At 35.8% G+C, this 121,896-nt stretch overlaps 6 protein-coding genes across 8 annotated transcripts; 3 read left to right on the forward strand and 3 right to left on the reverse strand.

Moving 5' to 3' along the window:
- The first annotated feature begins 22,426 nt into the window (after window positions 1–22,426).
- LOC122280017 (high mobility group B protein 14-like) lies at window positions 22,427–28,084 on the forward strand. Of its 2 annotated transcripts, none has more exons than XM_043090958.1 (6): window positions 22,427–22,663; window positions 23,236–23,415; window positions 25,409–25,466; window positions 25,968–26,012; window positions 27,642–27,722; window positions 27,837–28,084. In XM_043090958.1, exons 1-6 carry the CDS (start codon window positions 22,578–22,580, stop codon window positions 27,888–27,890), a joined length of 504 nt encoding a protein of 167 aa, XP_042946892.1. In that variant the 5' UTR covers window positions 22,427–22,577; the 3' UTR covers window positions 27,891–28,084. The 2 variants fall into 2 exon arrangements, with proteins under 2 accessions (XP_042946892.1, XP_042946894.1); XM_043090960.1 differs by having other exon boundaries at window positions 22,429–22,663; window positions 23,240–23,415.
- An 886-nt stretch (window positions 28,085–28,970) lies between these two features.
- Window positions 28,971–29,800, reverse strand: LOC122278019 (agamous-like MADS-box protein AGL29). The gene has a single exon (XM_043088065.1). It carries the CDS (start codon window positions 29,690–29,692, stop codon window positions 29,120–29,122), a length of 573 nt encoding a protein of 190 aa, XP_042943999.1. The 5' UTR covers window positions 29,693–29,800; the 3' UTR covers window positions 28,971–29,119.
- Window positions 29,801–64,381: 34,581 nt separating this feature from the next.
- LOC122279680 (tobamovirus multiplication protein 1-like) lies at window positions 64,382–98,450 on the forward strand. Of its 2 annotated transcripts, none has more exons than XM_043090454.1 (13): window positions 64,382–64,757; window positions 66,856–66,906; window positions 67,755–67,788; window positions 69,344–69,430; window positions 69,517–69,568; window positions 76,884–77,061; window positions 77,209–77,304; window positions 85,151–85,211; window positions 86,010–86,074; window positions 86,247–86,321; window positions 86,422–86,497; window positions 96,937–97,094; window positions 98,092–98,450. In XM_043090454.1, exons 1-13 carry the CDS (start codon window positions 64,653–64,655, stop codon window positions 98,113–98,115), a joined length of 1,062 nt encoding a protein of 353 aa, XP_042946388.1. In that variant the 5' UTR covers window positions 64,382–64,652; the 3' UTR covers window positions 98,116–98,450. The 2 variants fall into 2 exon arrangements, with proteins under 2 accessions (XP_042946388.1, XP_042946389.1); XM_043090455.1 differs by lacking the exon at window positions 64,382–64,757 and adding an exon at window positions 66,223–66,374.
- A 1,963-nt stretch (window positions 98,451–100,413) lies between these two features.
- On the reverse strand, window positions 100,414–104,247 carry LOC122279681 (transcription factor bHLH144-like). Its single transcript, XM_043090457.1, has 4 exons — window positions 103,875–104,247; window positions 103,494–103,636; window positions 102,925–103,096; window positions 100,414–101,735 (listed from the first exon to the last, which is right to left on the reverse strand). Exon 4 carries the CDS (start codon window positions 101,421–101,423, stop codon window positions 100,716–100,718), a length of 708 nt encoding a protein of 235 aa, XP_042946391.1. The 5' UTR covers window positions 101,424–101,735; window positions 102,925–103,096; window positions 103,494–103,636; window positions 103,875–104,247; the 3' UTR covers window positions 100,414–100,715.
- Window positions 104,248–108,504: 4,257 nt separating this feature from the next.
- Window positions 108,505–112,985, forward strand: LOC122279632 (LRR receptor-like serine/threonine-protein kinase FLS2). The gene is made up of 2 exons (XM_043090380.1): window positions 108,505–112,222; window positions 112,370–112,985. The coding sequence occupies exons 1-2, from the start codon at window positions 109,078–109,080 to the stop codon at window positions 112,711–112,713; spliced, it is 3,489 nt and encodes a 1,162-aa protein (XP_042946314.1). The 5' UTR covers window positions 108,505–109,077; the 3' UTR covers window positions 112,714–112,985.
- Window positions 112,986–115,065: 2,080 nt separating this feature from the next.
- LOC122278432 (chlorophyll a-b binding protein of LHCII type 1-like) lies at window positions 115,066–119,477 on the reverse strand. Its single transcript, XM_043088621.1, has 2 exons — window positions 119,136–119,477; window positions 115,066–115,607 (listed from the first exon to the last, which is right to left on the reverse strand). Exons 1-2 carry the CDS (start codon window positions 119,404–119,406, stop codon window positions 115,066–115,068), a joined length of 813 nt encoding a protein of 270 aa, XP_042944555.1. The 5' UTR covers window positions 119,407–119,477.
- Window positions 119,478–121,896: the final 2,419 nt, after the last annotated feature.

The following is a 121,896-nucleotide window of genomic DNA, read 5'->3' on the forward strand; positions in this document are numbered from 1 at the left end:
GATGAGGAGGATGTAGACATCAACACTGTTATTTTTTTTTTTTTGGCTCCTGGATTCTATTATTGCTCTCCCCGTGACCTCGACTAAGGGAGTCTCAACCAGAGTCTCGACTAATGAGCATCAGGTTAAGCTTGGCTCTCAAAGGGAGGCAAGAGAATGGAAGCCTACTTTGAGCTTTCTTCCCTCGACTATTTCCAGTGGCGAAAACCCAGTGCTCCCCTATGACTTGTAGTTGAGTGGGGGTGGGTTTCAATTCCCTCCTCACCCTTCAATGCCTCTTTTGGGGGACAAGGATGGGCCTTCTTCACCTATTGCTACTGAGGAAGGAGTATTGTCTATTCCTATTTGGGAGGATGAGCTCGTGGTGGGTTCCTTTCGTGCCAGGGGGTGAGGTGTGGAGAATTTGCCACATGTTGACTCTGCGATAGTTAGCTCGACCCTACCTACTATTGAGGTAGGGGTGGGCGCCCCCAAGGGTGCTCCTAACCCTTGTCTCCTAGGGTCTTTGCATGGCTTGGGGCCTCTCCCTTGAGGCAAGGAGCACGCTAGTCCATCTTAGACCCCAAATGTGGCGAGGTCCACGATAAGAGGTGATTCTCTTTGCACCATGGCAGATCAATTGAGAGACTTCTTTTCCTTGGTAAGTCGTTTGCTTTGTTTGGCCTTTGGTTTTCTATTGGGCTTGGATTCTTATGCATGCGTGATTTTGGCAAGGCATTGGCTGCTTGGATCATTGTTGAACATGCCAACCTGGAGGATGAAGTCAAGGCCAAACGCATGTTCGCCTTCTGGGTGCAGAACAAGGTAGTGCATCTAGAGATTGAGAAGCTTAATTGGAGGTGATTCTTGACTAAGACGACAGATACATTTGATCTCTGGACGTTGACATGGTTAGTGTAAGTGAAGATGCAATCGTCCTTGGCAAGGACCTCAACTGGGTGAGGAAGGAAGGTGGAATAAGCTTCAAAGCAAGAACAACTATCTTACGTTGGGGGGAGTTGGAGGAGGCGAGGAAGCGTTGTTGTGAACTAGCTGAGGTTGTGGCAAACAATGTTGAGGCGCGTCATCGCCTGGCACTTGACCTGGAGGAGAAAATGGGGGAGTTGGAGTTGTTGTCAACCAACATACGATGATGAAGAAAGACCATGACGCGATGGACAAAAGGCAGAGCAAATTGACGGACTCCGTACTTCAACTTGACAGGAGGGTTAAAGCTTGTGATAAGTGTATTAAGGAGTTAGAATCAGAGGTGGCTGCTTCTAGCAAGGAGGTCGTTTGCCTTTCCCCATGGTGGCAAAGTTTGTTTGCAACAGGGCCTTTGGCTATGGCGTCAACTTGGAGAGGTTTAGGACCTTCTTGTTGGTGAACCCTTAGACCAACTTGAGGACACTGAACCTTGAGTCTTTCAAGCCTAATCGTCCCTCTTGTCTATATGTCGATTCCTTTAAAAGGGACACGATATCTAATGTGTTCCTAGCCCCGACCTCTCTAGCTCTTCCAACTCCTCCTGCTTTAGCAAGGTGACTTTCTCTTTTGGATGTAATCATTTTTGTTTTGAGTAAATGGACATTTTTTCTTTCTCAGTTGTGCTAGCCATTTTTGTATTAGACCGATATTCTGAGTAAATGGACATTTTTCTTTATGTTAATTGATTGCAACTACTGCCTCTGAGTGTTTTGTTTTGTCCATTCTGCGTTTTAAGTGTTTGACACTCTTAACACATTTATGGGCATCACTATGATGAGGTAGTACAGTTTGAGGACTTGGGCGCTCCTTTTTTCACATTCCTTACCATGAGTCTAAGGACTCAACATTAGTTGGTGAGCGTTGAGTAGTCTGGAGACTTGCACGCCTTATTCCTCATCGTGAGTCTAAGGACTTGACAATGGTGGGCAAGGGTCCCACAGTCTAAGGACTTATGTGCCCCATTCCTCACTGCGAGTCTAAGGACTCGATATTGATGGGTAAGGGTCACGCAATCTGAGGACTTACATGCCCTATTCTTCATCGCAAGTCTAAAGACTCAACATTGGAGAGTGTTGTGCTTCGAGTGAGGAGACGTATGAGAGGGAAATAATCAACTTTATTCATTATTTTTCATTGCTTACACCATCAAGGATAGTAATTTTTTAGATACTTAGTGTTCCATGGGTGTGGTAGTTTTTTTTCTTGGGTGTCTTTTAAGTGATATGAGCTGGGTTATTTGCTGGTGATCACAACGTATGATCCTTACCAATGGGGCCCAACTTTTCCTTCTTCTTGCATGGTTATTCCTGTTTCCCTTAAGACCAGATTGCTTACTTTGAAGGTTCTGGGTTTAACTCTTTGGTTGAAGGGCAACTTGAGCTTCAGCTTCGTCTTGTTGTTCATCTAGCAGGTCGAGGTGCTCTTTCAATTCCTTGTCATTTTGCCTTTGATTAAAATGCTAGATGCAGTAGCTTGGTAACCCAATCTCTACAAGGGCTATAGCCTCATTTATGTATGTCAAGACAAATGGGGTTTCCCCTATCAAAGTTTTTACCATAGTTTTGTACAGCTATAGGATGCCTGGGAGTTCTTTCACCCAATCTCCTTTCTTGTCCACAAGCTTTCTTTACGATCCTGAGTAAGGATTTGTTGGTCACTTCTACTTGCTCGTTGGCCTAGGGGCTTTCTGAGGAGGAGTACTTGAACTAAATTCCCAGCTCTGTACACCATTCTCGATAATGTTCTAAGTCAATTTTGTCCAAGATGATGGTTTGGGTATCCCAAACCTGTATACAATGGTCTTCTATAGTAACTTGATGATTTTTCTTACCGTGATGGTCACCAGGGGTTCTGCTTCTGCCCATTTGGTGAAGTAGTCTACAGTGAAGAATACGAACCTTACCTTACCTTTCCCTAGTGGGAGGGGCCTACTAGGTCCACCCCCATTGCGTGAATGACCACGATGACATTATGGAGGTTAACTCCTCTAGTGAGCAGTGTGATATTGGGGCAAAAATTTGGCACTTCACACACTTCTTGACAAACTCATTCGTGTTTTTTAGGGCATGGGGCCAATAGTAGCCATCCCTCATGACCTTCCTCGCCAAAGCTCTTCCTCTAGAGTGATTCCCACACACTTATTCATATATCTCTATTATGACGTATTAGGCTTCCTATTGGTAGATGCACCTCAATATGGGGGTCAAGAAACCCCACTTTTAGAGAATTCTACCAATCCAGATGAACCACATGGCTCTTCTTTTGATCTTCATTGCCGCTTTGTTTTCTGTTGGGACCTTTCTGTATCTAGGTATTTTGTCACTTCCTAAGCCCACTTAAGCTCTCCTGGTCCCATCTCGGCGATCTCGATCCCAACAGCTGGGACTTCTACCATTCTACTTTCAACTTCCCATGGCAATGCAAGGTCCTCCATTCCTGAGGCTGCTCGTGCTAGTTTATCTACTATGTTGTTACTTTCGCTTGGTATTTGTTTGATTCTGAAGTGGCAAAACTGGTCACGCTTCTCCCATATCAACTGCATGTACTTTTTCAATTTTTTACATTTTGTCGTGTACGCTTCCAATACCTGATTAACGACTACGTGGGAGTCCACCTTTACCTCGACCTCAGTATCTCCCAGTATCTCAACTATCAAAAGTCCTGCCACCAATGCTTCGTTGTTGGTGGTTTCGAAGGTGAGTTTCACCATGCAGTGATTTTCATGCCCAGAGTTGCTTATTACTGGACCCCTAGTTCCTTGCCAACATGACAAGATGAGCCATCGGCGAAGACTTGCTAGAGCTTCTTGACTGGTGTGATAGCCACTTCTTCGAGGAAGCCAGTAAACTCGGCGATAAAGTCTGCTAGGGCTTGGCCTTCTGTTGTGTGTCTCAAGAGGTAATCCATGTTGAAATCGCTCAACTCAATTGACAAGCCCACTAGGCGTCCAGAGGCATCTGGTTTTTGGAGTATCTTCTTTTGGGGAGCTTTTGTTAGAACCTTGATGGGGTGAGCATGGAAATATGGACGCAACTGCCTAGTTATTGTTACTAGCAAGAAGGCTAGCATCTTTATTCATGGGTATCTCTACTTTGCCCCCCATAGGGCATGACTTGTGTAGTACACTGGCGTCTGAACTGCTCCTTATTTGACCAGAGTCGTCAACACGGTATGGGGAGAAACTGCCAGGTATACGTAGAGTGGCGGACTGGATATAAATTGCTTTAGTGATTGGAACACCCTGTCGTATTCGTCGTTCCCAGGTTGTACTTCGTGTAAGACCCTAAAAAATTGTAAGCATTTGTCTTAGATCTAGACACAAATCTATTTAATGCTGCCACCCTGCCAATTAGTCTCTGAGTCTCTTTGATTTTCCATATGGGCTTTATTGCCCAGATGACTAACACAAGAGGAGGGTGAATTGAGTTGTATTAAAAAAAATAACAATTATAAATCAAATATACAATATAAAATATAAACAAAATACGAAATAGCAATAAATATAAACAGTAAGAGTAAGAGAGAAGCAAACTCAATATGTTAACGAGGTTCGGCCCCACTGCCTACGTCCTCGCATCAAGCTACCCCTTGAGGATTCCCAAATTCACTATTCAACCTCCTTCAGGTGGAGATAGAAACCTATTACACCTTTGAACAACACTGCTACAAAGGATCCGTATAGAATATCCTCTACACTTACAATCACCTTACACGTGGTGATTCAACTATTCCCTATGTAGATCACTTTCTACACGCACAAGGGTTATACACACCCTTTTACTGATACAAGAGCTGATAGTGGGTAAGTTATCAATAACCACTCCTCAATGAGTGGAATAAGAACAATACAGCGCAAACTATATCTCTCAAAATGAACAAGAATTAAGGCTAAATGTTTAGAAAAAAGAGAGTGAAAGTTTTGAATGAATGTTGTATGCTATTGGTGTTGTGAATGTAAAGCTCTCAAATTATCTATTTATAGGCATATGAGATTTCATATTCAAATTTAAAAAGATTCACATGTCAAAAACAACATCATTCACTTTTTCAAAAAATTCAAATAAAATGTTATTCTTTTTCAATTGTCAAAGACAATATCATTCATTTTTTCAAAAATTTCAAATCTAATTTTTTACTTTTAGCATATGACAAAATGAGCACACTTTACTTTTCAAATATTTCAAACTTAATCTTCTACTTTTTGCATATGACAAAAGGAACACACTTTACTTTTCAAATATTTCAAACAAAAACATCTACCTTTTGCATAAGTTAAAAAAAGTATCAATTATTTTTTAAAATATTCAAATAAAACATGCACATGTGAAAGATGACAATCAATCATCTTTAATATTTTCAAAATTCAAACCTTTAATCAAAGCATACACATGTAAAATATGACAATCAATCATCTTTCAAAATTTTCAAATTTAATTTTCAAAATATTCATGCACATGTGAAAAATGTATTTTAATGCTTTATGATAAAATATTAATTTTGAGCCTTAATCCTAATTTTGAATTTTTAAGAGATTTACAACATTACTCTATGACTTTAATGTAAACTTGTTCCCTTCTTGCTCATGCTTGTTTCCTTGATGTGCTTGACTCCATTGTGTAGACAACTTGAGTTTGAGAGTTCTTTATTATTTGAATTCATTTGTTATCAACAAAATCCATGTGTAGATATATAATTACACAAAACTTGAAACCTTGGATTCAACAATCTCCCCCTTTTTGATGATGACAAATACTTGATAGAACCTGAAACCTGTATTAATACTTAAGCTCCACCTAAGAATGTGCGTTAGTTTTTCAAGCAAAAGTATAAATATAATTTCAAGCATATATAACAAGTTGAGCAATTCAAACAATGTTAATATTCTAGTTTAACACTTCTCTCCCTTTTGGCATCATTAAAAAAGGATCCGCAGCAAGCAAATGGACTAAAGAAAACAGTACGTTAGTAGAAACTGTAGATAGTTGAAAAAATGGATCCGTCCGTGACCCGACAAGTGTGGCTGGAGATTTGAAAAAATCGACTGATGTTGTTGACAAACAAGATTGAAGGCTCCGAATTTAAAAAAAAAAATATCATTTTCACCGATCGGTAAACAAAAATCACATTGCTCTTTAACTGGGACGATAGCTCGTCTTGTTTTTTATGCTATCTCTATAAAATCAGTCTTAAAGTTCATCCAATCCGCATCAAGTTTTCTTCTCATCTCTATAACTCATCTGCATTCCTTCAACATTCTCGGTTTAAGCCTTCTATTATTTTCTCAATGGCTCATTCTTCTAACATTTCTCTAAATCCAATGAGGCATTCTATACCTCAACCTCCTGTCCTTTCAGCAACTGCCATTGGTGCCATTTGTGAGTCTTGGGACTCGCTACTCTTCCTCTATTGTTGCTTTTTTCCAGCGGCTACAAGTCAGAAATCATGAAGTTGAAAAGTTCAAAGAACAAATTGTTGCACTTCAACGAATTGTTCAAGAGTTTCATACAAGGGAAGGAATCATTCGGTAGAAGAATAAACAGTTGAAATCTTTATTAGATTTTTCATTCCGCTTGCCAGTTCCCATGGATAAGAATGACATGATATTGTATGAAGAGAATGAGCGTCTCAAACATGAGGCTAAGAATCTCAAGTTTATGTAAAAGTATTTAAAAAAATCTATCTCTATTTTTATTGACTATGCTCTATCTTTTAAGAGATATTCATAGCATGCATCATACATATTTCTCTTCTGATCATACATAATCTATCTTCTGGTAAAGGTTTTGTGAAAATATCTACTAACTGATCGTGTGTGTTTGTGAACTCTAATACTATATCGCCTTTCTGCACATGATCTCGAAGAAAATGATATCTTATTTCAATATGCTTAGTTCTAGAATGTTGTATTGGGTTCTTTGAAAGATTTATAGCACTTGTATTATCAAATTTGATTGGAATGTGATTATACATGAGTTTAAAATCTTCAAGTTGTTGCTTCATGTAGAGAACTTGAGCACAACAACTACCCGTAGCAACATATTCTGCCTTAACAGTAGATAGTGCAACAGAATTTTATTTTTTACTAAACCAGGAAACTAGTGCATGACCTAAGAAATGACATGCTCCACTAGTGTTTTTTTGATCTATTTTACAAGCAGCATAATCAGTGATTAGATCAAAAGATATGTACTTAGGGTACCATAACCCTAGGTTAATTGTACCACCAAGATATCTAAGAATGCACTTAACTGCAATTAAATGTGATTCTTTTGAAGATGATTGAAAGCGTGCACACAAGCACACACTAAACATAATATCTGGTTTACTGACTGTCAAATATAATAAGTTACCAATCATACCTCGATATACCTTCGAGTCAACTAGTTTACCAATTTCATCTTTATCAAGTTTAGTTGATGGGCTCATTGGTGTTCCAATTTCCTTAGCACCTTTCATCCCAAATTTCTTCAGTAATTCCTTAATATATTTTGATTGATTGATGAATGTCCCATTTTTTGCTTACTTAATTTGCAATCCGAGAAAGAATGTAAGTTCTCCCATCATGCTCATTTCAAATTCTTCCTACATAGTCTCAGCAAAAACTTGGCACATATTTTCATTAGTAGTTTCGAATATTATATCATCAACATAAATCTGAATAAAAAGAATATCATCATTTTCATATTTAATGAAAAGATTTGTATCGATTTTTCCTCTTGAAAAATATTTTTCAATCAAGAAACCACTGAGTCTCTTGTACCAAGCTCTAGGAGCTTGTTTGAGTCCATATAATATTTTTGTGAGTTTGAAAACATGATTTGGGGAAATATGGTTTTCAAAACCTGGAGGTTGCTCAACATATACCTCTTCATTTATAAAATCATTTACGAAAGCACTTTTAACATCCATTTGAAAAAGTTTGAAATCTTTATAACAAGCATATACAAGTAGCATTCGAATAGCTTCTAATCTTGCGACTGGTGCATATGTCTCATCATAATGGATTCCTTCTTCTTGATTAAAACCTTGAGCTACAAGTCGAGCCTTATTTCTAATAATGACTCCGAACTCATCTTTTTTGTTTCTAAAACCCATTTTGTTCTAATAATAGTATGATTTTTGGGTTTAGGAACAAGTGTCCAAATATCATTTCTTTCAAATTGATTCAACTCTTCTTGCATAGGTAGAATCCAAGATTCATCAAGAAGTGCGTCATCAATATTTTTGGATTCAATCTGAGATAAAAAAACAGTATGATTGCAAATATTTCTAAGAGATGATCGAATACTTACACCTCGTGAAAGTTCTCCCAAAATTTGTTCCACTGGATGATCTTTCACAAATTTCCATCATTTGGTTGCATTTTGTATTAAATTTTGATCATCTTTCCTGATGGTTCCATATTGAACTTCTTCTATTGTATTCTCTTTGTTGATATTGAGACTTTCCGTGTTATTTATACCTCATGTTTCTTCATCAATAGATTTTTTAGAGAGTGGAGAATTAGATTCATCAAATACTACATGCATAGATTCTTGTACAGTTAAAGTTTCTTTATTGAATACTCTATAAGCTTTACTATTAGTAGAATACCCGAAAAAAATGCATTCATCAGATTTTACATTAAACTTGCCTAAATTATCCTTGTCATTCAAAATAAAACATTTGTATCCAAATACATGAAAGTAACCAATGTTGGGCTTTTTCTCATTCCAAAACTCATAGGTGGTTTTATCTAATTTAGACCTTAGTATAACTCTATTTATAACATAACATGCAGTACGTACCGCCTCGGCCCAAAAATAACTAGGCAAGTTGTTCTCATTGAGCATTGTTCTTGCCGTCTCTTGAAGAGATCTATTTTTCCTCTCTACTACCCCATTTTGTTGAGGAGTTCGAGGAGCAGAAAAATTATGCACAAAACTATTTTCATCACAAAATATTTCAATATTTTTATTAACGAATTCTTTTCCCCTATCACTTCGGATACTTGAAATAGTATAGCACTTTTCATTTTGAATTCTCTTGCATAACTTGGTAAAGACATTATGTGTCTCATCTTTATGAACAAGAAAGATGACCCAAGTATATTTAGAGAAATCATCAATAATAACAAATGCATAATATTTTCCTCCTAGACTTGCAACTATATTTAGTCCAAAAAGATTTATGTGTATTAGTTGCAATGGTCTAGTGGTGAAAATATGTTTCTTGGTTTTAAAAAAAGTTTTTGTTTGGTTACCAACTTGGCATGCATCACAAATTTTATTTTTAAGAAAATTTGTTTTTGGTAAACGTCTCACAAGATCATTTTTTAAAAGTTTAGAAATAAGTTCCATGTTGGCATGACCTAATCTTCTATGTCATAGCTAACTAGTTTCATTTTGAGCTGAAAAACAAATAGCATCTTGTGAGCTAATTTCTTCAAAATCAATTGTATAAACATTGTTGCTTCTAAACGTAATAAAACAAATATTACAATCATGATCATTTAAAATAATGCACTTATCCATTTTGAAAATAACTATAAATCCTTTATCACATAATTGACTTATGCTCAAAAGATTATGTTTTAAACCTTCAACAAGTAGAACATCTTCAATTATGAAAGAAGATTTATTACCAATTTTACCTATTCCCACGATCTTCCCTTTCGAGTTGTCTCCAAATGTCACGTGTCTTTTTTCTTTAGATCTAAGATCAAAGAACTTAGTCTTATCTCCCGTCATATATCTTGAACATCCACTATCTAAAAACCATTTGTTTTTGCTTGTGGATGACTTCATGCATACCTATAAAAACAATTAAAATGATTTTTCTTAGTACCCAAGTTCTTTGGGTCCTTTATTTATTAGTATTAGAAGAAACAAAATTTTTAGGTACCCATATGACCCTAATAGTCATTGTATGATTTCTTCTAATAGGACAAGTATGATAATTATGACCATTTCTATTACAGAAATTGCAAATAGCATGTGACATATATGAAAAACTTGAATGATTATAATAATATCTTTTTTTGACAAAATTATTTTTATGAAAAGAATTTTGAATATTGGTGTTCGATGTAGAAGGATTATCAAAGAAATTTTTATAAGGTCTATATTTTTGTTTTGGCATATATCGCAAACCTGCCTTGTCACAAACACATCTTTGACTACCAAGAAGTTTTTCAAAATTTCTTTTTCCATTCGTAAAGTTTTCAACAATATTTTCTAAATCGATTTTCTTTTTGTTCAACTCAAGATTTTCATCTTTCAAAATGATACTTTCTTTTCTTAAAATATCAATTTCGTTTATTAAAAAGAATTTTTCTTTTTCAAAGCAGTATACTTGATACCCAATTTTTCAAATTCCTCATATACCTATTCTAAAACATTTTGCAATTCTTCATATGAAAGATCTTCAATATTATCAAGATTTGTTACCTCAATGTCATCTTTAGCCATAAGATAAAGATTTTCTGATTCTCCATTGCTTGCTTCACTATCTGAGCTACTTGAATGATCATCTCATGTAGCTTTCATTGTTTTCTTGCCCTTGTTTCCATCTTTCTTTAGCAGAGGACAATCTGGCTTAATGTGACCAGGCTTATTACATTTATAACAAATTAAAGTGTCATTTTTACCTGAATCTTTCTTGAAAAACTTTTTGAAAGATTTCTTCGGATGAGTTTTATTTTTCTTTAAGAACTTCTGAATTCTTTTTGTTATCATCGCAACTTTTTCATCTTTGTCTTCATTTTCCTCATCTTCATCACTTTCGCTTTCATGAGGAACAACTTTAAGTGCAAAGTTCTTCTTTGACTTTCTTTTTTCTTCTCCTTTTTTTAATGTGTACTCATGGGTGATAAGTGATCCGATGAGTTCATTCATTTCGAGCTTCTTGAGATCTCAAACTTCAAGAATCGCTGTCACTTTTGATTCCCAACGTTTTGGTAGAGAGTTGAGAATTTTTCTTACTATCTCCACTTTGGAATAAAGTTTGCCAAGAGCTGTCAAGCTGTTTATGATGTTAGTAAAACGAGTATGCATACTAGAAATAGATTCATCATCATTCATCTTAAACATTTCATATTCATGAGTAAGAATATAAATTTTTGATTCATTAACTTGTGAAGTTCCTTCATAAGTAATTTCCAAGTTATCCCAAATTTCTTTTGCCATAGCACAAGTCATTATTCTATTAAACTCATTTCCATTGAGAGCATTAAATAATAAATTCATAGCAGTTAAATTCAAAGTATAAAGTCTATCGTCTTCACGATCAAACTCTTCTTCTTCCTTTTTGACTTTTACTCCATTAACCACTTTTGTTTGAATATAAGGTCCATTTACAATGCATTTCCAAATTTCTTGACCTTGAGCCTGAAGGAATATTCTCATTCTAACTTTTCAGAATGAGTAATTATCTCCACAAAAGAGTGGAGGCCGACTGCTAAATTGACCTTCACCAAGTGAAACTGCAATGTTAGCTATAAGATCTTAACTCAAAAGATATTTAATCTTATAATAGAGCTCTTAGCTCTAATACCAATTGTTGTCCAGATGACTAACACAAAAGGGAGGTAAATTGAATTGTATTAAAAAAAATAATAATTATAAATCAAATATACAATATAAAATATAAACAAAATATGAAATAGTAATAAATATAAAGAGTAAGGGTAAGAAAGAAGCAAACTCAATATGTTAACGAGGTTCGGCCCCACTGCCTACGTCCTCGCCTCAAGCTACCTCTTAAGGATTCCCAAATTCACTATTCAACCTCCTTCAGGTGGAGATAGAAACCTATTATACTTTTGAACAACACCGCTACAAAGGATCCGTGCAGAACACCCTCTACACTTACAATTACCTTACACGTGGTAATTCAACTATTCCTTGTGTAGATCACTTTCTATACGCACAAGGGTTATACACACCATTTTACTGATATAAGAGCTAATAGTAGGTAGGTTATCAGAAAATACTCCTCAATGAGTGGAATAAAAACAATACAGCGCACACTATATCTTTCAAAATGAACAAGAATTAAGGCTAAATGCTTAGAGAAGAGAGAATGAAAGTTTTGAATGAATGTTGTATGCTCTTGGTATTGTAAATGTGAATCTCTCAAATAATCTATTTATAGGCATATGAGATTTTATATTCAAATTTAAAAAGATTCACATGTCAAAGACAACATCATTCACTTTTTCAAAAAATTCAAATAAAAGGTTCTTCTTTTTCAATTGTCAAAGACAACATCATTCATTTTTCAAAAATTTCAAATCTAATCTTTTACTTTTGGCATATGACAAAAGGAGCACACTTTACTTTTCAAATATTTTAAACCTAATTTTTTACTTTTTGCATATGACAAAAGGAGCACACTTTATTTTTCAAATATTTTAAATAAAAACATATACCTTTTGCATAAGTCAAAAAAAGTATCAATCACTTTTGAAAATATTCAAATAAAACATGCATATATGAAAGATGACAATCAATCATCTTTAATATTTTCAAAGTTCAAACCTTTAATCAAGGCATGCACATGTAAAAGATGACAATAAATTATCTTTCAAAATTTTTAAATTTAATTTTTAAAATATTCATGCACATGTGAAAAATTTATTTTAATGCTTGATGATAAAATATTAATTTCGAGCATTAATCCTAATTTTGAATTTTTAAGAGATTTACAACATTACTCTATGACTTTAATGTGAACTTATTCCCTTCTTGCTCATGCTTGTTTCCTTGATGTGCTTGACTCCATTATGTAGACAATTTGAGCTTGAGACTTCTTTATTTTTTGAATTCATTTGTTTTCATCAAAATCCATGTGTAGATATATAATTATACAAAACTCGAAACCTTGGATTCAACAAGCTTCATATCCATTTTTGCCTTTGTTTTCTCTGTGTTGCCTTATATTCCTCTTTCTAACACTATGAAGCCCAAAAATTTTCCCCTAGTCGACACGAAAAGCACACTTAGCCAAGTTCAGTTTCATTTTGTACTAGCGTAACAAGATGAAGGCTTCCCACAAATCTTCCAAGTGCCGAGAAGGTTCTTTGCTTTTAACTTGTAAGTCGTCAACACAAACTTCCATATTCCCTCCAATCTATTTATTGAACATTTGATTTACAAGTCTCTAGTATGTTGCCCAGGCATTTTTCAACCCAAAGGGCATCACTTGATAGCAGTATAGTCCTTGATCTGATATAAACGATGTCTTTTCTTCATTCGTCGGGTTCATTCTAATCTGATTGTATCCTGAGTAGGCATCTCTGAAGTTCAAATTCTATGTCCTGTCTTACTTAACTCATAGTAGTGGGAAACTATCTTTTGGGCATGCCTTATTGAGGTCAGTGAAGTTTACACACATTCTCCATTTGCCATTGAACTTTTCACTAGTATAATATTGGACAACCACTCAGGGTAATGAGTCTCCCTGATGAATCCAACGATGAGTAGTTGGTCAACTTCTTCAGCTATGGTCACATACTTCTTTGTGTTAACGATCTCTTCTTCTATGGACTTTCTTATTAGCGGGGTCAACACAAAGGCGATGCTCAATGATCACATTGTCTATCCCTGGCATGTCTTCATGACTCCATGTAAACACATCTCTATATTCGACCAGAAGTTGCTTTAATGCCTCTCAAACCTTAAGTTGGAGTCTAGTCTCGACCTGTGCTATAGTCTCTAGTCGTTCAGGGTAGTGTCACTAACTCTAGTGGCTTATTGGCTTTTGCTTACTGTAAGTTTTCTTCATCCCATGTTTCTATGCCATGGTCGAGAAGGATCGATGCCCAGGGGGGACTTCGCCTTGATGCTGATTTTTCGCAATACGAACATATGCTCCTCCCATCCTGTGTTCTTGCATGTAACACTCCCGTGCTAGGGCCAGCTCACTTCAAACTTCTCCTCCTCCAGCCTCCATTAAGAATTTCATCTTCAAATGATAGGTAGAGGTGATTGATTTGAGGTTGTTCAAGAATGGGCACCCTAATATGGCACTATAGGATGAGGGGACATTGACTACTAGGAAGTCGATCGTTGCAGTGGCAATTTGTAATCCCTTCTTGGCTATGACCAGTAGGGTTATTGCTCCCAAGGGTTGTACTACATCTCTGGAGAATCCTTTCAATGGTGTGGGTGATGGTTGTAGTTTTCTAGGATCAATGCCCATCTTGGTTAACGTGTCCTAAAAAAGGATGTCGGCTAAGCTTCCATTGTCGATCATAATCCACTTGGTGGTGTAGTTGGCAACTAACAACGTTACCACTAAGGCATCGTTATGTGGGTACAAGACTCATTCACAATATTCTTCCCTAAAAGAGATATTATTCGTGCTCTTTTGCCTCGGCTACTTCGGTAGTTTGTCTATTGTGTATATTTTCTCGTATCTCACCCTATGGGCAGGTGCTTTTCTGCTAGATGCAAAGGCTCCTCCCCCAGCGAATCCTCCTGTCATAGTACAAATTTCACTTAGGGTGTCTTGCCCCATTCGCTTTCTAGCGAGGAGCATCTCAATCATCCATTCTTGTTGATCGTCGCGTTTTTGGGCTTCTGCTTTGTCGAACATTCCAATCTCACTCTGCTCTTTGCACAAGTGTTTGTTTCCCTGTCTTCAAATGTTCCTTGACTAGGTGCTCCAACTCACCACTTCCCTATAACTTCTTGATTCGTCTTTTCATCATATATTAGTCCTCCGTCCAGTGGGTGTCATTCTGTTGGTGGTAGGCGTAAAAACGTCGTCCTCTCTTTGCTCTGCCTCCTTCTGTTCGATCTGGTGACCTACCCTTTGATTGTACATTTAGGTTATTGTGAATAGATCTCGGGCCATGTTCTTATTGGGGCGCTTGTCTTTCTCGCCTTTTGTCATGATGGTTTCGTCCAATCTTCTCTAAGGCTCTTCGTTCGCTTGACCTTTGAGTGTCTCTATCTTCTTCTTTCATCTCACTTTCCATGGTGCAATTAGGGTTTGCAGTGTGGCTTCAGCTAGGGATATAAATGAACAGTCTGTTTGATAGCCCACTCGGTACTCACCAGGTTAAACTCAAATTGAACTCAACTTATGAAAAAAAAAAGTTCGTTCGTGAATGCAGATACTCACTCAATTAGTAAATGACACATATCCGACAAAACTTGACTTGACTCGACTCGGCTAAGGCTTGTTAAAGCTCGCTCGCTCGTTTATACCCAAGTCTATTATTTAGCTCGACTCGTTTAAAACTCATTTATGTATTGATGAATATATACATATACCTATGTGTATACACACACACACATATATATTAGCTAATAATATAAGCATAACACTTTTATAGGTAAATATATAATATGTAACCTAATTACTTATGCCTATATATTGAATATAATTCATAACTATATTTTATAATTTGTACAATAATTAGTCGATAAGATTTAATAATTTTATATACTAGTACGTGGGAACCATACATAAAATAGATATATACTATCATATTATGTGTATGTATTAACAATTTATTTAGGCATATAATATATTATTATAATGGATAAATATCAACTAGTTAGATATTAATTATTTACAAAATTTTACAATCTTATAATTTAATAGAGTTTCTACTTGTTAGTTGTACAAATTCAATATTAATTTTTTTTACTTTTTATTTATCTAATTTATTAATTATTATATCTTATTTAAAAAATAAATAAATAAACAACTCAAGCCAAGCTCGAGCTTGAGCTCAAGTTGAAAATTTAGTTTACTAAATCGAACTCGAATAAAGATTAAATAAAAATCTCGAGCTTGGGCAAGCCAAAAACCGGCTCGGCTCAGCTCGATTACAGTCCTATCTTTAGCATTGATGAAGTCTTCGACCCTATTCATGAATTTTCTCAGTGTTAATAGAGTCTTCCATCCTAACTATGCCATGAATGGACTTTGTGGCCACACACCCCCCAAGAGGGCTACCAATGCAATTTTCTAATCTTGGTTGTCAGTAGTTAATTGCTCTTTATTGAACCGGGCGAGGTATGCCTTCAGGCTTTCTCCTTCTTTCTACTTGATGGTCAGGAGGTATGCTACAGGTTACCTTCACCTCCTGCTGGCCATGAATTGTGTTAGGAATTGTTTATCCAATTCTTCAAAGCTATTGATCGATCCTGGCCTTAGAACCCCAAACCAGCCTCTCGCCACAGCTTTCAATGTCAATTGAAAAGCCCAACATGCCACCTCCCTGGGGAACCTGTGAAGGGTCATGTGTTCTTTAAAGTTTTCTAGGTGGTTTACTGGATATTGTGACCCGTCATACAACTCTATCTGAGTGACTTTAAACTTTGGTGGGAGCGGCATGGCCATCACCTCCAAGCTATAGGGTAACTTCGTGTAGTTTAGCAACTGATTGACTGAGGATCATCGATGATCCTCCCATCTTCTTGGCCATCTCCTCATATTTATCAACAAAGTTGCGCAATTCATTGTGCAGCTTCTTTTTTTTCCACTTTCTCAGGTTTTGTGTGTCTCTCATTTTGGTTGTTCGCTTTGGTCCAGCACAACACCCTCGCTATAATCTTGGTTTTCCATTTTGGGCTCTTGTTCTGTGATAACCCGCTCATTCTTTCTCCTTTAATTATGAGTTTCGATCTACGTGTCGAGCCTCGTTCTATGCGTCGAGCTTCGATGATGTGTTTTAAAAGTAGAGGTGTAAAAAATAACTGATAAACTGATAAATCGGATCAAACCGGACCAAACTGGTGGGATCAGTCCGGTTCCAAGTTTGGTTCGGTTTGGTACCGGTTTTATTTTTCTTAAAACCAGTCAAAATCGGTCCGGTTCCAATTTTTCTTTTTCTAAAATCGGACCGGACCGGTTTATATATAATTTAATTGTTTATATTGTATATAATATTTATATATAATATATAACTATATATAAAATAGTTTTGTATTATATGATAAATTACTAATTAATATAATATTAAATTTTAAAATCTTATATCATTTTGTTTATTGTATTAATAGTTATACTAATACTTTATCACTATATATTATAATATACTATAATATATCATTATATTATATATTATAATATACTACAATATATTATCACTATAGTATTATATACTATAATATACTATATTATATATAGATATATACATTATATAATATATAATATAATAAATTAAAATCGGAATGGAAACCGTAAAACTGGAGTACTAGTTTAGGAGGATAACCGGTGCGTAATCGATTTTGAAAAAGGTAAAACCGGTGCATACAGGTTCGGTCCTAAATTTTGTCCAAAACTGAACAGAACCGGACCGGTTACACCCCTATTTAAAAGTTATTAAACGGATTTCAAAACAAAATAGATATTTTAAAACATACGAATATTTTAAATATTATGGAAATATTTATATGTGATATTTCCTGTATTATTAGATAAACTTGTCTTTAAAGTAACACAATTATAATATTTTGATGAGTTCTAAAAATATTATAATTGTAGATAATTATTTAAATTAAATATTTTAAGTCATTTAAAAATATAATGAGATTTAACTTTACGTTGAAAACTTTAAATTAATTTAAATAGTTTTATCCTCTTTGAGTAATTAACGAGACTTCATAATTTTAAATAATGATGAAGGAATATTATTTTATAAACTCTAGTTTATAAAATAATATTCTATCTTAATTCCTCTTACTTACGTGTTTTTAAATCAGTTTTTAAACTCATTGATAGATCGTTTTGAAGATCCTGATATAAAGGACTTGGATTAAATACCCAAGCCCCTAGCCTCTCTCTCTCTCTCTCTCTCTCTCTCTCTCTCTCTCTCTCTCTCTCTCTCTCTCTCTCTCTCTCTCTCTCTCTCTCTCTCTCTCTCATGCCCGACATGCCCCTGCTTCCCTCCCTCCACAATTCAGTTGCTTCTTCTAACTAGTGCCACCACCGGCCGTCATGCTTTACCTTCACCACCGGTGTGTTCCCCTCTCACTAGCAAACTCAACGCCACCGGTGGTGAGTTACACCAGCAGCTCTCTCTCTCTCTCTCTCTCTCTCTCTCTCTCTCTCTCTCTCTCTCTCTCTCTCCCTCCCCCTTTCTCCTTCCAACCGAATGGGTTTTAAAGCCCATTCCTCCTCCTAACACAATCGTACATGGCCAAAATGGCCAATGAACACCACCAACGGCTTCATTGCCTCATGGGCTTCCTATCCATAGTCTATTTTCCCCCTACCTCTCTCTTTCTCTGATGGGTCTCTACACCCACTTATATTTAGTTGCACTGCAATGCACGGCTACCCATGACACCTCACCACCACTATCATGTTCCTCTCACCACCAAGACATTTCCCAACCATTTTCATGTCTAATCGAACTTCCTAGCTCTCTCACTCTCCCCCACTCTCCAAGGGACGGGTTGCACCATTTATGGCTGATCTGCTGCCGTGAGCCATCGCCCAACCACCACCATAGCTCCACCATACCTCCCTCAAGCTCTTCCATGCCTAGCCATGATGTCTAGCCCATCCCCACCTCCCCCACACACTCTTTTACCTTCAGATGCATTGTTCACGGCGTGATATCGCTATGCTTCGCCACCTCAGACCACCACAAGGCCACATTGAGCCTTTCCAAGACCACGTCTAGCTATTCTCAAGGCTAAACAGCTGCTTTACATGGTGGACAGCCACCATACACGACGTTAACCACCACATACGACTCCTCCGATGCCTTGATCGTGATGGGTAGCGAGCGATATACGGGTTATCATGTCGATGGTATAACCATCTATCTCTCATTATTTATGTAATATGTTAGTTAGTTGATAGGTTGTGGATTGTGCTGTTATTAATTGTGAAGTTCGTTATACAGTTGTGAAGTGAAGTGTGGCTGTGTAACGAAGTGTTAGGCATAATCATGAAGTATTGTGGATTGTGCTGTGAAGTATGGGCATGAGGTATATGCCATATTTGTGGTGCGGCATACTGTTGTGAAGAGAGTACATGTGACGTGTGCTCTGTGTCGTGTAGCGACTCACCGTGTGATGTGCTTCATGGTAATAAGTGATGTAGCTAAGGGATTAAGCATGGTGTGTACTCTATGTTGTATAGCGATGCACCGTGAGGCGTGTATCGTAGTGTGGATAGAAGAGAGCTCATGTGAGTATACTCTGTGCTATGTCGTGATACACTGGACAACGTGTCACAAAGAGTTGGATAGCGTGATTGAGGAGCATAGAGTGTGTAAGCAGTATCGGGAACTGTGTAACGGTGTCCCGAAGTAACTATGACGTGGCCTATAGTCCAAAAGGACAAGTGTCTCCTTGTTGTTGACTTATGACTGAGAGTATGTAGGAAGTGATGGAAAAGTATCAAAGAGTGCAGCGGAAGCATGACGGGCGATGTGACCTGACTTGAGATTAGTCTTGAGCTACATGACGTGACAAAGGTGCATTTGTAGATACAGTCTTCTCCTGTCAAGTGTTGCGATGAACTTGTACATGGCTAGGAAGTAAGAAGAGTCCTATCAACTGAGTCTGAGCAAGTTAGTATCGGAGTATAGAGCTTGTTTATGCAATCAGACGTTCATTGAAATTATAAATTGGTCTTAAGTGATAAAAGGGATAAGGTACAGGTGCCTCTGGCGAGACACATGTGCCGGATAGGTTCACCATATATAATGGGTAATCTGTCCTCAGTATGGTTACATGGTGTTTTAGCCCCAGAGTTGGCTTAAAGTCATGTATCCTGTCTGGATGGGAATGAAGATTTAATATGGGCTAGGATACGTGAAGGTAGTGACAAGTATATCGTCTAAGGTTGGAACGCATGATTTTTTCGGTTGGAATCATACTTCGGAATGTGGAAATAGAAGAATGAGACGGAGATCTTAATGTCTTAAACCTAAAGTGAATCATGGAGATTCATTTGAAGGAATAAGACACCGAAGGTTTTAGCATAATAAATAGCGCGTAAGAGCCTAGGAATAGATGGAAAGTGTTCCAAGTGAGGTATAATTCTATTTTTAGTATAGTTGCTTATGCATTATATAGATGATGACATAAGGTTATGTGTATGCATGTAGGTTGCCATCTGACACACACACAAATAGACCGCATGGATTGAGTATGGCATGAAATCCAGGTAAGTATTGTGTTCATACTTTTCTAGAGTTTTTTATAAATAAACGAAGATGAAAATGAAAGCTCTTTCTTTAAAACGAAAATGACAGGTTTTCTCTACGAAACACGCTTACGAAAAAGAAAGATAAGCATAAGTTTTCAAGTATAAATATGTAATGGCCCTCCTTAGCAGCCCTTTTTCACGCACCCAAAATATGTATATGTATGCATGTGGATGGATGCTATACGCGATATGTATTATATGTATGTTCACAAAAGGAAACGAAAGGAAGCTTTAAAAGATGCACGAACCGATGTTTTTAAAATGAAAAGAAAGAAACTGCTTTTAAAACGACTTTTATGAAAAGAAAGAAAACTGTTTTTTTAAAATGACTTTATGAATGAAATGAACTGAAGGATTTTAATAATGATAAGAACATGTAAGAACAGAATGTAAGGACTGAAAGAATTGTAAATGATTGAATGAACTGAAAATGAAGGAAATGACTGTAAATGAATGAATGGATTAAATGTATGATGTATGAAAATACGTAACAACCATATGAACGGAAAAAGAAAAGGTATCGAACGGTCTGGATTGGGCATATTGCAATGCCGGGTAAGTAGTATTGGTAGTGCACCCATGACCACGAGTGGAATCCAGTCCAAAAGACCGCTAACCCCAACACACGGGGCGCAACAGTGTGCAACAGTCAATGAAAGTGATCAGAAAAGAATGTATGCATGTTAAGAAAAAAATGAATGTATGTATGAAAAGACGTATGCATGAATGTATGTAAGAAAAGATGAATGCCTGAATATATGTATGCATGAATGTATGTAAGAAAAGATATATGCATAAAAAGACTCTTTAAGAAATGAAGGCAGCGAGGCATGTGGAACTATTTTAAGAAAAAAAAGGTTTTGTTTGAGGAAAAACCCCACCTCGCCACGTTTTTAAAACGAATTGCATGTCTATGCACGATAAGTACGATGTATGTATAGAATGATGAATGCATGACTGAAAACTTATATTATTATAATTTAACCGTATGAAGTAATGCTTACGAGTCATCGACTCATTTTAATTTTTATGTATGCCCTCCCAGGGACAAGATGAGCATGACACATCAGGACGGGCACAGCCTAAGAGGAAGAGCACGAAAGTCTAGGCAAGTTATTTTGTACGATAAACTTTAATTATAAAATTTATTTTTTCTGTTATAATCTTTTTAATTAATAAAACAAGTTTTATTTATAAATATGGAATCTTTTGTATCCTAGCATGAAATGAGAAGAAATTTTCAAAAGGAATTGTAATTCTCATCTATTTTTATTAAAATTATTTTCTAAAGGACCCACCACAAGGACAGACGTTACATATTCTCTCGTTGGAGGGCTCTAATTGCTTCACTCATCTTCTTTAACTGCTTTTCCATCTCTATAAGCCGTGCTTCCATATTTATGGAAGTGGTTTTTTGGTCACAGGTTGATAGGAGCGTATTGTGGTAGCCATGTGAAAACTATGTTGAAAAGTCTTCAAGAAATCTATGTCGATACCATAGATAGCACCACTATTTCGAATGTGTTTTACCACCAACTGATCTCAACTGCTAACTTGCAACAAAGAAAGAGGGTGATTCAGTATGCCTAATACACGCCCAATGCCTAAGTTAGAAATATAAGTGTATTACCTTATTACGAAGAATATGAATTTGTTATCTTTGGCCACCAACATTGATCATTTATATAAGGGTGGATTTTTGCTGGTAAGGATAGTTTAACTATTTTCCAAATCTCGAGGTCTTGATCACTAAATTCTTGGGATATTAACATATCAAGGATAAACATCTCCAGTATCTCTTTTTTTTTTTTTTTTTTTTGTCTTAAGAGTAAGGTGATAATTACCACATTAATCCCGTTGGGGTGGTATAATCCCATGGTAGTGAGTGTATGGCGCACTTGCAACTCTCTAACTTGTTGGGCCTATTATATGGGCCTCTTACTTGGTATCGTTGGGTCTATCTAGTGGTGATAAAATGGCCTCGCAAGTCGTGATTCGTTTACTTTATCATAAAAATAAATTTACAATTTAACGTATCACATAAAATTATGTTAATTTACAAGTTTATTGTTATGTAATTTTTTAAAAAAATTACATGATACCTACACACTCCACGATACATATATCATTTGTGGCCAAAAGTATTTCTCCATGATAAAATTGGATAAGCATTATTTTCACTTTCTGTCAAATTTAAACTAAATAGAGTATTAATTTAATGGAGTATAGAATAACTGTTATTATTATTATTTTGTGTTTTTTGGATGACATAACAATTTAAACGCCCCGTATTAGTCAACTCATTCTCCAATTTTTGTTTTCGCAGTTGTCTTCTATGGTTGATTGATGTTAATGGTTTCACAATTGAATTACCGTATCAATCTGACGATTTAACTCAGAGCTATTGCGAGTCACGCTCGGCCACCACAGGAAGCTCAAAAGAAATGGCGAAGAATGCTAAGAAGTCCCAAGTTTCTCCCTCGTCTCGAGCTTCTGCCTCTGCTACGATCCCCAAGAGAGCATCCGATGAGTAAGAACCTTTCACTCCTTCCGTATTTCGCATGTTCTTCCCAAAGTCTTGGGTCTCCTTTACCCTTTAAGCTGCTAAGGGATTTCTTTTTGGTTCCCGACAATACCCAGAAAGATAGAACAAAAGAAAATAAGCAAAGAAGGGAGAAGTTTTCAATTATTGAGTGTCTTGTTCTGGATTTCATTAACCGGAGAGCAAACCTCAGCTGACCAGAGCAGTTGCATTTGGCTTCTTGAGTGTGTGTGCGTGTTTGGGGAGGGGGTTGTTCTATTCATTTTGATGTTGAGAATCGGAGACTGGTAGTTTTATTTCTCTTCTTTCAATGGGATTATCATGGTTTTGGGCCCTTTTTACAGATATAATTTGTACATACGTTTAGGCTTTGTGTGGCTCTTGTGAAAACTAAGAAACGAAAATACAAATGAAATAAAGGAGTGGATTTTCCTTTTTCATTTTTATGTCAACCGTATTTCTATTATGCTCTTCATAGTGAACAATTGAACATTTTTGGTCTGATTTCTTTTACTTCCGTTAATGTCAATTAAAGAGAGAATTTGATTGAAAATTTGTAGTCAGATGGCATTGAGGACAAAATCAAGCGAGGGGATGAAGAGGTCGGCAAGGCTGAGCAAAGTTAGCGTGGAGAGGAGACCCAAGTCGGCAATAAAGACCAAAACAAAACATAAGAAGAAAAGTGATAAATATGATACTAATAAGCCAAAGAAACCGCCAACGGCTTTCTTCTACTTCTTGTATGTGCCATATTTTATTTTATTTTATTTTTTGTTTAGGATTTTTTAGAGCTTGAATGCATTATTTACCAAGCAAGACTAGATACTAAAATGCTTGGCTGAAGTAAGGTCAGTGTGGATATACTAGACCGGTATACTTTACTATTGGAAAACAATCCTGTCAATGTAACACTCCATTCTTGCATTCTAAAAGAAATGATTTACAGAGTATGTTATAAAGGTATTCATGAGTGTTAAGTTCCACATTGGCTACTTACTAGATGAAAGTGGGATTTATTAGTGTTTCTAGGAAAACTTCAAACTGACTTGTCTTTTTGAAGTTTTTGTGCATATGTGAGTAGCATTTTCCCTTTGGTTGTTACATATGGTATTAGAGCCTTCTTATAAGGTAAGTCGTGTGATACTAAAGCATCATATGATATGGTCTTGACAGGGCGTCAAGAGTTTAAGAGGAGTTTGTAACACTGCAGTCCCACATTGGAAATGAATAACTCACATAGAGTAAGTTATAAAGGTAGTCATCAGTGCTAAGTCTAACATTGCCTACTAATTAGGTGAAATTGGAATTATAAGCGATTCTATGGAAGTTTCAAATCGACTAATCTTTTTGGGATTGTAGCATAGATGTAACTAGCACATTTTCCTTTGGTCGTCACATCATATTAAAAGTTGTGTGTTGCTCATTTTGCTGTCATAGGCTGTTTAAAAAACTAATCAACGACTCCAAAAGTACCAAGAATAACTTTTTAATGTTCTCTGGAGTTGGAGAAAATAAATTCTGGGGTCTATATACAAACAGAAATTTAAAGAGAGACATTCCATGACTTTCACCAATCAGCCATAACTTTCACCAATCAACCATAACTTTCATCTCAAAAATCTAGGAAAAGGTGTAGTTGCATCTATGTTATACCCAAAAAAGTACTAGTCACTCTTAAGTTTAGAGTTTTTTCAATTTAGTTATAAATATCAGTTTTGCCTAGTATACAACCATTATGGGATTTAACTCTCATGTAATTCTTTTGCAATCCACCCACCCAATATGACACGTAATGCTCATCTACGACAATCTTAAGCTTTAAATTATATATATATTTGATAAGTAAGAAACTTTATTGAAACGAATGAAACTAGGCGGAGCCTATGTACATAGGAAGTATACAAGATGAGACACCTAATTACATTCTAGAAAGGTGAAAAGAAAACAAGAACTCATTAACATTCTCTCCCTTTAATATAATAAGCAGAAAACCACTGAAAAAGAGAAGATACAAAGAAATTCCAGATATCCCCCACAGGTCTTTCCCTATTGTTAAAACATTTCTCATTCCTTTCATAAACACCACATTAAGCACAGAGGTATCATCCTCCATGCCACATCCATTTGAGAGCTATTATGATATGGGGTCCAGCATGCTAAAACCTCCACCACCCTCTTAGGCATAACCCAACTCAGCCCAGCTCTACAAAGAATACCAACCCATAACTCCCTAGCCACCTCACAATGAAGAAAAAGATGATCAATTGATTCTCCATTCTTCTTACACATGAAATACCACTTTGTAACAATCATACCACACTTCCTTAGATTATCAATCATCAAAATCTTCCCAAGAGCAGCAGTCCATGTTAAAAAAGCAACTTTAGACGGCACTCAAACCTTCCAAATTCTCTTCCACGTTTAAATTAGATATTTCAGCTAGGTCTTGATTATAAATAAAAAAAATTATATATTTCAGCTAGGCCTAACTTTGAGTTTTGTGTCACTTCCTTGTCATAATTTGAAGTCCATTTGTTAAGCTTCACCTTAAGTCCTATATTCGTGCTTTAAAATATATTTGCTTCATTATTATTGTCGATACTAGAAAATGATTAGCATCACCTCAATTATACCATTATATTAGTAAGCTTAGTATGGCAAGGTGTTCGTAAGCAAGTACCTATCTTTAAAACTCTTTAATGTATTGAAATAATTTTGGCTTTGTTTTTCAAGGGAAGATTTTCGTAAGGATTTTCAAGAGCAGAACCCAAATGTGAAGTCAATGCGTGATGTAAGTGGGACATAGTTTTCAATTTTGTATTAATTTATTAATTTAATGTAACAGCCCGCATATATATTGGAGTAGCGAATGAGAGAGTTTAATAAATAGGATCTGACATTGTCTGAGATGGAAAAAATTGTGAACTACTTTAGAATGATTTTGTGGAGCTCCAATTATAAGATTGATTAGTCCTTTTGGATTGTTATAATTGTTATTAGAGTCGAATCAGAAGTGTGGGGATTTTGAGCTATGCTACCATGGAATGGCTCGACGAGTCAGAGGTTTGAGCAAGAAGATTAATTATAACATCCCACACCTATTAAAGGCTGGTGAATGGAAACTTGGCCTTTATATTCAAGGAACTTCAATAACCTTGACTGGTCCTTTTGGAATATAAGCTTAAATTTGGTTGGACTTTCCTTGGTTTGTTACATTTAGTGCCCTCTCTTTCTTGCTCGCTCGCTCTCTTCTTTCCTTATACCTGAAATAATCTCTATTTCCATCTTTCAGATTGGCAAGGCATGTGGAGAGAAGTGGAAAACAATGACATATGAGGTTTGTACCTATATTAAGCATTCTTTTCTATTTATTTTTTTAAGTCTTTGGTGTTAGGATTAAGGATTATTTGCTTTGTTGAGTTGAGTAGTTCCCTGGCAAAGACATGTTTTGTTGTGTAGTGCAAGTAATTAAGGTTGAGTATTTCCCGATTGTTTTGGTTCTTTAATGTTTTTGACCTTATTTTTCCTACAGTGGTTTGGACTGAAAAAATTTTAGTTGTAGTAGACACAAATTTTGACAAAATTTTACCCCTGATTATTATGATCTCTTGGGGCAAAATAAACCAGTTTTGACTGGATTTACTCTCTTGTAACATGCCAAAAATTTACCTTGGTTGTAACAAATTGAGTCAATATGACTCATGTTACCACTCATGTCCCCTTGAATGAGTCTTTCTTGCACTTACCTTAAATTAAGGAACCTACGGCCATTTTTATAGAAGTTGAAGGTGACCATTAAATTGTTTGAATTATATGCACTAATCACTGGCTGATGGAGAAAACTCCTGGTTTGGATTAGGAGGTGATCTCACATCATCTCAACTCATCTCATCTCATCGTTACAACTTTCCCAAATTTTCACACAAAATAAAATAAACAATTCAATTTTTTCATATTCCAAAACAATAATAACAATATTTTATTTAACTTTTATCTTTTATCTAAAATCATTTCATATCATTTTATTTCATCTCATCTCCCAATCCAAATCAGGCAGTCGACAACTGTTATTTTGAAGGAATGCAATCCTACACACTAGTGTAGATTTAGCTACCAAGTTGGCAATATTTCCTAGTCAAGATATTTTATATTAATAGAGATAGTTATTATTTTGATACTCTTTTATTATTTGATTAGGAGTATGTGAACTTGGTTTAAGAAAAAACAAAGGAACTGCATTTTTTTTTCTCCCTCTTTATGTTTAACGTTGCCCTTTAATTTTGAATCGATGGCAAAGGTTGCTTTCTCATTAGATACTTCATTCTCATTAGATTTTTCTAGCGAGTGCACAAGTTTTTGTTTGAAACAAAATTCTAATGTGGTAATGATAAACAGGTGCTGCTATCTATTTGATTTCCTATTTTTTTTATCTCTCATAATAAAACTTCTGATTTTCTCCCTTGTGACTTTTGGTTCTGGGGCTGTGATTGCTTGATATTGTGCTAATCTTTTTAACTCATGCGGAAATGTTGAGGTCTGACTTGATTTGCAGTGCTTGAAGAGAGTCCCACGCAACTTTTTTTTTGAATGGTCTTTTTCAAGCTTAGGAGTGCCTCAGCATTTAGAGAATTGTATTTTCCTTTTTTCCTTTTTTGTGTTTTTTTTTTTTTTTGGGGGGGGGGGGGGGGGGGCGGGGGGGTGTTGGTGTCTTAGGTTCTAAACATTATAAAGCAGTAATAATTATTTCCAAATCGAAGCTTGTCATTTTCACTTTTATATGTTATTTCTTTACCTATATTTTGGTATAGAGAATCAAAAGGCTCTGCACCTTTTGACTTTTTTTATGAATTTCCTCTTGCAACGCCTCTAGAAGGAAGTTTAAGGTTTCGCTGGTAAGAGTCTGTCATTCTAACCTCTCTTTCACTCTTCTTTCGTCTCTGTGCATTTGTGGTGGGTCATGTGATAGGAAAAAGTTCAGTATTATGACATAGCTACTGGGAAACGAGCGGAGTTTGATAAGGCCATGGCAGATTACATCAAGAAAAAGGTAAACTTCCTTTTGCAGCCTTTGTTTTTTGTAGGCTAATTTTGTCTTGAATGCTCAATGGTCTCACATGAGGAGTATATGCAGCAGATTACATGAAACATTATCTTTTTGCAGGAAAGCGGTGAGGATATAGAAAGTGAGGATTCAGATTCAGAGTTGGATGAGTAGGACTGTAGGTTTGTTGTCAGAAAAGTAATGTTTCTACAAGGGTAAATGGTACTTTGGACAACAGTTGCATATTTGATCACTGAATAGCTTTGTGATTTGTTGTTGTCATTAAAGCTATCTATTTGTATATATTAATGCTTACATTTGCATTTTATGATTACAAAATTTGACAGTGTCATTTCGATTTTGTATCATTGTGCTTTCTGCAAAGTGTTTCTTTGTTTCTTGGGTTTAAATTGCAATCTGAAAGAAGACTGAAAACTGGGCGTGTTTGGTATGCAAATTTTTGACAAATTTTTGAAGATTCTTGAGAAGTTTGTTTGGTATACAACCTACACTGGCTTGGTGTCTATGCCTAAGCCTTAGTCTGTGGGCTGAGGAAACTTCCATTGTGGTGCACCACGCATACGTGGGAAGAAGCGGTTGACAGGAAATGTGAGATTGAAAATCACTGAAATAGTGACAAAAAAAAACCAGTACTGAGTCACAAAAATATGCTGGTACTTGGGCTGGAAAATGGGATGTCCTCTGGTTAGATCAATAACTATATCTAAGAACGGTGCCTTGTGCAAAAATTTTAGAACACAGATTCTGCATGGGTTGACATCACCGGATCTCGTGTTATTGTCGTGTCAAATCGATTAATAATAAAAAAAATTGATTATTAATTTGTCAATTTTGATGTGATGTGATATGATATGATATGATTTAAAGGGTTAATAATATGGCTTAAACAGCAACAATCACTAAAATGGCATGCATACTTCATACGTCATACCACATCAATGATATGATTTGAATGGCCAATGATATGACTTAAACAGTTAACAATCACTAGAAAGACATGCATACGTTATGCATGGGGATCATTGCATGCATCAAACATTATTGATTAGAAAAACCAACTTTGATTATAGATTAATTCCTTGGTAACAAAACTATATATGAGTCAGTTCTCTCGGATGCATGTGTGTATCCGTGCTGGGGCCGGCATAAGAACATATTTTATTTTATATACAAATTTGAAGAGTAATTATATATATATATAAATTGTATGTATTAAAAGCTAAATGGAAAACAGTACAGTAACGACATAGCATTCTTCCATTCATGGTATTAATTTGGGCAATCAAAAATATAAATATCATTATCACAGACGACATTCATTCTGATATTTGAGCACACATTTGGAAAGTCCTTTGAAAGATCCATTATCTAAATTATCTGCATCAAATATAAGAGTTGGGAACTTTCTTAGCAACTGGCCTTCCAGATTCATAGACAGGTTTCTTTGCCAAGAGCAGCAACGAAGACGATGCCTCCATCTCACTGACTCGTGCTTTTATATCTTCCCGAAGCCTCTCCAGCGATCCCTTCAATTCTATCAGTTCCTGCAAACCCAGCTTATTGATGATCGGCGCTTTGAATCCGCTTTTCTCCTTCTCTTTCTCAAGCATCTCTCCCCTCTTTTTCTCGGCATGCAACTGCTTAAGCAGCTCATTAAGTTGCTGAGTAAGATCGCTCACCTTGGCACCATCCTTGGAAGAACCAACAACATTTTTACCATGATTGGGTTTTCTTTTGTCGCGGTGGAGGAACCGGTCTGAAACAACCCCAACGCTTGGTTGGCCGAAGGAGAATGGCTTTCCGCCCGGAGAGAACGCAACTACGGCAACTTCTGCACCGCATAAAGTAGCAAGCTCGTTCGCTTTCTTAAAAACGCCGTTTCGGCGCTTGGAGAAGGTTACCTGCCTGGAGCTGCCGTCCTTCACCATCGTCATCTCAATCTTTCGCCTCCCCATTTTGTGATGGAAGAGCTAGGCCGGATGGGTTTTTCTGGGTTCTTGATACGAAGGTTAGAGGAGGGATGGAGAGTTCAGAGAGGCCGTTTCTGTGTTTCTAATATTGGATTCTCCTCCTACATTCTTTCTATATGAGACGACATTGCTAGGCTCCTCCATGGCTTTGTATGGAAAGCTACGTAGTATTGTCTTTCATATTTAGTGTGGTTGCTCCTGCATGTTATGAAACTTTAAACACCCTTCGTTGGCTCACTAATTGACCACAACATATTTTGGGAAGAAGTTAAATTTCAGACTAATCTCATTCTTATATTCCCTTTCAAATAATATGTTTGGTTTGAGTAATGCTATATACAGTTCTAGGATGTTAAAGTCCCGTATACTCATTTTAAAAAAAAGTGAGGTCCACCATGAAAAAAAATAATTATTCTATGTGGATCTCATATTTACTTTTTTTTTTTTAAAATGAGCATACAAGACTTGCATATTGTAAGACTATAAATATCATTTATCTAAAAGTTATAGGCCATTAATGTTATGTGCGCATTTCATCATTTTTCAACTGTTATTGTGATTTGACTAATCATTTTTTAAAATTTAAATTTTAAAATTTATTTTTTAAATTATATTATGTCATGTAAATGGTGTGAGTTGTAAAAATTTTCAATGGAATTATTCTACCACTATATATTCCAAATGATCATTCATTGACTTGCATGTATAATACAAATCCTACATTAATAACATTGGTTTTGACATCAATTAGAAAAGGTCATGGCAACTCTAAAATGGCGAAGGAATTAAGGGTGACAACCTCACCAATAAAAGTAATTTTGTGGCTCCCATACCTTCTTAAATTGATGCTGCTAATTTTATGAGGGAGTTTGGGCCTTTCTACTTTTGAATGCTTTCAATAAATAAGTCGCAACTGGTCTTGTCTGGAAATAAAGATTCCTATAATGGGAATATTGCCATTAATTGCATCATGCGTTTTATGGCTTTGGTGGCCTGGGAAGCCTTGCCAAGGGCTCATCATCATGAGTACAAGGAAGTGCCTGCTTCAGCTTATAACCACTCTTGAGACCATATTTTAATTAGAAAAATATCCTATTTATAAAGAAATTATATAAAATTAAATTTAAAATTGATCTACATAGCTTGACGTGGCACCTTACATTGTAAATTAGTTCATTCTAATCTAAAATAAATGTGACATCACCATCAAGGTGGTAGTCCAGTTGGTACGAGCTGGTATTTTATTGTTTCGAGGTCAGGAGCTCAAGTCAGTATATAAGTTGAAATTACTTGTGGTAGTAAAGCCTAACATTTAGGCCATAGAATGGACTTTGGGCTAGCTAGATACTTTGGGGGTGTTGTACGTGGTGATGGGCTCGTCCTTGGGACTGTAGCTATGGCTTAAACCAGACATTCCACAGGAGGGAGGGGCTCCTATGGTCACATTCAAAAAGGGTTGCTACGCTAGTCGCCCCCACCTCTCATTCTTGTTGAGAAAAAAAATAAATAAATAAATTTGACATCTCACATCAATTGATAATTATAATTTTACAAAAATATCTTGTAAGTCTTTAATTAAAGTATTATGCAATTTTTGTATGCTTTTGATCCATTGCAAACCATATATATATATATATAAAAGCTAATATGGGTAAAAATGGAATTATAAAACAATACTTTTCTTTAAATTATCCTTGACCATGGAGAATATTATAATGCATTATACAGAAATCATTGGAAGTTTCCATGAATATCATAGCCAGGATGAAAGGTAGAGAAATTATTCCAAGTTGCATTAGCCACAAGTTGATTGAAATCCTAGGCACACCATTTTTGGGAGGGAAGAAAGAAGAAGAGGCCACCCCATGTGATTTCTTGATCTCCATAATCATGCACTCACTCTTGTAAAGCTTTCCAATTGACTCTTCCATTTGTTGCAACTCCTGAAAGTTGACCACCTCGACCGGAATCTCCCACCAGCTTGAGCCCTAGCTTCCTCTCACATATGTCAGCATCTAGATCTCATTCCACTCCTTCTTCTCTTCCAGTTGCCGGAAAAGCTCGTCATATTGCTGGTTAAGCTCATTGATTCTCACCCGTCGGTGAGCCTCCACAATGTGATAAGCAATATCAGTAACACCCCATATCTAGAGGTCTAGGGAGTTAGTTCCTGCTACCTAAAAATCATCTCCCAATAGTACAAAATATATATATATATACTTCAAAGACTTTATAACCATAAACTCATTTATTCAACTAAACGTAGATGTTTGTCTAAAAGGACCTCAGCATAATGAACCAACAATTCCATAAGTCTCAATAATTTACCAACATCTCAATAAACCAAATAAACATAAAATCCAATCTACTGAGAATAAAATCCTCTAATAGTAGTAGTACCCTTAGGTACCAAATCCACTATCTATAGCTAATCCTGCTAACGTTTCTTATTCTTGATTTTCAGCTAAATCATCAGAATCATCTAAAAAATATTGTAAAGATAAGGGGTGAGTTATCAACAACTCAACAAGTAGTGAATCTATACCAGTGTGTAAACATAAGCCATTTACAGAAATGCAGAATAACATATAATATTTACAGAATGCAAAACCAACATGATATCAAAAATATCAGAGCAATAGTTTAGAAATATTCATATTCAAAAACCCTTGGGCATTACATAACTGAAAATTATCATAACAGAACGAGGCATCATATCATAAAAAAGACCATGTTTAACCCCTGTGATAGGGTTGTACTGTCCTCGGTGGCCAATCCATGCAGAAATAAAAGTGAATTTTCCCCTTATCATTCTCAAAACCCCATGTGTGCACACACCACACTATAAAATCACTTGTTTCTAAAGTAGGTGCACTCAGAAATAGAAATATTGGTACCAACACAATAACAAAATCAGAATTAGAGATTTCAAATAAAAAAAATAAAAACAAGAATCATAATTATATGCCAAAGGGTTTTCAAATGCAACGTTTCATATCAGAATCAGAATACAGAACAGAGGCAGATCATTTTCATATAATCATATGTCAAAATTGCAGATTTAATATTCGCTCTTTTTATATAACTAAGAACAAAATACCAAAAGTTGCTCATATTTATACCAATCATGATAGAAAATACTTTTATTTTTTTATACAAATTCCATTAGTAATACATATCAAATAACTGAGATTGTTTCAAGTTTCTTTTCATGGCAAAGTATGCATATTTTTCATAAAATCAACCTCAGTCAATTTTTTTTTTTTTTATGAACAGTTCCTCTTTTGAACAGTCCTTCTATTCCTGGGCCTTTAACAACCCCCGATAAAAACCTACCGCGTGTAAATTCTGCACTACATGTAATGATTCTGGTCTCATTTGATAAAACCAACAAAAGTGAAACTGAAGCTTTATTCTCCTCCACGCCTCTTTGGAACTTCTATAAATTACTGTGAAGTTTGGGAAGAACCCAAACTGCCACACGACACTAGGTCTGTCACCGCCACAACCAGACAACGTCGTCACCCACCAAGTTTTGTCACCCCCATCACCGTAGTAGACCACAGCAATCGCCACTTACATTCGCCCATCACAGCTTTCACCCACCACAAAATTCGAGTTCGAGTTGGTCATCATTGTTGATAAAGGTTGCCGTTGTCTCCCCTACCACTTCATAATTTAAGTTTTGCACTGATGTATGACTTTTTCACCCATATAAGTCGATCATTTAGGAATAAACTTGAAAATTATTTGTGAGTATTTCTGATGTATACATTTTAATGGCACTGATTATAAATATGAACAATTTCTTGGCTAAAATGACATAATATGGAATGGATTTTCTTGAAAAAATAGAATTTGCTAGTTAGTAAATGGGTAAATAAAATTTTTTGGAGCATCATTTGCACATAGGGCCGATTGATTCACCCATATGCTCTGTCCTCAAGTACGTTTGTATAAATCTGAAAAAAAAAAAATCGGCTAAAATGATAGAATATGGAATAGATGTTCTTGGAAAATTAAATTTTTTTGGAAAATTAGAATTTTCTAGTTAATATGGCAAATAATTTTTTGGAGCATCATCTGCACGTGGGGCCAATGTATTCACATATATCTTTTACTAGTTAGTAGATGATATGTATCTGCACATGGAGCTTCATACGCGTACATTTGTATAAATCTAAAAAAAAAAAATCGGCTAAAATGACTGCATGAATTTCAAATTGTGTGCTTAGCTTTAGATTGTTTTGTTTTTAAATCAGCCAAATCAGATTGTTGAAGGATCTTATTTTGTATATCTTGACTGATTTTGTAATGTGATAATTTTGTAATAAGTGATCAAATTTCGAGTTCTGATGAGATAATGATGAGTCACACATTTCTAAAAGGTGAAGAAAGCTTCAGGCTAAAAGTGTAGAAGAACAATATGATGTGAATGTGGAATGTGTAATGAATGAGGAAGTGTAGTGAATGCAGATAATGTAGTGAATGTGGAAGATTGAATTAATGTGGATGATCAAGTGAATGTGATTTTCTCTTCGAGTAGTAGTCCTTTGGAGTAATTCGTTGGTTTGACATTTGATGACATAGAAGATGTCTAGGCATTTTACAAGGCATATGCAAGAAGAAAAGATTTTGCTACTCAAACCAACCATACTCAATTGTCAAAAGATGACAGAGTACTAATTGCAGTAGACTATACTTGCTCAAGGGAACGATTTTGCGAGAAAGTCACAAAAAAAAAAAGAATGAAAAATTCTTGAACCTGCTAACATAAATATTGGATGTAAAGCGATGATGAGAATAAAAAAAATAGTGAAAATTAGACAGTATGCAAGTTTGTGCTTGAACATAACTATGTACCATTTACGCTGATAATTACTAGTTTGCTCCGTTGACATAGGGGAGTCACGCATGTCCAAAAATAGCTTATTATAATTTTGAATGAGTCCGATGAATCGACAAGGAAGATAATGTCGGTGTTGAATAAAAAATCAAGCGGTGACTTTAACATTAGTTGTATTGGCAAAAATGTAAAAAATTACTTGGGAAATAAAATGAGAAAATTATTTGAAGGGGAAGAGGTACAAAGGTTATATGCCTACTTTCTTGATCGACGAGGCAAAAAATCTAGATTTGTATACTCCATGCAAATTGATGAGAATAAGTGTATGGGAAGTTATTTTTGGACAGATGCAAGATCAAGGGCTTCATACCAAAATTTTGGAGATGTTATCACATTTGATGCCATATACTTGACAAATATTTATAAGATGCCCTTTTTGCCATTTTCTGGAGTTAATTATAATCACCAAACCATAATGTTTTGTTAGTTAATGAAACAACTGAATCATATACATGGTTATTAAGAACATGGCAAGAGACAATACTTGAGCGTGCCCCTTCAACTATAATTACCGATGATGACAAAGTTATGATGAAGGCCATTGGAGGTACTCCCAAAAACGACTAATAGGTTGTGCTTGTGGCACATTTTACAAAAAAATTTCAAACATTTTTTCCATGTATATAACAAATTTCCAGACTTTCAAAAATTTTTTTGTCATTTTATCTATGAGACAATTACAACTGATAAGTTCAAGTAGGAATGGAGTTCAATATTAGTGAAGTATAGGCTAGGAGATAATATTTGATTGCGAAATCTTTACATCAGACAAGAGAAGTAGGTTTTGGCTTACTTGCATTCAATATTTTGTATTAGTATGTCAAGAACTCAAAGGAGTGAAAGCTTAAATATGTTTTTCAAGGATTATGTTCGTTCAAATACTATGGTTAGTAACTTTGTACATCAATATGAGAAAGTTTTATATGCACGTTACTTTAAAGAGAAAGAAAATGACATGCACACAAAATCTATACGAGCGATATTAAAAGCTTGTCACAAAATTGAAGAAGATGTAGTCATAGTTTACAGAAGAAAGTCTTGCATGATCTTCCAAGATGAGATTTTCAATAGTCAACATACAAATCAACCAAATTTTTCAAAGAGGGTGAAAAAAGACATATGGAGTGGCACCTCATGGCAAAGAAACTCATATTTATTATGAGGCCTTGGAGACTGAAGAAGAGAATGCAATATGTACATATCATATGTTTGAATTTATATGAATTCTTTGTAGGCATATCCTACATGTCATTGGCAAGAAATCAAAATTAGATAGGTTGTCACAACACTATATTTATAAAGATGGACAATCAATGTTAAGAGTTGAGCTATTATGGACATACCATTTCTTGAAGCCCATGTAACATGATGATCTTGTGATGAGAAAAAATAAGTCGATGATGCAACTTTATGACATTGCAGAACTTAGGTCACAGTCAATGGTAAAACCCAATCATCTCTCTCTTGCCTTAGTCAAGGTCCACAAAGAGTTACATTTGATAGAAGATCATATAGATATTTAAGAAACAAATTATCTAGACAGGTGGGAAGTTAACCAATGTTTCTCATAAGTTAAGAAGTCAATTTGTATCATATTTTTCACAAATAATATAGGATCCTCCACGGGTGCCAACAAAAGAACAATTAAAATCTTTGGAAGCAAAAAACTCAAAAAAGACGTAAGCAAGGAAGAAAATACTTTATAGCATTTGCAAGAATAATGGACATGCTAAGAACAACTATCGTTCAATGAGGTATTGTAGCTTATAAAATTTTTGTGTTTGATTAGTTTTTAATCAAAAAACTTTATTGTGACGCCCCCAAATCCCCATGCGCGGACACGGGAAATTCGAGACGTCCGGATGATGACATCACGGGTCATCACCCTATCGACGTGTGCCAAGTGTGTGTATAAGCGACGAATGTGCACGAGAAACACGCAGCGAGAAGCAAGTCAATAACTAAGTACCAGAATTTTTCTTAACGTAATACAAGCTGTTTAAAACGTACATAGATAAAATATTACAAAACACAAATACAGTTTTAAACAAATATAAAAGATAGCATCAGCAACCCGGCGGAGCCACATCCTCGGACTCAACCTCCTCCTCTTCGTCCTCTAACTCTGCCCCAAAAGCTACGGAACCACGAATGGTACCGCAGGTAAGTAAAACCCAAACACTACCAGATAAAAACACATAAAACTCACACAAGATGCATGAACCATGCCCAATGCACAAAGCCCATAAAACACAAGTTTTCCACACACGCCAAAAACCCATTTGGCCCAAAAACACATCCTTACCGAAAAACACGCCAAAAGTCACATTTGGCCGCCAAAAGTCCATTCAGCCCAATATCTCACCAGAAGTCCATCTGGCCTAATATCTTGCCAGAAGTCCATCTGGCCCACGCCAAAAGTCTCATTTGGCCTCACAAACCATTATCCAATTTTAACCGCATGCACCATGACCTCCCCTAGGGGTCATCCGCACACCCTGGCTCCAGTGTCACACCGTAGAGTACCACCACGCATGTGACACCCAACGAGCGATGCCCAGTTCCGCGCCCGCGTTCGTAGCCAAGCATCCTCTAGCCCTCGCCAGCGAAGGGCCACGGAGTCGGTGAGTAGGGCGATGCCCGGTTCCGCGCCCGGCGCGTTCGTAGCCAAGCATCCCCTAGCCCCGCTCCCGTCATCGCTCTCGACAACTCAGGGGACATCACTCAGTTTATTCCGCTCTCGAGTGACCAGAGGAGCTCCACCGAGATAATAACCCATCCCGGCTTGGGCTCGTGATACACACGCACCCGCAATACACTTACGCCAATACACAGGCTTTTCACATAAATCCACAAACACACGTGCATGCACCATGTAATGCCATAACAATGCATAATAAAATAATCCAACAATCATAAATCAAATAAACAGGCAACTCCGTCCTCCATCCATCTGACCCCCGAAACTCCTCGGACTCAGTCCGGAATCAACAACCAACAACAGTAAATAATTGAATGAGCAATATATATTAAAATCTGAAAATAGGGTTTGGAAAATACTTACAGCGCTATATGGTATTTTTCTGGAAGATCAAACACCAACTTTAACTCCCAAGTGCTAGCTTGAAAATAAACTATCAGAAATATAATTTTTGGGACTAAAAAGATTTCGAAAACAAGATGATTTTAAAATGAAATTTTCGGATTAAAAAGGGGCTGATTTACAAATAAAAACTGGAATGTAAAGGCCAGATAAAAGGGGTTCACGGTAGAGAAATTAACCCAACAAAATATACCAGATTAAAGCTCACGGTTTGGGAAAGAAAACAGGGCACAACAAGGCACAAAAACAGAACACAAACAGACCCAAAACAAAAGGAATGCATGGGAGTTAAGCACATGCTGAAATCACGTAAAATACTAGAAGAAGAGAGGAAAACCGAAACAAAAACAGAGGAACAAACTGAGCTTAGAAGCTCTCGGATTCACCTGCAAAACCAGCCAAAACGGATGAAATAAAATACAAGAAAAGGAAATAGAAGTGCACGGTTAGAAATAGAGAAACTGAAAATATAAAGATGAAAAAGCAAGCTATAACCAGAACGAAAACTAGAGGAGAGCTCGGCACACACAGAAAAACAGAGGAAATCGAAGAAGAGAACCACCAAAAAGAGAGAAAGGAGGCAACAGCATAGCACAGCAGAAATGAAGAAGAAGAAGAAGCCGAAAGAAGAAGAAAAGAAGAAGAGAAAATCAGAAGAAGAAGGAAGGAGCAGCAGCAGCAGTTGGACGGAAATGAAGAGGAAGAAAAGGGGGTGGATGGCGCTGGAGGAGAAGGAAAAGAAGAAGAAACCCTAAGGCACTAAAACGACGCCGTTTTGGGTAAGTTGAGAGACTGGGCTTGTGGGTTACGGGCTGGGCTGGGTAAAGGCTGGGTTTGGGTTCGAAAATAAATAAAAAATAAAAAAAGAAATAAAAGAGTCCAACTCAAAATACAAAGAACCAAGAAATAAAAAGGTACAATAAAAATAATTAAAAGCTAAGTAAAAACACTACAACTCGATATTATTTAAGTAAAATATATAAAGCCCAACAATAAAATATATGAAGCATAAAGTAATTTAAATGTGGAATAGTAACTAATAACAAGAAAGCACATTAAAATAATTTACACAACTTAAAATCAAAACGATAATTAATATTAAGAAAGCTCCACAAAACAAATATTATAACTAAATAAATCCAATTAAAATACAATAATTTAAAACAAAAGAACTAATATTTTAATTAAATTAAAATACTCATTCAGTGAAAATACACGTAAAAACGGGATGTCACATTTATTATTATTATTATTTTTTTTTTTTTGGTGTTTTGTTGTGGTTTATGTAGGGATATTGGGCATACAATTAATAACATCTATAAAAAATTAGATTCTTAGTGAAAATTTGCTTATATGTTGTATGTGATTTTGTCTTTTATTTTTTTATTATATTATGGACAAGATTTTTTAATTTAATATGTGATAGGAAATTTTTTAATATAACAAGAAATTATATAGTAGATTGTGAAGCTTTTGAGGAGTGGATTGAAGCTTGTGAGGCTTTGAGTGGATTGAAACTTGTGAAGAGTGGATTGAAGCTTTCTTTGAGTATATGGAAGCTTTTGAAGCCTTTTATATCACTGTATCCATGTGTTTTGATTTGTGGATGTAACTGCAAGCAAGGATGAACTTATGTAATTATGATTTTTGGATATTATTTCTTTACGTAATTTTGAATTCCAGATATTATTTCTTGATGTGAAATTGCAACCTGAATCTGGATGTTTCTTGATTGGTTTTTAGCTTTGTGTACTAATTTCATATTATGTCCAAAACATGTCAAAAAACTATCAAAATCATTCCAAAACCTATACAAAACATTTCCAAAATCTATGTAAAACATGTCCATCACATGTTCAAGCATATTCATTATGTATTCATTACATTCCAAAACTTGTCCATAACATGTCTATTACATTCACGAAATAAGACTCATTACATCACATGTTCATTACATTAAGCTGGCCAAAAAGTGTTCTAAAAATTACAACATGTTACATAAGTCATAAGACTGACTAACATACATTAATGTTTTTTGAATACATAAAAACTCCAGCACAAATCACAATAAAAAACAATATGACAAAAACAAAGCTTTCAAAGTTCTCTTATACTTCTTCTCTATTGGTTTAAATTTGACTTGTTCAATCATTACACGTTCATGAAGTAACCTCCCGTTCCTTCGTTGAGCTAACTCCAACGTTATCTTGTAGCAAATATTTTGTTCAGTTTCAAAATCAATCCATTCTAAAAAAATCCACATTGTTTATTGATCTTATAGTTTGGATAATTGTAAAATCTTCTGCTAAAACTATTAGCCTTTCTAGAAAATTGCAGTTTCAATGAAATGCCACAGTAGCAAAGTGGTCACTCCAAACTAGTTTTGTCTTTCCTTTTTGCACTTCATGAACTTGAATCAGAATGAAAATTTAAACTTGTCATTTGTTAGAAAATAGATACAATATTAGATACAATTAGCATTATCTGTCAGTAGAACATATGCGGCCTAAACAAGCTGTTACAACATCAGTTTAATGACTCAATTTCAACTAGTCTGCTAGACTAGTGATTCACATGATAGAAATTTATGCTTTTCACATAATGAGAAAGAGACACCCAATACACATGCTACATAGAATTCCCTAATGCTAATATAATTTGATATCCTATAAATGGTATTAATTATTTTTTCAGGTTATAGAAGATATTAACTAATCAAAGAAGTGTGAGCTGCACTTGAACAACTTCCAAAACCCCAGGAATGAAACTAGCACCTATCCCTTGAATCTTGTGAGGACCTTGAAAGTGGCATGCATAATATCTTTAAGTTAGTCAAGATAAATGTATCTTATGTTTCAGGAAAGTAACATTTAAGTTCATATTAAATTAAGGAAAAATTTAGAAGCCAAAATAAGCTAGAAAAGCTAGAAAAAAGATTCATCCAGCCATCTTCCTTGTTTTCATGAATGAATACATATTATACATGTAATAACTACAATAGTTCAAGGCATGTGATTCGGAAACTCAAAGCTTAGAGCAGTTTTCAACTCGAAATATTGTGCATATTTAAAATGTTTATTATTTAAAAAAAAAAACTTAATTGGTAGTGAGAGAAATTAAAAAAAAAAAAAAGCCACAAGAGATTTTTTTTGCTTCAAAAAATTATCTTTGTTCGCTTACTGAAAAAGTAGTAATTTTGTTTCAAAGGATGGAATGAATTTATACTCAAAGTTATATAATACGATTGCCAATAAATCATGTTTATAATTTTTAGCTTGTTAATAAACATAGTTATGAAAGTATTTGAAAATTTTCAATAAATATTTACCTATCTCTGTAGTTGAATCTTTATACTTATGAAGTTCACTGAACAGAACGATATCGTAATCTGGTGGTTGTAATGCTTCTTGGTCATCTGTAATTTATTCAACTATTGTCTTTGAATTTAAGATTCATTGATATTTATGAGCCCCAGTTCTATATTTAGGATCTAACAGTTTCACGTAAGTATTACTGATGTAGTATGATCGATATATATGCAAACTGTCATCATGTGAATCAATATCTTTATTAAATGCGGTTGCTTGTACTCGATTCCCCTGAAAAATATTAAAATAAGATATTTTTAGTAGAAATTAAGTTAGGGTCATTATTGTTAAGATAATATTTTATATCACAAAACATAAAGTTATAATTTTTTGTAAATTTACCAAATAACAAGTATTATACCTCAACATCAATCAAAATTAAGTGTTGATATTTTAACGATGAATGTTGTGCAGTCCATTTTGGAGAATTTTCTGCTACAAGCATTTTAATTCTCCAATTTCTTGTGCTTGGTGTAATATCCTTGATCGATGTATAAAGTTTTATCATCTAGGACACTGTATATGAGAAAGGAAAAAAAATATATTAATATTTAAATTTGAAGATTTATAAAATAATAACAATACGAATGTAAATTATTGAATTAACTTACTTGTATACGAATGTATAAGAACATTCATCTCTTGCATAGAAAATGCTTATTATGTACTCAACGAGAAAGAGATTAATGACAAAGGTAAAAAAGAATAAAGAAGAAACATTATAAGCATGATTCGAATTTTTTTTTATATTTATTTAGAGTGAGTATAAAAAGATTGGTCAAATATGTTTTTCTGCAAACATTTTGGAATGATGCAAAAAAATTTAAACCATTCTTAAAATTTGTTTCTAGTATTTTATTCAAAATTTTATCATTAATCCCAAACCCAATGAGGACACAAGAATTTTTTTTACACTTCTCCTGTTTTGTCACAATAATATATTATATAAACTTCAATTTTCTAATAATATTTTATATTATTATTGGCTCTTTAATTTCAATTTATTTTGATTATTATTATAATATTTTTCATTATTTTATTTTGTTATTGTAAAAGTTGTTGTGTATTTTGTGTTAAAGTGTTTTTTTATATTTTATTTTGACTTTTCGGATTGGGCCTTTTGTGCTAGTGGGTTGTGTGTAGTGTTTGGGTGAGTTTTATTATTGATGGGCCGAGGGTATGTGTGTGAAGGGCTCAGCCCGTGTGCCAAAGGGGAACCCAGCCCCTCTCCCTAAATGATGCCATTTTGATTTAAGGGTAAATATCCTATATTTTTCTTCTCCCCCCCTGGGCCGCTGCCGCATAACCCTTTCTCATTTCACTCCCTTCTTCACCTCTTTCAGATTCACAAACCCTAACACATTCACCCGCACACGCCTTTCACGAACCCTAACATCTGCTTTCCTCTTCTTCTCCTTCACAAACGCCTCTCTCTCTCTCTCTCTCTCTCTCTCTCTCTCTCTCTCTCTCTCTCTCCAAAATGGACAATCCAATCCCTAACCCTCTCTCTGTCGAAAATGGCTCCGTTGACTTCGATTTGGACCCACTGGAGTGCAACACTCAGATGTCTCTTTCAATAGTGTTTCGCCCACCATATTTTGCCTATTTTATCTCTTTTTTTTTTAGCGATGTCCCCGTGTTCTTTTTTTCTCTTTTTTTTTTAGCGATGTCCCCGTGTTCTTTTTATCTCTTTTTTTTTTAGCGATGTCCCCGTGTTCTTTTTATCTCTATGGGATATGAGTTGTAGCGTAGTTTGAGATTTTTTTACTGTTTCATTGGTTTTGGAATCAAAAGCTTGTGTGGATTTATTCTTCTTATTTCATCTTTTGCTTGTTGGATTTTTTATCTCAGCTCTTCTTCTTTTTTTGTTGGGTGTGCATCTACTTGTTGGATTTCCGTTCGTTGGTATGGACCATTTTTGTTGGGTTTGCCATTTGCTTAGATGTGAAATTTGTTATTTTTTATTTCAAATATGCAACGTCTCTGAGCAATTTTTTCTTCTTCTGGTAGATCTTTCTACCGTGCAAGATTAGATTTGTAATATGTCATTATTAGTATTTCACTTTGATAAGTGTCACAATGTAAAACCAATTAATGTCTTGCATTCTTTTAGTGTTTTTTTTTTTTTTCATTTAGTGTTGCTTCAGATTTGTTTGGTTATAGAGATTAATTATTTTGCTTCAGATTTGTTTCATTATATATATTAATTAGCACTGCTCGATCTAAGCTAGTTTAAATAATTATTGAATTATATTGGTTTGTTTTGTTTTTTTTAATTTTTTGAAGGATATATGGAGAAAGGAAATTAATAATTGGCTTAACAAAATATTTCTGTTTTGATGACACACATTGTTATACAGTGTTTTATTCCCTCTATTTTTAACCTCTGTGAATATTTAGGTCTATTTCTATATTTTTGAATCTATAATTGTTTGTATTTTTTTTTTCTCTTTTGGCATTTGTTAATGATTTCTTCTTAATCATCTATGCTCATATGTAGTTTTTTGAAAACAATTGATGCCTTTCAACTTTTTTTTTTTTTTTTTGCATATTGCGATAGATGGCTTTTACTATTTTTTTTTTCTTCTATTAATAGAAGTTGTTTTGTTTTGTTTTTTTTTTTTAATTCATGGTCTTTTGGTGTTTGTTTTGAAACTTGTTGGTTTGTTTTTTTGTAAGAAATCTGCTTTGTTTGGCTTGAAGTTTATGCTGTTTCAAGGTTTGTATTTGTCTGATTTACTCATTTGTTTTGCATTAATCAATTGGGTTCTTGGTTTGGTTTGTCTTTTTTTTTTTATTAGGATGTTAGATGTGTCTTGACCTATTGAGTCCTACTTTTTTTTTTGGTTGTTTGATTTGATTATTTTGATTTCCAGATTTCTTAAAAACATGTCTTTCAGTTTTTTTTTTTTTTTTGTATGTTATGGTAGATATTTTTTTCAGAAAGTGAAACCTTTTATGATTCGCCTTGTGGTTTTTTTTGGTTTAAAACTTATTAGTTTTGTTTTAAAACCTTTTGCATTAAATTTTTTTTTTTTAGAGTTTTGGGTTTGAAGTTTATGATGGTTTGCAGTTTGTATATAGATGGATGTATAATTCAGCTGATTAATATTGATGTGATCAATAGATCATAAGCTATTTATTTTATTTTAAGCATATATATATATATATATATATATAGTTAGATGCATGGAAATTAAGAAAGGTTGTTTTTCTACTTTTTGGTTGGTTCTTGTCTTCACAAGATTTGCATGAAAATATAGATGTCTATAATGATTTAGCGAAAAACTTGAGTTTCTTATGTTGGTGTGTCATCTAACTGGAGTATGAATTGGTCATTAATTGACAACTATTAGCCTAATTGTTTTCAAATGACCTATAATAGAAGGTAGAGATTGTCTTATACTATTTGCTGATTGTTAATTTTTTGGACAAGTAAGAATTTTTATCTTACAAGTTTGTAAGCATATTCTTCATTTATTTATATATGGTTTCTAAAAAAAAGTCTGTACCATAAACATGTGTAATGTATAGATAGACTATATATACCATAAACATGTGTAACGCATAGATAGACTATATATACTATAAACATGTGTAATGCGTGGATAGATTATTTGGGTCTGTTATATGCTATTATTTTGTTAGAAATTAAATATATTTTTTATTTTATAAAGTACCAATTTAATTTTTTGTTATTCTAACAAAAAAATCAGATTTATTTCTTTTGATTTTTTTCTCCTTAATTTTTCATGCATATGGTTTTAAGATGGCTTCTTGGGTTAAATTATGTTGAGGTTCAAATTTATTGGTTGGAAAGTTTGTAGAATTTGTTTCTTCTTAAGGATTTTACCCTTTTTTTTTATACATGTGGCTTTGGGATTGATTTTGATTGTTCATCTTATTTTATCTTTCTTCCTTTTTTTTTTTTTTTTTTTTTAAATAGAAGGTCATATAATGGAATGAAAAAGAAATTAAATATTTTGTTGTTTTATATAAAGGACCAGTTTTTTGTTTTTTGTTTGTTCATATATTGTTAGTTCTTGAGTTCGTAAAATTTTCTTTTTATTTTTTGCAAACTTCAACAAATCTAAACGTTGTAGTCTAGATTTAAAAAGTTCCATTCTAACTCTTTTGATTTGGTTGGACTGTGATTACTTTATCTGGTCTTTTTTGTTTTGAAACTTGTCAGTTTGTTTTTTGTAGGGCTAGGGTTTCTCATCCAAAAAATAGGCAATCCTAGAATTAGCCGAGTCTTAGATATGTTTTGCTTCTTTTGATTACTGTTTGGCTCTTGGAATTATATAAATATTTATTTAATTTCTAGAGTTGTGGGTTTATGGGTGACTACTATATATTGAGCATGTTATGTGATCTGGTTTGACTGTGATTACTTCATCTGTTTTGACTTTGATTAGTTCATGTAGTTGAAAATATATTATGGTCTTCTTTATGTTTTCAATATATCGAAACCATGATGGTACAAAATTATCAATGATAGATATTCTGCACCTATAGAGAAACTTTCTTAACAAGCATAGTTCTTATAAATCATTAAATTTGAGATGCTACTCTCCATTTCAAATTTAACTGCTATTATATAACAACTCAGTTAACAATTGCTTGAAAATAAACTTGGCAAGATAGGTTTTTGTGTTTTCTGATAAGGTTTTTTTCAAATTTAATTACTATACCATTTTTTTTGTATTTTTTTATAAGTTTTTTAATTTCCACATCACATTTTTTCATTTTTACATTAGGATAGATATCTTCTGCTCTTTATGTATATGGATTCTCTTAATCATAAATAGGAAAATTATAATAGTCATTTATAAGTTTTATTTTTTAATTTCGACATGACATTTTTTCATTTTCACATTAGGATAGATATTTTCTACTCTTTATATATAGGATTTCTCTTAATCATAAATAGGAAAATTATAATAGTCATTGATATTTGATCATGTAAACTTCCTTATTTATAATAAGAGTATAAAAGTAATGAGAAATACAATTCATATGTATTATTCTCAAATTTAACTGCTGTTATATAACAACTCAGTTAATAATTGTCTGAAAATAAGCTTGGCATGATAGTTTTTTGTGTTTTTTGATAAGATTTTTTTCAAATTTAATTGTTATTCCCTTTTTTTGTAGCTTTTTTTTATAAGTTTTTTTAATTTCTACATGACCTTTTTCATTTTCACATTAGGGTAGATATTTTTTACTCTTTATGTATAGGGTTTTTTTTAATCATAAATAGGAAAATTATAATAGTCATTCATATTTGATAATATAAACTTCCTTATTTATATAAGCATAAGAGTAATGAGAAATATAGTTCATATATATTACTCTCATCTTAGGATGTACTTCTAATTCTCTTTTTGCTCATACCTTTAGATATATCATTGATACAACATCACACTGCTTTTCTTTTCTTAACTCATTCACTGTCAAGATAGCTAACAAAAGAAAAAAAATACATTATTATTAGAACACATTAGTATCCTTAAATACAACATCAACCAAGCCAGAAAACATTATAAATCTGAATAATAGCAGATGAAAGGAATCTAAAAGAGGAAGATAACAAAATAAATTACACAAAAAACTAGAAAGAATTAAGAAAACAAATACAACATAGCACATTATCTCTTTAGGTCTTTCCGTATTTTGCACCTTCTTATATATAGCATGAACCAGCATGAACCAAACTAGAAAATAGCATAAATTTGAACAACAGTAAATGAAAAACAATAAAGTAAACCGCAAGATAGACTTACAAAGATAGAAAGCATGAACTAGCATGAACCAAACCAGAAAATAGCATAAATTTGAACAACAGTAAATAAAAGATAACAAAGTAAATCACAAGATAGACTTACAAAGATAAAAATTAGAAATGTAGAACTCTGAAAGTCCCCAACCAAGAAGATTTAAAAAGAAATCACCATTAAAAACCAACAGAAAACATTAAGCATTGTAGGAAACAATGAAAAAGAAGAAGAAAGAAAATGTAGTAAAGTAAAATAATCCAAGAAGTGAATGTACAACTTCGAAAGAAATCATCAAACAAAATAAGTAGGGTAAACAAAAATAATCTTCATAGACCCTTTTAATGTGCAATGGCTTCCTGAACTGTCTTCCTAGGGCGTCCCATCATATGCATCAGACCATTGCAAAACCAATCAAGCTAAATATGGGAAAAGAAAAAACTTCCAAACCAAATATGGAAAAACTGGCAAAATTTTTTATTTTTTTAATTTTTTAATTTTTTTTTTCTTGCAATAATGAGTGCAGTTTTGTTTATCCACTGATATCGCATTTTTATTCTTCTTATGTAGTGAGCACAGATCACGGCTTTCTTTATCCTAATTAATTATAGTTTTTTAATATTTTTTATGATTTTTATTACTTTTTACAGTTCTTTCTTAAATATTTAATAACTGGCATTTTTTATTTCTGCAGTAATGAGTGCAGTTTTATTTATCCACTAACATTTTTTCTTCTTAAAGATGCAGTTTTATTTATCCAGTGATATGACATTTTTTTCTTCTCACGTAATGAGCATTTTTTTTTAATATTTTTTATGTATCCACTGACATGTATTCTTTTTAAAGATGCAGTTTTATTTATCCATTGATATGGCATTTTTTTTCTTACGTAGTGAACATTTTTTTAATTTTTTTTATGAGTTTTTAATTTCTCTTAAGTTCTTTTTTAAATATTTAATAACTGGATTTTATTTATCGACTGACATGTATTTTTTTTTAAGTTCTATCTGACAAATATTTTATCTTAATTTGTAGAAAAGTACAATTTGGATTATCAGATAATCAAAAGGCTGGCAGACCGATACTAACACAATAACAAGAGCATGAACGCATGAACATGCAGGATTTTTTTATTTGATTTTAAGATTTTGATTATTCTTTTTGTCCACTGGTTACAAACATTTTTTTAATGACTTTTGTATTTTTTATTTATTTTTTAGATTTTTATTTTTATATATTTGTGATTTTTCATATGGTATTTTTATTTCTTCCTAGGTAGTGGGCGGTTTTCTTTATCCTAATTAACTATAATTTTTGATATTTTTATGATTTTTTATTTATTTTTACAGTTCTTTCTTAATTATTTAATATTAAAAATGTAAACACTGCAATTACCCATACACCCCACAATTACCCATATGCATGTCTGACAAACTGATATTATCTATACCCATGCACTGACCATCTGAAAGAGGGATCTCTATACGCATGCACCGATCTTGACCAAACACAACAGTAGGTTTTGCACTGATGCAACCAGCGGAAATCACACAAAAATAAATCACTAACACAATCTATCATTCACACGTACTGCATTGACACAACTCCACTCATAATAAAAAGACACATTAAACAAATAAAATAAATTGACACAATTCACCACTTTTGGAAAACACAAATTAACTTTAATAAAATCAACATATTTTTGTATGGGCTATAAACGGAATAGTTTTAAAATTGAATACACAAAAGATACATGGAAATGGAATGAGAATTTACTATTCATTCCTGTAACAGTGAGATAGATGCTTATTATTATAGAAGATAGGTAATGCTAGGGATAAGTTTCAAATGTATAAGTTTTGCTTTTAGCCTATTAGGAGTAACTTCCTCATAGCGTAATGAATCGGCCACTCATAAAAAACATCACTATTAGATTCAATGATTTCTCCTCCTAGAACTCAAAAATATATAGAAGTGCCAATTTGACTATGCACAATCTCATCATTTAGGCCTTTTCTTGTAACATAATAGGAAACATTCTCATTGACCTTATCCCTATCCATGTCTATACCCCTTGCTTTGTAATGATCTTCCTTGAACTCTCCAATTACTTTGTAACCATCTTATTCAAAATAAAAAGTATATTTAACCATATGTGCTACCTCAATCACAAATGGGCATATTTCGCCATCCACGAGTTTGAATCATAAGTAACTAGTTATCAGTCTATGTTTCTACTTTCCTTAATCAATAATCAACAAGTTAAGAAAGTTAATTACTTAGACCATTCACATTAGGTTTCTTATAAATTTTCTTAAATTTTGGCTAAAAAACACCATTTCTAAAAATTTGTCCTAAATTTTATTCATCTTTAAAAAACCTTCTATATCTCATTCTTTATCTTTTATTTGTTCAATTAAAATAATATTTTTTTGTTGTTTCTTTATTTTTTTTTCTCACTTCTATATACAAATTTAACTATTCACTTTTTTGCCCTTTTCTTTATGTTTTCAACTATTATATTCTAACTAAATTTGTAAATACAAATCCGATTTTTTTTCCCAGATACAATAGTAGTATTGAAATAATTATGATATTAAAAATAATAAAATTATTTATAAATATGTGCATTTTCCAATGTGGTGGTATTTGTGTCGGATAAATAAAAATCACAATTATGGTATTGTCCGAGATGTAACGGTAATATTTGTTGTCTCTTGTCTAACGGTAACACATCTTCTTTGAGTTGCAATGGTAATATTTTTTATCATTTGTTCAACAGTAACACATATTCTCTGAGTTGTAACGGTAATATTTTTTGTTCTATAATAATTTTGACTTCTTTCTTAACTGCCATATTTTTTAAACGATAAAGTTTTTGTGTATAAGTAAGAGGACTTTTGGTTCAATTCACATCTTTAACAACCTAACTCTTAGTTCATCTTAAGAGAAATTTCTCATTCTAATGTCATTTTTCACTCGCTTTTTAAATGGCTTATTCATTTTTTCGCATATTATTGCTTAATTTATCATCTGAAGATGAGTTAGAGGTTGTTTTTAATGACGATGGAGGATTAACATCGACTCATCGTGGCAATCGCCAACGTTATAAGTATATTCGGCATGATCATATTTAAGGATAAGAATGACTATTTCATGACTATTTTGTAGAAGCATCAGTATATCCCTCAAATCTAAATTTGTAAACACAAATCCGATTTTTTTTTCTGGGTACAATAATAGTATTGAAATAATTACGATATTAAAAATAATAAAATTATTTATAAATATGTGCATTTTCCAATGTGGTAGTATTTGTGTCGGATAAATAAAAATCACAATTATGGTATTGTTCGAGATGTAATGGTAATATTTTTTGTCTCTTGTCTAATGGTAACACATCTTCTTTGAGTTGCAATGGTAATATTTTTTGTCATTTGGTCAACAGTAACACATTCTCTGAGTTGCAACGGTAATATTTTTTGTTCTATATCTAATGATAATAATTTTGACTTCTTTCCTAACGGCCATATTTTTTAAACGATAAAATTTTTGTGTATAAGTAAGAGGACTTTTGGTTCAATTCACATCTTCAACAACTTAAGTCTTAGTTCATCTTAAGAGAAATTTCTCATTCTGATCTCATTTTTCACTCGCTTTTTAAATGGCTTATTCGTTTTTTTGCATATTGTTGCTTAACTTATTATCTGAAGATGAGTTGGAGGTTGTTTTTAATGACGATGGAGGATCAACATCGACTCATCATGGCAATCGCCAACATTAAAAGTATATTCGGCATGATCATATTCAAGGATACAAATGACTATTTCATGACTATTTTGTAGAAGCATCAGTATATTTCTCGAATCTATTTCAAATGATATTTTGTATGAGACATCCTATGTTTCTTCGTATTCAACATGAAGTAGAGGCCTATGAGCCATACTTTATCCAAAGAAGAGATAATACTTGAAGACTCAGTCTATCTTCCATGTAAAATATAATTGTTACACTTCAAATGTTTGTGTATGAAGTAACTACTGATTTTATGAATGAATATATACGAATTAGAGAAAGCACAGCAATGGAAAGTCTGAAAAGATTTGTAACCGCAAACATATGTATCTTTTTTAATGAATATTTGCAGTCTCCAAATACCAATGATATTACTCAATTGCTTACTGTTAGTGAACAACGTGGATTCCCAAGGATGCTAAGAAGCATTGATTATATGCATTGAAAGTGGAAAAATTGTTCGTCTGCCTGAAAATGGTATGTATTCCAAACACAGTCATAAACCAACTATTATATTAGAAGTAGTTGTTTCATATGATTTTTAGATATGGCATACATTTTCTGGATTACCCGGTTCTTATAAAGATATCAATATACTAGAGAGATATTTCATTTTCACTGAACTTGCCTAAGGGCATGCTCCTCCAGTAAATTACTCAATTAATTGTAATGATTACACTATATAGCACTATCTTACCGATGGTATTTATCTAAAATGGTTAACATTTGTGAAGACTATTCCATACCCACAAGGAAATAAAAACAAATATTTTGCAGTAGCACATGAATCAGCAAGAAATGATGTAGAGTATGCATTTGAGTCCTTCAACAATGCTTTACAATCGTTCGTGGACCTGCTCAAATGTTCAAGATCAGGGATCTAACAAAAATATTTTGAAAGCACGTGTTATTCTACATAACTTGATCATCGAAGATGAGCATGATGATAGTGAAGGTCCTGAGTTAGAATATGATCAACTTGATAAGGATCTTCCTCAACTCTCACGCAATCCTTCAACTGAACTTATGGAGTTCATTCATCATTATCATGAAATTAGATACATTTTAGCTCGTCATCAGCTCCAATCAAACCTAATTGAGCATCAATGAAATTACATTTCCAAAATTAGAATAGTTGCAATCTGCTATAATTTATTATGTTATTAGTAGTGACTAAATATTCCTGCTTTTTCGATTTTCATTCCCTAAAAAATGTTGGCAAAACAACATTGGTCAAGTAAATATTTAATATTTTAAGCATTTGTAATGTTTTGTTTATCATCTTCTATCTATACACAAAATCATTGTCCAAAATATTAAGCTCCACATCTAAAATAAAAATGTGTTACAAAGTATAAGAAACAAACAAAGTATAAACAATAACAGATAACCTGATGCAAACATTGGTGAATGTTGTCAAAATTATACAAATCTAGAATGCGAAAATAACAATTAAATTATATGAAAAAAAAAACTAAATTACTGATTCTTAGCATTGCATTTCGCCAAGATTTTCCTTTGACATTGCTAGAAATATGCCGTTGTAGTCCAAGCAAGGTAGTAACATCGATAAGCATGAGCTACTCCTCTCTCTCTCGCTCTCCCCCCCCCCCCCCCCCCTAAAAAAAACAAATTGCTTACCCTTGTTCTCTCTTCTACCTGTAACCAGGCAAATTCTAGTATCTCGGCCTCCAACCTCACCCTTTCATATTCTTGCCATATTTTATGTTCCTCACTTTCTCGATTATATTGCATATTCTCATTCTTTAGACGGAAAAACTTTTTTGTCCTGAGTGCATGACTCATCGAGAAGAATATATGTTTTGCTTTCTCAGCTTTCTTTTCCATTGGCATCTCCAACTCAACAACATCACTATCTAGAACATTCTTCACCTTGAGATTATTTACAGAATCTACAAATATAACTAAGGTACGAGTCGAGGTCGGGGATATCGTCGATCTTCATTTTGGACCTTCCTTTGAGCAACACTGAATCCATTTGGATTGATCTTTCAACAGATGCCAACAATTCTCCAACAGAAATGAGATATTCTCCTGCGATCATTACATAATCTTCACTTTGTCAAACTTGCAAAACAGGGACAAACAAAAAATAATTACCAAAATTGGGCCAAAATTATATAAAAATGGCATCTATAAGAAGTTTAAAGTAGTGGATGGTTATATCTTGTTTTATTCAGTTATGCCACTTTGCTTCAACCTTTCAACTTGGGCCAATTTTGTACAAAATTTGTTGATCGCCTTTTGAATGACCAACCACTAATGTATTAAGGACCTGACGCTCTACTCAGTTGTACTTTGTATATAATCATTGAAGTATTGACTAATTTTATTCTAAAGTTGCGCATGTTTTTTGTCTGTTCCCTGCATGATATCTATACTAGTATTCAGCCATGTCGAGACAAGTAACTTGTCTTCTTCTTGGGTGATATTTGCACCCTTTACTTTTTTTTTTTTTGTAAAGATTTTTTGTTTAGGGTGGGGGTGGAGAGTCTTTAATCGTCACTAGAGATTGTTGATTTTGACTAACGTAAGTGTGGTCAATGTGAGGGTCCTAGTTGAGAAGGGTTGTGAAGTACATGTTAAATAGAGGGGACGCCCACACGAGCAGACCCCCCTTTTGATTGCATGCGTTATAACGCATGGCTTAAAGCCATGCGTTACACAGCCGGTAAACGCATGGCTTTAAGCCATGCGTTTCCAGCATATTGAAGACTGGCCTTTAAAGGCCAGCCGTGTAGGGGGGCTATATATAGCCCCTCTCCTTTTGATTCTGGGGTATCAATCACAATAGTAAAAATATCTCTCTCACTTGTTCTCTCTTGAAATAGTTTATAGGCTGTGGATTTGTTAAGTGTTACTCTAGTTTTATAACTACGTAGTACACTTTGTCACTAAGAGAAAACGCTTGTTTTTTGTCGTGCTGGAGAAACTTGTGGAGCATTTCTTCAAGCTAAGTCTGAGGTATTTTCCGCTGTGCTGTCTAACATTGGTATCAGAGCGTGTTTTATAATTGCTTTCAGTTTCTTTTTGGCATATGCATGTAAATTGTGATTTTTTTTATGTGATTTGCGCACATGTGGTGCTGCATTTTTTTAATAAAAAAAAAAAAATTTCTGGCCGAAGCCGCTGCAGTGGTGCAGCGCGCACCACTCCTCCACCTGGTGGTGCAGCGCGCACCACCTGAGCATGGTGGTGCAGCGCGCACTGTAGGGTGCTGCGTGGCACCCCTGCAATGGTGCTGCGCGCACCACGGTGCCGCAAGCACCCATGGAGCCCACGGTGCATGGTGCACTGTGGAGGCACCCAGTGGTGCTGCACCCAGCCTCCTCCGAAGGTTGTTTCCGACGAAAAACAACGCTGGTAAGCCCTCAAAAAGGTGGCTGGATCGATTTGTGTTTTTCGGTTACTGTTCACGTGAACAGTAACCGCTGGAGGAAGAAGATGAAGCCTCCGTTTGTTATTTTCAATGGGCTTGGGCTTTTCAGCCCAATTTGTTTTGAAAGGGTTTTTCAGCCCAGTTTTGAGTTGGGCTGGGCCATTCGGCCCATTGGTTATAATAATAAAAATAAAAATAAAAATAAATAAATAAAATTGCATGAATTAATATATGCTTAGATATATTGATATATTACATGTGATCTTTTGTTTAATGTTTTAGATTAAATATGATAACTTGTGAATATTTGGTTATATTTATGTTATTGTTTTTTCCATAATGTTATATTACATGTGATATTTTATTTAATCTTGAGATTAAATGTGATAACATGTATGTGTGTATTGAACATGTGGAAATGTGATTATTTTATCATCTATGAATGTTAGACTTGAATGTTTAGACATTAGTCTTTATTTCTTTTAGTGATAAAATAGAAAAATCCCACTAAGTAGTCTTAGTTAGAATTGTCAGTGTGAATGATAGGCTAAAAGAATTGCAGTGACCCCAGTAAGAACTGTAAATGCACTGTATAGCCAAAAGACCATGGTGACCTCAGTAAGAACTGTAAATGCATTGTATAGCCAAAAAGACTACAATGACCCCAGTAAGAACTGTAAATGCACTGATGGAACAAGAAAAATGAACTGTAATGGTCTCATATGAACCATCTTTGTAGACTGGCCCAACAGGTTGCTGTAGTCTGGCTGTCTTTGTAGACTGGCCCAACAGGTTGCCATGGTCTGGGTAGCTGTCCTTGTAGACTGGCCCAAAAGGTTACTGCGGTTTTAGTAGGTTATGTCTTTACATGTGACTAGGCCTAGATGACTACTTAAGATAGTGGGAGTATGGTTGAGATTTATGATGATAAATTCTCCCATATTTTTTTTTTAAATTTGCGCGGGAATTGAGTTAGAAATCTAATAATTGGATGTTGTGGCGCAAGAGATGATTATGAAGCCTAGCGATTTTTCGATCTTGCGACATGTCTAAATTATTCATTTTCTAATTTGAAAGGACACGGCAGATTTTTTAGGTGTGTGAGTAATATCCCTTCTTTGCGTATTGTAGTGAAATGTCATCCAAGAATATTGTTGCCGACTTAAACAAATGGGAGAAATTAGATGAGGAAAACTATGACATATGGCATCGCAAGATCCAATATGTTTTAGATGAGCAAGAGGTCTTGGAGACCTTATCTCACACCCTTACTATGCCCGGGGAAGGGAACTCAGAACAACACAAGATAGATCAATAAGCCTATACCCAATGGGCAAAGAAAAATCGGTGCGCGCGCATAATTATTTTAAGCAGCATGCACAATAATCTAATGTGTGAGTTTGAGGTCTATGACACTGCCCAAAGCATGTGGGAGGCTTTGAAGTTGAAGTTTGGTGGAACTTCAGCTACTAGGTTGCATGGATTAACCATGAGGTTCGACTCCTATAAGATACGCTCTGACCACACGATGAAGCAGCATCTTAGGGCTATGTCAACTATGATCCGCGAACTTAGGTCGGCAGGAAACAACCTGACAGATGAACAACAAGTACAGGCAGTGATAAGATCACTACCGAATTCTTGGGAGAATATGAGCCAGAACCTGACGCATAACGAGAATATCAAAGACTTTGATAATGTCTCGCGTCACTTGGAACTGGAGGCTGAGCGCCTAGAGGCTGCTAAGCCCAATCATACGGCCTATGTGGCTAATGCTGGTCCGCGCAAGGTATCAAGGCCTAAGCGCAAGAAATCCAAGAATGGAGTAGCTGCTAGACATATTGAAAAAGTGTCAGGAACTTCTCAGCGCACCAAGAGGGGCAAGCGCGGGAAAAACAAGTAAAAATTAGAGTGCTTCAATTGCGGAAAGATTGGCCACTTCGCTCGTGACTGCACTGAGCCGAAGAAGGTACACTCTGACTTTTCTCGCATTGTTTATGTAACTAGCCATGTGATGGTTGCTGACTCCTATCCTTTGTGGACTGTTGATTCAGGAGCGACCGAGCACATAACGCGAGATAGAGTCGGATTTGTGGAGTATCGCCGGATTCCAACTGGGAGCCGTGATATCAAGGTGGGGAATGGAGCTAGCGTGGAGGTACTGGGACTTGGTACCTACAAGCTGAACTTGCGGGGTGGCCGCACTCTTTTTCTCTACAATGTGCTATACGCTCCCGAGATCCGACGAAACTTACTTTCAGTTGTTACTCTATTAAAACTTGGTTTTCGGATTGTTTTTTAAAACAATTATGTTTCCTTTCATTTGGGCCATATGTTTTATGGCAATGCTTTTCTTCAAGACGGTTTTATGATATTGGATTTTGTTTATTCTAATATAAATGAATCTATTGCTTTTCTTTCTTCATCAATTGATAATTTGGATTCATACACATGGCATGCTAGGCTTGGCCATATAGGGCAAGATAGAATGACTCGATTAGTTAGAGAAGGCCTAATAGGAAATCTCGCTAAGGTCATCTTGCCCACGTGTGAACATTGTCTAATGGGAAAAGCTAAGAGAAAACCGTTTGGAAAAGCCACTAGGGCATCTTTTCCACTGCAATTAGTCCACTCAGACATCTGTGGTCCAATGAGTGTGAGGGCAAGACACGAAGGTGTCTACTTCATCACTTTTATAGATGATTTTTCACGTTACGGTCATGTCTACTTAATCTCCCATAAGTTTGAAGCATTGGAATGTTTTAGGCGATATCTAAGAATGGTTGAGAATCAGTTAGATAAGAGTTTAGAAACTCTAAGAACTAACCGAGGACGAGAATATCTCTTTGAGTAATTTAAAAGGCTCTGTGATGAAAAAGGAATCAAAAGACAGTTAACGATGCCGAGTACGCCACAACAAAATGGCGTGGCGGAAAGGAGAAATCGAACACTGCTTGAGATGGTTAGGTCAATGATGGCGCAAGCAAACCTACCAATTTCTTTTTGGGGGATGCACTTTTGATTGCTGCCTACATTCTTAACCGAGTGCCCTCCAAATCAGTAACTTCCACACCATATGAACTATGGACCGGCGAGAAACCCAATTTGAGTAACTTGCGGCCATGGAGTTCAACGGGTTTTGTTCATGATCTTTCTCATAAGCATGGGAAATTAAGCCCTAGAAGGAAGAAGTGTATCTTTATAAGGTACTCAGAACACTCTAAAGGGTATGTGTTAATAGGTGAACAAACTGATGGAAGTGTAACTAAGATTGAATCACGAGGTGTGGACTTCATTGAAAATGAATTTCCAAGTAGAGGTGAGGTTGGTAAGAGTTTAGAACTTCATGAGATTGTAAAACAAGAGGAAAGTGCTCCAAGGAATTTAGTTGAGAATGAGGAAGAAATTCTTCAAGCTCCTACAAATGATAAAAGGGACTTAAATCCGAGTGGGAGCACATCGCTTGTCAATCAATCACAACAATCTCAGCCGCATAGAAGCACACGTGAAAGTCTTCCCCGTCGTCGTTTTGAGATTGAAGGGGAAGCTTTTATAGTAGCTCCGCATGATGATGATGAGCCTAGGACAATTCATGAGGCTCTCTCATCTTCTACTAAAGATGAGTGGATGAAAGCTCTTAATGATGAAATTGAGTCTATGAAGACAAACCAGGTCTGGGATCTGGTTGATCTACCGACAAGGCGTAAGACTATTGGGAACAAATGGGTTCTTAAAGTCAAACGCAAGTCGGATGGATCAATAGATAAGTACAAAGCTCGCTTAGTGGCGAAAGGATATACCCAGCAGGAGGGTATAGACTATGAGGAAACTTTTTCACCAGTGGTGAGGTTTGCTTCAATTCGCCTAATTCTAGCTATAGTAGCAAATATGGATTTGGAACTCTACCAAATGGATGTTAAGACAGCATTTCTCAATGGAGAACTAGATAAGGAGATCTATATGGATCAACCAACGGGTTTTGTGGTCAAAGGTCAAGAGCGCAAAGTGTGTAAGCTCAAACGATCAATATATGGCCTAAAACAATCATCTAGGCAATGGTACCTCAGATTCCATCGAGCCGTTCTTTCAAATGGGTTTACGATGATCACAAAGGACCATTGTGTCTATGTCAAAAGGTCCAAGAAGAGTTTTATTATGTTGTCATTATATGTTGACGACATACTACTAGCTGGAAATGATAAAGGGTTGATAGTCGCCACAAAAGAGTGGTTATCCTTCAATTTTGAGATGAAGGATATGGGTGAAGTAGAATACATTCTGGGAGTTAAGATCTACAGAGATCGCTCAAAGAGACTTTTGTGTTTGTCCCAACAGACTTACATAAAGAAAGTCCTCGAGCGTTTCCTAATGAATGAATGTAAACCCATTGACACCCTTGTGGCAAAAAGCGAGAACTTATCTAAAGAGTTATGTCCTAAGACTCAAATAGAAAAAAAAAAAGATGGCTTGTGTCCCTTATGCTAATGCTGTGGGTAGTCTGATGTACGCAATGATGTGTACTCGGCCTGACATATGCTATGTAGTTGGCTTAGTGAGTAGATTCCAATCTAACCCCGGACTGGCTCACTGGAAAGCAGTCAAAAGGATTATGCGATATCTCAAGGGAACTGCAGACTATGTGTTGTGCTATCAAGGTTCAGATTTACAGCTAAAAGGTTACAGCGATGCCGACTGGGGCATTGACCTGGATGAGCGTAAATTAACCATTGGGTATGCTTTTCTGCTCAATAATGGCGCCATTACATGGAGCAGCAAGAAACAACCCTGTATAGCTTTATCCACCATGGAGGCAGAATACATAGCTTGTTCTGCAGTGGTTCAAGAAGCTGTTTGGTTACGGAGATTCCTCAAGCATTTAGACATTGGCACGGATTCTTCAGATTCGGTGACAATATTCTGCGATAGCACGGCTGCTCTCGCATATGCTAAGGACTCTAAGTACCATGGAAGAACCAAACACATAGATATCAGATATCACTACATCAGAGACATGGTAGCGCAAAAGGAAGTGGTTCTGAAACACCTCTCTACAAGTTGCATGGTTGCTGATCCCTTAACGAAGCCCATAGCAAGAGATGTCTTTGAGGCTCATGTTAGGAATCTAGGACTGTGTAGACTGTAAATGTTTTTTGTGTTTCAAATTACATTGAGATGTAACCTTTTCTTTGGGATATTAATACAATATGATTCAGTTATTGTCTTTATCGTATTGTCTTTCTAATTCACACACAAGATATGTCAACAGGCTTAGATCGGCTCACTCACACAAGCGATCGCCTCTAGCGCTTGAGAAGCGAGTAGAGATGAGACATTGTGTTCTAAGATACTTGTCCAAATGGATAAGTTAGTTGACACAAAGATATGTCGGTTTTTAGTGGGAGCTAAGATCAGGTCCAATAAGAGGACTATGCATGGGTTACCCCACAACCTATGTAGCCTATGGTTAGCCAGATGTGAGAACCTTTTTGACGCCTTGGAGGCGAGCAAATAGAGGAACTCAGGTTAGACGCTTAAGGAGCGGCTAGACTAAGATCTGTACGGTGTTGATATAGACATATGCTCTTTAAAAAAAAAGAGAAATCCACTGTAACATGTGTTTCATACTACATGTGCTTATTCGACCAAATGAGTAAGTGAGTAAATGGTTTCCTTCTCTTACTGTGTGAGTCTCATTTTTTTTAAGTGTCATTTACTTTTGACTATGTCACAAGATGGAGGTTATAATGTCTGCTACTTTGGCATGTTGTCTATGGCCATGATTAATACGGTCTAAAGAGGCATTGCTGGGAAAGCGGTTTGACCAAAATTGAATGATATGAGTGCAAAGGGAAGATTCTTCGATATCGCATCTTCGATAGTGTTTGCTGACGTCAAACTATGACGCTACATACTGGTAGCGACTAAGGTTGTGAACATATTGAAATGATTTAGAGATAGTCAAGCATTGTTCTGAGTTTTCTGAAACTCAAGAGGGTTTCGAAAATGCTTGAACTGATGCGATCGAATGAGTCTAGGACATAACCAAACACTTTAGGGATGTTACTATGCTAGTCTTCTCTGGGAGAGATTTAATGTATGTACTCCCACCTTTCTGAATATATGCTTGGTGGTCGCACGGCCTATTTACTTGTGTGAATAAGATTGAGAACATTAGAGAGATGCAGACCTAGGGTCATGCCCACTGTGTGCGAGTGAGAGATGTTAAATGGAGGGGGCGCCCACACGGGCAGAACCCCCTTTTGATTGCATGCGTTATAACGCATGGCGTTACACAGCCGGTAAACGCATGGCTTTAAGCCATGCGTTTCCAGCGTATTGAAGACTGGCCTTTAAAGGCCAGCCGTGTAGGGGGGCTATATATAGCCCCTCTCCTTTTAATTCTGGGGTATCAATCATAATAGTAAAAATCTCTCTCTCACTTGTTCTCTCTTGAAATAGTTATAGGCTGTGGATTTGTTAAGTATTACTTTAGTTTTATAACTACGTAGTACACTTTGTCACTAAGAGAAAACACTTGTTTTTTTTCGCGCTGGAGAAACTTGTGGAGCATTTCTTCAAGCTAAGTCTAAGGTACTTTCCGCTGTGCTGTCTAACAGTACATATGTTCATAGTCTTAGAAATCTATCTTTAACAAATTCTAGACACACAACAGCTGGTAGACATGTTAGAAACTCAAGAATAATAAAGGCAAGATTTTACGAAATGGCTTAGGAAAAGAATGGTAACATATAGGAAGTGGCAACATCCTCAATGATTGCAATAATCGGTTACCAGTAGTGATTAGCCATCAGGGTTATCCTGCCATAGAGTATGTGCCAAATTTCTTATGTCCCCCACTCCACTTTATTATCACCACAGTCGAGAGGGATAGACAAAGAAAATGAACCTAAAGAAGAAACTAATCCAACCAAGAAAATTGAACAGCATGCCTAAATCACAATAGAACACCAAAATTATCAAAATAATCCAACCAACAAAACTGAACATCATGCCAAAATCATATTAGAACAACAAAAATACCTCACTAATCCATGTCCCAACCAACAAAATTGAATAGCATGCCTAAATCACAGCAAAAGACCAAAAATATCAAAATAATCCAACCAACAAAATTGATTATCATGCCAAAATCATAGTAGAACAGCAAAAGTACCTCACTAATCCAACCAATAAAACTAAACAATATGCCTAAATCACAGTAGAACACCAAAATTACCAAAATAATCTGAAAAAAAAAAAAACTAATCATCATGCCAAAATCATAATAGAACAACAAAAATAACAAGATTTTAGGTTTAAAGAAGATGAAAGGATGTTCAAAATAGATATATTGCAGCACAACAAGTCAAATAAGAAACTAATGGAAAAAAAAAAAATTGATCCAATCATGTCTAAATCATAGCTAAACAACATGTCTAAATTGTTAAGTAAAATGAAATATCACAACATGTATATATGATAGCACAACAAATAAAATAACTAAATAATCCAACCAACAAAGAATAGGTTATGCTATTTAGGATGGGGGGCTTACAAAAATAATGAAGGTTTGAGGCTGAACTAGCATAGATAAGTCATATCATAACAATGACAATAACAAACTTTTAGATTTAAACAAGATGGAGGGATGTTCAACATAGATATATCATAGTACAATAGGTCAAAAAAGAAATTAATCCAACAAAAAAAAACTTAATGACATGTCAAAATCACAAATGAAGAACATGTATAAATTGTTAAGCAAGATGAAATATCACAACTGAACAGCATGCTTAAATCATAACAGACTAATAAAAATAGGGCATAAGCATATAAACAGTCAGATATAATAAAAATTTAGGAAAGAGGCTAAGAATGGTTTATTTTATTTTATTATTATTTATTAAATTCAGGCATAGGTAAACACATAATACAAGCTCAAATGGCTGCAAAACGGTTGCGTTTGTGAAACTTTCACAAGAAAGTGATCATTTGGGTTAACCTGCCATATTGAGCGAGCCTTATTCAAAGCATTTGTGATTTTACATATTTATCATATTCATCATCACATCCTAATTACATTACACATACAGCCCCAACATAGCCTCTACATATCAACAATTAAAACTGCAAAGAGCAAAGCTTTGACTAAACAACAAAGCAAATAACGAACGAACAACAAGACTCGCTCACAAATGTTGATTTTTAATTGCTCACAAATGTTCGCTCACAATAGAACAAAACATTCATGAACATATTATAATTGCAACAATGGAAACCAAATATCATAGCAACAATGGGGGCCAAATATCACAACAATTGTGGAAGCCAACTATCACAACAACATGAGAGCAAAATCAAGTGTCAGCTTGCCCAAATCTGTGGAAGCCAGTAATCACACAAAAATTTAGAAATTGTTTCCTAAATCGATTTTTAACTATGAGTTTATAAAAACTTATCAATTTGATAGTGAAAATTGGCACAAAATCATGTTAAATTTGTAACAAAATCAAATGGCAAAGTCACTAATTTTAAAAAGCATATAATCATTAAATTTGTAATAAAGCCACGACAAGGTCAATGATAGTGAAACAAAGTATAGAATCATGTTAAATTTGTAATAAAATCAAATGACAAGCTATAGATTGAATAAAATACATTCAAATTACACAAAGCACAAATCAAACAAGCAATAAAATCAAATGACAAGGTAACTAACAGTGAAACAAAGCACAGAATCATGTTGAATTTGTAATGGACTCAAATGGCAAACTATAGATTGAATAAACTACTCACAAATTACACAAATCACAAATCAAACAAGCAGTAGAATCAAATGGCATGGTCATTGATTTTACAAATTTCTTTCCTAGACCCGTATAAAAATCATCGTTGTAGAAACCCTAGAGAAGCATAGACGGAAACCATTTTGCGATTTCGGCTAGGGTTTTCTAGATCTAGCTCAAGATTAAACAATGGAGTTATAGAGACCAAAATGATAAAGTTATAGACAGATCCGAAAGTGCATTTCTCTCAAAGCTGACGATATGAGAGACAAAGATTGTGTGTGTGTGAGTTTGTGAGAATCAAATGGCACAAACTTACTAATTGCGTTTTGTTGGATGGACTGCAGTTGAAGGATGAGCGTGAGAGAGAGCAGATAGCAATTAGGGTTTGAGAGAGAGTGAACGCAGGAGGGGAATAGAGAGAGGGACAACCAAAAATAATAAAAGATACATTTGGAGATGTAAAGTGGTTTACCAAAGATGGGGAACCACTATAGCACGTGTAAATAATAATTCTAATTTAGGGAACTAAATGGGAGGAGAAAATGTAAGTTTTTGCCAAAATTCATCCCAAAATTTGAAAAAAATGAAAGTATAAGGAGTCGATGCCATTGCTCTTAGTTTGGCAACTCTTATCAAAGTTGCCCACTCTTCAAATAGGTGGTCAAGATCAGTTCATTGGTAGAGCCTTTTTTTCCCTCTCTATTGTATGTTATGCAATAGTTTGTGGGGGTCTCTAAGTGCCATGTACTTAGTTAATTATCCTCAAGTCTAAACTCCTTTGAATAGACACACACGCCACACACACATACTTGTGTGTGTGTATATATATATATATATATATATATAAAATGCAAGCAAGACTTTTTAAGTGATTAAGCAGTAAATTAAATTTTGAGTTTGAGATTGTTGAAAATGAATCTTTAAGAAGATTTGAATCCCTAGAGTTACCCAAAATTGAAGATATTAACGAGGCAAGTCTCAAAATCCGATAATGATTGATTATTTAATTAATTTTAGTGTAACAAATTAAAACTAGTAGAATATATATATATATATATATAATATGTAGGATATTCTTATTTCATTCTTATCCATTACAACGAGAGGTAGTATATTTTTATCAAACTTTTTAAAATTTGTTTAAAAATAATTAGATATAATAAGAAAAATATCACGTAAAAAGAAAATAAAAATATATTAAAAAAAATGATAATATGACTATTAAATATGTTTATCAAATGTGTCCACTCATATTTATTTATTTATTTATTTTATAATTTTTTTAATAGTTAAAGAAGTCACTTTTACTAAATTTATATTTTAAATTTTTTTAATGGTTAGGTATTTTAATATTGTCCATGTATTAAATGTGTAATATATATATATATATACATATATAAAGGAAAATATAGTAAAGTCCAAAAAGAGAGAATCTCCCCAAGTTTTTCACGATGGAGGGCCACCCGCGTGTCAGTATCAGACAATATACCGTATATTTTTTTTCTCCAATCGTATTCCCCATTTCTCCCTAAATTACTTCTCTGACCTCTGGCATTTTCTGTTGCTTTCCACAAATACCACAAACTTATATCCAAATTTCAAGATTTTCTTCTTCTGTGTTTTGGAACTTTGGGAAATCCTAGAATAGGAAGCAAAAAAAATCAGCCGAACTGGTCTGCCATGAAAGTTACCTCGGAAAGACTTGGATTTGCGACCGTACAATTCACTGTTTAGATCGAAAAGCATTGCCAGTAGACACTCCCTTCATTCCCATTCAGAGAAAGTCACCAACATAGAAAGAGAGATGTTTGAATTGAGAGAAGGGTCTTGCCTTCCACGGGTCTTGGTTTGCTTAAATGTGTTTGTTGCTCTAGTGGATGCCATTATTGCTGTTCTTGCATTTTATCAGGTTTGTTATGTTTTTATATATTTATTTATTTGGGTTTTTGTGTTTTGTTCTTGCGTTTACGAATTTGACTGCTTTGTGTGTTCTTTGCTTCTTGTATAAGATGAGAATGTAGATTGGAAATGTGTTCAGTAGTGGGATTCTGATTAATGGTGTTGGTTTTACATTGTGGGTTTGAAAGGTTTATGGTGTTGAAGGGTGGTATGTGACGAAAGGAATTGGGGTTTTTTCACTAGTACGTAAATTGGATATTGAAAAGGCCTATGATCATGTGTTTATAGTGTTGGGAAGAAATGGTATGATTGCATCTCTTCTGTGCGCTTTTCAGAATTGGTGAATGGCACTCTCATGGGTTTCTTGACTTGTACGTGAAGATTATTTCAAGGGGACCCTATATCCGCTTTGCTTTGAGTGATTATTATGGATTCCTTGAGCAGGATGATATCTATTACGGTATGAAGGGGATTCTTAATGGGTGCAAGGAATGGTATCAGGCTCAATATCTCTTATTTACTGTTCGTAGACGATACCTGGGTATTCTGTCAGTCTAGCGGAGATCATCTCTGTTACTTTTTTTGCTTATCCCTTTGCTTTGAAGTCTCCGGTTTGAAGAATAAAATGGATAAGTCGGAATTGTTTCCAATTGGGGAGAATGTAGCTAGCGTGGTGAAATTTTTGGTGTAGGATCTCTACCTTACCCATGACTTACCTTGGTCTTCCCTCTAGAGCGCTGATTGACAGGATGTAAGTGATTGTATTTTTTAAGGCTGGTAGATACATATTGATTAAGTGCACAACATCCAACCTACCAACCTATTATATGTTTCTTTTCCCTCTACTTATGGGTGTTGCCAACTGACTGGAGAAGTTGCAGCGAGATTTCTCATGGGAGGAATGGGAGGGAGCCCAATCCTCATCTTGTATATTGGACCAAGTTATGCCCACGTATTAAAGCAGGTGGAATCGGAATTAGAAATCTAGCTCTCTTTGATCAATCTCTTTTGGGGATTTTGTCTGTAAATGCTTATGTGGCAAGAATTACCAACTATCATCTGAATCTCTTTTGGTTGTGCGTTGATTTTGTTAGAGAGGTTAATGATTGGGTGGTTGATCTCTTCTCGTTGTTCTTTGATTGGTTGTATTTGAAGCAGGTGGGATATAACAGTGATGATTAAATGATTTGGGGCCTATCCTGGAAAGAAGTGTTCAATGTAATGTCATTTCACAATGTGTTGTGTGCCCGTGTTTGGGACCTGAAAACTTATTTGGAGGAACAAGGGCCCCTAGAGTGAACTTCACTTGTACTGTGACTTCAGGAAAATGTGAGTAAGGGGGGTATCGTTGATTCATTGTGGTTAACTTGTGCTGCATGTGCAAGAAGAACGAGGAGTTCTGGGAATCACCTTCTATTGCATTGTGAAGTCCCTGATGTCTTATGAAATATGGCTTTTGGCCTATTTGAGAATGATTGGGTTTTGCCTGCTCGAGTGTTGAATTGTTGGAGAGAACAATTTGCTAGCCATCAATGCACTTTATTTTGGAGGATGATCTTCCTTTTGCTTATTGTGTGGTATTTGGCTAGAAAGAAATGAGTGGAACTTTGAAGGGTGTGAAAAGAAGGTGATGGAGCTCAAGTCATCTTTCCTTAATACACTCAATGGTCCAAAACAGTGTAGTTTTTCTGTTTCTTCTTTTCAAGATTTGCTAACACTTGTCCTTTTCCTAGTTAGGAAGATCTCTTGTATACCTTCTATATATTGGGATAAGTCCCTTTTTTAACTCAGTAAATTTAAAAAAAAAAATCATTTATAGCTTAGGTTTGAGGCTTAGGTACAATGATGATGTCAGTTTCCTATCTTATAATGCTGGAAGTTTTAGTTTTAGGTTTACCCCCATATGTCACCCATTGCTTGTTTGATTCTTCACATTTATGCATCACAATTCATTGGTCTGTACACTGCTGATGTCTACAAAGTGAGAGCGATAGTTATAATTAAATTTGAATATTTTGAAATATTATGTGAGAAGTATGAAGATGTTATGTTAATCCCACATATAATGTGATTTTCTGACTATTATTTTTTGCCTCGCTGTGCTCCAGCTAATGAGGATTCATTCAAGGAATTCACAAGTTGTCTGGACTCGCCAAAAAGTGAGTGATATGCTGCGTACGATCATACCACATACCTCCAATTTTCTGTGTTAATACATGTGTACATCTCTAAATCAATAATTAATAGGCTAGGTAGATTAATCTATAGGAGTTGTAATAAATGCACATCAAGGATTCATTCTTAAGGGCACACTTAAGGTATGGGCTACCACCCAATGATCCCTACAGGATATGAGCCCGTGTACGAGTGATTTTCAAGTGCAATGTCTGTTAACTAAGTTTTATTCTTGTTATGTATAAAAAAAAGCTAAGTTTAATTCTTGTGGATCAATTGGTTGAACTGGTGGTTAGGGGACTGCAGCCTCGATCCTTCTGGTCCAGTAATTTGATTACTTTCCTGTCTGAATTGGAAGAGTTTTGGGAAGTTTATCTGTGCTGACTAGGTTGGGACTAAATAAAGTTGTTAAATGCATGATTTTTTAAGTTGTTAAATGCATGATTTTTTATTAAAAGATAAAGGTTAATAATTGAAGCACCTATCGATTTAGGTTGTGCATAAATCTCTCATTGGGTATCATTGTAGAGATGAATAGATGTGCAGAAGATGAATGATGGAAAGGTAAATTCAAGTGGTGCTGTCAACAAACGCTGCTTTATTTTGAGTGGAATCATTGGTTTATGATGCATGTGTTGGGTTGTTACTTCACTCTTTGACTCACAAAAGCACACGTGTATTTACATGTGTATATGTAAAAATCTGTATACCTGCAAATATATACTTATAAAAAAAAAAAAAAGTGTATACCTGCAAATATAACTAGTTGTATGTTGAATTCCAATTTTAAGTAAATTGGCATATACTGATACTTATGAATGTCAAACTGCAGGTGTGTCACCTAATGATTGGGTCATCTAGCATGGGTAAGCAATTGTATTTTTATCAATCTATCCCCTTTTCCTCTGTGTATTCTATTCTTGTTATGTTTGCAATGTTTTACCGTGGCCATTTTGGTGATTATATAATGTATGATTGCCTTTGTATTTGATGCATGAGTTGAGTCTTTTGCAATCTTATTCTAAGCCATTTTCTTTTTTGTTTTTAAAGTTTTTTTAATTATCGCTTTGTACATGAAATAATCTCACGACTTCTTTTTATCTATTGCATAATATATATAATGCTTGACAAGTTTGGGCTGGTAAAGATACATTGAATTCCTCCACTAATCAGTATGATCACTTGTTTACAACTAATTTTGGAGTGGGCTTAACATTAGTTTTTGTAATAGCTGAACCTAAGGTCAGTTTCACACTCAAACGTCTTAAAAAGGCTATCATTATTAACTGAGCAATTCTCTTTTAGTTTTATGGTTTTTAATAAATAATACCGATAAAATGGTTTTTAAATAATTTGGCTAGTCCATGACCTGAACTTTCTAATCTTCAGTTTAGCTAGAGTACTGCTGGCAATCATTTAAACAACAATCCAGAGGCACCACTTGTATACTGGGTCTTGTAGAAATGTAACATGAAGGGCAATGCTTCTTCCATGCCTACATGAATTTGCTTGATCTAGGTGAGAGCCAGCTTCTTGTTTCTGGCTCTGGAAGTTGAAATTATTAGTTAAATATAGGTTTCAACTCCATAAATACTGTTCTATTTGCTATTCTAAGGACTTTGGATACCATTTTATATCTGTGCAATATTGAGATTATGCATGCCTTGGGCCTCTTCATACTGATTTTGCAGAAAGTATTTCTAATTTCTTGTACCAAATAACTGATATGCATATTATTTCTGGTATCTTGAACATGAAAATATGTTTCATCTTGACTTCATGAAGCATCTCCTTACTAGGTGCTTTATTATTAATCTCTTACCTTTTCAAGTACACAGGCATGCAGATTATCCAATTTTCTCCTACATTGTTTTCTGTCCACATATTATCACTCTTTTTCTTCTTTCTTATACCCTGGCACTTCCCACTTCTTTTCAAAGGTTTGACATATACTTATGCTTCTGATATTGCATTTTGGAGCAAAGACTTCAATTCTGATTGTTTTTGTTATTCCTGTTTAAACCTACTTTTCTCTCTGTATGTGTATCTATATCCATTTATCTATATATTTGGTTTTTGAGGGTGACAAGTGATAATATTAATCTAGAAACTCCTGTCTCTGGACTTAGCCACATGTGATTTAGTTGAATTTCAAATTCAGCTTGTTTCTTCGTGTATCTTATCAGTTTCAGTTTAGATCCTTGTATAATTTTGTATAGCTTTAGGTTTACTTTACCACAACTAAGAGATGAAAGTCTTTCATGCATGCTTATTTTCTTATTCTTTCTGTTATTTTTGTCATTTGCTTCAAAGATATGCCTGGTATTATTTGGTAATAGCTTGTGGGTATGTAGCCTCTTCGCATTAGTTTGTGATACAAATCTTTCATTCAAACTGAAGTTCAAATTTTCACTGTTGCAGGTAACTTCATTTATTTTGTATTAGCTCTTGTTGCTGCTTGTAAGGATTGGCCATGTTGGTCTAACTCTTGTGGTTTTATCCTCATGGGTAGGCCTTTAGTCTTAATTACATACTAGATATCCATTTTAAGAAATCAGTTAATGAATTTGAATTTTGTGAATTTTTCTTTGCAGCTTTGCCAAGAATCCTGTTTTTTGCTGTGTTTCTTCTTCTTTTATCATTCTGGTATGTTTCTTTGTTTCATTGTGATATTATCCCAATTTTATCTGCTATGCTTCTCTTTTAATGTTAGCATGGATTTCATTACTTTTCCTTTGAATCTTTTTTCATTAATAATAGTGGAATTTCTGTTGAAGAGTAGAAGGGGATTCTAACCCAACACTTTCGATGAAACAATCCAATAAACTCACAATTATGGTAGTGTCTTATATGATTTTGTGTAGAATCTATAGACATTAAGCACAAGCAAAATATGTAGATACACCCCTGAAAGTTTTCAAGGGAACAGTACTAAGATGTAGGAATAATAAGACCTACTCTTTCTTTTGGGTTGGAAGATTACTCACACTTGCAGGAAGAGCAATTCTTGTTAAACATGACTATTTTTTATAAGGATACCACCTTTATTGAAAAAGCACTGGGTGCACTACCCAAGTATACTAGAGGTATACAAAGGGGAACACCTAGTTTAATTTCTCTTAATCATGAATGCAATAGCCAATTATGTGAATGTAGAAAATGTCAAGGTTGGTCTGAATACCCCTTTCCATTTGTTTCTTTCATTTATATAGAATAGAGTTACAATAGAGAGCCAGCATTTTCAGCGGTTGATTGCTGTTGTTTACATTTTACCCATTAAGTATCTACACGTTAAGTCCATTTATAGCCATCTATTTCTCTGCTATACTATCTAGAAATAGAAAGGGCCTAAAATTATCTCTGTAACATCCCTCCTCAAATTGATGTTGGTGGATCAAGAAGCATAAATTTGTCAACCAAGAACTGATGCCGGTGCCAAGAAAGAGTTTTAGTGAATATGTCTGCAGTTTGACGTTCAGTGGAAATGTGAGGGAGAGTAATCATATGTTTGTCAAAGGATTCACGTATAGAATGACAATCGACTTCGATATGTTTCATATGCTCATGGAAGACAGGATTAGCGGCGATCTGAATAGCACTGGTATTATTAGTATGAAGAGGAGTGGGATGTAGCTGAGGAAAACCAAATTCACTCAATAACCCACGAAGCCATGTGATCTCAGAGTATGTGGAAGACATAGCACGATACTCAGACTCAGTAAAGGACTTGGAAACTCTATCTTGCTTCTTACTCTTCCAAGAAATGAGTGCATTGCCTAAGAAGATGCACCAACCAGTAATAGAGCGGTGGGTATCTGCACATCCGGCCCAATCAGCATAACTATACCCCACCAACTGTAAGGAAGATTCATTAGGAAAGAACAACCCGCGTGTAGAGGTGCCCTTCAGATATTGGATAATGTGACGGGCAGCGACTAAATGAAGATGTCAGGGAGCCTGCATAAATTGACTAACTTGCTGCACAACAAAAATAATGTCAGGACGAGTAATCGTCAGGTTGTTCAAACTCCCAACAAGCTGCCGATACAAGGATGGATCTGATAGGAGCTCCCCTTCTTCCTAACAAAGCTTAAGATTTCTCTCCAAGGGAGTAAAAACAGAGTTACCCGATTGGAGACCACCCAATGAAATAACGTATTGCGTGTATTTGTGCTGGTGTAACAATGTACTAGTTGGAGTAAGTTGCACCTCAAGGCCAAAAAAGTACTGCAAGAGACCAAGATCTTTCATGTGAAAATGGGTATTGAGATGCTGTTATAATTGCTTAATTAACTCAGTATTAGAACCAGTAATCACAATGTCATCGACATATACAAGAAGCAATACGATTCCTGCAGAAATCTTGTGAAGAAAAAGAGAGGAATCAAACTGACTTTGAGTAAAATGAAAAGCAAGCAGGCTAGAGTGAAATTTGTCAAACCATGCACGCGGAGCCTGTTTTAGTTCATACAAGGATCGGCATAGCCGACAAACCTCTGAGGAAGGTGTAGCAAACATGCCGGGAGGTCGGGACATATAGATTTCTTTCTACAAAATCCTCATGTTGGAAAGCATTCTTCACATCCATCTATCGAAGAGACCATCCTTGCGAAGCAGCAAGTGCCAAGATAGTCCGCACAGTAGTCATTTTTGCAACAGGTGCAAATGTCTCTTCATAATCAATACCATACTCCTATCGGTTCCCAAGAACCACAAGATGGGCCATATATCTGTCCAGTGAGCCATCGACTCGAAATTTGATTGAGTACACCCATTTACAACCAATAGGTTTGACATTAGAGGGACAAATTACAAGATCCCAAGTGTGATTGTCTTGAAGAGCTTGGATTTCCTCTTTCATGGCCTGTTGCCAACACGCTTGGGTGGATGCCTGGGTATAAGAGTGAGGAACAGAAATACTGTCGAGAGTGGCAGTGAGCGAGGTGTGAGGAAAACCATACCTATTTGGTGGATGTGTAACCTGGGTGGAGTGCTGAGGAATAGGAGCCACAGAATCAAATGATGGATTAGTGTTTGGAAGGGGCGTTGAAAAAGAGGAAATACGTCGATGATACACCATACCTTGTTGAAATCGCTTAATAGAAGAAGACATATCATCAAAAGCGGGAAAAAGAGTAATAGGAGGATTAGAAATAACCTGAGATTGAAAGAAATATTGATTTTCGAAGAAAATTACATTCCATGAGATCCGGGATTTATTTGCATGAGCATCATAACAAACAAATCCTTTCTGAGTAGGACTATATCCCATAAAGGTACACATGACAGACTGTGCAACAAGCTTGTGACGCTCAACAAGTGGTAGATGAACAAAACGAACACACCCAAAAATAATAAAGGATTCATACTTAGGAGAGATGCCAAATAATCGAAAATAGGGAGAATCATAATCTAGAGTGGTAGTAGGCAAACGATTGATCAAATAGATAGCAGTAGATAAAACTTCTACCCAGAACTTCGAAGTTACAGAAGAATCAATCAACAAAGTATGGACGACATCTAAGAGATGATGATTCTTACGCCCGACGACTCCATTTTGTTGAGTAGTATAAGGACAAGAATGTTGGGAAATGATCCCCTTTTGCTGGAGAAAGGTTTGAAAAGAATGAGACATGTACTCCCCCCTGAGTCGGAGCGTAATGTTTTGATACAAGTACTGAACTGTGTCTCAACAAGCGCAACAAACTTTTGAAAGACAAAAAACACGTTAGCTTTAGAATGGAGAAAATATATTCAGTGAATCGACTATAATCATCGATAAATGTCACAAAATAATGATACTGACCATGAGAAATAATAGGACTTACACCCCAAACATCAATATGTACAATCTCAAAATAGTTAGAAGCATGACTACCATGCGAAGGAAAATGTAAAGTTTTACTTTCTCCAAGACAACAAGTAGCACAATCAAAAGATATAGGAGAAGAAGAAAAGGAATCGTTATTGCCCAAAGAACCATGTTTCATAAGATGAGTCAAGACAACAAAATTAGGATGATCTAATTTCTTATGCCAGACTTCATGAGTATTGGTAGTAGTCATATAAGCAAGAGAAACAACATTAGAAATAAAAAACTGTAGGGGAAATAAATGTCCTACTTTAGGGCCCTTCGCGATCACCGTCCTCGACACCTGATCCTGCACAAGGCAACCACCACGAGAAAAATGAATATCACAATTATTATCTACCAATTGTCCAACAGAAATCAAATTGGTAGATAATCCAGGAGAGACAAAAACATCGCGAAATGAAGAGCCCAAATTACTAACAGTAGTAATAGGAAGAGTACTACCATCAGCGATCTGAATATTTTGTGTGCCTCGATACTTACGAACATCATGTAGACCGTCATATTACCAGTCATATGATTAGAAGCGTCCGAATCAACAATCCAAGAAGTTGTGTTAGTACCCATACCTTGCAGGCCTAGGGCTGTAAAAGCAAACACTATCATTTGTTGGACCATTGCTGGTGTGAGAACAGATGAATCAGAGCTTATAGTAGGTGGCGCAGAAGAAGAAGAGGAGGACTGAATAGCAGCCTTAAAAGCTTGGGATTGGCGATTCTGAGGCCGTACTCGACAGTCTTTGACGATATGGCCCTCTTTCTTGCAGTAGTTACAAACTTTCTTAGGATAGCTGCGAGCAATATGACCATATTCCTTGCAATTGAAACATTGCAACTTGTTCCTCCCTCTCCCTTGTGCTGCATAGGCTACATTCACAGTCTCAGAAAAAACATTTTAGAAGTCATACTCCTCTGAGTGGATAACCGATATTCTTCACGCAATAAATCTCCCAAACAAATATCCAAAGAAGGAACTGGATTACAGTTCAATAAACGAACTCGAACGGGCTCAAATTCAGGTTGAAGCTTCATTAAAAATTGATCGCGTTGACTCTCAGCATGAACTGCTTGAAGAGCCGCAAGTGCTGCAGGGGAAACCTTAGCATGAACAATGGCAGAATACTCGCTCCAAATGTTAATAAAACCAGAATAAAATTGTGCGATAGGTAAATTGCGTTGACTATAATTACTAATTCCCAACTCTAATTGGAACTTTCGAGCACTATGATCTTGGTGGTAAATATGGTGAAGATAATCCCACATGGCCTGAGCTGTAGTAAAACATGAAGATTGGTTACAAGGTGAGACTCAATCGTCCCCAATAGCCAAGAGATCACCTTAGCATCCTTGACCTCCCATTGAGCAAATTCTTTTTCATCAGTGGGGACCTTAGCAGAATTATCAATATGATTTGATAATTCTTTTTCTTTCAAAAACATCTTAAACTGAAATTCCCATGTAGGAAAATTCTTTCTAGTAAAGCTAACAATAGTATTTTCAATAGACATGATGAAAGACACTTTAAAGAAATATGCTCAAGTAGTCAACCAAATAAACGGCAAGCCTAACTCAAATTAGGTCCAAAATAAGCCCAAACTGATAATAGATGGCCCAAGTTTTAAACAGGCAGCCATGGTTTACTATTGTTTTAAAATAGAAGCCCAGCACAAAGGAAGCCCAAATTCACGGTAACGAGAAATACCTGCAAAGTTCCTACAAGGAAGCCCAAAGTCAGGGTAAAAGGCCTAGCAAAATAAACCCAGCAGACGTGTGATGAGTTCCTTGCAACACTGGGATTACTCGCAGCTTTGACTGGACACCGAGAATCACCAACATGAAAAACTGTTCAGGAAGAACTCCACAGAAGGTGATGATAAGCACTCAGCCACCCACAGACGGCTTCGATAGCCACTCACTCCTCCACAGAAGCTGCTGACAAACACCCAACAAGCCACACGCACGTTTACAAGCTACGGAAAACTTAGCCACACGCACGTTTACAACCAAGAAGGTGCCGATAATCACTCAGCCACCCACAGAAAGCTCCGATAGCCACTCACTCCTCCGAAGCTGCCGACAGACACTCACTAGGCCACACGCATGCTTACAACCATGAGAAATGGCAAACCCACACGCTGGAAGCATTGATAACAACCTAGAATCTGCTGAGAATCACCCAGCCACCACAAAAAAAATTCCCCTCAACAGAGATGAGTATCCCGCAATAGAGAGAGATGATGCCCACAAAAAACAAGAAAGAAAGTTTCTCCAAAGAAAACAAAAACAAAACAGAGATGTAAATTGCACTCAGTGATTAAGACCAAACGACAGAATCAGAAGAGGGGCTCGATACCATGACAAGGTTGGTTCGAATACCTCTTTCCATTTGTTTCTTTCATTTATATAGAATAGAGTTACAACAGAGAGCTGACATTTTCAGCATGATTTCAGCGGTTGATTGCTGCTGTTTACACTGTACACATTAACTACACGTTAAGTTCATTTACAGCCACCTATTTCTCTGCTATACTATCTAGAAATAGAAAGGCCTAAAATTATCTCTGTAACAGAAAATACAACCTTTCGTCCCAAAGGATTCCATAAAGGAAGGGGGATTGGCAGCAACTTAAGTTGCTTTTTGTTGCTCAAATTTTGGGTGGCAACTCTAGGCTACTAATCCCGTCGAATCCATTTATGGTGGAATAAGGCACATGTAAGAATAGCTTTCTTGGTTTGGACAGCTGCTTATGGAAGATCGTCATTACGGATAATTTAACAAAGAGGAGGAACATACTGATCAAAAAAGGAAGAGGAAATTATTGTGATGGGTTCGTGATGCATGGGTAGGAGTGGGGAAACTATAGATAATTTCTTATTGCATTGTCAAGTGTTCTTTGGAATGATATTCTTGGTCTGTTCAATTTAGATTGGATCATGCTTAGTAGTGTGGTGGATCTTCTGGCACATAGGAAGGGAGGTAGCTCTTATAAGAAGAATTGACTGAGCATGAGGATAAGGAGAAGATGGTGGCAGCCCTTAAGGATTTTTTTTTTTCAAAAACCTTGTATCATTGGATGATTGCTCATTTGGTTTTTTATCTCTAATTTTATCTCAGGACTTCCTTACCCATTTTTTTTTCTTTGTCTTTATGTGTGTTTCTCATGTATTGTTTTTTTTTAATTTTTTTTGTAAGTATGTGTTCCTCATGTTTACGCCCTATTTAATCAGGCAAAACTTGTTATCATTAAGTTTATTTGTAAAAAAACTGGCATAGATTTTAATGGGCTAAATGTCCATGAATTTCTTGTTTCGGTTGTAAATCCTAGTTATGTATTACTCATGTATACGTCTTGTGTGCTTAGGCTATGCCTATTATATTATGAATAAAACTTCTTGACTACCTATAAAAAAAAATGGCATAGAGTTTAAAAGAACCGTTCAAAGGCAAGTTTTGTGCGAGGAAACATTGTCTAATACTGTGGTCAGAATCCCTAAATGTTGGTTATCAGATGTATTAATATTTAATGGATACTGAAATGAAAAGCTCTTTTACAGGGCAGTCATTTTCTTAATTTCTTCACATTGTGGTTGAGGTTCTGCTGGTTGGAGCCCTCTGCACAAATGTTCTGTTTATTTTCAAACTTCTTACTTTGCGTTTTCTATACAATGCACAAAGTTCTGCTTAAAATGCCATGAGAGTAATGCTAAATAATTACATAGTTGTTTATCTATCCCATATAGCTTTGATAAGCAAGTGATATCTGTTGTCTACCACTACCATATGCTATTTGATTAATTTTAGAACTCTTGAAGTCCGTCCTTAAATATATAACAAACTGACGTTTGGGTAAAGCTGTTCTGGATCAAGTTTGGTAATATGATGTCAGTTTTAAAATTTCCGTTGACGGTATTTTCAATGAGTAAATTTAAATAGAGATCTGGAAGTGCAGTTGTTTTTTAGTGGGTGTAATCTATTAAATTAGCTATATCCGAACATTATCATTACATTTGATAGATGTAAAATTTTCTTTCAGACTAGTGCTTCCGATGAGCAATATTCTATATTTCTTCGGCGGATTTTTTTTTATAGGGTTGACCTTTGCCATCAGGCAAATGATGAGGACGAGGAATATGAAGAAAGTAGTTCTCAGGAGGCTTTATTGGATAAGAACTTAAACAAATCAAGCCCATCACGAATGGATGGTCATAGAAAGTGTTTTCCCCTTCGCTGTCTCCATGTTGGAAGCCACCAAAAGATTGTGATAGCGGTATGCCAAATAGTGAAAAATCTCTTGTTTAGTATCTGCATTTGCTTCTTAAGATAGACTATTGCTGTATTGTCCATATTTTATTGTTATGTACTCATCGGAAAGAATGACTTTATTCGAATCTGTCATTAACTCCTTATTTACCAGGTTATTGTGCTAGTTTTTGGTGTAATGATGGCTTGTGCTCTGATAATCTGGATGGGGATGGGAAAAAATCCTATCAACTCTGCAGTTGTGGCTCGGGTATGGACACAGTAATTAAAGTTCTGCTTTTCCGCTACGATGTCGTTATAGATCGCTTTCTAATTTTTTTTTTAAAGAGTATCCATTCAACATTGAATTTCAGTTATCATTGCCATTGCAACATGTTTCAAAGCATCTTATTGCTTTATATATTTTGAAATCCAATATACTGCATAGATATTAATTTTGTTTCTTCTAGGCTGCTGGAAAGATTTCTAGTGACCTAGTTGGGTCTCATAGCTCCTGTGTATATAAATATATATATATTTTATAATTAGTAAGAGAAATTTTATTCCAAGTAAATAGGCATAGCCCAAGTATACAGGATGTATACAAATGAGAAACACCTACTTACAAGCTAAAACAGAATATAACTAAAACAAAACATTACAATCATTCCCATTCCTTACAAGATTCTTCACCCAAAAGTTTAAAGTACTAAGTATGAACTCCCTAAGTTCCCCTATAGAACGTTCACAATTATCAAACCTTTCTAACCATAAACACCAAAGTAAGCACATGGGGATCATCTTCATCACAGCAATGTTATTACTTCTTCCCACAATACCTGGCCAGCATGCAAAGAAATCCACCACATGCGTAGGCATCACCCAGAAAATGCTAAGCTTTACAAAAATCTCATTCCACAATGATGTCACCACCTCACAATGAAGAAAAATATGATCAATAGATTCACTATCCTTCTTACACATAAAACACCATTCAGCCACCTGTAAACCTCTCTTCCTCAAGTTGTCAATGGTTAGTATTTTCCCAAGAGACACCAACCAGCAGAAGAAAGCCACCTTACTAGGCACCTTGGCTTTCCAAATACTTTTCCACAGATAATCTTTGACCCCATGACTGGTTAGCCAACTTAGCCTTGTAAAAAGAACTCAGTGAAAATCTGGAATTAACTGTATGCGCCCACAACAAACTGTCCTTCCTGTTTTGATCAAGTTTCATCTCATATAATCTTCCTGATAATTCTGAAACTTCACATACTTCCCAATCCTGCACATCTCTAGTAAATTCCACATTCCAGCAAATCATATTGTTAGAAAAATGATAGGAATCAGCCATAGCAGCCCCTTTATCTCTAGCAATCTTGAAGAGATTAGGGAAATCAACCTTAAGAGGTGAATCCGGACACCAAGTGTCATGCCATAAATAGATATTTGCCCCATCCCCCACCTTGAATTTAGTATTCTTGACAAAGTCCCCCCCCAAACACATATCCCAACCAAATAGACTTCCACAAACTCACCCCAAACATCCCTTTTACTTCATTTGTACACCAAGTCCCCCACATATTCCCATGTTTAACATACACAATATTTCTCCAAAATGCATAACTCTCATTAAGGTACCTCCAAAGCCATTTCCCAAGGAGAGTCTTAATGAAAAATCTTGAGTTTCGCACACCCAACCCGCCACAGGAAATTGGAAAACAAACCTTATTCCAACTCACCAAATGAAACTTTCTTTCCTTCCCATTACCATCCCACAGGAAATTCCTATAAATCCTCTCAATTCTTTTAGCAACCCCAACTGGTGAAGGAAAGAGACAGAGGAAATAAGTGGGAAGGTGAGTCAACGTGCTCTTAATCAGGGTAACTCTTCCACCTTTAGACAAATATAGTTTTTCCAGCCAGCTAACCTCCTCCTAGTCTTCTCAATCACCCCATCCCAAATATAGACTGATTTGTGAGGAGTACCCAATGGTAGTCCAAGGTATCTCATAGGTAACGAAGCTACCTTACAACCCAAAATATTGGCCAGATCCGGAATATTTCTGACCGTCCCCACTGGAACAATTTCAGACTTTGACAGATTAATTCTTAATCCAGAAACAGCTTTGAAACATAACAGTGGGCTCTCAAACATGAAGGTGATCCCGATTGTTATCACATAGAATCAAAGTATCATCTGCAGAAAGCAAATGTGATACTGAAATACTATCCCAACTCTCATTACCCACAACAAAACCCGACAGAAATCTTCCTTCAACAGCCGCTTCAAGCATACGACTTAGTGCATCCATCACTAACACAAAAAGAAAAGGAGATAAGGGGTTTCCTTGTCTCAAACCCCGAGATCTGTTAAAAAAGCCAACTGGATTGCCATTGTAACTGGTCCGGTTCGGTCCAGTTTTGCAAAAATTTTGGGACCGAACCAGTATACATCGGTTTTGAATTTCAAGAACCAATCTCCGATCGGTTACCCTCATAAAGCGATACTTCCAGTTTTACCTATTACTTGATTCGGATCAGTTTAATCAAGTGCTAATGTAATTATATATAAAAATTATATATATTTAAAATTCAAATTTTGTGTTATAAATTATAATATATAATTATATATCATATATAAAAATTTCATGTACATATATAAAATATTTTATATAATATTAAAAATTAATTTATATATATATCTAATAAACTGGTCCGGTGCCGGAAAGCCAAGAACCGAAACTGGACCGGATTTAGCCGGTTTTTAAAATGTAGGAACCGGTCCCAGGTCGGACCGGTTCAAACCCAGGGCAACCAGTCTAGTTCGGGCCGGTTCTCCAGTTTTTTGGTTCAAACTTTCACCCCTAGTAATATCGAAAATCTAGCCGTCAAAATACAATGTTTAATCCATGAACACCACTTCTCGCAAAAACCAAACCTCCCGAGAATGGAAAGAAGAAATTCCCAATCGTCATGATTAAAAGTCTTTTCCATGTCCAATTTAATTAAAACTCCAAATTCACCCATTCTTAATCTGCTATCCAAGCATTCATTTGCAATTAGAACCGAATCAAGAATTTGTCTTCTCCTCACAAATGCATTATGAGACTTTGATATAATCTTGTCCATAACCACACTAATACTATTGGCTAACACCTTGGTAATGATTTTATACACTATTTACCAAGCTAATGGGGCGAAAATCCCTCATCTCCGTTGGACCTGCCTTTTTCGGAATGAAAGCAATGAAAGTAGTATTGATACTTTTCTCAAATTTCAGGAACGTGTGAATTCACCAAAAGCTTTCATAATGTTGTCCTTCACGATGTCCCAACAAGCTTGGGAAAAAGCCATGGAGAAATCATCCAGGCCAGGAGCCTTGTCCTTAGTCATGCCTCTTACCACATCAAGAACTTATTTTTCCTCGAAAGTTCTCTCCAGCCAATCTGCACTCAATTTATCAATGGGCTCATACCATAGTTTTAAATTCCGTTCCGTTTCGGCCAGAATTTTCCGTTCTGGTGTAGTATCCGGTACACTAAACCTCATTACTCCATTTCACTTCAAATTTCTGGCTATTCCGGTTTGTTTCGGCCACTCCGGTCAAATTCCAGCCATTTCGGCAGGAATTGGCATTCCGGACCCTATTCTGTTTCTGACTATTTTTCTAATTTTCTTGTACTTGGATGACATTTTTGTAAATTTTAAATTCAGATAATATTTAATTAGTTCTAAAATATAAAATGTATTTATATAATATTAATTTTTTTGTAACTTTAAATATGTCCCCTCATTCTCTCTCATTTTTTATTTTATTTTTAATATCATTATTTTTAATAATTTCTCTATTCTTTTATTTTTTTTCTTTGTTTCTGTCTCTCAACTCAAATTTGTGATTTTTTAAACTTATATTCATTTTATAAATTTTCAATTCTTCTATATATATACATATATACATGATACATACTTACATATATATATGTATTTATTCTATTATTTGGTAGTTTATATATACATATAATTATTTATATATAACATATAATTAATCCTAAAACGGTATCCGAAATGGTATCAGTACCAGTACTAAAATATTTCATTCCAGTGCCTTAACTAAAACAACTATCAGAACGGTATTCAAAACTTTGGCTCAAACACCAGTCCATCTAGCTTTGTTCTCCATGATTTTTCTTCCCTAAAAAGCTTCTCATAATAACTCACAATGCGATCTTCAATCTCCCCAATATCAGAAAGAATATTCTCACCATCTTGAAGAGCTTCAATAGCATTGTGTCTACGATGAGAGTTTGCCATTTTATGGTAGAATTTCGTACAATTATCGCCTTCCTTCAACTAAAGGATCTGGGATTTTTGCCTCCACGAAATTTCCTCCTTAAGAGAGAGCTTATCAATTTCTGCATTCACCTCTTTTTTCTTCTCCTTCATAAGAAAGACCTCCCGCAATTTCCTTATCTTCCAGATTTTGCAGCTGCTCCATAAGCTGTTTTCTTTTATTTACTACATTACCAAAAGACTCCACATTCCAGCACTTCCAAGTCTTGTTTTAGCGCTTTGAGTTTCCCCACCAGAACAAAACTTGGAATAATAGAAAAATTATAAGAGGCCCACCGCCTCCTAACCCTTTCAACAAGGCCCTCATCCTTCAACCACATATTTTCAAATTTAAAATATCTTCTCCCACTTACAATGCCCCCACAATCCAATAAGACAGGATAGTGATCAGAAACAATTTTCTACAACCTATTCTGCCTCACATCCGGAAATAAGGCTTCCCAAGAAGTTGAAGTCAATAATCTATCCAACCGGGACCATGCTCTCCCATTTGACCATGTGAATTCTCCTCCTGCCTTGGGTAAATCAATCAACTGTAGCTCGGAAATAAGATCTGAAAATTCGGTCATAGCATAGCTTTAGTAATCTGAGAATCCCCTCCACGCTCACAAGGGAACTGAGTAACATTGAAATCCGCAGCAAAGCACCAAGGGAGATCCCACCAATTGCAAAGTTCCCGCCATTTCATCCCACAAAATACTCCTTTTAGAGTCCAAGTTAGGCCCCTATATTCCAGCAAATGCCCATTCGATTCCATCATCCACATTCTTAAAATGACATGCCACTAAATAATTTACCACATAGTGGTCTACTAATTCCATAGCCCTCCTATCCTACATAACAATGATACCTCTCGAGGCTCCATTAGAGACTAACTCGACCCAACCCACCCAACAATTGCTCCATTGGCTATTAACCACTGAATGATTAACTTTCTTCAATTTAGTTTCTTTAAAACAAATAATTTCTGCCTTCCACTGAGGAACCATATTTTCACCCGGAGGCATTTCCTATATTCATTAAGCCCCCGGACATTCCAAGAAAAGATTTTGGGCTTCATTTGGAGCCATTGGCAGCCCTCTCCTTGCCTTTATTACTAAAGGCATTCCCTTCCCTGGTGTTATAGTTGATGGTACACTCCAACCTTTTCAACTCCCTCTCTTGTTTGGAAGCTGATTTGGCCAGTGCAGGTTGATCAGCCTCAATGGCGATAAGTAGAGCTCTAAACTGTTCCTCAAAGCCCTCACAAGAAATCCCCACACAATTCCTGATTTCTTCCACCTTCCTCAACACCCAGTCAAAAGATTTATTAGGCCAATCTAAGCTAGGATTAATAGAACACAGAGGAACAGTATCAAGATCTTCATCTTCATCTGAAACAATCAGCCCTTCTAATTCATCAGAAATAGGGCCTTCACCTCCAAGAATCACCAACTGTAAATCAGAGAAATTGAATTGAGTAAAAGGAACCTCAGAAACAGACTTCTCGACTCCCATCAAACCCTCGCAGCAAACATCTTCTTCCACACCCTTATTCTTGTCAATCGAATAAGAATTCGATCCCATAGTGCTCCCTGAAGAATCTCCAGTTTCTGTCATATCCTTTTGAGTTACAAGCTCTTCCTCAATCGCCATGTTGTGTTTGGACCTAGCAGAATCACAATACTACAGGATGGGAGTCAGTTTGAGGAGTCGCCTGTGACAAATCTACTGTCATATTGCTACCGGGAGGATTGCCTTCGACCATTGACCTCTTCTGCATAGAAAGAGCCTTCGTAGGTGCCGCCATATGAATGGCCTGTTTCTTAGATGTAGACGCTATTTGAGATAGCCCTTTCGCCAAATTAACCGTATCGAAACTCATTGCCGGAGTCCCCCTAGAAGCTTTGCCCATCGCCATCAACTCTCTTTGTGAAGACGGACCAGTTGTTGGAGCTGCCGTAGAAGTGGGCTGGAAGTTCACCCTTCTCGGGCTTGTTTCACTCTGAAGCCCACCTCTGTTTTGATCTTTTCGAAGAACAGGCCTCTTTAGTGGGCCTCTGTCAGGCCCATCTCCTTTATTGTTATTAGAACCTTAGGCCTAACCCATCCCCCCTTCTGCTCGACTGATGCTTCATTATTGTCTTTAGAAATAAATCCTGAAATTTGGCCCAGTCCATCATCAGCTATCTTCATCAATGAGTCTAGCCTCTCCTTCCACCCCTGGAGCTATGCCTGAACGTGCCATAGTGACCCTTTGACTTCACCTAGTTTCTGCAACTTCTGAGAATGCCAACCATCGACCCCATCAACAGGAAGCTTCCTATTGATCAAATCCATCAGTCTTTCCTGCTTATAACTTGCAGTCTCACTGCCTTGCAAGGCCTGGTATGAACTTTTCCAGATGCTTTGCTAGAACCAGGACTATCATTCACTGGTGCCATCAAAGCTGTCAGCTAAGGGGCTTTGTGGGAAGAGGAAGCCCCTCTGTGAGGGTTAACCTTTCTCAACTCTTTTCCTTTGAAAGCCTTATTATCAGTGCCATTGAAGAAGACATCTCTGTTTTCAGAGACAGAAACAGAAGAACTTGAGTCGACAAGTTCTCTCACTTCCCTCACAAAACCTTCTCAACCACTACCATTTCATCCTTTAGGAATAACAATGATACCCTTTCCTTTGCCCGTGCTAAGCTCAGCCAGTTTCACATACATACCATACATGTTTTGACTGAGTTGGAACAGGAAAACTCTGTTTCCCTCCCTTCTAGTCTGATAAAGAGCCCTATTACTCGAGAACTTCAAGCAATCCTCAACTGCCTTGGCCAACCAAACCACCCCATCTCTACTGATGTGTAGAGCCTTTGTGAACTTTCTACATTTCTCAACTATGCAAAAACCATTCCCCCGCTTCTTCTGACCACGAACAACTTAGCTTCAATCCAAACACTACACTCCATCAACCCCTTATGCCAAAAACTTAAAAGAAAAGAGCAAAAACTAAAACTAAAAGAAGAATTGATCCAAAATGCAAAAACGAAAAGGAATCCAAATGAAAAGATAAAAACAAATAAGAAGAGAGATTAAAGGATTATCCTTGGCGAGAAACGCCGGGAATGGGAAGACGAAAGTCATAGAACACAGAGAGAGAGAGAACAGAGAGAGAGAGAGAAAGTTGTTGAACAATGGGAGGAACACAAAAAAATTATCCTGTGTATATATGCAGTAAATTAGTTGGGGTTACAGTCTTTTGTTGATTGCTTTAGAACGATCAGAATTTGTGAAGAGGAGATATTGAAGTAGGGCACAGTAGAAGGCTAATCTCACACATTGTTTATTAAGGGATAACTAACTTTTTGAAGATATAGCTATTAGAATATTGAATAACTTGTCTGTTAAAATACCTCAGGTAACTTTTTATATTAAAGACATGTTCTCAACTATAGTAAGTCACTTTTGTCTTGTGTTCTTGGGCTATGCCTATTTCTATCAATAAAACTTGCTTATTGATTAAAAATTTAGGCACGATTGTCTGGTAATAAAACAATAGATTCCCCTTGACTAGTTTTTGGTGCTTCAAAGAAATGGTTGTGCAGCCATAGTTGTTCCATATTATATCTTAATCATATGTCGTCAGTGTTATTAATTGCTTAAAAATATTGATGTAATTCTTTTGTTATAGTAAAAAGCATATAATGAGTGTTCCAAATTGGTATCGAAGCATTCTGACTTTTGCTTATAAGTAACAATTAGTGAAGCTGTGGTGCAATGATTCTGCTCATCATGCAGGTGTATGTAGACTTCTTCGCCATTGCAATACTTATATTAGGAGGGGCATTGGCATATTATGGTGAGCAATTACATTTCATTTGTCAGCTTCTCTTGCAATATCTTTATCTGACATATTGCCTGTTGCTTTCTTTGATGTAATGCCTTAGTGCTCCCATCCTGTTAGTAGAATGGCATCAGATCGATGATGGGATACTTTTTATATTTCGTAATTCTTTTAGTAGGTAATTTTATATCTTCGCTTTTCCCCTTCATTTATCTTGTATAAGTCCCATCTACTTGGGTTATGCTCTTTGGTTTTCTAATAGGATCTTAGTAATGAAAATATAAGTGCGACCGCATAATGCTTATAGAATACTTTGATAACGTTAGTTTTCCACTTTTCCTGGGTATGATGCAGTCATCAATCATGAAAGATATTGCTTTTTATGAGAGAATATTTTCAGCAGAGGAGTTTGGTCAATTCAAATGGTTGAAATGATATATTGTGGATGGATTAGTGGTAATTCAAAATAGTAATTTTTTTCCTTTCTCTAAAGATCATCCCAAAGGATATCTGTCGCTATAAATTCAGATCATTATGGCAATTTATAAATTGACTGGATTATGACAAGATAAAATAAACCATGATTTTCCACTTCAGTGTACATAAAAGAACTAGTTTGCAGTATGTAAGAATTTAGTGGATTAATTTTTCAAGACTTAGTTATAAGTGACAATATGGCTAATACATCTTGATGGTAAAGGTTCTGTTAAAATAAAGAAAAAAACTCTTTTTAATGTCTTCTTGTTTTTATTTTCTTATTCTTTTTCCTCCATTGTTGCTAATGTTAACTTTTGTGCTATGAGTTCCATTCAGGACTTGTATTATGCTTAAAAATGAGCAAAGTAAGATCTGAGCAAGCTTCATCTGAAAAGTGGAAGGTATCAAATCCATTGTTATTTTATTATCTTCTTTGTTACTTATTTTGTGCAGTGACATACCCAGTATTGGATATAATTCATATGGTGGCTCCCTTATAAAATTACCCAGTATTGTATATGTATATGCTCATTTGCCTTTTTATTTTATTTATCTAGTTTCTTCTCCTGGCAGTTTGCAGGTTTAGCTGTTGTCTCTGTGCTCTGTTTCACCTCAAGTTCTTTTGTAGCTCTTTTGACTGATATTCCGGTATGGACTTGAATGTTGTTCATAAATTATCTATGTATTAAATAATTTCCAACTCAACATTATAGCTTTTTCTTAATTCATTATTTCAATATGCTTGCAGATGTTATATCACTGGCCTCAACATCGCTCAAATGTCGTTTGTGCATCTCTTTTACTGCTTGTGTATTATTTTATCGGTATGTGGTTACTATTTTCCATTTCAGGTTCTCAGATTGGCTGCAAATGATGAGGGGGCATTTTTCACATTTGCTTCATTTACAACTATTTCTTCTGTTCACATTTTTGCTAATGCCCATCTCTTCATATCTTATCCTGCTTTTTCCTTTATTTCTTTTCCTGCTGGGACTCCCTTAATTATTCTACCTGCAATTATTCTGGCTGATCAAATGGTTTTTCACTATGCTTTTCCCATGCTTAACTGTTACTACATATGGCAATTGAGTGTTTTCTGAAATTTAATTTGTTGGCAGATCTGCGCAGGTGTTCTTATATCTGCTGAGGGATGATTATGGGTGTATTAGTCAACTTATCAATTTTTAGAGTGGTCAAGAATCAATCATATTTGATTGTACTTGATATGATATAAAAAACACCTAACTATAATGTATGTGATGGTGTTTTTAGACTGTTTTTCTGTCCAAGAAAGGGTGACTATAGTTTTTTTTTTTTTTTTAAGTAAAATTTTAAAATTAAAATTAAAAAAAAAAAATATTGATAAAAATAGGCATAGCCAAAGTATACAGGAAGTATACACAGAAAATGCCTAAGTACCATTAAGCACTATTGAGGGATACAAACAGATCATGAAAACTGTCCTCATAACAACTAATGACCAAATCCCAAGAAAATAAAGTATTATAAAAGAATCTCTTCAGCTCATCCAAGGAACGTTCCCAATCTTCAAAACACCTCTTATTTCTCTCCATCCACAAACACCACATAATGTAGAGGGGAATCATTTTCCACACAGCAACAATATGAGCATTTCCCCAAATTTCTTTCCAGCACCGAAGAATATCCTTAACTCTTCCAGGCATAAACCAAGCCACACCAGTTCGGTTAAAGATATCATTCCACAAGAACCGAGCCACCTCTTGATGTAACAAAAGATGATCTACAGATTCCCCCATTTTCCTTACAGAAGAAACATTAATCCATAATGATGAGACCATGTTGCCTCAAATTATCACTAGTGAGCAATCTCCCAAGAGCAGCAGTCCATAGACTCCATACAAAGAAAGCAATCTTTGGAGGGACCTTACACTTCCAAATAGCATTCTGAGGGAAACAATGATCATTAGAGAATCCCAAGAGAGCCTTGTAATAGAATTGCATTGAGAACCTATGACTCACACCAAGAATCCAAATCATCCTATCCTCTGTCACACTACCGAATGACGTAGCATACAAGGAATCAAAAAAATCAGCAAACATTCCAAGTTCCCCCATTCATGAGCTGCTATATAAAAATTGACATTTCAATGGAAAGAACCATTAGAACAAACCAACAAATCAGCCACCACAGCCTCTTTATCACTAGAAATCTGGTAGAGAGATGGAAACACATACTTAAGAGCCTTTGCACCACACCAAACATTGTGCCAAAAGTAAACACCATGAATATTTCCAATTGCCAACCTGAAAAAGTTGGAGAAACCCTCTCATCCGGAATGAATATATTTCCCGATGATATCTCCACAACCATTTCCCCAAAAGTGCTTTATTGAAGGTCCTCAACCATCTCCCAAATCACCACAATGTACAAAAGAACATATTTTACCCCACCCAACACGATGAAATTTGTCTTCCTCACCAATACCTCCCCAAAGGAAACTCCGAAAAGTTCTCTCAATAAGTGCTGCCACACATGCAGGTAATGGAAATAAAGACAAAAAAATATGTAGGGAGGTTGGATAAAGTGCTTTTGATAAGGGTTAATCTACCGCCCTTTGACAAATAAATTCTTTTCCATCCTAACAACCTTTTATCAATCTTTTCTAACACACCTTCCCATATAGAGTTTGCCTTGAAAGCAGCCCCCAATGGAAGACCAAGATATTTCATAGGTAGTGATGATACCTTATAGCCCAGAATGTCTGCCAATTCCAGAGCATTAGACCTGTACGGTCGTACCCACAGGAACCATTTCAAACTTTGAAAGATTCACCTTCAAGCCTGAAACAGCTTTAAAAATGTCTATATTGTTATATTTTGGTTTGAGACAGGGAGATCTGGTCTCTCTTTTACTCTTCCTTTTTGTCATGGAAGCACTCAGTAAGATGATAGAAGGCCTTGTGGAAGTAGGTTTTCTCTATGGTTTCTCAGTGGGGGATGGTTCTCTTAATATTTCTCATTTGTTGTTTGCTAATGACACTCATATATTCTTTGGAGCACACCTCGGGCACATCAAATCTTTGAGCGCTTTACTTCTTTGTTTTGAAGCTGTTTCGGGCCTGAAAGTAAATCTCGCCAATTTTGAATTGGCACTGGTGGGGAATGTTTCCAAAGTGGCGGTTCTTGCCTCTCTTCTATGATGTAAGATATCCTCTCTACTTTTACAGTATCTTGGCTTACCCTTGGGTGCTTCTTTCAAATCAGAGCAGATTTGGAATGTTGTGATTGAAAAGGTGGAGTGCAGGTTGGGATCTTGGAAGAGGTTGTATTTATCAAAAGGTGGTAGACTCACGTTGATTAAGAGTACCCTCTCTAACCTTCCCACCTATTTTATGTCCTTGTTCCTGCTCCCAGCAAAGATTGCCAACCTTCTTGAGAAGCTACAACATGGTTTCTTGTGGAGTGATTTGGGGGATGAGTTCAAGTTCCATATGGTTAATTGGTCCATGGCGTGCACTCCATTCTCTAGGGTGGATTGGGGATTCAAAACTTGATGAAATTCAACCAAGCCCTATTAGGTAAATTGTTGTGGTGGTACCAACAAGAAAGGGAGGCCCTGTGGAAGTCTGTCATAGTTGCACAGGTTGGGAAGCATGGGGTGGTTGGTGCTCAAATGAGGTACGTGGCTCACATGGTGGGTTTGTGGAAAATCATTAGGAAGGGTTGGGAGACCTTAAGGAGACATACTCGTGTTGTAGTGGGGGATGGCTGTTGCGTTAGATTTTGGCATATAAATGGTACGGTGAACGGTGTCTCAAAGACACTTTCTCAGCCATATTTGAGCTAGCACAAATCAAGGATGCCGCGATAGTGGATCCGTTGGCTTTATCTGGTGGCTTCCCCCGATGGAATGTGGATTTCACTAGGGCAGCCCAAGACTGGGAGTTGGAGGTTATCACAGAATTCTATGCAGCACTGTACTCCGTACGTATGACCGAGGGTACTATGGATAAGATGTTTTGGAGCCCTTCAAATAAAGGTAAATTCACAGTTAGATCATTTCACAAAGTTTTATCAAGCCAGGCATGCCCACTTTCCCATGGAAGAGTATATGGCAGATGAAAGCTCCTTCAAAAGCAGTGTTCTTTGTTTGGACAGCAGCATTGGGAAAAATTCTCACCACAGATAACCTAAGGAGACGTCAGTTAATGGTATTGGACTACTGTTGCATGTGTAAGAAAGATGGGGAATTAGTTGACCATCTATTTCTACATTGTGAGGTGGCCAGGACCACGTGGGCTGATTTTTTTATAGGTCTTGGAGTATCATGGGTCATGCCCCGTAGTTTGGTGGATTTTCTAGCATGCTGGAGAGGACTCTGTGGAGATTCCCAAGTTGCAGCAATATGGAAAATGGTTTCCATATGTATGTGCTGGTGTATCTAGCAAGAGCGAAATGATAGAAATTTCAAAGACCATGAGAGAACGATGGAGGAGCTGAAAGTTTTTTTCTTTAAAACGTTTGTTTTCTTGTGTGGGGGTCATTGTCTGTAATGGACTAAATGTCCTTTGACTTTCTTCTTTTAGTTGTAAACTCTAGCTAGGTATTTCTCAAGTATACTGCTTGTGTACTTGGACTTTGCCTATTATTATGAATAAAACTTCTTGCATACCCAAAAAAACAAGCAAAATAGCCCTCAAATATTGAATATGACCACAATCCAGCTCACAAAAACGTAAAGTATCATCAACAAAAAGAAGATGAGATATATTAACACCTCCCACAGCAAAACCAGCGAGAAAGGCTCCATCAACAGTAGCACTCAACACGCAACTAAGTGCATCCATCACAATGACAAACAGGAAAGGGGAAAGAGGGTCCCCTTATCTTAATCCACTAGAGCTGTGAAAAAACCCCTCCAGTGCACCACTCACCAAAACTAAAAAAAAATAGTAGAGATACAATGTCTAATCCATGAAATCCATCTTTCTCCAAAGTCACATCTCCCAAGTAACACAAAAAGTCTCAGTTGACATAATCGTATGCCTTCTCCATGTCTAATTTGCAAAGGATCTCAGGTGTTCTCACCTTGATTATACTATCCAAACATTCATTGGCAATTAGAACTGAATCCAAGATTTGTCTTCACTTCACGAAAGCATTCTAAGGTTTTGAAATAATTCTACTCATAATGGCAGTCGTTCTGTTAGGAAGTACCCTGCCAAGTATCTTATACACCCTATTAATAAGGCTGATGGGTCAAAAATCCTTCACCTCCACTGCCACCACTTTCTTAGGGATAAGGGCAATAAAAGTCGCATTGAGACTCTTTTCAGATTTTCCAAAAGAATGAAATTCGTAGAAGACCTTCATGATATCCTCACCAACCACATCCCAACAAACATGATAGAAGGCCATAGAGAACCTATCTGGACCCGGTGCTTTATCTTTAGCCATCCCAAGAATCTCTTGAAAAACTTCATCCTCCTCAAATGGTCTCTTCAACCAAATAGCTGGACAAACTATCAAGTTTGGGTCTCCAAGTAAATTTTTCCATAAGGAGATCTTCATAAAAGTTGACAATATGCCCCTTAATAACATCATGATCCGAACAAACCTGTCTGTAAGGGTGACTATAGTTCTTCAAGAGAAAGATGGAGTTTTTTGAAGGTGCAGACTATGAGCGTGAATGAGCAAAACCTACCTTGGAGAGTTACATATTTTGGTTGTAAAACAAATTAATTGTTTCTATCATTTCAAGTGAGGAAAAAGATAATTTGGATGGAGATGGATTGGAGGTAGTTATTCGGGACTTTTTATGGAAAAAAAATGAATCTTTACTTGTCTGCCGAGGAGGTAAGGTGGAGAGTGGTTACGTAGGAAGGTTTGAAGTGAATATGAAATAATTCAAGGGAATAGCCTAATAGGGCATCAACAAAGCTATTGTAAATTTTAGGTATGCACAGTTGAGAACTTTAGCAAGTTCTTGATAATATATACTTCATGGTTTATTAAGAGAAAAAAAAATTCTAACAAAGGCTTGATCTGGAAGAGTTTGCCAATGAGAAATCTCCCTTTGGGAGCTCTTTTTAAGATGACCAGTTTGGGATAGGGTGCTTGAGAAGATAGAGAGAAGGCTAGCGGGATGGAAGACGTTGTGCTTATCAAAAGGGGAAAGAATCACCTTAATCAAAAGCACCCTTTCTAATCTTCCTACATATTTTCTCTCATTATTTTCTCTACCGGTTGGCGTGGCTAATTGGATTTAAAAGATGTTTTGCGTTTTCTTGTGGGGTGGTATCAGGAAGGAAGCCAAGTTTCACCTGGTTAGATGGGATAAGATTTGTTCCCAACTGTAGTGTGGAGAGTTGGGGGTTCGGAAGTTGAGGACCTTCAATAGAGCCATTTTAGGGAACTTGTTATATCATCCGGAAAGTGTGCCTTTTTGGAGGGTTGTGATCGATTCCAAATATGGGAGTGTTTGAGGGGGCTTGGTGTTCTAATGAGGTTGGAGGTACACATGGCATCCGAGTGTGGAAAAATATTAGGAGTGGTTGGGGAGATGTTGCCCAGCATATCAGTTTTGTAGTTGGTGATGGTTCTAGGATTAGTTTGTGGCAGGATTCTTGGTGTGGTGGCAGGGCCCTTAAAGTTGCTTTTCTTGGCCTCTTCCGGATTGCTTATAATGCTTCAGTGGCAGATGTCTTGGACTACTTGTGTCACGCTTCGTACCCAGGGGTGATCCATTTTAACTTGAAATCCACAAAATATAAAATTTAGTTACAATAATCCTTCGAAATCAAATACCTCATAAATCCTTCCGAAGAAATTAAACTCTCAAATCTCTCAAATTCACTTATGCCACCTGACACTTATCTTACCTTCCTCTTACAAGCTTGTCACATGCCAATTGTCACAAGCCAACATAGTCATCTGGAAAAAAAAATGGTGGAGATAAAGGGGTGAGTCCACCGACTCAATAAGCAACGAACCCATACTAGTGTGTAAACATGAGCCAGTTACAGAACACACAAACAAGCAGTTCTCAAAAATAGCAGTGGTATTTTCAAAAGCATTTCATTACAATAATAATGTATACAAAAGACCTTAGGAATAAGTATAACTAAAACAACATTAGAAACAGGAACAAAGGCCATATTTACCATTGTGGCAGGGTTGTGCATATCTCCAGTTAGCCAAGCCGAACATAAATCATTGTTTTGTCACCATAGTGAGTGCACTCAAAACAAAGACCGCTATTCTATCTCGTGGTAGGGCTAGAGGCCATTATTATATCCTGTGAAAGGGCGACAGACCATTATTATCTTCCGTGCTAGGGCCAAAGATCATTATTATATCTCGTGGCAAGGCCAGAGGCCACTATTAAATCCCGTGGCATGACTAGAAATTAGAGGCCATTTTTATAACCTGTGGTAGGGCCAAAAATCAGAGTCCACTATTATAATCTGTGGCAGGGCCCGTAACCAAAGTAGAATAGAATCTTATTCCTTAGGTTTTCAGATATAAAGCAATAATAGAATAATATACTAAACAAATAATAATCATATAATTAGATAAAATATTTTAAACGTAATGTTCACATCTATGTAGCAAAGAAACAAAGTAAAAATTGTTCATGTCTACACCAGTCGTGATAAAATCTCATGTTTCATTGTTCAGATACAAAGACTCGTGCAAAAAAATAACCATCCGTTTTCATAACGAAATATGCAAGTTTCTCAAATCCACCTCAGTCCCTTTTAGGCAAAGTCTAGCAGAGGAGCATTGCTTACTTGAACTTTTTAACATCTCTAAATTTTCTCACAATAGTGCCAAGCAAATATCAATCGTCACCTCTAAAATAGGCTTGTAACTTGAGTAAATTTGTAATCGTATGTGAGTTTCTAATTAAGCACGTACTTGCAAATAAAACTTGAAATATTGATGACCTTTTCCTCATAAAGCTTAAAATCATCATAACTCTAAAATCGCATTAACTCTATAATACTAGCATTAAAACTATAACTTCGTGTTCATGAATCCAAATTCAATTTCCCTGTCAATTATCCTCAAAATAGTCTAACCTTTTATGGGTCCAAACTCACATAACTCCATATACACCAATAAACCCATAACTAACAAGCTTTGAACTCAAATATCATCAACCATGACATCCTCAATATCTACCAAACCTAACGTATGCTAATTGGCCTGCAAGAGAGGGAATGGGAGGTGCTATGTGTGAGAGAGAGAGAGAGAGAGAGAGAGAGAGAGAGAGAGAGAGAGTGCATGATAATGAGAGGGAAACCGAGAGATGGAGGGAGGAGGGAGTTACATAGGGAGAGAAATAGGCTTACAGTGCAACAGCAACGAAACAGGGTTTGTGGCTGGTGCAGCAACTTCTCCTTCTGATGAGGCAACCTACTGAGGGGTGGTGAAGTTCGGTGACGCTAAGCGGACATGTCGTGGTGTTCTTGGTTCAGACACAGCTGGGACGTTGGTTGTGGGCTTTTGGGTTTGGAATGGGTTGTGTACCATGCAAAGGCAGGGATGGGATAGGCTGACGGAGGAGCTGGGCAGCACCTTCTGTGACGTTGAAGATGTCTTTGACTTAGGGTGGTGGTTGATGAAACATCTCCGGGCTTCATGGTTGTGCTTTGTTCCTAGTTGTCGAAACAAGGAACATCTTGATGTTCCTTTTGTGAGGGTGGTGGACATCGAGGGGCAACTGCTACATGTGGTGGTTGCTGGAAGAGAGAGAAACTGGTCGAGGTTCTGTTTACGTGGGCTTGTGGCTGTTGGGCCTCACGTAAGGAAGTACAGCTTGCAGTGGTTCACTGGTTTTGGGCAGTGCTGTGCATGGCAAAAGGGTTGGTTGCACCGGTGGTTCTCCAATGGGAGGTGCACAATGTGAAGCAAGGCTGTAGTGGTTGACGTGAACCGGGGCTGGACAGAGGGGCTTGGAGTGGTTTGCGTGATCTGGTCTGATGGTGTGCTGTTGGATATGTGGGTGGTCGTGGCTTACGCATTGGTGCAACGTTCACAGTGGAACGTGGGTGGTGGTTGGCAACGGTGCTGCTGGTCATGAGGGGCTGGGCAGAGGAGATGTGTATGGCCTGGCTTGCTGTCTCCACTTGGTTCGACAGTGCATGGGGAGTGAACGTGCAACTTGAAGAGAGGAGGAGGAGGACCGGGCGGGGGGCACGGGCAGGCGGGCTTCCTTAACCTTCTCTGGTGGTGCATGGCAGGGGGAAAAACTAGGAGACACGAGGGAAATACATCGAGTGGCAGCCCTATGCCTTGGTTGAAGATGGAGGTGTACTCGGTAACATGGGTTATATATGCAGGTCTCATGGGTTTTGGGTTGGGCTGACCCATAGGTTTTTAGGATTTTCTCTTGGGTCCCTATTTGGGCTCTAGCAAATGGGTTGGCCCATTTAATGGGTCCACCTAAATTCTAGTGCTTGCCTATAATTTCATTGAATAAGTCGCTTAACAACCCCAATGAGTCAATCTTAAATTCCAAAATAAGCCCAATTCATCCAATAAATACCTTTTGGGCTTTTAAATAAATTCTTGAACTAGTACTCAATAAATATGGGCCCACTTGCTCTATAAATATTAAAAGGTCTTTAAATCCAATTATTATACCTGATAAAATTCCATAATCCACTATAATAAGTTTTGGGCCTGTGGCCTATTCAAAATTATCCAATAAAACTCAATTGGGCTTCTAAAAATGTTGGCCCCTTAATACCATCCCAAAATCATCCACTAAACCTTAATGGGCCTTAGAATAAGCTTTTGGGCCTATGAGCCTAATTAAAAAATCTCTAGCCAACCTCAATATATAATCGTTTGTGGGTTTATCCAATATGGCCCTTTAAACCTAATTTAGGCCCAATAAAATTATCCATAACCCCTTCCTTACCATATTGGGTCAGGGTATTACAACTTGAGTGGCTCGCCTCAATGGAATGTACATTTTACTAGAGCAGCAAATGATTGGGAAATGGATGCAATTTTTGATCTGTTTAGTTTGCTGTATGATACAAGTATTAGCAGGATTGAGACGGACAAGATGGTTTGGATTTATAGCGGAAATAAGAAGTTCACACAACGTGTTGTCTGGTCAGAATGAGGTACACTCTTTTGCTTGGAAGTGTATATGGAGGAGTAAGGTGCCATCCAAGGTTGCTTTCTTTGGTTGGACTGCTTCCCTTGACAAAATTCTGACCTTGGACAATATTAGGATGCATGGATTAATTGTTATGGATTGGTGCTACACATTGTAAAAAATGTGGCGAATTGGTGGATCATTTGTTACTTCATTGTGAGATGGCAAGGATGTTATGGTATGAGGTCTTTAATAGGATTGGGGTGGCATGGGCGATGCCTAGAAGGGTGGTGGATATTTTTGCCTGTTGGAGAAGTCTCGAAGGAACTCTCAAATTGCTGCTGTTTGGAAGTTGATCTCTTTATGTCTTATGCGGTGTATTTGTTTCGAGAGGAATGGCCGGCGCTTTGAATATAAAGAACACTCAATGGATGAACTCAGATGTTTCTTTTTAACACCTTATTTCTTTGGGCTTTGGCCATTGTATTCAATGGAACTACCGTTCATGATTTTCTTGTTTTTTTTTTTTTTCCAGTTCCTGATTTCCTTGTTTCTTTTTCTAGTTCCTGACTTCTAACTAGGTTTGTGCATTTGTATACTACCTTTGTATTTGGGCGATGCCTATTTACTTGCCTCAATAAAATTTTCTTACTTGTAAGAAAAGAAGACCATGGTAGTTCTGCATAAGACTAGACATTGGAACTGGGAAGTTTCATGACACTTGAAGAAAATTTGGGTTACTTGCAGATTTAAATAGCACCTCACACCATTGTTGTAATCACAAAAGCTCACATCTTATGATTTGGAAGACAAAAAAAATAAGACGGCCCTTCTATAATTCTGTTTATGAAACGTGTTTGTGTTTTTTAATCTTATCCGATTACATGACAGTTGTCGCTCCGACACCACCCACCTTTAAATAAGTAGAGTGAAAGTTGCTTTTCCTTGATGATTGATAACTTTTATTGAGGTTACCATTATGGCATGTCTAGTTTACAATTGTCAGAGTTTATAGAAGTTATGGTCAAAAACATTTTTTTTACAAGTAATGCTCGACAACATTTAAGCAGAGCATAGCATGAAATTGCTCCTGTTTATGAGGGATCAATCATTACTACCTTAATAAAGATATAATGAACACTTATGAAGATCATGTTGTTGCAGGTTCATCAATGCCCTCAGCCTTTATATTATGGACCATGAGAGAACTACCCACATCAGTCTCAGCTAAACCACGAGAAGCAAGTACGATAGCTTTCGTCGCTGATAGTTCAGCTGTAGTGCAAAATCCTCAGCGCTGGACAGCTGCAACGCATAATCAGGTTTGGACATTCTCTTTGCTGGTTCATTCATGATTGCATGAACCTAGGTTTTTATCTTATTAATTTGGAACTCTCAACCCGTCTATTTGATTTGGAGGTGCTTTTCAATTTTATTTTATTATTCAATGATGGAAATGACGCAACTCCTGAGTTTACCCCCCCCCCCCCCCCAAAACAAAAACCCCTCTCCCCCCTTTTCCTTTTTTTTGGATTTTGAAAATGATGAGATAGTAAATCACATCTAATACAAGTTTAATGATGATTTATCTAAGATTTCCAATTAACTAGTATTACCTGATGATAACTTGAATTGCGCAGACAGGATGGTGGAACTCAAACGAAGAGATAATATTTTCTGCTGGAGATATTGTAGATTGAACATGTCGAGTATTGAGTTAGAAGAGGGAATAATGGTGAGATGAAATAGCATCTCGATCAGAGGAGTGGATTAGCGTAAAACAAAACAGACTCAAGAAAGCCAACCATACTTCTTTTCAGGATTATAAGGTGGATTTAGGTCAAAAGGAGAAAGGATAAATGGAGCTTTTATGATAAAGTGGAGGCAAAAGAAGCAGCCAAATAAAGTGTGATTGGCTTTTCTGACAGGAAGATAGGAATATTGGAGGAAACTTTTATGTGTTTCTTAATAATTTAAACGGATGAGAATTAAGAGATTGGACTATCTAGGACGTACTGATTATCTGATATTGACACGTCTAATGATGGAAGAATTTAGTATGACGTGGAAGATTCTCTGAAAAGAGTTCTGAGATCAAGAAAATACTAGACTGTTGATGGAAGAATTTAGTAATGGAAAAGAGTCGTGTCCTTTTTTTTCTGTAGTATATTTGTATTTCTTTTGTATCCTTATGCATCAGTACAGTATGTATCTCGCATGCTCTGATGCCCATTAGGATCTCTCTTCCATGGATGACTTGCTGTTCTTATTAACTTGAAATACGTTTTTGCATCATATCTTTAAACTTCGTCTGTGCAGACATCAAGAGGGAGTCCTATATAGTTGTCTTTCTGAATGCAAATAATGACTGATCTTCTCCGGCCAGCTTTGGGAAGAAGGCTGGAATTTCTGAATGGAAACTGGTTTCACATTAAGATGGGATTAACATAGACTGCGGCGTTACGTATTGGCAATTGGAGGACAATCCAAAGGTGGCTGCTTGCCAGTTTACCACGCTTTTGACATTCTTGGCATGTATATGATGTTGACAGAATGCTAAGTGAGGGATGATTCTCTTTCTCCAGTTGTAAAAAATTTTGAAAGGCTGATTATGGGCAGTAATTGCCTCTGCTTTTTTTCCCCTTATATTATGTAAAATAGCTCTTGATTTTACAAGCTGATTTGTGCGCCTTTGGTTTGATTTTGAGGATCACGATCACTTAAAAATATTTTATCACAATCATCTAAAATTTTCCAATGAAGAGTGGAGATAGAAGGCCAATGGTTTATCTGCAATCTGTTACGTCACAGGTTGTTGGTGCTTCTTCGACCAACATGATTGATTAGTCTCTAAGACGGTTGAAACCTGAAACTGTTATGATCAGCAAACCCACCAACACCTTGAAAACACCAAACAAAACTAAAAGGAAAAGAACATCGAAGGAGATGTATCAAAACTTTTTATCAGTATGTGGGGATCATAATCCTGCAGCAACTCTTTCCCTTCAATGATTTCATTTCGGGTAAAGTCCTTTTGATGATTTCAAAATTGAATCTTTAAGAAATTATTTGACAGAGGATGTTGGTGTTTGTTGACAAGGACAATAAAGCCACCATTTTGTCCCAATGCATATAAAAGTTTTACATAATCTAATATTTTCTATTTGGGTTGTCTGGTCTCTCCCACAGTTTGAATTGAGAAATTGATAAAGATTTTAATCCTTAGTCCGATAACCTAAAAATATTAATTCTAAATTAATTTTTCCACATTTTCTATATATTTTTTTATTGGCACAAGTGTTCGAAAACAGCGCAGCCAACTAATCTCAGAGGCTGATCTCCAAGATAAACAGAACCTTAACAATGAGCTTCCTGTAAGTTCAACTCAGATAATTCAAGAAAAGAGTCCCTCAATTCAATAGCTACATTTTTCCATATTAGCTAAATTAGATATATGATAAGAATTAACATCGAATTAACCCAACAAGGCCTTTAGGCTGATAAATACTAAAGAACGAAGGCGCAACAAAATTTGATATATTAAGGTTTAGGCTTTAGACTTAAGAGTGAACGGAATTTTGTACAAAAGTTACAAAATTCGGAATTATACAAGTACTTCATTTAGAGAAAATCTATTCATCATTCTCTTTCGAGACACCACATGATTTCTTTTATTTTGTTTATTTTTTCTCTTACTAAATGTCTAGTAATAGATGAAAAGTAGAAGAAATCAATTAATTTAAAAAAATAAAACCAAAAAAAAATAATAATAAATATGTAAATATGATGAGTAGCAAAACTTAACACGCTGAATCCATGCGCACAAACATTCAATTTCATATTGGTGTCATATGATACAATAGAATTTGTAAACCTGAACCCAGTATTTAATTAGGGAAGGCAAAACCATAAAAAACCTTTTTTTAAGGTGAAAATTGAAAGAACTAATTTGAAATTTTGGGAGCAGAAGCAACCAGGCATGGAGCTGGGTCCGCCGATGGTGAAAACATTGATGGGAATGACAGTACCCGAATATTGACACGACCATTTTCGTGTTCTTGTCCAACAACCAATTAAAAAAGAAAAAGAAAAAGAAAAAAAAAGGGCATACAAGATGCGTTCATAAAGTAAAGTACGACAGTGACAGAGATGTCACGCTCACATAAAGTGATTAGTTGCTATTGGGTGGGGCATTTTTTTGCAAAAATATAAAAAATGCAACTTGGATCCAGCACCACGGATGAAGTTATGACAAATTGACCCTCAAAACAAGTGTGAGCCACTAACACCGTTAACTACTGGGTCTGCAAAGGGGGCCAGAATGCACTGCATAGAAAAGAACTACATCCTACACAACTGAGAAGGATATTCATGAGGAACTCATTCTTAACATAAATATTGGACTAAAAGTAGCGTGTAAATAGATAGGTACCCATTTAGATTTGACATAAACCGAGTTGGAGTTAACACCTAGTAAAGAATATGGATACTAAACAGATGCTTGAGACTGGGAACTTCGAAACCAAAAACACAATAAAATAAAATTAAAATAAAAAGGAGAGAGCTCGGGCGAAAAATAAACACCAAATAAATAGATTTATCACACATTTATGTCGTACCTCCATAGCGATGGGCAACATATAGATCGAAGTGGTGGCTGTCCCTTCAATTACTATAAAGCAGAGGTCATAGTAGAAACTAATAGTTCAAACACGCAAGTCACTGTTTGTGGAGCAGACTCCATTAATACAAGTATAAATTGGTTTTCTTACACAACAGTGAGTCTCACTGACAACGGCAATGATTATTCCCCTAATGCCATCTTGTTGCAATCGAGAGAGAACATGCGTGCGAGGGTACGGGTGGAGACCTAAATAACACATAAACTTAATGAGAGAGAACAAGAACGAGGGTTCAGTCATCCTTACCACGGCTTTTAAACTTTAGACATCATTTGAATCCTCAACTCCAAGCTTCTGTACTTCAACCTTGAGAGACTTGAGGTACCTAACGGCTTCATCTAGCACAGCAGCAGTATTCATTTGATTGCCACCAGGTACTATCCCTCTCAATGCCCTCACCATCTTCTTCATTTTCTGCCGTTTCCTTTCATTGTTGCAGCTGTCACTACTGCTCGAGGACTTCTGAATAGAAGAAGAAAATCTATTTTTCTTTGGTTTTGAACAATAGCTGGAGACAGAATCAGGAGATGAGCTTCTATGATCTCCACTAGTTCGGGCTGTGCTAACCTCTTCGTCATCATATTCTTGTCCATCCTCTTCTAAACTCAACAAAAAATCAATATCATCTGAATCCTCTTTCAGTGGCAATGATATTTCTCTTTCCACGCAATCAACTTCTTTCACTTCAATGCAGGTTGCACCAGTGCCAGGAGCATTACATTTGTTGGAAATCCAAGGATGGAACATAATCTGGCTCCGGTGATCTGTTTGATCAAAGATAATAAAATTCTTGGGGCAAACCTCAGAAGGTTGAAATTCGACACCTTGACAAGGTGTCGAGTACTTAGCACTCGAATTCAACAGTGCACCAAAAGCAGGTGCAACTGGAGTGTGCACATAACTGTTCCCCACTTGATTTGGTAGAGGGAGAACAGCCTTTTGACGGAAAAATTGCTGGTCACCCTGCATTGATAATCCTATTTCCTACGTAATTAAAAGTCTGCAGAAATGCTGGAGTTCCCACTTCTACACTTGCAATTATTCAAACCTCGATTGGATGAAAGTTCCTAAGGTGATGAGAATACTAACTAGTTGATTAAAGTGTTGACGTTTCCGGCAGTTTTTCCAAACAAACAGTTGCCATCATCAAATGTTTCATCTCTGTCACTGCCTTCTTTAGTGTGAATCCAATCAAAGGCAGTCAATCCAAATCCCAGTGTCCCAGAACTTGAAAATAGAAGACTACGTAACAGGTTTAAGCAACTGACGGAAATACTCAGCCTGTAATAAACATAATGATGATAATAATATCATTTATTATAATAATGGCACTATTAGTAAGGTAATAACTGTGTTCAAGACATACAATCAGAAGGGAGATGTACCCAAAAAGCCGATGAAAAGAGAACTATGAGAACTATAGATATCAAACACTTAGCAGGATTTCATAAGTCAAAACATTTTTTTTTTATAAGTGATTTCATAAGTTAAAACTGCTCAATGGTATAATAAAGAAAAGTGTTAGATCCACAAAAGAATCTCACAAAGCAACCTCACAAATTGACGTAACTTGATGTGATATGTCAAATCTACAATACAATAAAAAAAAAAAAAAAAAAAAAACTAACAATCTAACATACCACATCGAGCCATATCAGTTTGTGAGTTTTACTTTTGTGAAATCCCTCTATGGATGAAGCAATTCCATAATAAAATGATACAACCTCAGAGAAATGGACAGTCTCATGACCAAAGTAATTCAGGACTGCTTGAAGTCTCCATGGAGTCAAAGGTGCAAAGATCTAAAGATGAAAAAAAAAATATTCACAATCTATTTCATTTGAAAGCAGATTGCATTTTGAAACTTTCACATGATCTTTCTTTTTGGGGGTGACAATTTCATTTGAGCTAAAGAGTATCCACATTACTGTTGATGAATTACAGACCAACAAATTCACATGCATGCTGGAACATTCATGTAAAGTCACCTAATAATGTATCTCTGGGACCCCTGTATTAATTATTTCCTATTGGACCCCTTCATTAATTGTTTACATCAACATCCACTCATCATCACACAATGATATGTCAAAAATTTAGTAGAGACATTGAAGCTTATAACACGACACATCAGAAATGAAAAATCGTTAACATGCAGGATCCAACAGATGAGGCAAACTATACCGCTTGTACAACCAACACCACCTCCCCCCCGGGGGGGCGGCGAGGGGCCGTCTCTCCCTCCAAATGCAGAACCATTCTTGGAAAAATTAGGCTTAAAATGAATGAACATAAACGCCCAAGATTGGGTGTGAAGGGGAACATAGCCATAAAAACTTCCCTCCATATATCATAAGGGCTTCAGAAGCATCGCATAATGATCAAGTAATGTGGAAGGAAACAAGATACAGAAAAACAGTCAAAGATGTCAAGAAGTAATTTGCAACAAGAAAATAGGAAGACTATTTACCTGGCAAGCTTGTATCAATTGGTAGTATGCGATGACCCTGACACTCATTTTAATCTGCCCAACTTCTTTCACTGCACGATATCTTTTTATGGTAACTCCAATGTACATTCTCTCTCCAACCAGTTTCAAATTAAAAAAAGAATGCTAGCTAATAAATTCCTTCACAAACCACCTGCAATCAACCGATAGATAACAGATATCACCGAAAATCCGCCTCAGATCATCAGCAGAGAAGAAAAAAGTGATGAGAAACAACCACAACCAATGCTAACTTGTGAGTAAATGTGCTAAACTTACAATTTTTCTAGAGGCAGGCCCTTATTTTTATGTGAAAAACAAAACGATATTCAAGACAATGATCAAACTTAAGATTCCAATTCTTTCCACACCTTATTTAGCCCTGAATAGTGACAAACTAAAAATTTTTTATTCATAATCTGACTCAAATAAAAGAAAACTGATTCAAAGAAATGAATTATGACCACCACAGCTGTGAGAGAGAGAGAGAGAGAGAGAGAGAGAGAGAGAGAGAGAGAGAGAGAGAGAGAGAGAGAGAGAGAGAGTCTCACCCGGACGAAATAAAGCTACAGTATGACACGAAAGAACACCACCAAGCGAACGCAGTTCAGTTCGTAATTCGCAGAAGAGGAAGTCCACGGCATCTTTATTTTTCTCCTTCCAGTTATATAAGAAAAACGAACTCCAACTTCGACTGCAAGGGATCGTAGAGAAAACAAAGAACAACTAAAAGACTAATCGAAGCGAAACAAAAAAGCAAAGATATCTCCGTTTAATTTCTGAGAAAATCAAATAAAAAAAAATAGTAGATATTTGTGGAGACGAAAAAGCAAATCCATTGATAAAATATATCAACAGCTCCCGAACCAAAAAACTAGGAGAAGTTCTGAGAAGGAATTTTTCACGTAGAGAAAGCACAGAGAGGGCCAAACCTAGGGTTTCTCCGAAGCTCTTCCCCCCGATTTATGCTCAAGATCTATCGATTAAAGTCGGAGCAGGGCTGCAAGAGAGAGAGAGAGAGAGAGAGAGAGAGAGATAGAGAGTGTGGGTTCTAGAGAGGAGCGGGTACTGTCGTACTGGTAGTGTTTGGATGTGCTTAATTATTTCCGGGCTGTGGTTTTAATGGGCTGTGAGCTATATGGTTCGGACAGGGAGGAGTCGAACAGGACAACAGGAACCGTTGGATTTGAGTTTTGGGCTACGGAAATGGTTTGCGCCTAATGCGGATAACATATTGGCCGTCGGATCGAGCACGCGTGAAAGTGGGCAGTGGGGCTCACGTGGTTTGAGGAACGGAGATAGGACCCCTCGAAGTTCGACTGAGATGGTTTCAGTTCTAATTTGCTCTTGGAATGAGAGGTTATTTAAATAGGAAAATGAGATAAGATGCTTTTAAATAAATAAAATTGTTGAGAGCAGTTAGGCTATTTAAATTACAATAATATCTCTCCAATGAGATGACGACACGTAAAAAAAAAAAACCGAAAATGCAGTCTCACCACACAAAATTACTACAAGCGCTTCCTTATTCTTATGTTTTCTCTTCCTAATTTCAAACTAGCCAAACTCTTTTATGTTGTTGACATTGTCGTTGTCTCTTTGCACCGCCCCCAAGCCTGCCGCCCAAGACCAAACTCAATTCCACTGCCACCATCTCAGTCCGACGCCGACTCCATTGCCTAGCTTGGTTTTGTAGACCACAAAACCACATAGACTGAGCACCAACTCACCTACACGTATTTCGCACCACCATATGCCACACAGATTTTTCACCATCGTCGCACCACCCCAATCGGCAACTAACTGACTGAGAAAGGTGACTAGTATCAACAGAAACTTGGCCTTGAACTTCAAGTTCATTACCACCTTCATATTTGGCTTTGTTCTTACAGGCATCCAACATCTTTTTGAGTCTCTTTTTTGGGATTCTATGTTTTAAATGCTTGCTTAATTTGTGATCTCCCTCCATGATTAAAAGCAAGTAAAAAAACGTAAAAGTTTAAAATCAATGGAATGAAGAATTAGTTTGAATCAGTGCAAATGCTCTCATAAGCAATCAAACTTATTAGAAATAAGATGCCACATGAAACGCAAACAAAATCCACACCCATGTATCAATCCAACCATGTGCTAATCCTTCGGGTTCTACTCTCGGTGAAGCATATGGTTAAAATTGTTTCAAATTTACAAATTCTATGGCATGTCCCTCATCTAAGAAGCAAATCAAGCATAACGAAAAGGGAAATCTCTTGGAATGCTTAGACTACATACAACTGAGAAAAATAAATTTTCTATAGTTCCTTTTTGTCAATTGAGAATATTGAACCAATCCTACTCCATCATAATTCAAATGGTCTACTTCCAGTGGCAATAATGAGCTGTATCACTCATCCTATTTTACTACAGTAGGTGTTTTCCTTTCCCATAATTCTAAGCAACGAAACAGTAAAATCATCTAATAAACGAAAAATTACGATCTCTTCAAGGTTGAGTATGCCAAACTGAACCATACATCGTAGGTGGGATTCGTTGCAACTAAAATTTCTGGATTTTCAACATGGTATTTGTCATTCCTTAGAATTTCTGGCGGCAACAAACCATCAGGGTCGAGCTTCATCCGTGCCACTGTCTAGGTCGAGCTTCGTCGGGGGGTTGAATTGCCGTCGAAATGAGTGTGGGGGTCGAGACCTTCGTTTGAGAATGGGATGGAGTGGAAGATGAAGAAGTGAGAGAGGCACGAGAGGGCTGTATGGGGTCTCTGATTGGGTGTAGACTAGTGCAGATTAAACACTATAAATTTCCTACGTGTCACCATCTCATTTGAGGGCTGCTCTTTTAATTTTAACAAATCGATCGTTCCCCAACTTTTCTATGAGATAAAAGTTTATAATTGAATAAAATATTATTAAAATATTTTATTATTATTATTATTGTTGTTGTTATTGTTATTGTTGTTTTGAGATTTGAAAAAGTTGCAAGGATGAGATAATATGAAATGAAAGTGTTTCTCAGTTCAAACGACCTTTTAAGTTAATTTACGAATAATAATGTTTTATAAATTTCAATAAGATGTGTTTGAATATAAATTGGTTGACATATTTGTTTGAATATATGAAATAAGTTAAAATAGGTTTAAATAGTGGATTCCATCAATTATTAGTTTGAGATTACACTTACACTTCTTTTTACTATTGTTTTACTATCTAGTTTTTTTTTTTTTTTTCCTTTTATTTTGAATTTAGATTAAAATTCTCAGAACATGACATTCTTGCATAATCTAGAATAAAATAAATTTAATCAACTAATATAATCATGTAATTTAATTAAAAATAAATTTAATTTTATAAAACTTGACATTCTTTGCTCTTTGAGTCAATTTTTATAAAATTGAATTTATTTTTAAATAATTTACATGATTACATTGCTTGATTGAATTTATTTTCTTTTAAATTATGCAAGAATGTCATATTTTGGGATTTTTAATCCAAATTCAAATAGAAAAAGGGAAAAAAAAAAAACTAAGTTGTAAAACAGTAGTAAATGATGTGTAAAAATATCATTACCCCTAAGCATAATCTTAGAATTAGATAAACAAAGCAAATATTCTATAAAAGTCAACTTACAAACTAACGTGACTTAATGCGATATATTAGGTTATAAAATTATTTTTATTATAAAGTAAATCTAATTTATCATATTAAATCATGTCAGTTTGTGAGTTTATTTTTGTGAAATCTCTTTGTATTTCACTTTTACAATAAAAATAATTTTACGATTTTATGTTTTGATAAACTACATAAAATAATGTTAGTTTATATGATTATTTTTATATAATTTTTTATGACTAAAATATTTCTCTAATTATAAAATCATTATTAACTTTAAAAGTTCGAGTAAGAACATTAGTTGAAATCACCTTTTGTAATAAAATCTAACATTTGGGTCATGTGATGGGCTTTGGATTAGTTGGATACTTTAGAGGTGCTGTGGTGACCCTTTGGGGCAATAGCTTAAACCGAACATTTCATATCGGGGAGAGGCTCCTATGATCACGCCCAGGGATAATTATTACGCTAATCGCCCCCACATCCCCTTTTGCTTAGAAAGAAAAAAAGGAAAAAAAAAAAACTTGCGTCTAGTTTGGATAGAGAGATGCTTCCATCGCATCTTATCTCTTTTCATTTCATTTTAATATCCAAATATTACAAATACAAATATTTTTCAATTTCAAAATTTCAACTTTCTCATCTAATCATTATTTAATTATTAAAACTTTTTCACATTTTTAAATAAAATATAAAAAATTATTTAATTTTTTCAAATCTCAAAATAAAAATTATATTTTAACAATATTTTAAATTTATAATATTTTTATTCAATTGTTTCTCTTTCATTTTTCAAAATTTCATAAAATATTTTAACTCAAACCATTTCTAATTCATTTCATCTCAACTTAAATATCTCATTATTATTCATAAATTATTTATCTCATTTTATTATTCAAACTAAGCTATATCACGTATACGTAATAATCAAGCAAAACCCAAATAATGAATCCAAATCTATTAGGTATGGTAGAAACAATGGGCTAGGCCGAGTTTGCGGGCATGTGAGGAAAACCTTACCCTCATCCTATATATAGAGTTGGCCCATTGAACTCCATAATCTGATGTTGTGAATAAGGGCAGAGGGTAATGGTCTCCTCCAGACGGCACACGCTCTCCCATGGCTGTATATTTTGGGATTAAGGAAGTTGCAAGTTCATCACTTAAGCAATGACGGTAAAGAGAAATACTATATGGAAGGCTTACACCACACACTTCGACTTAATTAACATGTAATTTATCATTCTATTTAAACATACACATATTTAAGCATTAAAATAAAAGAAAATCTCAATACGTGTCTTTCAAGTGGCTTATCAAATAAAACACGTCGACTTATCATTAATTTATACTTTGTATACGTGGGATTTCTAAGTTTGTATACTTTGTATAATTTATACTTCGATATTAAAATCATATACCATAAAAATTTCGATTAAAAAGGATAAGAAACATTTGATTGTAAGACAAAGTATCTCAAGTCCTCAACCAATTTTGTATTTATGAGGAGAATAAACTCATTTTGATAGAAAATAATTATTTTTACTGTAAATTAGTTTTCTTGAAGAGTCTTAAATAAAGGAATGACACAACATTTGATCTCTCCCTTCCCTTTAATTTGGTTAAACATTTGGTCGAGTGGTCTAAGGCACCTGGAGTTTTTCCTTATGAAGGACATCATGCATGCTTGAAGCAACCAAAAACTCCATACTAATATATCAATCCATCACTGCACCGTCAAACTACCTACACCCAATCAAACCCGGCCCTCAAGAAAAAGATAAGGAATATTATTGAATATTGATCAGAAATGGCCACACATACAAGTCGGTAGCCATGAACTCAATCTCCATTTGTTTCCGGTATCTCCTGTCCTTTTCCTCCACTTGCTTAGCACGAGGCGCAGAGCCGCGGCCAACCCATTGTTTTGCCCGTTACTTGCAACTTGTTCTTGTTCTCGTGTTTTTTAAGTACTGCTTGGTCAAAAACCGCGTATACCACACCACTCCAAACTACAATGCTAGATTTCAAAGATCAGGGTGCTGCTTCTGCAATAGTTGCTCCACTGACACTTGTTTAGGAATCTTGGTTTTTAGCTTAGATTAATGGACTTTTCCCACCATCCTTTATTGCTACTTCACTCATTGGTTCCATCCAGCTAAATGAGTAAAGGCAACTTGATGTATAGTATATGAAACCAAGATATATGAGATTTGTTTCCACATTATGGAAGGAAAAGTGGGCCATTTTTTCAGTTGTACCTCCATTAGCTTTTGGATATGTTTCAAGTAGTGCTGTATTATCACAACTAGGTTTGCCAGGAAAGGGATTGTCATGTTTAGATGACCTCAAAAATAGGTTTCTTGTTATGATTCAGAGAACCGAGTTTTTCTTCTATGCAGTGACAAAATTTGTTTGGAAAGAGTCAAGGTTTGTGGCGTCAACTATTAGCTGGTTTTTTATTATAAATGCTTCTTTCAATTCATCTTCATTCTTCCATATATCAGTATCTAGTATTTGATCTATAGCAATGGCATCTAAAAGTATCAGTTTGGCAATAGTCATAACTTGTGCTGTTCTAGTGACTGTTCTATCGGAAGAATCAAGCTTAGAAGTTCAGATTGAGGCTTTGAAGGCTTTTAAGAGTTCCATAAGAAATGATCCATTTGGAGCACTTGCGGACTGGACTGACAGCACTCACCACTGCAACTGGTCTGGTATTGTTTGTGACCCTTTATCAAATCATGTCATTTCTATTTCTTTGCTTGAGAAGCAGCTCAAAGGTGAAATCACACCATTCCTTGGAAACCTGACAAGCCTCCAGGTTCTTGATTTAACTTCGAATTCCTTCACTGGCCACATTCCAGCTCAGCTGGGACTTTGCTCCCAGCTCTCTCAGCTTGTTCTTTATACAAATTATCTTTCAGGTCCAATTCCACCAGAACTCGGAAACCTCGAAAATCTACAGGTACTAGATTTAGGGGGAAACTTTTTGAATGGAAATATCCCTGAAAGTATTTGCAACTGCACATCATTGATAGGAATTGGTGTCATTTTTAACAATCTCACCGGCACAATCCCATCAAACATGGGTAATCTAGCTAATCTTCAAATTTTGGTTCTGTATGGGAACAATTTGGTTGGTTCTATCCCTGTGTCCGTTGGTAAGTTGGAATCTTTGCAAGCTTTAGACCTAAGTCAAAACCGATTGTCTGGAGTAATACCTCATCAGATAGGGAACTTGTCAAATTTAAAGTATCTTCAGTTGTTTGAAAATTCCCTTGTTGGAAAAATACCCTCTGAACTAGGTCGCTGCAAAAAGCTTGTTGGTCTAGAACTATACATCAATCAGCTCACTGGAAACATTCCCACTGAGCTTGGAAACTTAGTTCACCTTGAAAGTTTGCGGTTGTACGAGAATAGGTTAAACTCTACCATTCCCACCTCCTTACTCCAGTTGAAATCTTTAACCCATTTAGGACTATCAGAGAATGAGTTAACTGGAACAGTACCCTATGAGCTAGGATCATTGAGATCATTGCAAGTTTTGACCTTACATTCAAATAAGTTAACTGGGGAGATTCCTTCCTCATTGACAGACTTGACAAATCTAACGTACTTGTCTATGAGCTTCAATTTCCTCACAGGGAAGCTTCCATCTGATATTGGATTGCTTTACAATCTGAAGAACCTGACCTTGAGCTCCAACCTTCTTGAGGGATCCATTCCATCTAGTATCATCAACTGCACCCATCTTCTAGTCATAAATTTATTTTCTAACAAAATAACAGGTAAAATTCCTCAGGGTTTCGGGCAGTTGCGAAATCTTACTCGCCTAGTGCTTTCAATCAATAAAATGTCTGGGGAAATCCCGGATGACCTCTTCAATTGCTCGCAGATCCAAACTTTAGATTTGTCAAGGAACAATTTTAGTGGACCGCTAAAGCCTGGTATTGGCAAGCTTTCTAATCTCCAGGTATTGCAAGCCCATACAAATTCATTCACAGGGCCAATCCCACGTGAGATTGGCAATTTAAGTCAACTTATCATCCTATCAATTGGTGGAAATAGTTTTTCAGGCCTATTTCCATCAGAATTATGTAATCTTTCTCTCCTTCAAGGGCTGTACCTGAATGACAATGCGCTAGAGGGTGCAATACCTGATAAAATATCTGATCTGAGACAGCTTAGTGAGCTTGCGCTGATGTTCAATAGGTTCGAGGGTCCCATTCCGGATTCAGTTTCAAAACTTAAGCAGCTCTCATATCTAAACCTCCAAGGCAACATGCTTAATGGGTCCATTCCAAGAAGCCTGGAGCATCTTAATCGGCTGATGACTTTGGATCTCTCCCACAACCATCTCACAGGATCAATACCTGGATCTGTGATCGCGAGTATGAAAGGCATGCAGATATATCTGAACTTCTCATACAATATCTTCTATGGAACTCTTCCAGATGAGCTTGGTATGTTGGAAATGGTACAGGCTATTGAAATCTCAAACAATAATCTTTCGGGGATCATTCCTAAAACACTAAGTGGCTGCAGAAATTTGTTCTCTCTTGATCTGTCAGGGAACAAACTTTCTGGTCCAATTCCAGCTGAAGCTTTTACTCGAATGTATACGCTTACTAGCTTGAACCTTTCGAGGAATAATTTAGACGGTGGAATCCCTGAAGACCTAGCAAGTCTAAAGCACCTCAACTCCCTGGACCTTTCTCAGAATCAGTTGAAGGGCATTATCCCTGAGTGCTTTTCTAATCTTTCCTCCCTGAAACATCTGAACCTTTCTTTCAATAAACTTGAAGGCCATGTTCCAGATACTGGAATCTTTCGACGCATAAACACTTCCAATTTGATGGGAAACCCAGATCTATGCGGAACTGAATTCCTCAGGTCCTGCAGACAGACGAGTTCACATCAGCTATCCAAGACGATCGTGTTAGTTCTTGTGGTACTTGGATCTATATTTCTACTTTTGCTTCTAGTGTTTGGATTTATAATCCTCAAATGGCATACCAAGTTATGCAAATCAAAAGGGGTTGAAAATCCTGAATCAGATTACACGCCAGCATTGATCCCATTGATCCTCGAGAGGTTTGAAACAAGGGAATTAGAAAATGCTACCAGTTTCTTTAATGAAAACAACATTATCGGAGCCAGCAGTTTGAGCACTGTGTACAAGGGTCGACTAGAAGATGGGAGGATTGTAGCTGTGAAAAAGCTGAATTTGCATCAGTTCTCTAAAGAGTCTGATAAGTGCTTCAATAGAGAGATCAACACCCTGAAACAACTGCGGCATAGGAATTTGGTGAAGGTTCTTGGCTATGCGTGGGAGAGTGGAAAGCTAAAGGCCTTAGTTCTGGAATACATGGAGAATGGGAACTTGGATACCATTATACATGACCCTAATGTGGATCAGTCAAGGTGGACTTTGTCAGAGAGAATCAGAGTTTTCATTTCCATTGCAACTGGGTTGGACTACTTGCATTCGGGTTATGATTTCCCAATAGTTCATTGCGACATGAAGCCTTCTAACATTCTTCTGGATGGAGATTGGGAGGCCCATGTGAGCGACTTTGGAACTGCTCGAATCTTAGGTGTTCACCTTGAAGATGGAAGCAGCCTTTCCTCGTCATCAGCATTTGAGGGCACTATCGGCTACTTGGCACCAGGTAATTCCTTCTAGCCCTTTCTCACTTTCGAAGTTTATCCCCATTCTACTTCCTATCAATTGCAAAATCATCTCCTTAATATAAACTCTAAGAAAACAGCATTTCTCAGTTCCTACTAAACTGACAACATGTTTGTTTTCTTACCAGAGTTTGCGTATATGACAAAAGTCAGTACCAAAGTAGACATATTCAGCTTTGGTACAATTGTCATGGAGTTTCTAACAAAACGAAGGCCAACGACACTCACAGAAGAGGATGGATTGCCGATCAGTTTGAGGCAATTGGTGGAGAAAGCTCTTGAAAATGGAATGAAGGAGGGTCTTCATCACATTCTGGACCCCATGCTCGTGCAGAGTATAGCTAAGGAGCATGAGGAAGTGCAGGAGGAGCTACTAAAACTAGCATTGTTTTGCACCCACCCAAATCCTGAGGATCGACCCGACATAAATGAGGTTTTGTCTATCCTTCTGAAGCTTAGCAAGCGCAATTAGCACCAAAACAAGTGCTAGCAGTGCTCTCTTGCTCATGAAGATTATAACAATGGTTTGCAATAACACTCTGATGCTGTTGCCCCTTAGATAACAGAAAGGGTCTACATGCAGAATGAGTGCAATATCATCAGCCCTGCATGTATGCTTATATTAGCATTATAGCTTGATCTACACATTACTGTTTGATTTAGTGATGGAATAAAGATGAGGAAGTGTAAAACACTTTAGTATGATTGGTTGTTAGAATGAAATCCTTAAGTACTTTTTGTTTATGTTCTTTCATTTTACAAATAAAAATTTTATGTCCAGTCACTTTTAATTAGATATTTTTTTGCGCACTCCACTTATGTGATTGATTGAATATTAAAAAAAAATGAATACAACCAATCATATCAGTGAGATGCACAGAAAGTACGCAAAAGTAACTATATGTAGCATTACTCTTTTATAAAAACTAAAGAGCATATGAAGTTGAGTTTTGTTCGAATTTAGAAAATAGATAGATATATAAAGTGAACCTTATAAAATTCATTAATCATTAAATACAATCCAAAAAATTCAAGATTGAGCAAGTTTGCGAAGCATGGCATGGCATTGACCTTTTAAACGGAAAATTCTATATACCAGATAACTATATGTAGCATTACTCTTTTATAAAAACTAAGGGGCATATGAAGTTGAGTTTTGTTCAAATTTGAAAAATAGATAGATATATAAAGTGAAGCTTATAAAATTCATTAATCATTAAATACAATCCAAAAAATTCAAGTTTGAGCAAGTTCGCGAAGCATGCGTGGCGTTGACTTTTTAAACGAAAAATTATGTATACCAGATAACTTCCAGATGTGTGACATTTATCACTATTTGATGATATTTTATTAGATGATTATTTATCATGGATGATTATTACTTATCATTTAATTGTAATAATGTAGCACATCTGGCATAATGAGATGAAAGTAGAATAAGAGCGTAATGTATACCATTCCTCATCTTTAAATTATTAGAAAAAATGATTTTTTGCATGTTAGTTTACATACTATCACAAGTTTTCCGTTAAGTCAGGGGGATATGGAATTAGTTACGAACAAGAGGCCACAATCCATTCATCCATTTAGAATAATAATAGGCTTACTATCCTATTGCCACTCTTTTACTACTCATTTTATTTTTTAATTTTTTTTACTCAATAGTTAAGAAAATGACTATTAGTGAAATTGTATATTTTTTAAATTTTTTCTTAATGACTAAGGATGTTAAAAAAATATTTAAAGGAAAATAATAAAAAATAATAAAAATTTCAAATACACTAAAGTAGCAAATGGGTGGTAAGAGGATAATAAGCCTATCATCATCCTTTGTAACAATTAATTGTCTTTGTTAGTACTCTATGGCACATCCTTTTTATTCTATATCTTGATAGAAAATTTTGGTCACTCACTATGTTATGGGCACCTAGGATTTGGTCCCATACAACGTGATTTTTCTTGTTTTGTTTTTTTAATAATCATTTGTGATATGAATTAATAAAAAGTAGTTCTTGGAGTTCCTGATCCTATAGTTTTCTTAATCATCAACATTTAAAGTAAATACGTAGCAGTCTATTGAATTGCCACTCAAAAACTTTTATTCTTTTAGAAAATTAATAAATAACTAATAGGGACATTTTCTAATTAACTTATGCCATTTGAAATTAATTCCAAAAAAATATTGCACATGAGCCGACTTCTACGTATCCTTTCGAAAACAGCTACATACAGAAAAATATTACATAAAGTAAACCCACAAACTGACGTGACTTCATAGAATCTGTTAGATCTACTTTATAATAAAAGTAACTTTATAATCTGGCACACCACATCAAACCATATCAGTTTGTAAATTTACTTTTATATATTCCCTTTGTGGCTAAAATATTTTCCTATCCAAAAACATATCGGTTTTTTACCCAAATCTCTTATAATTAAATACAATTACAAATCAAATGAAGACATGTTAAATAGCTTCATCTCGGATTATAAATAGAATTAAAAAATATAATATAATTAACCATTTCCGCACACTATAATAGTAATAATAATAAAGACGGGATCACGAATGAGATAGCTTATGCTATTATGATGATGATGATGATGATGATGGCTTCACTAGACAAAGCAAATTCCAATTAAAGGAAATATTAAAAAAAAAAAACAGATGAGTTGGGAAATAGAATAATAATGGCATTCATCATATTGGTAGTACAAGTAATTCACATTTAGTGCTCTTCTTCAAACCAATTTACATCACTGATCTCAAATTCACACTCAAATTGGAGGAGAATAATTTCATGGGGTTCACAACATTTGTTGCTCACATTCCGGGGACGAAGTTGGTTGCATAGGCCCAGACATTGTTGTTCACAGGGTCGGCAAGGTGGTCGGCGAGGTTTTCCAAGCGTCCCTTTCCAGTGACAATGGCTTGCACGAAGAATCCGAACATGGAGAACATAGCCAATCTTCCATTATTGAGCTCCTTCACCTTAAGCTCAGCAAAAGCCTCTGGGTCATCAGCAAGGCCCAAGGGATCAAAGCTTCCACCTGGGTAAATTGGGTCAGTCACTTCACCCAATGGTCCACTAGTAATACGGTAATCCTCAACAGCATCCATCAAGATAACTTGTGTGGCCCATATGGCCAAAATGCTTTGTGCATGGACCAAGCTTGGGTTGCCCAAGTAATCAAGGCCACCTTCGCTGAAGATTTGGGCTCCAGCCTTAAACCACACGGCCTCTCCAAACTTGACTCCATTATGGGCCAAGAGCTCGGGGAAGACGCATCCAAGGGCTCCAAGCATGGCCCTCCTAGAGTGGATGACTTCAAGTTCCTTGTTCTTGGCAAAGGTGTAACAGCCCGCTAGAAATTCAATTGTGAAATTTCTATTAACTTTAAGAACCTCGTGAAAACCCCATAAGTTTTCACGAATCCATTAATCATATAGGTTTTTGTCTAATTACATAGTTAGTGTTATTATTTACTATGGTATCAGAAGTGTGTTTTTGATTATTGGAGATAGTTAGAAGTGTCAAAATGTATTATGGTTTGTGCCATTAGACTCGGAGGGTTATTTAAAGTCTTATGGCGCAATAACATTTTTTTTATATTTTCGGTCAAAACGTCTGTTTAAAACTGTAGATATTATTGGATAAAAAGAAATATCTTGAGGTAATTTTCATGAATATTATTGGGTAAAAATATTTTGAGTTGATTTTTATAGATATTATTAGATAAAATATTATGAGATAATCTTTTATAGATATTTTGGGTAGGAGAAAACTACACTCAACTCTCAACTCCAGCCTCATCTCTTCCATATCTCATCCATAATTATCTCCAGCCACCTCTCCCCACGAAATTATCTAATTACACCTTCCAATAAAAGATTATCAAACACTCTCTCTCGGACAGCTTTTAGGAGGTCTTTTGCACGCCCATTTCGAAGCTGTTGTAAGTGTTTTATCATAAAGTCTCCTTCATATAAGTTGTTCCTTTTTGAGTCTAGTTTACATGGATATCTTATTTTCCCCATTTGAAGATCATTTGGTCAGTCAAATATTGTATAAACTATAGAAAGGTCATTCTGGGAGATAAACTGGAGAATATGTTATAGTTTGGAGTTTTTGACCAAGCTAATGGATAGATATTGGTCCGAAATTTTTATGGAGTATTGTTAACATGTATATGTGACTATTGGTTGAGGATTTTTGCATGATTAAAGGTTTTGATGAAAGATTTACTTAGATTTAGAAACTTAGAAACTGGAAGAAGAAAAACAGTTTCTGTTTTGAGAAAGTTTAACTCTTTGGTGGTCTAAACCTATTCTAATGACTTTAATAATTTTATTGGAGGATCCTAAGTATCTTATATACATGTTATATTATTATTTTGAAGATATTTGATGTTAGTTTCAAAGATATGAAATTTTATGCAAAGAGATATTCAAACAAGCCAAAGTGTGGATATTCTTGGCTAAATTTATGTTTTGGTTAATTTCTAACCATGTGATCTTGAATTAGAAGCTTATATATGTTTTAGGACATCTTTTTAAACCATGTGATGGTTTGGTTTGAAGATCATATATTTATAAGTCATAGATCAAGATATTTATCAAAACTAGTTGAGGAAAAAGTTTCTGTTTTTGGATTAAGTGTAAAACCAAAAACTCCAAATGTTATTTTGTGATTTTGGTGACTTTGGTTTGATGATTTAAAGCATGGTTGATGTTAGGATGATATTATGAATATGTTAGAAGTAAGATTTGATTTTTTGAAACTCTTGGAGATGTTTTGATTTAATGTCAAAACTTGTGATTCAAGTGCTTGGATCTTTTTACAAAAAAGTTTGGTGTTGATTATTAGCTTTTTCTAAATGGATGTTTTAAGTATGGTTTTGAACTTAGGATTGGAAGATGTTTGTTGCAAAATTTTGGTTTAAGCATGAGTTTTGAAGTTGGAAGGAATTGCAACAAAAATAAAGGGAAATGGCCTATGGATGTTTCAACCATAGTGTGTTCTTCATAGTTATGTTTTGTTTTAAATTTTTCTGAGTTGATATTTAAGTTTAGGATAAAATTTACATGAGGAATGTAAATTTTAGAAACTTTTAGAGTTAGTATGCAAAATCCTTAAGTTATGGGTAAAACAGTCATTTTTCCACATGTAGAGAGTAAAATAAAAATTTTACTCTTTAAGTTAGTATTTTCCATATTTCAAATTATTAGTGATTTAGTTCTAACTTTTAGAATTACTAATTACAGTTCCTCGTGATCGCACTTGAAGTTTTATAAGAAACGCGGAGATCGAGGTAAGTTAGCTTTTAACTTACTAGCAGTCTACTGTGTATGTGTGCTAAATAAAGGAATTACAGTGTATGTATGTGTGTTATCATATATGTCATGCCATGCCAAGTTATCACGTAATTGTCTATTATACAGAATTTATTCTGTCATCAATTTTTTATCTGTTACATAATATATTCTGTCATGTATTACTGTACCTTACAAGTACGTCATGCTAAGTATGCCATCTATTACATGTATGTCAAGTCATGTAATATTCACTGTTGCAAGTATGTCATGTTAAATATGTTGTCTATTATATGTTATGCCATGTTACGAAATGTTTCTATCTCAAGTTGGTCATGTATTCTAAGTTATGTTCAAGTCACGTTATGTTACGTCAGGACTTCAGTCCTTTCGTATTCCAATCACATTTCATCTTGAGTACAATATGATGTGTAGAATACATGGGGCCACAACAACTGTGGAGTATGTATTTAACTACAATTGTGATGCGTAAAATACATGGGGCCACAACAACTGTGGAGTATGTATTTTTCATGTTAAGTCAAGTTTGTGTAGAATACATGGGGCCACAACAACTGTGGAGTATGTATTTTTAATGTTAAGTCAAGTTTGTGTAGAATACATGGGGCCACAACAACTGTGGAGTATGTATTTACACGTAGAATACATGGGGCCACAACAACTGTGGAGTATGTATTTTTAATGTTAAGTCAAGTTTGTGTAGAATACATGAGGCCACAACAACTGTGGAGTATGTATTTACACGTAGAATACATGGGGCCACAACAACTGTGGAGTATGTATTTACACGTACAATACATGGGGCCACAACAACTGTGGAGTATGTATTTACACGTAGAATACATGGGGCCACAACAACTGTGGAGTATGTATTTTTCATGTTAATTCAAGTTTCAGAGCAAGTTCATGCTAAGTCAAGTTTCAGATCAAATTCATGTCAAGTCAAGTTTAGTTCATGATTCAATTTAAGCTATGTCAATTATGCTATGTTGTACGCTAAGTTATACTTTAATTACTTATGAATTTGATTATGCATTTATGCTTTTACTGTTATACATGCATCATTAGTCTGTATGGAAGTTTTTTGTTAACTTGCTGAGATTTGTAATCAAATCTCACTGTGGTAGTCCCAACTACCATTCCCCCCGAATGGTAGATCTTGTTACAGGACCTGAAGGAAGATCAGGAGCTGACCAACTAGATACAGTCGACTGAACGACGGTGCGTCGTTAAGGTTAATATAGTAGTTAAATTACTACTTGTACAATGGAGTTGCATCTCCAGTACTTTTAGATCATAACTATTTTGGAATAGTTCTGTGATCTTAGTTATTCAATGTATCTTTATATATGAAGTATGTTTTAAGTATTTGGGATATTTTAATTTGGTGCATAGTATTGCTAAAGAAAAAAATTATCCGCTGCGAATATTGCATAATGTTAGATGCATGTTAGGATTATTGCATCTTATATGTCATGAACGGGGGCAGGTAACCTTGTGTTGCATGTCTCGACGCTTCAAATGTCCGTCCAATCCCAAACGGAATTTGGGGGCGTCACAAAAGGTTTCTGGGTCAGCTGATAACCCAGCAGTGTCCCAACCGTAATCACCGGGAAATTCTCCGGTAAGGTAGGATGGGGGCTCACCAGAGAAGGGGCCCAAATACTTGACACGGTTTGGACCGTACCATGGACTTCCAGAGGAAACAGACTTGGAGGTAGCTTTCCTCATGGTGATGCATCCAACACCAAGCTCGGAGGTGGATGGAGTAAGCTTGATTGCCTTGCCAGCGAATGATGGAGAAGAGAGAGCCATTGCTGAAGCAGCCATTGATGTAAATTGCAAAGAATAGCGTAAGAAACAATAATGGGAGAGAGGTAGTGATGGGTATTTTACTATTTGTGTTGGAGCTTGATGGGTTTTATAAATAAATAATGATAGTCTTACCACAATTTTACCACAATTTTACCACTTTTTTTAATTTTTTAATTTTTAAAAAATTTTTCTTTTACTTAATGATTAAGCAAGTGACTATCACTAAAATTATATATTTTTAAAATTTTTTCTTAATGGCTAAGGATGTTAAAAAAATACTTAAAAGAAAATGATAAAAAAATAAATACACTATAAGTGATAAAGTAGTAGAAAGAGTGGTAAGTGTATTATTATCCTTTATAAATACGACTTGGTTGGGGAGGAAGCTAGGGGTCCTTATCTTCAAAAATCAATATCTATATTCCCATTGGTTGTAACACTTGGCGATTTTAATTCTCTTTGTCCACTAATTGGCACCCTCCGTATCACTTAGCCCCGTTGATTACTTCTTGTCCAATAAACGATTGCCACTTGTATTACACGACAGATACCATAATCCACGCAAGTAGAAAATCCATCTGACACGTTACAAGAACCACTTACGTGGATTCCCTAAGATTTTCAAAGCCAAGACAAGATTAATGGTTTTAGCCTAAACTGTGTTTTTGGCAAAAACAAGTAACAACCCTCAACGTTATGTTTGTTGTAGGGCTGTTCATCTGGGCCGGATTTTATCCGACCTGGCCCGGAATCCGGTTATACCGGATTCCGGTTCCGGTTTTCAGCCCGGGTCAAATCCGGGCCGGAACCCAGATTTGAAAAATCGGATTAACCCAAATTTGGAAAACCGGATTAACCCGGATTTAAAATCCGGTACCCGGGTTTTATAAAGTGAAAAATAACCTAACCTAATTCTCTAGCCGCCGCCCCCCTCCCTTTCAGATCTCTCTCTCTCAACAAACTCTTCTAAAATTTCAGCAAGCTGTCGCCATGCTTAGGCCCTTTGAATGGCAATATTTTGGAGCTCCAATGCTTAGAAGAGCTGTCAAGAAGGCACTTAAAACATTCTCGCATTTTTTTACCCTGCTCCGGTAATTTTTCATCTCTGTTTATTTGAAGCAACGAATTGTACCTAGTTTGTTTGTCATATTTGACTTTGCTATCTGCTCTATCTTTGACTTTGTTATATGCGATGCCAAACGATGGAAGTTCTTTCAGATCCAAGGGATTATAAAGTATTTCCGATTGGGTATGTTTTCCTTCTTCCCTCTGTTGTGTTCTCTATTTGTTGATTTTGGATTTTTTTTTTTTTTTATGAGAATGTTTGAATGTTTGAGTAGTATTTTTATGTAGATTTGTTTGAGGAGTATTCTATTAGCTGCAAAATGCTAGAGCCGTGGGTAATGGGTTATTATTATTTGGAAAAATGGGTTTAGATCTGAAAAATGGGTTTGTTGAAGAATGGTTTTGTTGCTATTTAAAACTCTAAAAACAATGAGAAATGGAGATCACGAAATTTCACAACAAACCCATGTGAAGAGAGCTAGGGTTTATGTTAGTTGAATACTAATCCATGCACTTTTTTCCCCTCTTCACTTATGATGTACCAATAAATCTATTTTCTATGCTTTGCTAAATAATATCATTGTACTGTTATTTGATTCCTTGCTTCTATTTTCTATGTGCATCAAGATATGACACCAAACAGATCAAAAGGGGGGTAATTTTTTGGGATCTATTAATTGTTGAGAAGATGGTTTTGATTTTCCTTTTTGAAATTTTAAGGCCAACGAGATGCCTCATCCAGAGGGGGGTAATTTTTTCACCTACCCAATCATTTTACTGAAAACATACAAGATGGTTCGCTTTCATGAGTGATTCAACACTTACTTTTTTCAGATGTTTGATTAAACTGATCAGTTGCAATTCTTCCCGTTTGTAAATTGTTAAGTGACCCTTACATTTGGATGCTTTTCTATATTAAACTAAGACAGTGTACACTATTATCCACTGAAAGTATCCATAGTCCATATTTTTTAGAGTACTTGTTTTCAATAAATATATTACCTGATGTTTGGTTCAGCAATAGTGGCTTTAATGGGTTTAATTTCAATGATTTTCTTGTATCTTTTTCTCTTTCTAGTTAGGTGTTTTCTAGTATACATCCTGCCTACTTGCATGCACCATTTGCCTTTTTAATATTTTTTTAAGAGTGCCTTGTATTCAAATTTTTATTATTGAAAAAGAAAGGTGTTGGGTCCAGCAAGGAGATTTTCATTACTGTAATATCTGACTTGCACAATAACAAGCATGATTATGCAATATTTATTGGCTTGCATCTTAACATGTGGTATATATTTTGCTTACTTTATTTGTTTCCTGTTTGTTGATTTTGGGAGATCTCAGAACAATATATATTGAGAACCTTGCTAGCTTCTGAGGGCCGGAAATATTTTTTTAATATCTATCTAACTTAGTTTATTATATATCTAACTCTGTTTTTTA

Source organism: Carya illinoinensis, chromosome 10 (assembly GCF_018687715.1).
Source record: "Carya illinoinensis cultivar Pawnee chromosome 10, C.illinoinensisPawnee_v1, whole genome shotgun sequence".
NCBI classification, from domain to species: Eukaryota; Viridiplantae; Streptophyta; class Magnoliopsida; order Fagales; family Juglandaceae; genus Carya; species Carya illinoinensis.

Bases quoted from the DNA above. Each gene is read 5' to 3' on its own strand.
- LOC122280017 (XM_043090958.1), top strand. From the start codon at position 22,578: ATGGCGAAGAATGCTAAGAAGTCCCAAGTTTCTCCCTCGTCTCGAGCT. The intron at 23,416-25,408 runs GTATGTGCCATA...TTGTTTTTCAAG, and splicing joins ACGGCTTTCTTCTACTTCTT to GGAAGATTTTCGTAAGGATT. The intron at 25,467-25,967 runs GTAAGTGGGACA...TCCATCTTTCAG, and splicing joins ATGTGAAGTCAATGCGTGAT to ATTGGCAAGGCATGTGGAGA.
- LOC122278019 (XM_043088065.1), bottom strand. From the start codon at position 29,692: ATGGGGAGGCGAAAGATTGAGATGACGATGGTGAAGGACGGCAGCTCC.
- LOC122279680 (XM_043090454.1), top strand. From the start codon at position 64,653: ATGTTTGAATTGAGAGAAGGGTCTTGCCTTCCACGGGTCTTGGTTTGC. The intron at 86,322-86,421 runs GTATGGACTTGA...ATATGCTTGCAG, and splicing joins CTCTTTTGACTGATATTCCG to ATGTTATATCACTGGCCTCA. The intron at 86,498-96,936 runs GTATGTGGTTAC...ATGTTGTTGCAG, and splicing joins GCTTGTGTATTATTTTATCG to GTTCATCAATGCCCTCAGCC.
- LOC122279681 (XM_043090457.1), bottom strand. From the start codon at position 101,423: ATGCAGGGTGACCAGCAATTTTTCCGTCAAAAGGCTGTTCTCCCTCTA.
- LOC122279632 (XM_043090380.1), top strand. From the start codon at position 109,078: ATGGCATCTAAAAGTATCAGTTTGGCAATAGTCATAACTTGTGCTGTT. The intron at 112,223-112,369 runs GTAATTCCTTCT...TTTTCTTACCAG, and splicing joins TATCGGCTACTTGGCACCAG to AGTTTGCGTATATGACAAAA.
- LOC122278432 (XM_043088621.1), bottom strand. From the start codon at position 119,406: ATGGCTGCTTCAGCAATGGCTCTCTCTTCTCCATCATTCGCTGGCAAG. The intron at 115,608-119,135 runs GTGACGCCCCCA...TTGAATTTCTAG, and splicing joins AGCTGACCCAGAAACCTTTT to CGGGCTGTTACACCTTTGCC.